We start from the raw sequence: 138901 nt of genomic DNA, 5'->3' as shown, positions 1-138901 counted from the left end.
AGCCCAGCTCTAGGCACGCAAGGCAGGAGCTGGGCTCTAGGCCTGGTTCTGCTCTGCTCGCTGTGTGATCTGAGGTCCCTGCCTCCCCTCTCTGGGCCTCTGTTTCCCCTCAGTAAAGTGACCAGGCTGGACCAGGTGATCTCAGAGTCCTTTTAGTTCTGGTTCTAGAAATCCTATGACTCTCTTTCCCCTGCTGGATTCAACCCCACTTTCGGGGGCTACCTTTGAGCCCCCAGGATTGCCAAAAGTAGAATGTACCCTGGAAACAGCGTGCACTTTGGATCAAGACAGGTGATAACTTAAATCCCTCCTCTGCCCCTTACGAACTGCACAGCTTAGCCCCTCTGGGCTTCAGTTTTCTCATCGGTAAAAGGGGAGGACACACCACCAGCCACATAGGAATGTACATGAAAGGCCCAGGCTGTACAGGGTTCAACAGTAGGCCCTCCCTCCCCCGTGGCCAGCCCTGCCCCTCAGCCTCCCCATCCCTCCTTTCCAGCTGATTGGCCCCTCACTTGCCTCCTCACACCCCCCTCCGCTGCACTCTGTCACCTCCCTTTCATACCCCCACGCAGGCCCTGCTGTCTCCTTTCTGCTCCCACACTCCCCAGTGCTCTCTTCCTCCAGGCCAGCCCACTGCTCTTACCTGCTCACTTGTAAACCAGGGGAGGAGAGGAGGAGTCCTGTCCTGCCACTAGCACAGTGTGTGACCCCTGACCCTGTCATGGGCCTCAGAATTCCCACATGGAAAACAATGCTATCCAGGGATCCCTTCCCCACAATTTTCCCTGTGTGCCCACAGATCCCAGCCAGGGCTTGGCAGCTTCATTCATTCCACCACGGAGCGGGGGAAGAGCACTAAGATGCTCTGGTCACCTGACACCCCCAGGCATTACCAGGAGCGCTGCGAAGTTCTGAGAGGTGGGCATGATTTTGGCCAGGACTGCACAGTGAGGGAGCTGGGACATTCCCGAGCAAGTGGGCTTCCCAAGTCACAAGTCAACAGGGGAGCTGAGATTTGAGCCCCTGACCTTCTGCTCCCCAGCCTGTGACCTTACCACTATCCTACACCCCTCCAAACCCTATTGCCATCTAATTGATTCCTACTCATGGCGACCCCATGCATTACAGAGTAGAACTCCTCCATACGGTCATCTTGACTGTGATCTTTACAGAAGCAGACCGCCAGGCCTTTTTTCCACAGTGCCATTGGATGGGTTCAAACCACAAACCTTTAGGTTAGAAGTCAAGTGCAAACCATTTGTGCCATCCAGTGACCTTGATGTCTCAAATTTGCATTATTTTTTAAACCTTGGGGTAACTCTGTCAAGTGAAGAGGGCAGAGGGAGTATCAGAAGAGGGGATGATTTGCCCAAAGTCACTCAGCTTTAAACTGCAGATCCAGGATTAGAACCTGGCACTCCAGCTCTCTTCATTCTCCCATGATGCCTTGCAGGCAGGAACCAGGTATGTCTGAGTTTCATCTACCTCCCCACGGCACCTGGTGCTGAGCTCAGTGGGCATGACCTTGGCCTGAGGCCTGGCTAAGCACTGAGGGCTGAAGGGAGGTTTAGGGGGCCTAGCCCCAAAGGCAGAGGCCTTCTTGGGTTTCTGTGGGATGACCCATGGTGCTGGGCGCTATCCTTGCCCCTGCTTAGGGCACAGGAGCCGAGAAAGGGCTTACCTCAGCCTGAGCTCGGCTGGGCGATACTGCCTGGAACCTTGAGGCAGAAAACCCCAGCTCAGCACACCCAGGGTTTTGTACTACCACAGCGTATCCTGCCATCACCTGCTTGCAGGCACATGGCCCAGAGGTATGAACAGAGCCCAACGCCCAGAGTGTGCCTTTGGAGCCAGGCCTGGAAGAGAAAATTTGATGCTCCTCTCCCTCTCTCCCAAAGTAAGCAAACGGGACTCTGGAATCTTGGACAAGAACCCCACCATCTCAGGTGTCAGGATAGACCTGGAGTTCAGATCCAACCAGACTCCAGCTTCAGAACTGGAAATGGCCTTCAAGGTCACCAAAGGTCATCAAGCTCCAACCAGAGAGAGTAAGACACCTATCCAAGGTTAAACAGCATGGAAGCGAAAGAGCTGAGACTCAAACAGGCCTAGCTCCCCAAAGAAAATTCACACCCAAGCTCCCAGCGGAATCTCTAGGAACCCCTTCCTTCTCTGCTCCCTCCCACACCTTCTTGCCTCCTTCATCAATTGGATCACCGCCTCCCCCCACCCCAGCCACATTTCTTGAGAAATCAGGGTGGGATCACACACAGGCCCAGGGCTGAAGATCCGGGTATCCTCACGGTCTAAGAAGCTGCCAGGAAGTCACCCACCAACCCATAAACCCTCTCTGTCAACACCATAGATCAAGCCCCACTGCGTGAACAGCACTCAGGAGGAGGGGGCCAAGGGAATCATGACACAGCCCCAGCCCCTGACCTCAGAAGAGCTTGTTGTTTGACCCAGGAGAGAAAACTAAGGCTGGGAAATACAGTTCCACATGGCAGGAAATGAAGGGCTAGGTTGCTGGCACAGGTCAAGCCTGGGGGGCTTGGCCCCCTCTGTCACCCGCCCCCCCTACACACCGCAGACTGCATCCAGGGTAAGGGCCACCCGACTCTGAGCCACAGCAGTGAAGGAGGGTCTGGCCTGCCTAGCCCTGGCCTTCCGAGTAACCAGGGGAGAGGCTTCCTGGCAGAGAAGCGGCTCCAGCCAGGCCTCAAAGGATCCAAATAGGCAGAGAAGGAGCAGGAGGACATTTCTGCCGTGCCAGCAATGTGCACCTGCCCTGAGATTTCCAATAGCCAAAACCACTAAGCCTGATGGGCCCAGAGCACAAACTCCCCCAAGCTTGCTCCCCTCCAGGCAGTGCATTCCCCCACCCCACCACTGGCCTCCTTCCTCCTTCCTTCACCCCACCCCATCTCTCATATGAGGTCATCTCTGCCAAGCTGGCTGGGAAACATTATTGGCAAGTGCCAGGCCTCAACTTGCTGTGAGTCCCCATTCAAGTCCTGGCTCCTGCTCCCACCCATAGCACCGGCATTGCCAAGGACCAGCCTGGCCATGGGGATGTTCTACAGGCTCGCTGAGGGATTCCAAGGACCAGCCAGGCTGGGTGCTGGGGTTGGGGGGAGGGTAGCAGAGAGGGGCAGGAGGCCTGAGGGAGGCTGGGCAGTGAAAGGGATCTCTGCAGGGTCCCCAACCCCTGGTGGGCAGGCCAGGGCCACAGGCATCAGGGCAGGATGAGGAAAGAGAAGAGCCCCGACAGGCCAGGACACAGCAAGCTGCTGTCAGGGCAAGGGCGGGGGCAAGCCTTGGGGCAAATCGTTTAGCCTCTCTGACCCGTAGCCTCCTTCTCTGGGAAATGAGAATAGTGTAATAGCACTAGGTCACAGGCATGTTAGGAAGACTGGAAGTGAAGTAAATAAAGCACCTGGTACAGGCTGGTGGCTATCACTTCACTAATTCAGCAGGCACTATTCTAGACACTCAACAAGACAGAGAAGCCCCAGGCATGCAGTCTGGTGGGGAGAGGTCAATATAATCACAACACTGTATGCTCAGGCTGTGATGGGGTACAGGGGTCTTCAGGGAAACAGAGGGGAGCGGGCTCCCTGGGGATGACAAATGTCCCCAGTCCAGGCTCTAGCCCCCTGACAAGTCCCACATGAAGGTGAGCCTGTGAATTTCAGGTGTGCTTTAGGGGTTCCTCCTCCTTCCGGATTGTCGATGTCTCCCTTCTGAGGGCAGGGGCTGTCCCAGCCCCTCACACTGCTCTGTGCAAACAAGGGCTCCTCAGAAAGATTTTGGGCACGGTCACAGCTGCCGCTCTGTGCCCATTGGCAGAACCTCCATTGGCTCTGGTCCTTCTGTTCCCATCTACCTCCCACAGCCTGAGCCAGCACGGAGCCGCACACTACATAGGGGCAGGGGAGCATCGTCAGCCCCGCCACTGTGCCCTGACCAGCCGCTCCCTTTGGGCAGGTGCATCTCTGGGCCAGGGCCTGCATCTCCTCCTTCCCCTCACTCAGGGCGACCCAGGCACAGAGCAGGATGGGGTTCCCAGCACAGGTGTCATCATCTGCCCTGCTGGAAATGCTGCTGGGTCAGCCCTCCAGGGCGAGGGTGTGGCTAAGGAAGAGTCCCAGGGGGCTGACTACCTGGCATGGGTCTGGGTCTGGCTATGGGGAGAGTGTGTTCAGCATACGAGAGTGGGAGAGGTGTCTCATGGGCAGTTGCAGACCGGCAGCTTCTGCCTTGCTGACAGAGCCGTGAAACGTTCTGGCAGCAGCGGGGCGGAGTGTGCGTGGACCTGTGACTCCCTCCGCAGATCCCCACAGCTCAATCCCTCAATCCAGCCACTACTGCATGTCCCCAGCAGCCTGGGCCTGCATGGGGTATCCTGGATGAAGCCACCAAAATTCCCCACACCACCCCCAAGAGGACCATGGTTTCAGCCCTGGGTCACTCTTCCCCAAAGCCCTGCCTGCCCTGAGCGCTCCTTGAACGTATGAGGCTTTCCTTGGGGGGGGGGGGGATGGGGGAGCTGGGACCATTCCCTGGGAACATGCCTGTGCCCCAGCACACAGCCACCGCCTGTTCCGGCTTAGCTTTCTAGACACACCTCGGTGCTCCCCCAATTGTGGCTTCCTGACCCACCTACCCATTCACTATGGGGAGGGGCTTCTTCCCCAGCAGAGGGGTGCAGGGGGCTGTCTCTGGCCCTGTCCCACACTCTGGCCCCTCCCCACTCAGCTCATCAGTAGGAGTGGATCCTGGGGAGTCTGCTGAGGGGGGACAGCCCCTGCCTAAGTGCCCAGGCAGGCTCTCAGCTCCTTTTCTGGCCCAGGCTAGTGTGGGTTCTGCTCCCCTTCCATACCCACTCTACCCCTGACAAGCCAGGCTCCCGACAACGGCTGAGTCATGCTCCCTTGGAGCCTCAGTGTCCCCCTCCACACAATGGGGCGCCTCATCCCAGACCCTCCCTGCCGTCTGGGACTGTTGTTGGGATAAGTGAGATCACCCTCTGGGATGAGCCATCCAGGCCCAGGGCTGGTTCTTCTGGTTGCAGCTGGAAGTGCAGCGGGGCCTGGTGGGAACAGCACCTCCCTGCCGCCTTCGTCCTTGCCCATATTTGCTGCCTGGGGAGCTGAGAGCCAAGGCCTCTGAGCAGGGCTCTCACTCCTAGCCTGCCCCTGCTCTAAGACCGGGAGCAGCAGCCGCAGACACAGACTCCCCACCTCCCTGGAGATTAGCCTTTGCCCTGTGGTGTCAGAGCCGGGGGGCCGTTAGCTGTGGCTCAACTCACCGCCTTTTATAGTGCAGCGGCTGAGTTCCAGAGCGTGCCTATGGCCTGCTCAAAGCCACCAAGCCCCAGCTTCCCGTTTCCCCGTCCTGTGCTCCTTCCACTGCCCCCACCTGCACACCTCTGGTCTCAGCTAGCCCCAAGCCCCCCACCACGCCAGGCTCAGGAGGCTCTGGCCCATACTGCCCCCTCCCAGCCTCCAGGCATCAGGAAAGAAAGGGTGGATCACCATGGATCACCAGCCTTTAGGAGATACAAACCTCCCCCTCCAGCTCTCCCCAAACCCAAAAACCCACTGTGCTTGTTGCCGGGTGAAAACCCCAGGTTTTGCTCCGCATGACTCGTTACAGCCAATAAACAACAGGCCAAAGTGGAAGATCAGAAAGACGCCTTTATTTCATTGAACAGGGAAAGGAGCAATCGGGGCTGCTGCCTCCAAGACTGCTCGCAGACAGCTTGGAGGGGTGTGGGAGGTGGGCTTTTATAGACAGCAGACAAGGAAAGGTAAATTCATTATGAATATTCAGGATTGACCTTCACGCAGGCGCTCAGAGCTTGGGAATGACTATTTTCTTTAGACAAGGGTTCAATCCCCAGGATGGAGGAAGAGGTTGATTTTCTTTCATTAGGATGTTCAGTCTCTACCCAGAGGCGGGTCGAGGCCGTCTACGGCCCGTTCTGTGTTGTCTTGTCCAGGACAATTTCAGAAGGAAGTGCAGCTTACCCTGCTTGGTGTAGGAGGATAAGCCAGAGCAGGTGTCTCTCAGAAGGGTTGGGCTCTGAAGCTGCCTACCTCATTCTCAGGTGGATTCTGACTCAGTGACACCATAGGACAGAGTAGAACTGCCCCATAGGGTTTCCAAGGCTGTAATCTTTATAGAAGCAGACTGCCACATCTTTCTCCCATGGAGCAGCTGATGGATTCGAACCACCAACCTTCCGGTTAGTAGCCAAGTGCTTAACAAGTGCTTAACAATTTCGCCAACAAGGCTCCTTTCAGCTCTCCCAAGACTTATTCTTTACCCTGGTCTGAGATGACCCCAAAGACTCTACTCTCCATTCTCTCCCAATATGCCCATGACAAAGATGCATTTCACGTCTGAATGGACAAGCTCAGTGTAGCCCTCCCCCCATACTCCTACCTCCCAGCCTCCATGCTCCAGGAGTAAAAGGGTGTGTAGAGGGCCTTGGCCTAGCTTTATAGCAGTAGAGACAATCCCAGGCCTCTCAGTGAGTAGGGTTGGGGGCATCTCTACTCTTGTTAAACTCAGCCCACTCCCTTTCCTTGAAGAAAACCAAGAAAGTAGGCTGGCCCCACCCAGTGGTTTCCGAATTTACTCGAAGGAAGAGTTCCAGGTGTCAGGGCTCCTCCCAGCCTCTTTCACAAGAGCCATTCTCGCACACACACCCCTTGCCTGCCACCAGAATGACAAGGGGCTGGGGCTCAGACAGGACCCCAGCAGTGGCTGGGGCAGGATTGTCCCCACGGACACAATTGTTTCCCACCTTCCCTCACCCTGCCCCCATCCCCAGGCTGCTAGAACCAAGGGGGCCAAACTGAGCCCCCCAGGCCCTCAGGAAGAGTGGGCTTTCCCCTGGCACAACCTCCCCAGCTGTGGGGACTCCCTGCCCCACCCCCATCCTGAGTAGCAGCTGACCATTTGGGGAAAAATCCCTGGGAGAGGCCCCATCCTTCTCCCACACTCGCCCCAGTCCACAGCCTCTGCAAGCATCAGCCTCCTGCTCACATTCCTGGGGTGGGGGCAATCAGTGTATCCCAGGGGTCTAGGGCCCCTTCTGGAAGTTTCCTGACACTCATATGGGAACCTGAGCCCTAACCACCCAGGGCCCAGCCTGCCTTACCACCTATTCCCTACCCTGTTTCTCTCCTAGAAGGACCCTCCTCACCCACCTAGTGGACTGGGAGGAGCATTTGATTTGGATGCTTCATTCTTTGGGACTCAGGCTCCTGAACCTGAGATCATCCTGTCCATTTATGGATGAGAACATGAGGCTCAGCAAGAGAAGGACTGCCTGAGGCCAAGGAGCTAGTTATTGGGCTAGAGGGAGCTGCCTAAGACCGCCCCTGATATCCTGGCTCCCCGCTGGCTCTAGCACTGCTGGGCCCTCTCGTGTGGACCACCAGCCCTTGGGAGATGTAAAGGACCTACCTACCACCCAGCTCTCCCCAGACTTATTCTTCACCCTGGTCTAAGATGACCCTTGACATCCAAGATGATAGTGAGCGTCCAACGACTCCACTCCCCATTCCCTCCCAAGCCACCCATTTCTCACTAGGGCCCAATCAGTGACCATGACAAGGATGCATGTCTGAATTGACAAGCTTTATTTGGGTCAAGCAGGGGAGTGTGGAAAAGGGGCTGGAGCAAGTGAGCTAGAGGCCAGGGGGGCCATAGGCTACAGGGTGGATGGGGTGGCCACCTCCCTGCCACCTAGTGGGCTGGCCGGGGAAGCCAAGTCTTCAGTGGGTGGTCTGGTGGACCTTCTCCTGGGAGGAGATGACCCTGCCATCCTGGAGCTCCTCCACAATGGTGCGCACCTGGCGGGTGGTCACGGCTGTGGGAGAAACAGACACTCAAGGCCAGGACCCTCATTCAGCCTCCAGGCCCCCTGAGCAGAGCCGCCTCTCTCCCCAGACCTCTCCCAGAGGCTTTGTAGGAATGCTTCTGCTGGACCCTCAAGGTTACATCCACACACATGTCCCTCCTGCCCTTTCCAGTATCTCCCTTCCTTCCATCCTCTGCTGGGGTCCCTGTGTAAGTCCTGCCTCCCCAGGGAGTTTATTAGCTTCTGACCCACTGTGTTCTCCCGCAAGACAGGGGACTACTGGAACTGAGATCTATGTCCATTTCTCCGTAGTCTCCAGGGCATGGACTATGCTCCTGTGTCCCACATCAGGCTGGGATCTCCAAGATGAGAACCAGGTCACCCCATTAGACTAGACACCCCAGGGCTAGAATCATATCTCCCCATGAGAATGTGATTTGCAAGACAAGGACCATGCCCCTATCTCCCAACAGACTAGCATCTCCAGGGACAGGATTACTTTTGCACCATCCTTCCAGGTCTCAAGAGCAAAGGTGATGAGACCGTGTCCCTATCACCCATCAGATGACAGTCTCCAGGACTAGGACTATGTCTCCCCCATCAGACTAGGATCTCCAGGGCAAGGACCACTTCTCTGCCCCCTCCCATCAGACCAGTGTCTGCCTTATTTGATCCTTCCCCTGAGCATCAAACCTGAGCCCTAACTGGTTTCTCCCCCCATGATGGTTGGAGTTCCTGGACCACCCCAGGCAAGGTTCCCCCCGCCCAACAATGTGCAGATGGGTTGCCAGTCCTGTGCACCCCCAGCCCTTTGCCCCCATAGTCCTTACGTTCTCTGGGCTTGTACTGAGGGAGGCTGCAAAAAAAAAAGGGGGGGGATTAGATGCGGGTCTGAGACCCCCACACCCAACCCAGGGACCCTCAGCCCTAGCCCGGGCCCCCACTCACTGGGCGTCCTCGCCCTCCAGCAGGCGGCGGTAGGTGGCAATCTCTTGCTCCAGCCGGGTCTTCACGTCCAACAGGATCTTGTATTCCTGGTTCTGTTGCTCCATCTCGCAGCGCAGCTGTGCCAGCTGCTCCTCCACACTGCCAATCAGCCCCTGAATCTGGGACAGCTGCATGCAGTAGCGGTTCTCTGTCTCTGCCAGGCTGCCCTCCAGTGATGCTTTCTGCAGGAAGATAGGAGGACCAGGAGTCAGCAAAGGTGGTCAGGGCCCTCCTCCTGGGCCCAGGCCACTCCCATGCAGAGCAGCACTCCTACCATGCTGAGCTGGGACTGCAGCTCAATCTCTAAGGCCTGCAAGGTGCGCCGGAGCTCAGAGATCTCGCTCTTGCCGCTCTGCACCAGCTCGCTGTTGGTGGCCACCTCGCGGTTCAGCTCCTCTGTCTGCAGACAGGACACAAGCACAGGCAGTGTGAGCTGGGCTTCCTTCCCCAAATCAGAAGACCCCCCCACCCCGGCCTCCATATGCTCAGCTCAGGGCCCCATCTGAGCCCAGACAGGGACTTCAGGTTCTTCCCATGTGATACCCCTGCCATGGCCACCTTCCTGACCGCTAACCATCCCTTGGGCCTCTTTGGCTTCCTCCCAAACCTGGTTATGGAGGGGGTGATGCCTTCTCACCAGCTTCCCACTTCCCAATTCCCTTCAGAATGTTAAGTTTTTATCATTAATCCCTACAAGTGGGAGGAATAGAAATAAGAAACTTGAGAACCAGCCACAACTTGTAACCTGGTTCCTGATTTCTCAAGGGAACGGTTGAAGCTCCAGAGGCCTTTGCTCTCTGCCTTTATTTCAGAGGGTGGCTCCCCGCCTCCTCACTCACCCTCCAGATCTCCAGGCCTGTTGATGGGATGGGAAACCCTGACCCCCAGGGTCCCTGCAGTTCTCTGATGATGGGACACCCCCAATGTGCCAGGCAGTGGGCTTACTGTTGGAGCTCAAGCCCTTGCACCCCTAGCTCCTGAGAGAGGCCCACCTTGGTGAAAAACCAGTCCTCAGCATCTTTGCGGTTCTTTTCTGCCATCTTCTCGTACTGATCACGCATCTCGGACAGGATGCGGCTCAGGTCCACGCCAGGAGCTGCGTCCATCTCCACGTTGATGTCACCGCCCACCTGGCTTCGCAGGGAGTTCATCTCCTGTGGAGGAGGGGGATTATGGGTATAGGCACCTGGGTCTGTCCTCATCCCTTTCTCCCAACCCTTCCCAGCAAGGTTTTTGGAATTTCTGATGGAAACAAGGCAGCGGGGCCAATTCTGACCATCCTTTGCTCTGGATACCCTCTACCCTCTGACCCTCCTGATGATTTTTGTTTGATTGTTCTGTATGGCCCCTGCCTCAACCATCAGACTGGGGGTTTCCTGAGGGCAAGAATTATGTCTGCCCCAGTAGACTGAGGGCTACTAAAAGGTAAAATGTAATTCTTAGACCTGTGCCCCCCGGGATTTACTTTCTAATTTCCAAACTTCTAAGTGGGGCCCAGATTCTAGGGTTTGAACTGGGACAAACAGGACACCTCCTCACTTATCCCCCATCCTCGTTAGGGAGGCCATAATGGGCAGGGGAGGTCTCTGCTGACCCCTAGAAGTTTCTCCAGATGCAGAGAGACAGTGTGGAGGAGGCTGTCCTAAATACTGGCAGTCAGGGCAGCACTGTAAGGTCACCAGCCCTGTGCTCCTCATGACCTCAGCCTTGGCCCGGCCCCAGATCCTTGCTGTCTGTCCTGCAGCCTCTTTGACCTGCTTCCCAGCTCTCACCTCCTCGTGGTTCTTCCTCAGGTAGGCCAGCTCCTCCTTGAGGTTCTCGATCTGCATCTCCAGGTCAGCTCTGGCCAGGGTCAGCTCATCCAGCACCCTGCGCAGGCCATTGATGTCGGCCTCCACACTCAGACGCAGGGCTTGCTCAGTCTCGAACCTGCAACAGAACCAGGGACATCAGTCCAGGCTTCTAGCAGGTCCTGTCTTCTCACCCTGCTTTGCCTCAATAGGGGTCTAAGGACTTATGGGGGACAGTAGCAGGAGGAGTGGAAACAAATTCTAGCCCTGGGTCCTGAGACCATCCCAGGGCAAGGCCCCATACCTACCCACTTCCTTACTCTCTTCTCTGCCTTTCCTCCCCTTCTCATATCATGTGGCTAAGCCCAGAGACCTCAGGGTTTATGAGACCACCTGCTCCTTCCTGGACTAGGGGTAGGCTCTTAGCGGCTCCCAGGACATCCCCACCCCAGCTCCTGTACTTGCCACACACTCCAAAAGAAAAGGCAACAGAGGGGTCCTGGGTGGGGAGGATGCCCCAAGCTCCTCTCCTAGCCTTCCCGGGTTGCCCAAGGCTAGCAACTCACTTGGTACGGAAGTCATCGGCAGCCAAACGGGCGTTGTCGATCTGCAGCAGAATGTTGGCGTTGTCCACGGTGGCCGTGAGGATCTGGGAGATGGGAGAGTAATCAGTTCATGGGGTTGGGAAATTCAGCCAGACCATGGCAGAGGCTGAGGGGGGTGGGGGCTTAGCAGGAGTGTGTGAGCTGATACTTACCTCCCTTCCCCCCCAGGACCTGCCTCCCCAACACAGACCCCCATGCCAAGCTCTGCCTTAAAGGAGAGGAGGATGCCGGCTGGGAGTGCCAGGAAAGCCAGAGGAGAGTTCCAGAATGCCCTTGAGGTAGAAGCTGTTCCAGAATTTCAGATGTGGAAAACCCTCCTCATTTTACAGTCAGGGGAAGTGGAGGGGGCATGGTAACTCTGAGAGGTTCCCCAAAAGGGAGGCAAAGGAGCCCTTACCAAGTAGTATCTCCAAATCAGAAGACATGACCCCAGCTAAGCCCTAGCCCTGGGCTTCAGCTGAGCCCCAATCATAAGGGGACAACAGGAGGGGTGGGGAAGCCTGATAAATCCCCAAATAAGGTCAACAAGCAGCATTTTCCTGTCCTGAGTTCCCGCCCCTCTCCTGCCACCTCCTCCCAGCAGGTGCTGTGAGAAGCTTACCTAGCCCCTCTACCTCCCCAGCATCCCAAGTCCCCCTCCTGCTGACCCCTGCTCCAAAGGAGAGAGGCAGCAGGCATCCAGCCACCCACAGGCCCAGCCCTCCACGTGGGTCCTCTCATGTTATCCTACAACCACATAGGGTGGCAAGAAGCTCTGAGATGAGGAAACTAAGGCGCAAAGGGGCTCCAGAGGCCTGTTTACCCCGACTCAGCCTGCTCCCCCTGAAAGAGCAGGGGTGGGGCCCCAAGGTGGGCTCCCAGAGGCCAAGCTGGAGCCAAGCTGCCCTTGATGCAGGGAGGGCCCTGGGCTGGAGAGGGGGGAAGAGAAGCCATGCCCCCGTGGGTCCCATCCCACCAGCAGGCCCCACCTTGTTCTTCAGGTCCTCAATGGTCTGGTAGTAGTGGTTGTAGTTGGGGGCAGGCCGCGGGGCCTGCCTCTGGTACCAGTCACGGATCTTCACCTCCAGCTCGGTGTTGGCCTCCTCCAGGGCCCGCACCTTGTCCAGGTAGGAGGCCAGGCGGTCATTGAGGTTCTGCATGGTGGCCTTCTCTCCTCCTGCCAGCAGCCCGTCAACGCCCCCAAAGCTGCTGCCATAGCCACTGCTATAGCCGCCGCCAGAGCCGAAGCTATAGCAGCCGGAAAAGCTGCTGCTGCCCCCAAGGGCACTGGCCCCAAGGGTACTGCCCAGACCACTGGCAAACCCTAGTTGGCATGAGCCTCCGCCCAGGCTGCCAGACAGCCGGCAGGAGGTGCGGGAGCCACCCCCCAGGCCAGAGGAGCCCTTGATGGAGCTGGAAGAGGTGAACTGGCGGATGGTGGTGGCCATGGCAGCGAAGGTTGGCAGCAAGCGCTCAGTGTGAGGGCTGTTGGCTCTAGCTGACGAGAGAGGCCCCGAGGTGTGTGCTACTGCCAGGGCTCATCTGCCGCCTTTATAGACGGACAAGTGGGCGTAGCAATTACAACAGGCTCCATCCTTTCTTTCCATTCCCCTCGGGTTTCATCACCACTGGCGGCCTGCCAGCTCCCAGGTGGCTGTGCCCCCCCCATGGGGCTTTGCCTCATTTCTCTGGAACCCCCATGCTGGGCGTCTGCGTGTATCTCTGGTCTCAGGCTGTCACCTGTGATTCAGGCAGGCCCTGGAGCTATGCTTTCCTATGACCTAATACGGAGAAGAGGAAAAGGCAGGACGTCACCGTCACTGGGCCCTCCCAGGCAGTGCCACCCCAGCCTGGCCCACTAGACCCCAGTGTCTGGTGGGGAAACTGGATGGGTAGCCCCCAGCCTGAGGTTGCTGTCCTTCACCACACATGACACCGCATGATCCTGGCCCTGGGCAGGATGCTGGGGAGACAGAGAGGACCTAGACCCCAGCCTGCCCTGGGGAAAGTGGGCCTAACCCCACCAGGCCCACCACACCACACATTAACCCCATCAGGCCTCAGAACACTGCCAGCCCATTTGACAGATAAAGAAACTGAGGCTTTGAGCATGGATGTGGTGTCCTCACTGCCCACCAAGCTCTGAAACTGGCTAGCAGGGCCACAGCCTTCATCCCACCAGGCCACAGCCCCTCCTATGGACCCAGGCCACACTGGCCCTCCCAGTGCGGAACCCTGACACCCAGGAACCCACTCCAGGGGTAAGATTCCCTCTGGTCAGTGTTCTGTCCTGTCCCCATCCCTAGGAACCCTGATGGACCAGCTTCCCCTTTTAGACTCCCCACTTCCTCTTATAGGTAGGGGCTCCTGGGCTGGGTGGGCAAGTGGGAGCTTAGCGGTAGGATTGGGAACTGGGATGGGGGTAGTTGTAGAGGCGGAGAAACTGGAAAAGCCCTGAGAGGCAGTGCCCCTTTCCACCCTCCTTACCCCTTCTATGCCCCAAGAGGCCTCAGGGTGAGGTAGGGGGCATGTGCCAGCTAGAAGTCTAAAGGGCCTTGCCTAAGAAGAGGCTCTGAGCTGAGACCCCAGGTCTCAGCTTCTCTCCCACCCCCAGCCTTCCTCAGAGACCCCACCAGCCCCCAGATGTGGCTCCTCAAGGTAGACCCTGCCCTGTGCCACGCCCCCCCTCCACCCTGCCCATCACCCCAAACCTGGCCCTGGGTCATAGGGTCCCAGCAGGCCTGTGGGCGGAATGTGGTCGTGTTTCAGGCTGTTGATGGCTTCACCTCCCAGACAGGCCCAGACAGCCCCCGCCAGCTGCCGAAAGAGATTCTCCAATAACCCAGCAGCTGCCAAGCCACCAAAGCAAACACGACGCCCCCCACGCTCACACGCACCCCACCCGGGTGGAGCCTGTCTGGTTTCCCTGGAGGCCGCTCTGTGCCACCTCCTCTCACCAATCAACACCGTTGACCACTCCCTCAGAAAGCCCTCAGTCCAGACCCTCTCCCTCCTCTCTCGGACCCAGACCAGCCCAGGGCTGAGGCTGGGAGCACTCTGTACAGCCGATGCAGTCCCCGAAAGCTATGGAGCCTTCCCAGGGACCAGCCTCAGGCAACAAGGAGCCAGAGGCTGACTCTTAAGAAACTTTCGCAGCGGACTGGCTATACCAGAACCCTCTTGCCCTCCCAGGAGCCACAGGGTGGATGGGGTGGGCAGAGCAGCTTGGCAGGGAACAAGGTGATACCCAAATGCTCAGCAAACTCTCCTTCCCCACAACCCCTCTTCCTCAACCCACACCACCCCAAACCAATCACCAGACAACACAAGGCATGGAACATCAGCAAAGCTTTAATAGCAGTCACTGGGCAAGCCCAGGACTCCCTCCAGTGAGGGGCTGCAGAAAGCAGGTACAGAAAAGCAACTGCTCAGGGGCGGGGGCCCAGGCTGGCACTCCGGCGGTAGCATGTGGGGAGCTAGAGGCCAGGGCTGCTCCTGGATCCTAAAGGCTGGGCCATCAGTGGGTGGAGCGGTGCACCTGCTCACAGGAGGAGACCACCTTGCCATCCTGGACCTCCTCCACGATGGTGCGCACCTGGCGACTGGTCAGTGTGGCTGTGGGCAGGCAATCAGGAAGGAGCACAGGAAACATCAGGGCATAGCCCCCACTCCCACCCAGCCGTCCCACCTGCACCTCCCCAGGTCTCCTCTACACTGGGGGCCGCAGCCTCTGTCTGCTCCTTCTGAGTCTGGGCAGGACATGGCAGGCTCTTACCTTCCCGGGTGGACTGCAAGGCCGTGGACGAGGAGTACTGGGCAGCCAGACTCCCGACAGAGGGGACTTGTGAGCCCAAGGATCCCAGCCAGAAGCTCAGCCCCCTGGGAGCCCTCTGGGGACAGGGAGCAGCTGGGAGGCCGGGGTGGGAGGGGAGAGAGGTCCCAGCATACTGGAGAGAAATCATAGCTCGGAGTGCAGGGGAAAGAATGGCAACCCCAGAGGGTTAGAGGGCAGAGAGCAGGAGTGGGGGAGCAGCGACATGTCAAGGGAAGGCCCAGTGGCATTTAATGGCTATTAACCAGAGATTTACAAAAAACTGATCAAGTGGTTTTTCCATAAATATCCCAAAGGCCCCAACAAATAGACTCATTAAAGCAGGAGAGACTGTGGTTAGACTATAGATAGACTTCTCCCTTGCTAGGGAGCAAAAAGCTGGAGTGTGTGATTAAGCATGGAGCCTCCAGAACATTCTCAGCCCTTCCCACCAGGGCCCTGATCAAACTTCCCAGTTCCCAGATGGCCACTCACCCCGCTCCTTATCCTGTGCTTGTTAATGGCATCACCAAACACACAGTTATTTGAACCAGAAACCCGGGTCGTTGTCAGCCTCTCCTCTGTGGGTTCACTCTGCATTTATTGAGTCCTGACTGGTGAAAAAGGGGCCTTGGGAGGTCAGGGAGGCCCCACAGGTGACCAGGCTGTCCCTGGCAGTGGAGTGCACCCCTCCACTGAGGGCCCCTAGATCAGAGGCCTCTCTTCCCTTATGGTCGTCACCATCTTCATCGTTGTCACCGTAGTGAAACCTTGGAGTCTGCGCCAGGCCCCAGCCGGTTCTTTGGATCCACAGATGAGGACGTTTCTGAGGTTGAGAACTTAAACCAGGCCACAGAGCATGTAAGCGACCGGCCAGCAGGAACGCCGACTCTTGGATGCCACTCCACTGCTGGCCTGCCCTCCTTCCTGCCCCACGTCCAGGCATTCGATTCTGCAGTTTCTTCTGGTGCACCACCTACATTTCCAGCCTCCTGACCAGTCTCCCCAAGCCCACCCTGACCCCTCCCATCCATTCCTCCCTCTGCAGCCAGAGTGAGCATTCTAAAATATCCTTATGACCATACCTCTCCACTGCTGAAAATCCCTCCATGGCTCCCTATTGCCCACACGATCTAGCCCAGATGCTTTAATTTGGCATTCCAGGGTCCTCGCATCAAGCCCCAGCCAGTATTCTCAGTTTCACGTCCTGCAAAACCCCTACAGTTGTGCCATGTTTCCAAGCCACCCCCTCTAAGTTCATTCACTGAGCGTTGGTTGGTGCTGTTTTCTTAGCTCAAATGTCCCTCTCTGGATGAAGCCACTGCCCCCAGCCCACCTGAGCAGGGGCCCCCACTCACTGGGAGTCCTCGCCCTCCAGCAGGCGGCGGTAGGTGGCAATCTCCTGCTGCAGCCACGTCTTCACGTCCAGCAGCACCTGGTACTTGTGGTTCTGGCGCTCCATGTCACAGCGCAGCTCACACAGCTTCTGCTCGATGCTACTGATGAGCCCCTGCAGCTGGGCCAGCTGGGCCCCCGTAGCGCGCCTCTGTCTCTGCCAGGCTGCCCTCCAGTGACACTTTCTGTGGGCCAATAGGTGGCTCCATGAGACCCACTGGGGCCCTTCCCCACACTGGGGCACCAGAGGGTGGTAACTGGGGCAGAGAGGGGCCTGTGTCACTGAGTGAAGGAATGGGCTGGGCAGGGAGGTCTCTGGCTCCTGAGTAGGGGTCTACTAGGCTGAGACCACCTGGGGTGCCAGGTAATGGGCAGGGAGGGGGCGGAGGCCCTACCATGCTGAGCTGGGACTGCAGCTCAATCTCCAGGTTCTGCACTGTGCGACGGAGCTCCATGATCTCTCTCCTGCTGCTCTGCAGGGCCTCAGTGTTGGTGGCCACCTCGAGGTTCAGCTCCTCCATCTAGAAGGCAGGGCGGGTCATAGGGGCTTGAGGAGGTTTGTGGAAGGGGTGTGGAGGAGACAGGCTACCCCCAACCCTCCCTAGCCTTTGTGGAGCCCCAAAGACACACATGCAGAGAAACTCTGTGCCCTCACTGGGCTTAGTGGAACCCAGCTTGCTCTGCAGTTACTTGCACCCATTATTCCTACTCAGCTACAAGCACCCTCATTAGAGACTGGCTTTATTTCTTCTTGTGCCTGGGACTGTCCCTGGGACATTACAGATACTTAGTTTGTGATTACTAAGGGGATGAGTTATGTATCCAAACACACAAATCCCTGCTTTGGGAGAAGCCCTAGATGACAGGGGTTAGGAGACTCCCCCACCAGCTCTATTTCCCAGGCCACAGTGAAAGGTTGTTTAGGCTCCAGGCCTCCCCGAGCCTCATATTTTGCATCTAACACATGAGGGCTTGGTCCAACTGGTTTCCACAGGTCCTGCCAGCTGAGACTCGGGTTCCAGCCCGCACCCAGCACACGTCCTCACCTGTGTGCACACCTGCTCGCTCATGGCCACCCACCTTGCTGAAGAACCAGTCCTCGGCATCCTTGCAGTTCTTCTCTGCAATTTTCTCATACTGGTCTCGCATCTCATTCAGGATGCGGCTCAAGTCCACAGTGGGGGCAGCATCCATCTCCACGCTGACGTCCCCACCCAGTTGGCCTCGAAGGGCGGTCATTTCCTGGGCACAGAGGAGAGCAGGAGCTCACCCAGGGCCATCCTGGGGAGAGACCTGGGGCCTGCCTTCTCTACCCCTAGAAGATGGGTGTGATGACAGACAGACAGACTCAAGAGGCCAGCAGCTCCTCACCGTGAAGGTTGAGGTAGATGTTGTTACATCTCAACACGCAGGGCTGTGGGTGTCCACAATCTCCCCAATACACGCTGGTAGGCTGGTAGACTTCACCCACCCCCAACGTTTGCTGAGGTAGACAGAGAGATGACAGCTCTCTATCATGGTGGGTGATACCAAGAACAACCTCCCCTGCCTCCCTGGCCACCCACCTGGTTCCCCACCACCAGCCACTCAGCATGAGCTCAGGAACATTCCCCATGTTGGCATCGGCTGAGCCAGGCCCCGTCAGGAAGGTTAAAGTCCAGCTGGCTGGGGGAAGTTAGAAATCTATATAACCAGCCTCAAAGCCAAGTAGAAGCAATTTCTGGGTGTCCTGCTACTTGGGGTAGGCTCCCCCAGCTCAGACCAGCCAGGCGTCAGCTGAGAAGAAAGCCACCAGGACAGAATACAAAGCCTCACTGGCCCACAGCAGGTACTTGAATCCCCATCCTTTGTTGGGGTCCCTGGGAACCAGAGCTCTCTGAAAAACAGAGTCAGGAGAGGTGGCAGAGGGGTAGGATTGGACCTGGGTGTGGATATAGGTCAGACCTGGGGGAAGGCCCCGTGTGGACTTGAATACATCACATAGTCTCCCCGAGCCTCAGTTTCTTCACTGGTTAAAAGGGGGAAGGAATATCCTCCTCCCAGTGAGCGATGTTGTCGGTATCAGCTAATTGCTGTGAATCATTTGTAAGATGCTGGGCAGATGTTCATTGTTGTTATGACTATCACTAAAATTAATTACAATAATTAGCATTGTGTGTTCTTAGACTGAGTCACCCATTAGATAGTTAACTGCCACGGCACAGTGGGCTGAGCTGGAGGGACAAGGAAAATACCTTAAGGGGAGAGGTCCCTCAGGCCTCACCCAGGGCCCTCTGAGGGTCTTCCAGGATGAGGCCAGGAACCCACCAGAGATGGGAACTGAACCAATAACATGGCCCCGGCCCAGGAAGATTGTGGAACCCCCACCTTGCTCCCAGACAAGTTTCTTATCCTCTTGGGCTGGCCTCACCTCCTCGTCGTTCTTCTTCAGGTAGGCCAGCTCCTCCTTCAGGCCCTCAGTCTGCATCTCCAGGTCGGCCCTGGCCAGGGTCAGCTCATCCAGCACCCTGCGCAGGCCGTTGATGCCGGCTCCCACGCTCATCTGCAGGTTCAGCTCCCCCTCGTACCTGGGAAGGATAGAGGCCTGAGGCACAGACTGCCACCTGGACTCTCCCTCATGCACACACCGCTCTCATCAGTGGGGCAGAGCCCAGGCCCACTACCAGCCTCCTGGGCAGCCCCAGGACCCAGACTCACTTGGTGCAGAAGTCGTCGGCTGCCAGGCGGGCATTGTCAATCTGCAGCACAAAGCTGGCGTTGTCTATGGTAGCTGCCAGGATCTGGGGGAGATGGCGGGCTTTGTGAGCAAACACCCTTGGCAGCCCCAGAGAGCAGCCCTCAACATCCCTCTTGCAGCCCTTTGGGGAGTGGACCAAAGTGAGGTCAGTGGAGGTCATATGGTCTCCTCCTCTGATGGTTGTGGTTCTTAGGTGCCATCGAGTCAATTCCCATGCATAGCAATCCCATGTGACAGAGTAGAACTGCCCCATAGAGTTTCCTAGGCTGTAAAAGGAGCCCTAGTTGCTTGGTGGTTAAAGCGCTCAGCTGCTAACCAAAAGGTTAGTGGTTCGAACACACCAGCCACACTATGGGACAAAGATGTGGCAGTCTGCTTCCGTAAAGATTTACAGCTTTGGAAATCCTATGGGGCAATTTTACTTTGTCCTCTATGGTCACTACAAGTTGAAATCAACTCGACGGCAATGGGTTTGGTTTTCGAAATCTTTACGGGAGCACACTGCCAGGTCTTTCTCCTACGGAGCCGCTGGGTGGGATCGAACCACCCAACCTTTCGGTTAGCAGCCAAGGGCGTAACTATTTTACCACCAGGGCTCCTTCCTCCTCTGATTACCCTGCTGGAGATTTCGGGGCCCAGCCAAGACCCTCAGAGGGCTCATAAGGTGGTGGGGCCATGAGGCCTGCCCACAAGTAACCATGATGCCTGTAGAGAGACCCATATGCCCCTCCCTCCCCCCATGGGCCCACTGCCCAAGCTGCCTGGACCTCACTCCCTCTTCCCATTCACCTCTCCACTCAGTTGCCACCTCCTCCAGGAAACCCTCCTGGATTCCCTTTCTAGGTCCCTCCTCCCTGCCACATCTCCCATATCCCTGCCCATCTCTCTTTCCTGATGCTTCACCCAGGTGTGATTTTACACCTATTTCTCTGGATTTTGTGGTTGTTTCTCCTCCACTGGCCTCTGAGCTCCAGGGGGCAGGAACCACATCTGTCTCACTCTCTTCAGAATCCCCAGCCCTGGGAGTCAGTCCCTGGGAGACATTTGTTTAATTAAGTGGTTAATTAATTAATGAGGTTGTGACTGGCCGAAGCTCAAACCTAAGACAAAGTTTTCTTTTCCCACAGGGTCACCTGGGAAGAACTCAGAAGACACGAGCTCAGAAGACACATCACTCTGTTCTGGTTGTTATTGCTAGTGCGTTCAGGCAATGGCCATGGGAGTGGGGAGGAGAGTGTGGCCCCTCCCTGGTGGGCAGAAGGGAGCAGAAAGGTCACTTGGTGGAGGTGGCAATAAGCTGGGTAGAATCTGGAATTTTTTAAGGCTGAGGGTTGGAGTGTAGGAGGCAAAAAGGGGGCTGCACCAACAGGCACACACAGCCCCACTCGGCCCCTCCTGTACATCTAGGGCCACAGCAGCCCCTCCGAGACCCCGCCTGAGGCCCTAAGGTCTGTGAAGGACGCTGGGTCAGGCCCAGCTCCTTGTTTGCAGACTGAGCCCAAGGGCTAGTTTGTCACCACTCTGGGCCTCAGTGGACCCGTCTATCTTAGGCTGCAGAGACCAGCCCCGTACCGCTCTGCTCACAAGGCTGATTAGGCTCAGTGAGGGCCGGCTGTGAAACCTCAGGAAGCAGGTGAGGGTGACTCAGAGGGGCCCAGGCCTGACACAACAGAGGGTTGGTGGGGAGGTGCTGGCTGACCCTGGAGCTCCAGAGGGCTGACTCACCAGGACTCCCCTAGATTCCCCCGACCACGCTTATCTGATCTGGCACTCCCAGGAGCTCCACTTCCAGGGGAAGTTGTAGGAATCCCCTGTCTGGTGGAGGTCTCGGGCAGGAGCAGGCACAGCCGCCATAGCACAACAGCCAGGACTGGTTCTCCAGCCAGGAAACTGGGCAGACCTAGCCGGTGGAGCTCCTGGAGGTCATGAGTGAGTGAGTGTGCGTTTGTGTGTGTGTTGCCTCCTCCATCAGACTAAGTTAGAGAAGTGCCCTTCCCTGGGAGCTTCCAGCATGAGTGCCGAGACATGACTCCTGCCTTCAGGGACCCTCCGCCCCCAATCTGCAGGAGAGACATGGCCCTGGCCTTCAGGAAGCTCAGAGTGACCGTCATAGAAGGAGTGAAGAGGACGTATGGCAAAGGCAGCCAGGCTAGGTAAACCCTGCACAATGAGCAGGGCTGACCCTCAGAGTGCTGAAGGAACCCCAAGGCCTGGGGATTAGAGGTCAGTGTTATTCATCCAGGAGGACTGCCTGGAGGAGGAGAGGCAGGCAGGAGGGCAGATCCACAGGGGAATGAATGTTCCAGCCTCATCTCCCACCTCCCAAGCTCCTCCCACCTCTGGCCTTTGCCCATGCTACTCTCCACACCTGGGGTGCTTGCCTTAAAGGTGAAGTCCTCCTTGACCACTCCTCCACCTCCCACCTCAAAACATACCCCCCAGTAAGGGAGGGGCCCTCCTCTGTCCTCCTAGAGAACTCCAGACAACCTCTCTGCACAGATGTCATCTAGGCCTGGGACCAGTGACTGGCAAGTGAGTGAATGAATGAATGAATGAGTGATGGAGGTCTAGGATGGGGTGAGATGTTTGCATAGGTACAAAGTTGGGATGGAGTAACTCAGAAGCAGGTACTAAAGGCAGAAGACAGACAGCCAAGGGCAGGGACCTCCCACCTTGCTCCGCAGGTCTTCAGTGGTCTTGAAGTAGTGGCTGTAGTCGAGGGTAGGCCCAGGGCCCTGCTTCTTGTCCCAGTCATGGATCTTCACCTCCAGGTCAGCATTAGCCTCCTCCAGGGCACGCACCTTCTCCAGGTAGGAGGCCAGGCGGTCATTAAGGTTCTGCATGGTCTCTTTCTCACTGCCACCCAACAGGCCACCTACCACACCAAAGCTAGATCTGAAGCCCCCACCGAGGTTGCAGGCATAGCCACCACTGTAGCCACTCCCCAGGCCCACTGAGAAGCGGGAGGAGGTGACCGACATGTTGCCGGGTCCCAACAGGTTGGGGACCCAGCAGGCACCCCAGACACGGACCGAGGACATCCAAGAGAAACCCCCGCTGGGCACACACAGGCCCTTCACGGAGCCTGAGGTGGAAAACTGGCAGATGCTGGTGGTGGTGGCAGCCATGGTGTCCACAGGTCAGATGCCGGATCTGATCAGGACAGAGACCCCGGGCGGCTCTTCACAGCCAGGACTCCGAGGGGCTGGGCCCCTGGCCCTTGAAGTCAGAGCCCAAACCCAAGCCATGTAATTTTGCCTGTATACCATCCGCACAGGGCCTGGGGCTCAGGCTGGACATGCTGAGTGCACCCCCAGATCCCCTCCTATGCCGAACCTGGCCTGGACATGGTGGACACTTAGGGGTGCGTTGTCTGCTCGGAAACAAAGGTGGTATTGGGAGTTGCAGCCCCAGGGTAGGGTGATCCTCCATCCTCAGCCCCAATTAGGCCACTGAGCTCATTCTTGGGGGGAGTCCGGAGAACCCAGCCCGGGGAGCCAGGAAGGGCATGGAACAAGGCTCCACAGGCCTGAAGCCTGGAGGCTTGTCTGGCCCCCACCCAGAATTCCTGGGCCCCAGGTAGAGGGTGGAGAGACTTGGACCCAACACCCTCCCCCAGGTACAGTGTGGTCTTAAGGGAGCCCCCCGTCTGAGGGGGCAGACACAGTCCCTGACCTCGGAGATCCCTAAGTATGAGGTGGGAGAATTAGCCTCCGACCTGAGGGAGCCCTCAGTCTGAGGGGAAGATTTAGCCTCTGACCTGAGGGAGCCCTCAGTCTGAGGAGGGACTTTTAGCATCTGACCTGAAGGAACCCCCATTCTGAGGGGGGATATTTAGCCTCTGACCTAAGGGAACCCCCATTCTGACGGGGGGAGATTGAACTTCTGACCTGAGGGAGTCCCTTCCCTCTAAGGGGTGAGACACAGTTCCTGTTCTGAGGGAACCCCCAATTTGAGGAGGTAGACAGCTCTCTCCTGGGATTATTCCAAGTCTAAGGTGGGGAGATACAACCCCTGGCCTTGGGGTTCCCCCCATCTGAGAGGAATAGTCATGGGCCCTGACCTGAGGGAGCTTTGGACACCAGGCCTTAGGGCAAGTCGGTTCAGTTCCTCCTTTGTAAAATGGAGATAATTCTTGGTCTCCCAAGGTCTAAGAGGGAACCTGGAGAGATAGCAACATCAGTCAAGCTCTGAAAAAATGAGCTCCACTCAGGTATTTCTGTGACCATGGGGTGGGGACAGGTCTGAGATAGAAGAGAGAGAGAATTGGGGTAACTGCCCTGCTTACCCTGCCCCCAACCCCAGTCCTGGAACAAAGCCTCTCCAGAGGGGCTCCCAGAAGAGGTGCAGGGGAAGGCCATGGAGAAGTAGGATTCGTACAGCCAGGAACCCCTCCATCAGGCCACACCCTGAGGATGGGGCTAGTCCCCAGGAGCCAGATGCCACCCCCGGGAGGGAACAGGCCTATCCCACATCCTGGCGGCTGGCACAGCTTGCTGCCCAACAAGGAGATTACCAGCCTAATCTCCATGGCGCTAATGATTTAGACGCTGCCAGGTCCCTAGTGTCTGCACCAGACCTGTCTGAGTGTGGAGCTCCCGGGGCGGCCAGGCCCATGGGACAGGGCAGGAGAGGGCCAGCCCAGCACTGGAGTGGAGGAGGTAGGTGGCCTGGGCTCACGGCCACATACAGGGACAGGGAGGGAGCTGGGTTTTCCCTGTGGCCCAGGGCTCCTATGATAAGGCTAGACTTCCTGCTTGGAAATGGGGTGATCTCACACCACTGGGAGGTGTGCCCCCCTTGGAGAGGGCCAAGAAGGGAACCAACACAAGCTCTCCGGGAGTGAGGGGGAAAGAGACTGAGCCCTGACTTTACCCTGCTCCCTCTACCCCTCCTGTGAAGTCTGCAGAATTCTTGGGGTTGCTCAAAACCAAGGTTGGAGAGCAAGGTCAGACCACCAGGGCTATTTCATCAGGTGGACTTCCTGGCAATCCGTGACTGTCTTGGGAGAAGCAGACAGGGGGAACCAACAGAACTTGGGAATGAATACCTGCGTGGGCCAGGGGCAGGCCCTGCACTAGCTGGTCACTCTCACATGGAAGGACGTGTAGTGAAGACCACTTCCTATCCCACACCTTCCCCCATACAGGATCATGATTGGTCTCCACCTCCCCCCCACCCCCCCACCCCCACCCCCACCCCCACCACAAGGCAGGCCCAGGCTACCCAGCCAGGGCTTGCCCTGCCTTCCAGCACTGGATTTGGAACAGAGCCAGGGGCCTGGGGAGGCACCCAGGCCATGGGGACCCCACGCACCCTTCAGGACCTCTCCTAGAGCCCCCAGCTTTCACCCTGCCTGGGAGCTCCATCTCTAAAGCCCAGAAACTTTGGTCTCAAGGCCCAGTTTGAAAGGGCAAAGTTGTTTACCAACTTCCCTTCCTTCCTCCCTCCAAACTGACCAAGACCTGACTTCCCACCACCACCATTTGGCCCCCACAGCCCCTCAGTTCCTGGCATCAGGCTACATGCTGTAGGCCTTCCTCTCTTGCTCATCATAGGCCAAGGCTAAGAAGGCCTAGACATTCCTTCTCCACAGCTCAGGGACAGCCCTCATCAAGTCCTCACAACAACCCTGTGAGGAAACCGAGGCGCAGAACTAGCTCAAAGCCGGGCCCATAGCCAGGGCCTCCAGCACCTCCCATTCTCCCTGCCAGAGAGAAAGGCCTGGCAGGACCAAGCTGAGGGGCCAAGCAAGGGTCCTCTGGGCCATGACTCCTCCTGCCCAGACCTGCCTGTCCTCCACCCCCGGCAGGAAGAGGCCCCTGGCAGCACTGAGGGGCAGCGCCAGGCCGCCAGGCCCACAGCCCCCGCAGCTGTAAGCAGCTTGGCCCACTTCAAGGAGGAAAAGGAAAATGAGGAAGAGATCCCAATGGCTCAATCAAGCACAGGTGGGAGAGAGGCAGGCAAGAGGGAGAGACCCCAAGGAGTCGGCTGGAGAAGCTCTTAGCATCCCCCTGTGCCCTCCATGCCAACCCCAGGTCTGACTATACCCATAGGCCCTGGGTCTCCTTCCAAAACATCCTCGAGGGTGGGGCATGGATAGGCCCTGCTGTGGATTTGAACAGGGCCAGGGTGTTGGGGGAGAGGGTCCCTCAGACTATACCCACCCCTGCTATGTTGATGGAAGGTCCAAGATTAGAATGAATTAGGGGCCCAGTACACAGCTGATGTTCAAAAGATGCATATTGACGCTGACAGTGAAAGTCATGCCATGTTTGCCCAGCTGCCCTTGCCTCCTGCAGACCCCAAGAATTAATCATCACCCCCTACAACAGGGCCCACCTCAGAGCCCAGGGGAGGGCTTGTACCCAACAGGTGCTCTGTAAGTGCTTTTTGAATCGTTAGGGTCATCGATTTAGATAGAGACAGGGACCTAGGAGGGGATTCCACAGCCACCTGCCCTATCCACCAAGGAGAAGGGTCAGAATCAGGTGAGGTGGAAGTAAGAGGCCCAGGAGACCAGTGGTAGGCTCCCAGCTGGGGACCTTGGTTTGGCTGATGAGAAGACCCCAAATCCTTCAGGGGTCCCAAACACCCTCACTCTACTTCAGGTTTCTGACTCTGGGCACCCTGCCAGATCCTTTTCATTCATCCACACACTGAGGCCCTCTCACCCGCAGGTACCATGCCCAGGATGGGATAGGCAGGGCCAGCGAAGGAGCTCACGAGTCCCCCACCCCTTACCTCACCTCAGTGCACTACCCCACCCCAGGCAATGCACCCCTCTCAGAACTACACCCTCATCCCTCCTTCCCTCACCCAGCCACACCTGCCTCCCCGCCCTCAGGTGGAATCCTCCATGTTCCTCTAGTCTGTTTCCTCGCCTCCATCCTGAGGGCCGGGTAACCACACCCCAGATCCACCCACTAATGGTTTGTGTCTGGCTTCAAAGGGGCCCCACCCTCTGCCTCCCCAAGGCCCTAGAAGATGCAGAAACATTCCTGGGGCTCCAAGCAGCCTCTTCCCAATTAGGGGAGGCAGGGGTAGGAAAATACCCTTGTGCCCCCTGCACACCAGGGGGGTCAGCCAGGTGCTCCCCTCCTCAGAGACAAGCTGACTCAGCTTCTCCCTCTGCCCGACTCAGCCGCCTCCCTCTGACTGGTTTCCAGGAATGGTCATATGGGGTGGACCCAGGACAAAGACACCTGGGGGCACCCTGTCTTTCCAGGCAGAGCCACCTCAGATGCCAAGGGCCCCACCCCAAAAAGGAGCCAGAGGTCTGAGCACCCTAGATGGGTTTCAGAGCAGGAAGACAGGGAGAGGAAGGGAGGGCTGGGAATGGGTGGGGTCCACTGGAGAAAGGGGAGCCCAGGGCTCAGGGAGGCACATGTGGGAAATCTGTGGCTTCCTTCAGGAAGACTCCAGTTTGCCAGGTCCTGCTCCTTCCTTCTGCCCCTTCCCTCCTCTCTCCTTTCCCTCCTCTCTCCCTTCCCTCCTCTGCCCCTCCCCTTCTCTCCCCTTTCCCTCTTCTCCCCCTTCCCTCCTCTGCCCCTCCCCTTCTCTCCCCTTCCGTCCTCTGCCCCTCCCCTTCTCTCCCCCTTCCCTCCTCTGCCCCTTCCCTCCTTTGCCCCTCCCCTCCTGCCTCCCTTCCTTCCTGTCTCCCTTCCCACCTCTGCCCCTACTCCTCTCCCCCTTCCCTCCTCTGCCCCTTCCCTTCTCTCCCCTTTCCCTCTTCTCCCCCTTCCCTCCTCTGCCCCTCCCCTTCTCTCCCCTTTCCCTCTTCACCCCCTTCCCTCCTCTGCCCCTCCCCTTCTCTCCCCTTCCGTCCTCTGCCCCTCCCCTTCTCTCCCCCTTCCCTTCTCTGCCCCTTCCCTCCTTTGCCCCTCCCTCCTCTCCCCCTTCCCTCCTCTCCCCCTTCCCTCCTCTCTTCCTTCCCTCCTCTGCCCCCTCCCTCCTCTGCCTCTTTCCTACCTCTACCCTTTGTAACAGCCAAGTGGACTCCCTTTCAGAAGTGGGACACAACCCTCCCCACTTTGCCCTTCAGACTGACTGAGGGGGCCTGCACTAACCAGTCTCCTTCCTACCTTCCAGATGCAACCCTCCAGGGGCCCTTCAGCCCCACCCAGTGTGCTCCTCTCTACTCTTCTCCCTCCTTCACCTTAGGAGGCAGGCTATGCCCTATTAATTCACACTCATTTGTACCTGCTCTTTAATGCTCCTAAGTGATTTCCTCTGGGCACCTGTGCCTGAAGCTCCCTGAGGGAGAGGCTCTGACTCCCCTTCAGGTTGGACACTTCCTCAGGGCTGGGCATATATCTTTCTACTCAGAACTCAGAGCAGAGGCCTAAGTCTCCCCCTTCAGGCCCTAGACTCTCTCAGCCTGGGAGCTCCCCTGGGGTGGGGGCTGTGTCTCCCTCTGGTGACCTGGCTGCTGTGAGCATGGCTTCCTGTCCTCCACCCTCTCTGATCCACCTGACACAAGCCGGTGGGGTGGGGGGCAGCCTTGGCTCTTTGTTCTGGTGCTGATCACCCAGCCCCCCACACTATGACCCCGTGCTTGGGGGAGACGGGAGGAGGGAGGAGGACCAGGGGAGGGAGGGCTTTAGGAGGGAGGATCAGGGGTGGTAAGACCATGGGAAGGTGGATGGGGGTGACCACCAGGGGAGGGGGAACTACAGGAGGGAGGACCATGTAACACCTTCATGTGCCCTGGGAAGGTGAGAGGAAGCAGAAGACACCTGTACCCTCAGGAGGTGCACACGGGGGGGCCATCTCTCCAAGTGCAAAGCAGGAGGGAGGGCAAGAACATTCCTGTGCAGAGAAGCCTGGGCTCCAGGTGACACTCCACCACCACCACCACCCGCATCCCTGCCCTCCCCAGATTCTCCCCATCAAGTCCTGCCTCCTCCAGAAAGCTGCCCAAACAGCTGGCCAGGAGCAAGCTCCCCTTGGCTGAACTCCTGCGGGCCCCCTCCCCACACACACACATCCTGCCTCTACCTCAGAACCCAGCACCCCCTCCCACGCTTGTAAATTAACATTTCAGGTGTGATTCACATCCCTGCAAAGTTTTATGGTGGAGGAAGCACAGCTCCTAATCTTCAGGGCCCCTGGCCTCAGGCATCGTGTTATCTATGATCACGGCTTTACAAGGCCTGAAAAGAGGTCAGAACTCTGAGTCCAAGAACCTGGGGTCAAATCTAGACTCTGCTGTAGAAACCAGTGTGGTGGTTCTGTTACTGGAGAATGGCGTCGGTTCTTGTCTTCGGTGTAGGAAAGAATTCAAACACTGAGACAAACAGTGCCAAGCAGAGGGTTAGTAGTAAGAGGACACTTGACTAAGAAGTGGCAAGCGGGCTACTCAGGTAGGGAAAGAATCTGAGTGCCCCATAGTCATTTCCTTAGGGTTTTATACCCTTTTTGTCTCTTTATCCATCTCTATTAACATTTAAAAGCCAGAATGAGAGCCCCCTATAAAGGCTATTTCCTTGGCTTAAGGTTTAATTACCAAGTTAGAGATCTTATCAAGTTAAGGGCTTTATCAAATCAAAGACCCCTGTAAAGATCATTTCCCTGGCTTAAAGTTTAACTATGTAAAAAAAAAAAAAAAATGTAGGGACCATCTTATTGAGGAATGTCACCGCCCCGTCTCTTCCTTTGTAGGGATTGTCTTATTGAGGAATGTCACCACCCCCTGCCTGTTCCTCTTCCCAAGTGCAAGCTCTCCCGCTCCCCCTTACAGTTCCTCAAAAAGTTAAACATGACCCAGCAATTCCATTCCTGGGTATGTACCCAAAAGAATTGAAAACAGGGACTCGAACAGATCCTTGTACACCAATGTTCATTGCAGCATTATTCACAAGAGCCAAAAGGTAGAAACAACCCAAGTGTCCACCAACAGATAACTGGATAAACAAAATGTGGTATATCCATACAAAAAAAAAAGACCCCAAACCCGTTGCCGTTGAGTCGATTCTGACCCATAGCAACCCTAGAGGACAGAGTGGAGCTGCCCCACAGGGTTTCCAAGGAGTGGCTGGTGGATTTGAACTGCCGACCTTTTGGTTAGCAGCCTTTTCACTTAACTACTACGCCACCAGGGCTCCAAAAGTCACAGACCCGGCCTGTCCACACCTAGCCCCAGAGGGGCAAGCCTGTACACCCCACAGGAGCCCAGGATATCCATACAATGCAATACTATTCAGCCATAAAGAGAAAAGAAGTTCTCTTTATTATTTATTATCGTGAATATTTGTCACAAAAGGACAAATATTGACGATCCCACTTACATAATACCTGGCATAGGCAATGTATAGAGACCAAAAGTTATTAGTGTTTACCAGGGGTAGAGGAGCCCTGGTGGCTCAGTGGTTAAAGTGCTCAGCTGCTAACCAAAAGATCAGAGGTTCCAACCCACCAGCCGCTCCACAGGAGAAAGATGTGACAGTCTGCTTCCATAAAGGTTTACAGCCTTGGAAACCCTATGAAGCAGTCCTACTCTGTCCTATAGGACCCCGCTATGAGTCAGATTCGACTTGATAGCAGTGGGTTGGGTTTGGTTTGGGTACCAGGGTCGGGGCGGGGAGGGGAAGAAGGAGTCATTGCTTAGGGGGCACTGAGCTTTGTTTAAGGGTGATGGGAAATTTTGGAAATGGACAGTGGTGATGTCACACAACAACGAACATAATTAACGTTACTGAATTGCACGCGTAAAAATGGTTGAAGCGGCACGTGTTTTGTTATACGTATTTCATCACAATATATTTTTTTTTAATCTGAACTCTGCATGGCCTTGGTTAAGTCACTTTCCTTCTCTTCGCCTCAGCTCTCTCATCTACAAAATGAGGATACCAGACTTACCTGGCAAGGTAGTTATGAAGATTAAACAAGATAACATATAAAAGTAGCTGGCACCAAGCCTTGCACATACCAGGGATTCTGTAAGGGCTCAACGACTCCCAAAACAGTGAAATGCCATACCCCACCCCCCATGCTAGGCAGGACAGTGGCCCCTAAAGACATTCTCGTCCAAATCCCTGGTACCTTACATGGCAAAATGTGATTAAGTTAAGGATGTGATTAAAGTTAAGGATCTGAGATGGACAGATTATCTCGGATTACCTGGTTTGGGCCCAATGCAATCACAAGGGTCCTTATAAAACAGAGGCACGAGGGTCAGAGTCAGAGAAGGACATATGACGACGGAAGCAGAGTGATGCAGCCGCAAGCCAAGGAGTGGCTCTAGAAGCTGGAAAAGGCAAGGTATGGATTCTCCCCCAAGAGCCTCCAGAAGGAATGCAGCTCTGCCAACACCTTGATTTTCACCCTGTGAAACCTATTTTAGACTTCTGACCCCTAGAAGAGTAAGATAATAGGTTTGTGTTGCTTTAAGCCACTAAATTTGCGGTAATGCGTTACAGCAGCAAGAGGAAATTAATACACAAGCCTAGCCCATTCTGGCACCAAGTAGCGCTAGCCAGTCTCATTTGTGTTAGAATTATTTGGCAATGGGCTTGCTTCTAGAATTACAATCCTTTACAGCCAGATATGGATGTCTGTTCATCTCTGGACCCATCACAAGGTCTAACTCAGTGCTTTGTACACAGTAAGTGCCCAAATGATGCAGGTGAATGGATACAGAGAGTAAAAGCCCAAAGTTGGGCTTCCTCCAGCACACATTCACTGCTCTCATTATGCGGCAGTCACTGAGCTGGGTGCTGAAAATTCAGAACTGAGTCAGCCGAGCCCTGCCCTTAATGAGTGCAGGTCCGTGGAGGAGAGAGACGCACAAACAGTTCATTACAGCGCAATGTTATTTGTGCAGTGATAAAGGTATGTTTGTACAAGCACCTTGGGAGGACCGAGGAGGGAGCGACTCATTCAGCCAGGTTGCCGAGGACGGTTTCACAGGGAGGGACAGTGAAGCTGGGTTTGGAAGCCTGGGCAGGGCTTTGCCAGGCAGAGAAGATAAGGTGGGGAGCCATCCAGGCAGCAGTGGGAAGGCACCACCCAAGAAGTTTGGGAATACCAGGAGACTGACTGGTAGCTGGATCAGCATTTCCAGGGGTATAGCAATAGAACTGCTACAAAAAATGGATCTTGTAAGGAAATGTATTAGTCAAGCACCAACTATGTGTCAAAAAAAAAACTCTGGGGAATATGGTGAGAAACACAGCAGAAGCACCTTTGCTCTTCTAGAACGATTTAGCGGGAAAGCTGAGCAGTAAACAAACTGGAGAAGGATAAGTTTTCTGGGTAAATGCAAGGGGCATATATGTCCTTCAGGGGCCTAGGGAAGGCCTCTCCTAGGTGACGTGCAAGAGGGAAACTGAATTAAGGAAGGAGCCACCCATGTACAGGGAATAGCATTCCCAGCCAAGGGAGTAGCTAGAGCAAAGACCCTGAGGCTAAACTAAGATATTCCTCTTCAAGGAACAGATAGTGTGGCTGAGGTGGGATGAGCTTGGGAGAGAGTGGGGCTAGATAAGGTCAGAAAGGAGCAGGGTGACCCCTCAGAGCAGTGGTTCTCAGCCCTGAGGCACCGGGGTTGGCCTCTGGTGGTACGAATAAGAGCCAGAACTGAGAAGTGTGATGCAGGCCTTGTAGGCCAGGACCAGGCACATCCTTGTCAGTTCTTTGTTTGCTTGTTTTACTACAGACTTCCCAGAGCCTTTGCCGAGCTAATGTGCGGTGACCCACCAAGAAGGAGATAAGGTGCTTGGCATTTCCCAAAACTATTTGGCCATGGAACCCCTTCCAGGAGGAGCTTGTTGAGCTAAGAACCCATTTTGGGAAACTCTGGGCCAATTCATAGGGTCTGTAGCGGGAGTGATGGCTGGAACGAAGTTTGGAAAGGAAGATCACTGTGAAAGGCATGCTAAGGAGTTTGGATTTTATCCTGCAGCAATAGTATGTCACCCAGGCATTGTTCTGCTCTGTTTTGTCTTGTTTACAGTATGTCTATTTACATAGGTTTTTTTAATTATACAAAAGGGATTGTATTATCCAGCTCTTACCTCAATTTCCCACTTAATAACATCTCTTAAAAAGCTACTTCCTTCTTTTTACTTTATCACAGCTATGAGCTATGATTTATTTACTCCGTCGCTACCAACAACCTCTCTGGTTTCCAGGCTTTTTGCTTCTACAAACAATGTATGTTGTAATAAGCCTCCCATAGCATGGTGAAATTTTGTGAGTATATCCTTAGGGAGGCATTTTTAGGACTGGGATTATTGAGTTAAAGGTTAAGTCCATTTTTTACTTTGTTAGCTATCGCCAAATTTTTCTTCTGGAGTGAAATGAAACAATATCTGGGGTTCACCTTAAAATACACAAATAAATACATAAAATGCACTAACTGCCCCACAATGGATGGTAGGGGAACAGAAGAAACAAGAATGGCAGTGTTGATAATTATTGAAGCTGGGTGACGGGTATATGGGACTTCTTTTACTATTCTCTCTACTTTTGTGCATGTTTGAAATTTTCCACAGTAAAAAAAAATAGTTTTGAAAGTCTTCTTGACAGCCTGAGACTGGAAGAACTAGATGGTGCCCGGCTACCACCAGTGACTGTCCTAACAGGGAACACAACAGAGAATCCCTGATGGAGCAGGAGAACAATGGGATACTGACCTCAAATTCTCATAAAAAGACCAGGCTTAATGGTTTGACTGCGACTGGAGGGACCCCAAAGTTCATGGCCCCTGGACCTTCTGTCAGCCCAAGACTTGAACCATTCCTGAAGCCAACTCTTCAGACAGGGATTGGACTGGACTATAAGACAGAAATGATACTGGTGAGGAGTGAGCTTCTTGGCTCAAGTAGACACATGAGACTATGTGGGCAGCTCCTGTCTGGAGGCGAGATGAGAAGGCAGAAGAGGACAGGAGCTAGCTGAATGGACACGGGGAATACAGGGTGGAGAGGAGGAGTGTGCTGTCTCATTAGGGGGGAGAGCAGCTAGGGTTACATAGCAATGTGTGTATAAGTTTTTATATGAGAGACTGACTTAAATTGTAAACTTTCACTTAAAACACGATACATTAAAAAAGAAAGTCTTCTTGAAAAATTGTTCCAATTTTCACTTCCACCAACCGTAAAGGAGAACAACTATCCCCCACATTTCCACCAGCACTGGGTATCATCAAAGTTTGTTTGCTTGTTTCAGTTTTTGTCCTTCTGATCATCGAGAAAGACCTTTCTGTTGCTTTGGTTTCCATTATTAATTATGAGTGAGGCTGAACATCTATATTTTTGGGCCACTTTTTTCTTCTTCTTGTTTCCTATGAGCCAGCTGTTCCTGTTTGCACTATTTTTTCTACGGTGTCTTTTCCTTACTGGCTTATGTAAGCTTTTCGTGAATGTGGATATGAGGCCATTTCTCATATGTGTCATAAATGTGCTTTCCCAGATGGTCACTGGTCTTCCAACATTGTTTACAGTGTCTTTTTCCATATAGATAGATTTTGTTTAGGTCACATGTGTTAATTATTTCTTTTATGCTCCTGGGTATCACGTGGTCTGAAGAAGGAACTGACAATGTTTTAGAAAGCTAACTTTGGGGGCAACAATCAGGCTGGATGGAGAGAAGGAGCCGGCCCTAGGGCTGAAGTGAAGGCCTGGGAGACAGGTGGTGAGGGTGAAGACGAGACATGGTGGCCAAAAGGGGGACTGACCTGATAGAGGGCAGGGCAACAGTATGACTCTGCATTTTGGGGGTTGAGCAGGTGGGCGGGTGATGATGCCTCTGACTGGGATGGGTAAGCAGGGTTCAGAGGAAGACAACAATACAGCTCTTTCAAAGCACTTATCACCCTGTGCCATTGTTGTAGCCTGTTCTCCTGTCTCCTCCTCTGGACATGGGGTGGGGATCCTACCCTTCCCCTCTCTGTCCCCAGAAAAAGACATAAAAATAGCGCTCAACAACTGAAGAATGAATGAACAAATGAATAACTTGTTTGAGGTGCCTCTGCCCAGGAGGAACTCTCAGGAAATGGAGGGGAGATTAACAACTGGAGAGATTTTTCTCCTTCATAATCATCTCCCCAAGTAGTCAATTGAGTCTGCCACACCTCAACCTGAGTGAGCCAGCCCTGACTGTGTTCACCAGTCAGCCACAGTGGAAACCTGTACCCTTTGTGGCAGAAGACAAAAGGTCTGATCCTGAGAGCTTGTTCTAGAACCCATGGGCAAAGACTAACAAGGCTCCTTGGACATGGCCGGCTGAGGAACACTGCTGGAGACCAGACAAGGAAGTGCTCCACCTAGAGGCGAGGTGAGGAAAGCAGAGCCAGTGAGGTCATGGAGGGAGCGTGCAGATGGAGAACTCTGGGGCTGAACACTGGGGAACTTTCTAGAGGCCATTGGCCCTAACAGCCCCCAATGGCCCAGAGGAAGACCTCCAGGACAGGTTGGGCTGATTCAAGGTCACCAAAGGTAAGATAAGGGAATGGAAACATTGATCAGAGAGTTGCCTGACCCAGGGATATGAGGAAGGAGAGAAATAGGATATTATGGGGCTTCCAATCCACCAGGCGCTCCTTGGAAACCCTGTGGGGCAGTTCTACTCCGTCCTATAGGGTCGATATGAGTCAAAATCGACTCGACGGCAACGGGTTTTTTACTACATAAGTTCATCTCTTCTCACCCTATGCTTGGTGGCTCCCAAGAGGGAAGCCAAAATGCTTCCCTTCAGAACTCCAGGCTCCAGATGCTTTCCAAGAATGAGCCTCTGACAATCTCCAACGGGCCAGCTGAAGCCTCAAATCTGTAACGGGAGCGCCCTCTGCTGGCCTCTCTGGGTAACGCGCCTCTGCTCAGCAGTCCGGGGAGGCGCCTCCTGGGGTTGGGGAGGGAGGCTGGGACGCTGTTTCCCAGCCTCGCCTTCTACCTGCAGTCTTCAAACCGTCCCCTCCTCCTCTCAGGGGCCTCACTGTCCTCAGCAACTCCCCCTGTAGCCCCGTGATTCCGTCACACCAGGAGCCTTGACTGGGCCCAGACCTCACACAGTTCATTGTGTCCATTCCCTTGCCTCCGGGCTAATGGACGTGAAATTCCTTTCTGAAGCTGGCCTGTGCCTTTTGTCATGCCTCGCCTCCTACCCTCCATCTTAAAAAAAAACCCTTCCCTTCTCCAGGCACAATTCCATCCCTCCCCGCCTTAAGTCCGGTTGTATCCTCATCGCTCCGTTGAAATTGCTCACCCTAAAGTCAACCTTCCTAGGTACCCATCCCCCTCACCCCCACCCCCCTCACCCCCCACCCCCTACCTGCAGCCCTCAGTCTGAGTCCCTGAGGCCCGCTCCACTACCTGAGACCACCCTCCTTCCTGCTGCGAGCGGCTGTTGTTTGCGTGTTTACGGTGGAGGCGCCAGCCTGGGGCCCTCCTCGGTAAACAAAACGAATTAACAGCGAAGGGGTTTATATGTGTATCTTTGTATATGAGTGGATTGTGTACACATCTGCCCAAGCGTGTCCTGCACGTGTGCGTGTGTGCACAGTGACTGTACTCACATCTCTCTGGGGTCTCACCATGGGATGCTGAGTGGGGCTCCTCACCCAGGCGCCTCACTCACGCTGAGCCCAAAGAATCTGGCGTCCCGCCCGCAGAGGGCAGCACTGAGCTGCTCTGGCGCCAGCGACTTGATCCAAGAGAAGAGGCCTGGGCCTTAGGCCAGGCCTCATGGGACTTCCCCGCAGCGCGCGGGGTTGGCGGGAACCGCTTCAGATCCGCACCCTATGAGTCCATCTAGATGAAGCCCAAACACATCTACTATACCGTTTAGGGATGTGAAATATTTATGTATGAAAGAAAACAGGGGAATGACAACCCAAAATCCAGGCCAGTGGTAACGCTGGCATGAGGATGGAAGAAGTGGCGTGGGAAGCGGCACGCATCAAAGATGAAGTTTCTAAAATTGGGTGGTGGGCTCACAGATCTTTGTTGTATCTTAATTCTTAAATCCTGCACAAATTTTGTAAATATTATTTTGTATCTATTCAGTACTACGTTTGAGGGTTGTTTTTATTTTTCTAATAAAGAATGGCCTCCAGAGCTCTGTCTCTAGCAGAGGAAAAGACCACCCACTCACTCCTCTGAGTAAACTCTCCTGGGGCAAAGTCAGCCTCGAGCTCCCTGGGCCTCCCCCAGAACTCATGGGGAGAGCCTCTGTGTTTCCCTGCACTTCACCATGGCCTAGGGAAAGGGGAGGGCTGGACTCAAGGGTTTCCTACTGCTTTGGGTCCCAACCAAGCCCCCGTCAGGATAAGTCACGTATTTACATATAGCTCACGTGTTCTTTCACACAGACTCATATACACTCACAGACTTACACATATTCAAACACACTCAGACTCATACACACTCCCACACACACAATCACACACTCACATGCTTACACACACAGTTCATATGCACATTCACACATTCTCATGCTCACACTCACAGACTCACATTCATACTCACAGACTTACACACTCACAATCATTCATAGACTTAGACACTCCTACACGTCCATATACACACTCATAGATTCCCGTATTCACACCCTTACACACAGTTCACGTGCACATTCACACAGACTCACACTCATTCACGCTCACAGAGTTACACGTATTCATTCACACTCGTACACCCATAAACTCATACACGCTCACACTCACTCGTATTAACTCTCACACGTTCATACCCACAGACCTGCAGACTCACTCTAATACCCACTTTCGCAAACTCAAGTGTATTCACATTCGCATCCTCACAGACTCGAGCACGGTCACGTACTTTCACACTCACACAGTCACACAGACTTTTCACGCTCACATTCTCACAGACTCGCACGTAGTCAGACCCTTTTGCACACTAATCACACTTCTTGTCGTTAGGTCCCATCAAGTCGGTTCTGACTTATAAAAAACCAAAACCAAACCCACTGCAGTCCAGTCGATTCCACCGTTCCGACTCACAGCGAGCGACCCTATACACAACAGGACAAGACACGGCCCGGCCCTGTGCCATCCTCACACTCGTTGCTATGCTTGAGCCCATTGCTGCAGCCACCGTGTCGGTCCATCTCATTGAGGGTCTTCCTCTTTTTCGCTGACCCTCTACTTTACCAAGCATGATGCCCTTTTCCTGATCCCTCCTGATAACATGTGCAAAGAAGCCATTCTTGCTTCTGAGGGGCATTCTGGTTGTACTTCTTCCAAGACAGGTTTGTTCATTTTTCTAGCAATCCGTGGTAGAGTCAATATTCTTCACCAACAATCAATTCTTCTTCGATCTTCCTTATTCATTTTCCAGCTTTGGCATGCATGAGGCAATTGAAAATACCGTGGCCTGGGTCAGGCCTTCAAGGTGACATCTTTGCTTTTTAACACTTTAAAGGGTCTTTTGCAGCAGATTTGCCCAATGCAATGCATCTTTTGATTTCTTGACTGCTGCTTCCATGGCTGTTGATGTAGATCGGAGTAGAATGAAATCCTTGCAACTTCAGTCTTCTCTCTATTTATCATGATGTTCATTGATCCAGTTATGAGGATTTTTGTTTTCTTTGTGTTGAGTGTAATCCATAATGAAGCCTATGGTCTTTGGTCTTACACTCATACAGACCCTCAAATACTCATCACACACTCATGAGATTCTCACATGATTCACACCTGTACACACTGGTACATGCTCACACACTCACATAGATTCTCGCATGGTTATATACTTTCTCACACTAATACACAGTCACACACGTTCACACACTCGCATGAAGCAGCTGCTGCAGCTCACACACTGGCCCCTTAATCTTGTGCCCTCACATGGGGGGAGAAGGAGCTCATCCCTTCCCTGATCCCAGGAGAGGTTTCTGGAATCTTCCCAGAAGACCTCAACCCAAGGTAGAGGGATGTTTCTCCTCAGACTAGGGAAGCACGAACAGGGCCAGGATCATCTGACCGCCTTTGCAAGTCCACAGATCTCAGACGAATTCCTCCAACTTTCTGCACCCACTCATGGGTTCCTCCTCTCACCCCCTGGCCGACATGAGGGCCCAGCTAAGGGACATGGCAGGGACAGATGTGTGCCCTGCTCTTGGGGAGTTCTGTCTCCAGGGGAGACACTGGACCTCACAAGCCAACTGACCAGAGCATCGTGGAGGCCTGAGCAGATTGGGCTGTGAGAGCACCTAACAGGGGTCCCTGACGTGGGCAAGGGTCAGGAGAGTGGGGAAGGAGTCTGAGCAGGGGCCTGTACAGATAGGAGTCACAGGCCAACACTAGCCTTCCCAGCAGGGTGACTGGCACACACAAAGGCCAGGGGGCACACGGGGCCAGTGCCTTCAGGGAAGAGTGGGACGGCCTGAATGACAGGAGTAGGTTGGGCAGGCAGAGAGGGGATCTGAGCCTCCAGAGGCTGGCAGGGGCCAGGCTGTGAAAGGCCCTTGTGCCGTGCTAAAGAGTGTGGCCTTTCTCTTGAAGGCCACAGGGTGCCCTGGTCAACTGTGCAGGACAAAAAAAAAAGAAATGCAGAACAGGGGACAAGAAAGCCCTCTGCAGAGGCTGACAGCTTGTGCCCAGAAGCTCCAGTGTTGGCAGGCTGCCCAGGAGCAGAGCTGGCCCAGAAACCGCCCCCCCCCCTTCAGGTGCAGTCCTTTTCTCCCTAACTGCTCAGAACAGGACCCTCTAAGTGACAGAGAGCCTGTCTATGCAAAGGGGCAGAAGCAAACACACAGCACCAAGGACCTCCTGGAAATCTTCAGGAAACATTGCCAGCTTCTCCCAAACAGCCAGCCCCAGACAGGCCCAGTGGGCTCTAGCCCAGTGGGGTTAGGGGCCTGCAGGAAGTAGTAGAGACCTGCAGGGACAAGGAGGGATGGCTGGTAGAGCAGAGCCGGGACAGCTGGAAGAAGGGCCCAGGTCCTGGCTCCCTAGTCAGGGCCCATTCTTGCTGAGAGAGGGTGGGGCGGCTGGAGCCCACACATTCTTCTGCCACACCCTTCCAGCCTGTTCTCACCTGTTCTCACAGTTTCCCAGACTGCCCTGAGCCAGCTCTCAGTGCCAATTCCCAGAATCCTTCAAGCTTCAGAATTCAATTACAAGGACCCCAGCCCAAATTTTCAGAAGCCCACCTCCCCTGGGACAGCTGTCTCCCACCCACCTGTACACACATATACATACACATATGCACACATGTACACACACACACTGAGCCATCCTCATCCCCGACACTAGGCCCCAGAGGAGGGCTTTGGGGGCGGGGGTGGGCTGAGACAGTTCCTTCCACTGCAAACGGTACCACGCCAGGGATAGAGTGCTGCCTTCTCCTCACAAAGCCCCGAACAGGAGAGGAGGGGACAGCCAAAGTCCGTAGAGGGCCCCTGGGTCACCCCAAAAGCCTAGGTTCAGGCAAGGAAGGCGGGGAGGGGGTGCTGCCCCAGGAGAGGGAGGAGCTGAGGGGTCCATGTGAGGTGGTGGTCTGGAGGACCCTATTCTGCTCCCTCTCTCCCCACAGCCTGCCGGGAGCACAATCTGCTGCGTAGGCCTGACTCTCCATTCAGCTCGCCCCTCAGACTCTCCTCCCCACAGCAGCCCTGGTGTCACTTTCTCTGACCTTCAGCGTAGGACAGAATTCCCACGCCCACCTGGGCCCCAGGCCAAGGCCCGCTAGTTCCCACCAAGGCCTGGGAAGTGACTTCAGCTACCCAAGCCACTCTGGCCCTACTCCCACACCACAGGGTTCCCAGGAATAGCCAGACCTGTCTGCTCCAAGGGCATGACAAGAGGGGACCAGCCCAGGTCCCACAGTCTGTGCTCAAAACTGCTGAGGCCTCAGAACTGGGTAACAAGAAGACAAGGGGATGCCCCAAGCCAGTTGCTGGCATAATTGACATGCTGACTCCACTGCAGCCCTCAGAGGTTGAACAGGGGGCATGGTCCCAAAATCCTAGACTTGAGGTTCTCCCCACGCCTCCAACCCAGCCAGGAGCCTGGCCTGACCCACAGAGGATGATGGGGAAGCTGCAGAGCTGGGGTGGGCTGGGGCGGGGTCCCACACAGAGAAAGGCGTAGGATCCCAGCACAACCCACCTTGGGTCCCAAAGCACTTTCTCCATCTCAAGATACCATTCCATCCACCAAGAACCCAGGGACACTGGCAGGGTAGGGGGACTCCTGTCCCCATTTTACAGTACAGGAAACTGAGGTCCAGAGAGAGGAAGTAACTTGTGGGACTGAAAATCATAGGAACTGACCTTGACCAGCCCCAGGTGGATCCCTCCAGCCCCAGTAGCTGCTGAAGCAGGGCCAGGGTGGCAAGAGGTCAGCAGCAGCCTTGGAGCTGGAGCCACCATGGGCACAGGGCCCCCACTAGGAGCCTCTGCCCCAGGGACCCACATGGCACCCAGAGCTCCAAGCTATTTAGGATGAAGGGCTCCCGGAAGATTCAGAGTAACAAACAGTATCTGCCCCCCACGGGGCCCAGCCCAGCCTCCCAGCCCCTCTGCCACTCCTGGGTCTCTGCAGGGCCCTCACCACCCGGATCTCAGAACAGTCCTCACTCTCACACCTGTTTTACAGCACTGAAGACTAAGGCCCCAGACCGTCCGAGCCTCCCCCTATCCCTCATGGGCCTCCAGCTCAACCAACTGCAGAGGCAGAGGGAATGTGAGTAGGGGTGAGAGTGGGTGCCCCATCGCTCTGACCTTCATGGGACCTAAGGGAGCAGGCTGACCCCCAGCCTGCACCCCACCCCATGAGGATGTGCAAGGCAAGCAGATCTCACACCCCATTGCAGGCGGAGGCAGACATTCTTTACAATGCTGGGGATGGGTGCTGAGCTGGCTCAGGTGAGGGTAGAGGCTCTGGGTGGGGCACAGCACACCTGGCTTGGCCAAGCCCAGACGCACCCGCTCCTGTGAGGAATGTGGGCGCCGCCTGGACTGGCCCTGGGAACACCGCCCCCCTGGCTTCTGCCCAGCCTGACTCAGCCTGGGTGGGCCAGGGAACTGCAGCCTCAGCAGGGCCTAGCCTCTCCCACTGCTACCTCCTCACAGGCCCAGCGAAGACTAAAGCCGGGGAAAGGTCCTGAGAGAGGGGCTGAGAGCCTCAGGACTTGGGGGATAGCAGGGACACTGTGAGGCTGGCCCTTCTCCCATACTGCTGGGTGTCTGCCCACAGTAGATTCCCCCCAAATGTCAGGAGGGCTGGGGGCTCTCACAGCGGTCTGCCCCTTAGGACCTGAGCCACCAACATGGAATGTGTCAGTCTCTGAGCCTCAGTTTCCTTTTGTGTAAAAGGGGGTGGTGATTGTTCCTGCCCATAGTACAGGATTGAAGTGGAGAAAGATTCTAGAAAGTTATTGTTTATCCTGGAAGCATTTGACAAGTGGTGCTAAAGTAATTACAGCTTTCACCAGGCCTGGTAACTTGGGGGAGGGTTCACCAACCCTAGGGAAGGACCCTCCACATACCAAGGAGAAGAGGCAGGAAGACCCCCGGGTCCCACCTCTCCCTAAGTCACAGAAGCCTTTGCCAAGCCCCTGAGGCCTAGCTAGCCCCCTACTCCTTCACCCTTGGAGCCCTGTCACTTCATTGGCTGGTTCTGTTTCAGGTGCCCAGTCTGGATATTTGAGATTCCACAGGGCAGAGGCCAGGTCGCCCCCCTCAGACCAGGACTTCTTGGAGGCTGAGGCCATGTCTCTTCCTTCAGAGGAGGCTCCTCAGGGACAGAGACCCTGTCTGCCCTTCTATATCTTCCCACAAGTCTGAGCTCAGGTCCTCAGAAACAAGCCAATGAAAGCCAGAAAAATTGGCCTTCCCTCCCCAGGGCTGGCTCCCACCCCTGATCCTCCCAGGCCACAATGGAGCTGAGAAGGGGTTCAGACATTCCACCTGCTACCCTACACAGCCAGCCCCCAGACATGATACTGGAGCAGCCTCACGGTGCCCAATGCCTGAGAACAGGAAGCAGAGGCTGGGACCGGCCGGATCGCCCCAGCCAGAAAGAAAGAGCCATCTGTCACACCACCCTCTCCTAAATGCTTCTCAAAGCCAGGCTGGCCAGGGGGTCTTTCTCCCTCAAACCCACACTTCTCCCTGTGATTCCAGCACAGTCCCTCACCTCAACCTGTCTCCTCCTCCCAGGCCCTACAAAGTCCTAAGGGGCTAGATTGGGGGCCCCAGAATCAGAGGTTCCTGGAACAACAGCCCTAGCTAGCCCAGAGCTTGCGAAGTTCCTGAGGGGCTCCGAGTAGGAGGGGAAGGGTCTCGAGGCCCATAGGCCCTACCACCCACCCCTCCACCCCACCCCTCACCCTCCCCATCCAGCCAGGCCCTGGCTTCTCCCCTGGCTGGGCTGAGCAGGCCCAGGTCAGGGTGCGGTGCTGGCAGGACAAACAGTCTCCAGTGTTGGGTGTTGTGACTCGGTTACCATGGAGGAAGGGTGAGGACCCTGGCTTCCTGCCATGTTTGGGCCCCAGGCTGAAGGTGTGGGCTAGAAGGAAGGCAGAGGATTTGGGGTGTGGAGCCTCACTTCCCACTCCCGGGCTTGCGGGCAGGGAGGGCCGGCTGGGACTTGCAGCTCCCTGAGCCAATTCAGACTTGCTCCTGCCCTACCTTTCTGCTGGCTCTGGGAAACACAGCCAGGTGGAGCATGCTGGGAGCAGGGCAGGCTGCCCTCTGCTCAGATGAGGGCCTGGGGGACAGGGCCCAACAAGTCAGGCACTGCTACTCCTGACCCTCAGGGCTGGCTCCGCAGGGTCCCAGGACACCAGTCTAGCCCCATGACTTTGGGCAGGTCACTGATGTTACCTGGGCTTCAGCGTCCCATCTATAACATGTCAGGAGCTGGCCTGGTGGTCCCTGAGGGGTCCTCCTTGTTCTATTTTCACATCCTGAGCTGGGCAGGTTTTCCAAGACACTGGGGCTGTGCTGACAGGGGAGGAGGCTGTGCCTCCATGTGGCTGCTGCAGCCAGGATGGGGTGCTGGGAATGGAATGGTGGCCAGTCCTGTCAGCTCTGCGCTAGGGTTTGTCACACTTCTGCAGGCTGACTGCCCCGTGCAGAGCCGGCTGGCCCAGAGCTGGTGCCCAGTGAGTGGATGAGTGTAGAGGCCAGGCTGTGGCTGGCACAGCTTGGCCAACAGTGCATTAGGGGAGGGGGCTCCATCTAGCAGCCTGAGGGGAGGGACTGCCCTGCAATTTCTCTGAGCAATGGCCCAGTAAGGGGCAAAAGAACCCCAGCCTCACCGCTGGTGACTTCTGCTCCCCTAGTCCCTGTCACAGCCTCCCCTGCCTCTCAGACCAAAAGCAAGCCTTTGTTCATGAGAGCATTAATTGAGCACCAACTGTGCGTCTGGCTCTCTGTGCTGGCGGCTGGGGAGGCAGTTCAGAGGCCCCGACCCAGCTGGGAGGGGTCAACAGGCAGGAGGAGCATGCACCCCCATGCTGACATGAGGAGGGTAGGGGATGCTTTCTGGGGGATGTTGGAGCTGAGTAGTGGAGAGGGGGGACTTGGCAGGAGAAGGAAGGGACTTGAAGAATAGCCAGGGGTTGGCACAAAGAACTCAGTGAGTGTGGGCATTCCTGAGCGTGGGGCATGGAAGTGAGGCCAAGAGACAGGCAGGAGCTTGTCCCCAAGGGCAGCGTGGCCAGGCTGAGACCCGTGGAATGGGGGCCATAGTAGAGGGAACCCTGGTGGCGCAGTGGTTAAGTGCTTGACTACTAACTGAAAGGTCTGCAGTTGGAAACCACCAGCGGCTCCCCGGGAGGAAGATGTGGCAGCCTGCTTCCATAAAGATTTACAGCCTTGAAAACCCTACGGGGTCGCTATGAGTAGGAATTAACTCCATGGCAGTGGGTTTGGTTTTTTTGGTAGGGAGAAGGAAGGACCTGGACCCTGAGCAGGGGGACCCATCACCTCACTCACTGTCTCTGGCCCCCTGCCTGAGGCTCCGACACCCCCAGGAAATTCCCAGACTAGTTCTCTGCTTGGTAAATATGTGAGTTAATTCCTACCCAATCCAGACTTGCCCTCCAAAGCCTGAGCTTGGCAAAACCAAAGAGAAAAGAGCTGCCTGTCCAACTGCGCCCAGCGCAGGCCAGGCAAGGAGCAGACATGGGGGCTAGTCCTGGGCTGGCAACTTGGGCAGCCGAGAGAGTGGGTCCTAGGTAGGAGCAGCCCCATGCTGGAGGAAGCTAGGTCAGGGCTGCGGACCATACGGAGGGAAGAGCACCCTAGCCAGGGCAGGTGCCTGAAAACGTGGGAGTCCCAGAGTGGCCAGACCTTCTCATTTTGCACTCAGGACGCTGGAACTCTGGGTCTGTATGGGAAGCCTCTCCATCTTTACATTTAAAGAAACTATTCCAAAATAACACCAAAGAAGGCATGGAATTGAGGGAGCCCAGAGCTGATGGAACCTGAAATGATCTAACCCAATGACCCTGTAAATTTACAAAACAGTAAACTGAGGCCCAGAGAGCAATGGGCCTGCAGCCAATTAGGAGTGAGTCAGACTAAGAACCCAGGCCCCTAACCTCCTATACTCTCCCATCACCCCACCCACCCCCTAGGGGATCCCCCACAACAGCAGCCCTGGAGGCCTTTCGCACCCCCTTGCCTGCCCCCACTGTACAGAACACCCCTTTCACTAACCATCTCCCACCCCCAGGAGGCTTTCTCCACACACTTTCCTGTCCAAAGTTCTCCCACCTCCTCTGTCTTGTCTGACCTCACAGCTGCCCTCTGAGGGGAACAAAAGCAGAATTATGTCCTCATTTTACAGAAAAGGGAAACCAAGGCCAAAGAAGCCAGACCATTGCCCAAAGTCCGTTTATGGCTTACAGTCCCCGTAACCCACGGAGAGGGCGGTGCCTTGCAGAGCAAAGGTGAGTCAGGCACAGGCGGCCAGGTTCAGAGCAGCCTCAGCACAGAGCTGGCTGAGCCCAAGAAGCCACATGCCTCAGCCCCTTTCCTGGGCTCCAAGTGGGGCTTAGCAGGGGCCTAGGCAGCCTAAAGGTCAGGGTCAACACCCAAGGCACAGGTGGTGCTGACCCAGCTAGAGGGAGCACAGGGAAGAGGCCAGGGCTCCAGCAAGGGGGGCTAGGGAAGATGGGGCTCAGACCAGAATGTCTATGGCCCTATCCCCATTCCTTCCCAGGGACCTCAAGTCCCACCTCTCTCTCCTCTGGTACCTTCTGTGGTCCCATCTCTTCGCCCACACTGACCCCATGCTGGCCTTCTAGGTAAGGAGAAACCCACCCCCTGTACGCTGGTTGTTCGGTGCCCAGGGCCTCTTTGGGCTTCCAGAGGCACTGAGAAGCCACCCAGGTATTCCCACACATAGTCCCATGCCAGGAGGGTTCACAGGAATGCACAGGACACAGGCCCTGCCCTCAGGCCGCTCCCAGTCTGCCAGGAGAGGAGGGCAAGTAAAAGATACAAATCTGTGGGAAGCAGCCAGAGCCCCAACACTACAAAGGGGAGAAGGGGGACACAGCCCGGGAGGGCTGCCTACACAGGGACCTTGCAGTGGGTGTGTTCTGAAACCTAAACCAGGCCTCCTTTTAAAAACAAAAATTTTGTCAAGAAAATGCACATATGTGCTGTACAACACCATGAATTTTCAGAGGGAGCCCAACCATGTAACCAGCACCCAGATCAAGAAGCAACATGACCAGATCTCCAAGAGCCCAACAGGGTATCAAGGTATTAAGTCCCCCAAAGTAACCATTATCCTGACTTCCGACAGCACGGATGCATTTGCCTGCTTGTGCTCTTTATATAAGAGGCACATGTAATATGGGTTCTTTTATGTCTTTCTGTTCAATGTCACACTGTGAGAGTCACCCATGCTGTCCAGGTACACTTCAATAGGACACAGGGCCATGGAGGACAGGGCATCCCAGGCAGAGAGGTGGGAAACAGTCTAGCCCCCAGCATCGCTCCTAGCAAGGGTCTGGAGCTGGAGGATCTAAGAGGCCCCTCTCCCCACCCAAAGAGGGTCAGCACTTGAACCCCAGCCCTGCTCCCAGGATGGGCATCGGCGAGGAGCCAGGCCTGGGCTTGTAGCCTAGAAGCTCCCCCAGCACCCCAGGCCCTCTGCCCCGCCCACACTTCTCCCCAAATCCAGCCAACTTCCCCTGGTGTGTGAAAGAGGAGGGAAGGCAGCAGAGAGATATGCTAAGTATACGCAAACAAGATGCAAATGAGCTCAGGCTCTTCCTTGATCAACTTGGGCAGTGGCTGGTTTAGGGTAGAACCAGACCTTCAAATCCAAGTGCACAGACAACCCCCTCCTTGCCCCCCATCTCACTCCTCCTCACTGGCTCCTGGGATACACAGGCCCACACCCCACCCACTGTTTTCATTTATTAATTCAACTTTGATTTGTAGATGGCTGTAGGGTGGAGCCCCTGAAGTGGGCACCGAAGCCTCACCTCTGCTCTCCAGGAACTCCCAGGATAGCAGGGAAGGGGACACCCATGCAGCCAGCTGTCCCCAGTAAGACAGTCCTTACAACAAGCTTCTCAGCCGTGAAATTACCTGGGGGTTCAGGGAGCTGCAGGTACTGCCTCAGCAAGGCTGGTGTGGCCTGGGACTCTGCATTTCTGCCCCGATCCCAGGGGAGGCTGAGGCCAATATGAGCCGGAACAGGTTTTGGAGGGAGGCACCTCTGGGCAGATTCAAACTGCAAACCTTTCCGTTAGCAGCCGCATGCACCACCATCTGCAGCATCCAGGGACACACTTAAACTAGGTACATTCTATTTCATGTAAATAAGACCTCAATAAAGTTGAATTTTTGCAAAGAGACCCAGGAGATGGGGCCTTGAAAGATAGAAAGGGCAGGAGTTTCCCTAAGAGGAGGGAACTCCAAGAACAGAGGGATGGAGGTGTGAAAATGCACCCAGGTGTGGTTGGGGCCATAGGTGGATGGGAGGAGAGATGACACCTGACCTTTATTTCAGGGAGAGCCAGGAGCTGGAAATCGAATTAGGAGAGTGCCCTGCTGCACCCAGGGTTGCTGGAAAAAGGGATTCATGGAGCCCCTGCTGAGGACTCTGGGTGGATAACTCCCAGCCACCATTAACTGAGCACTTACTATGTGCCAGGAGCCCTAGTGGCTCGAAGGGTAAGAGCTCAGCTGCTAACCAAAAGATCAGCAGTACAAATCCACCAGCTGCTCCTTGGAAACCCTAAGGGGCAGTTCTACTTTGCCTTATGGGGTGGCTATGAGTCAGAATCAACTTGTTGGGAAAGGGTTTGGTTTTTGGTACTATGCACCAGGCACCGATTTGGGGTTTTATCTAGATCAGGGGTCAGCAGGCCAGTGGGCAGGCCAAATCAATCTGCCCTTGTGTCCTGCCTGTCTTTGCCTGGCAAGGGACCTAAGTATGGTTTTTCAAGTGAGCTAAGAGTAGTTTCCATATTTTTAAGTAGTTTAAAAAAAATCAAAACAACGGTACTCTGGCCCTTCACAGAAAAAGTTTGCCAACCCAGTCCTAAATCATCTCATTTAAGTTTATAAAGCAGAGGCTCAGTCCTCACTGTACAAATGAAGAACAGGCCGTCCTCCCTTGCTGCAGTCCACTTGGTCGACTTCACACATGCATCTGGCCGAGCAGCAGCGCCCCCTGCCGGCAGTCGGAGGCTCGCTTAAGCGCTCTAAACATTGACTCTTAGCCTCTGCCGCCATCTGGTGGCCATTTCGGGAAAGCGCAGCCAGGAGCCCAGGCCCTGTGGGAGGGAGAGGGCGAGGTTAGTGCAACCAGGTGTAGCAATGGCCTACATCAATGCACAGGAAACAACGCCTCCAAGCTAGTGCCCCTAAAAACGTTTCGCCTCGCTCCTGCTCGTTATTCGATCTGTGAAAAAACCGTATGTGACAGTACTCAGCCAGTACCTGGCATGAGGTAGAAGCTTATTAAATGCTTATTGACTGGTTCTCAATCTGTAATTCCTGGGGAATTGAGCCAAGAACATAGCTGCGAGCAGCGGCCAAAGGATGGTTGGAGAGCACTGGAAGGTTGGTTGACTGAGGCTCCCCCTCTCCGCAAATATTTGACCTTGAGCCCTTCCATAATTCTTCCTTACCTTCAATCATTTCTCATTCTTTCTCTCAAAACTTTTCTTGAGCATCATGCAAGGCTCCAGCTGTTCTGGACGCTGGAGAAATACCTGTGAACAAGACTGGTCCCCGCCAGCATGCGGCTGACAGTGGAGTGGAAGAGACAATACTTTCAGTAAGGTGTTTTTAGGGGTATTTAAGGGAAGCAGAGAAGGTGAGAGGGGCAGCACAATAGGGGACCTGACCTTGCTGGGCATGATGGAGGCCTTCTAGGGGAAGAACGGGTGAAGTTATGCATATGCAGATATGCAAAGACCTGGAGGTGAGGAGTATGCATATTCCAGGGAGCTGCTGGAAGAAGCACTGAGTGGCAGGAACAGAGTGATGGGGAGAGGGCATAAGACAAAGCTGGAGAGAGATGGGGACAGGGGGACAGTCAGGCAGAGCCTCCAACGCTGCCAGGTGAATGAATGCACCAGGTTAAAGTATTCGGCTCCAGCTGAAGGGCAACAGAGCGCAACTGCAAGGTTCTGAGAAGAGACAGCACACGTTCTAGTCCTTCGGCTCACCCATTCCACAACCAGGCAGCTCTGGTTGCTAGAAAGTTCTTTCTCATTCTGGAATTAAATCAGTCCCCTTATCGTCATCTCCACGTGAAGGCCCTGTGGCCCTCGGGATTGCACAGGTGCCCCCAGGACAGCCCCTCATCCTGTAACCACCTAAGTGGCTATTGCTTCAATACAGAGGCAGTCTCACAGAGCAGGGGGAGCGCACTCTGAAACCAGGCTCTGGGTGTGAATCCCTGCTCACCCACCTTATCGCTGTGTGGCCTTAGGCCAGTTACTTAACCTCTCTGAACCTCAAGGTTGAACACGAGAGATATGGTGGCAGGAAGTGCTCAGCACCTAATAGGGGCTCCGTTAGAGACGATGATGATGGTAACAATGACGTGGTTTCTCCTCAGCTGACTCTTTCCAGACAAGCTCCTCTCAGTCAGTGTCCTGCATCTTAAAATGTGCCACCAAGTGAGTAGCGTCTGGGGTCTTAAAAGCTTGTGAGTGGCCATCTAAGATACGCCATTGGTCTCACCCTGTCTGGAACAAGGGAGAATGAAGAAAACCAGAGACACAAGGGAAAGATTAGTCCAAAGGACTAATGGATCACAACTACCACAGCCTCCGCCAGACTGAGTCCCGTGCATTTGGACGGTGCCCAGCTACCACCACCGACTGCTCGGATAGAGATCACAATAAAGGGTCCCAGGCAGAGCTGGAGAAAATTCACACTCAAAAAAAAAAAAAAGACCAGATATACCAGTCTGACAGAGACTGGAGAAACCCCAAGAGTATGACCCCTGGACACTCGCCATACTAAAGTTACTCCAGAGGTTCACTCTTCAGCCAAAGATTAGACAGGCCCACAAAACAAAAAGAGACTAAAGGGGCACACCAGCCCAGGGGCAAGGACAAGAAAGCAGGAGGGGACAGGAAAGCTGGTAATGGGGACCCCAAGGTCAAGGAGGGGAGAGTGTTGATATGTTGTGGGATTGGCAACCAATGTCACAAAACAATATGTATATTAATAGTTTAATGAGAAATGAGTTTGCTCTGTAAACCTTCATCTAAAGTATAATAAATAAATTTTTAAAAAGTGCCACCAAAAGCTGAGCTCAGTCCTGGAGGAGGAGGAGGGCTCCCTTCCCTTCTCTGAGCCTCAGTTTCCCCAGCCATAAGAGGAGAGAATCAGATACGATGGCCTCAAAGGCCCTCTCCAGGTCTGATGTCCTCAAGCTTCTACCCTCTGGCCTGCCTAGGATGCCTGGAATCATTGTCACCTCCCTGATCCGGGCACTATGCTCCTCATAACGGTGCCAAGGCAGTCTTCACTTTCTTCTTCCTTCCCCTTGCCTCTGCCCTCACTTCCCTTTGTGTGGCTGCTGCCAGATCTCCTGGGTTAACGGAGATGTGGTGGCTCCCAGCAGCCTTTGCCACCTCCTTGCCACCACCCTTCCACTGCCCCTCTGCTCCATCCCCATGCCCACTGCTCTCATCTGGACTCTGACAGCCACCCCAACCCCTCTGTCCAGTCTCCACCGACCAGGAGGGTCCACTCTCTACCTCCCAAGCCTGGTCCCTCCTGCCTATAACTCCCTCCTTCACAAGCCTGCACACCTTCACCAGGTGGTGCAAGACGCCCCTGCTGGCCGACACCCTCAAGCGCTACTTACTCCAGGTCCCGTACCTGACTGCCCCCACTACACATGCGCACAAGCGCACACTAACACATGTATGTAAGCTCCTGATGGACAAAAACTGTCTTCCGTTGCTTAGCCCTGGATCCAGAGTGGCTCCGACACAGCAGGCTCTGGGCCAACGTTTGGGGTGAATGGCCATAGTTCGTATCCCTCCTCCCCTTATTCTCCGGCAGAATTAAGTTCCGTCCGACTCGCCAAACGGCCACGCTGTTTCAGGCTTCCCATGATCCCCTGTTCTCTTGGGGACCGTGGCGTCCCCCCCGCCACTGCTCCCCCAATACCCTGGGCTGAACTCTGTCACCCGCGTCCTGGTGTTGATTTTCAGGGCACACACCCGTTTGCCTCTACTCCCAGTACAGGGCTGGCCCTTGGTGGGTCAGTGTTAGTTGAATGAATGAATGATTACTGTGGCGATTACAGGCAAACCCAAAACCAGCCGCAACATTGCAAACAGGTGGCAATACCTACAGCTCCCCAACTTAACACCCAGTAACCTCGATCCCGTTGCTCCCAGGCGAGGTGCATTGGCCCACAGCTCAGGAAGACAATTCCACCCGCGTCACAAGCCGGACTCCTCAGAAGAAAGACCCGGTGATCGGCTCCCGTAAAAATTGCGGCCAAGAAAACCCTTTGGCACAGTTGTACTCTGTCACATGGGGTCACTATGAGTCGAAAATCTGGACAGCACCTAACAACACAACAATAAGCAGGAAGGGAAAACCCCAGACCAGGCCCTGTGTGCTCATGGCGCCCTCTGCTGGGCAGTCTCCTCCTGCCAACACAGGCATTTGTGGACATGCAACTCCTTCCCAGGACCCAAAGACAAGACCCGTCTGGGAGGAAGGCTCAATCTTGGGGCAGTCCTACCCTGTCCCCACCTGCACTCATGCCCAGGGAAGCCCCAGGCCCCTTCCCTGCCCCTTTGAAGGTATTCTTGTCCTTCGTCTCTCCTTCCTCTCCCCTCTCTCCCACTCCCTGGATAAACATATTTTAGGCACCTATTGGAGCCCTGGTGGCAAATGGTTAAGAGCTCTGCTGCTAACCAAAAGATCCGCAGTTCGAATTCACCAGCCGCTTCTTGGAAGCCCAACAGGGTAGTTCTCTGTCCTATAGGGTCGCTGTGACTCAGAATGACTCCATGGCAACGGGTTTGGTTTTGGTTTAGACACCTATATCCCTGCCATCGCTCCCCCACTTTCTGAGTTGGTCTCAAGTTAAACTTAGAATCGTGGAATGTGGGAGCAGGAAGGGAGGGTAATAATAATAGTAATAACGGCAGCTACCACTTACTGGGCACTTGTAACTTGCCAGACCCTATGGCCTTAGTAACCTTCGAGATCATCCAGGAAGTACAGCTCCTTGCAGGGCAGGAGGGCAGTTGCAACCAGAAGGGGTGAAGGAGCTGACTCAGCTACCCAGCAAGGGTTTCTGAGAAACCGGTGTTTATAATCTGTCTGCAAGAGGTTAGTCCTGCCTCAATAAGGGAGTAATGAGAGGGCCTTGAGATGGAAGCTGGGACTTCTGGGGACCCAGGAACCCCACCTTACCCAGTTGCTCGGCCACGTGGAATCCCAGGGAGAAAATAAGACTGGACGTCAGACCATTAGTCCACCATTTTGCCTTGAGAAAAGTGCAGGGTGGGGTGGGGGGACAGGGAGACAAATGCTCAAGGGGCACTTGCCAGGAGCTGGAGTCTATGACACAACCCTCCCTGGGACACAGATGACACTTGCCCAGTGTCACGGTGCAGAACCAGGACCCAAGCCTCCCAAAGGGAGTTGGAATGCAGCGCTCCTTCTACTCACCAGTATTTTCTCTTGTCAAAAGTACTGCACAGCAGATTTGGGGAAGGAGGAGAAGGTAGGAAACACACACACATTAAAACGCACACACTCACTACGGGCTGCCAGCCCAAGTCCAAAAGTTCTGCCCCGGGTGCCCTAGCCTCACCCCTAAAAAGAGGACCCTCCTCCACAACACCCCAAGAGGTCTGGGTTATGTCCTGTTAGGGCTGTCGCCCCAGAGAAGGCGGGAGGAGCACGGAAACCTGTCTGGGCCCTCAAGTCTCCAGCTTGAGCCACGGACCACTCCATACCTGCAGGGTTCCACAGCCGTACCTTTGTCCCCGCAAAGGTGGTCTATGCTGCCATCTTGTGTCCACTTCAGGAAGTGCGCCTATTCTGCCGCTCTGCGAAGGGAGTTAACACTTCCAGCGTCGTGCTCGGGCACCAAGGGATACAGAAAGAAACAAGGCACCGCCCCTGCCCTGAAGGAGCTTACAATCAGCTAAGAAGATAATGGCCAAAATAGAAGGTCATGCAAAAGGTTCCAAAAGATGGAGAGAGCGTGACCTGGAGGGAGGGGTCATCAGGAAGGAATTCAGGAGCAAGGGATGTTGAAGCAGGGCCTTGAAGGGCAGATAATACTAGACTGGGGGCAAGCAAAGATGAAGGAAGGTGCTCCACTCGAGGGACCAGACTGAGCGAAGGCACAGGGGCAGGAAAATATGGGTTCTGAGGAATCCGGCTCGTCTGCAGCCTTAGTCAGAGGTAAAAAGTAGAGGGAAAAATCATTTGGGAGCATAATAGGCAAATCCTTGAGGGACAAGCTACAGAGTCTGTGCTTAATTCCTTAGGCAATGGGAGCCAGCAAAGGTCTTTGAAACTGAAACTGACCCTAATAGGACCTGGCCAAGGACAGAGAGAGGAGGGATGAAGAGAACAAATGAGAGATCTTTCAGGGCAGCCGAGGTGTTGGGGGAAGAGAAATGGAGGAAGCCCGTGCAATGCTCATGGTGGTACTCCTGGCAGGGCAAGCAGAGGCGTCACTAGGGGGGTGGAGGGGGTGCAGACCACACCGGGTGACACTGTCAGCGGGGGTGACAACAAAATGACTCTCTATAAAATGTTTGCAGTTTCAGCAGAAATTTATTATTTTTTATAAAAATATCCCCGTAGTTAGTTATAACAACGAGAACATTTTTTGTAAGCCCAGCTTACATGTATCAATATACCTACAAGGTTAAAACACTGTGCTAATTTCTTTTTGGAAACTTCTAATGCGCTCAGATCAGAGCTGTCGTTATTACCCAATTACAGTGATGCTTCGAATCACATGGTTTTGTTTGCATGCACTACAAGGACTCACTGTTGTTTTCCTTGCTGCTGGTGTTTTTATAGTCTCTGATTTCGTCAAATTCTCTGGTGTTTCAGCTACAATATTGTGGTACTTAGTATTTGTGGACCTGTATCAACTTTCTTGAGAATGAAGTAGTAATTAAATGAAAAGGAGTGATATACAGGAATTACAATTTACGAATAACATTAGTACAAAAAAATTACTAAGGATTCTGTATTGGAGCCATGGCGGTGCAGTGGTTAAGAGCTCAGCTGCTAACCAAAGGTCAGCAGTTCGAATCCACCAACCACTCCTTGGAAACCCTATGGGGCAGTTCTACTCTGTCCTAGGGAGTCTCTATGAGTCGGAATTGACTTGACAGCAATGGGTTTGGGTTTTTTTTTTCAGGATTCTGTATGGTCTGATACGGGAGGAGGTCCGTGGGGGCTGGTGACACCATCAGTAACCACACTGGTCGACACCAACGCTAGTGATGGCACTGACAGCAAGGGAGGTAAGTCAGTGGCCAAGCAAAAATAACTATGTAATTTATAGGAGAGTTAGACATGTAAACACTGATTATTTAAATATCTGTTTGCTTATATTAAAGAATTGTTGTTAGTTATCCCTTTGCCCCATATTGAGGCAGGACTACGCCCATCTGGAGTCCCTGAGTGAAGCAAACAGTTAATCCCTCAGCTACTAACAAGAAGGTTGGCAGTTCAAATCCACCCAGAGGTGCCTCAGAAGAAAGGCCTGGCAATCTTCCAAAAGGTCACAGCTATTGAAAACCCTATGGAACACAGTTTTACTCTGCAACACATGGGCCGCCATGAGTCCAGATCAACTCAACGGCAACTGGTTGGGTTGTTTTGAGGTTAGCCCCAACTAGGCAGATGAAAAATACCTGGTTTCTTGGAAATCCTTGCTGGGTACCTTGAGTAAGCTCCAGGTGAAGATGTCCTTTGGGTAATTAGAAATAATACTAAAAGTGGAAGACCAGCCAGCTGCCCTGGAGTCGATTCCAACTCGTGGCAATTCTATGTGTGTCCGATCACCAGGCCTTTCTTCTGAGTTCTCTGGCAGGCTCAAACCTCCAGCCTTTCGGTTAGAAGCCCATCACATTAACCATCTGCACCATGCAGGGACTCCTACTAAAAGTCGAAGGAATAGTAATCCCTCACATGTGTACAGTACTTCATAGTAAGTAAAGCACTTTAACTCATACACGCATTTGACCACTATTTATTGAGCTCCTACTATGTACCAGGCACTGTGCTAAGTGGTTGGGATGCATCAGTGAACATGGGGCTACACTGCAGTGGGGGAGACAGACATCAAGTTAACAGCCCTAACGGATAAGTAAATTATGAGGTGTACTAGAGGGCGATATGTGCTATGGAAAAAGGGAGTCATGACGCTGGGAAGGGGATATGAGAATTGGGGGAGTGGGCTGCAAATTAAAATGTCAAGGAAAACCTCAGTTGAAGGTGATATTTGAGCAAAACCTTGAGGCTTTGAGAAAAGAAAACCCTGTGAATATCTGGGGGGAAGCTTCCAGACCCCAAGGTGGGATTTCTGGAATGTTCTAGACCCAGCTAGGAGGCTGTGGGCTGAAGTGGGGGTGGAAGGTAGAGTAGTTGAGATGAGCTGAGAGAAGTAACCAGGATTGGTTGGAATGAGGCCTCATAGAACAAGGTGGAGACTTGGGCTTTTACGCTGGAGCAGAGGAGTAGCATGCTCTGATTTACATTTTAATGAGATCACCCAGGCTGCTGAGAAACCAGTTTGCCACCTGAGAAAAGAATGAGAAACCCAAGAAAGCAGGAAGCAGTAGTTTGGGAACCATGTAGGGGTCTGGAGAAAGGGGAGGCATCTAAGAAGGCCAAGTCAGAGCTGCCCATTGGTTATGAGTAGGTACCAGGCCAGACCTTGATGTCAGGCAGCTCTGTGTGCCAGTCACAGCTTACCAGGAGCTGTGTGACTTTAGGTTCATTACCTACCCTTTCTGAGCCTCCGTCTCCCCATCTATAAGATGGAGATGATAAAAGTGCCAGCCTCACTGGGTTGATATGACAACTAAGTGTAATGAACTAAGGCATGTGAAGCCCTTAGTGAGATCTAAGCGAGGCTCATGGAAGCGAGGAACAGAGGAATCTGAGAAATCACTGGGAGAGAGGATAAGGACCTCATGTGTGCTGCTGGAAGGAGTGTGAACCGATAACTCTCTAGAGGGCAGTCTGGCAAACACCTTCAAGATACACTTATCTACTGACCCAGAAAATCTCTTCCAGGAATTTCTCCTAAGAAATGATGAAGGATGTTGTTTAAGTTATTAGTGCTGCTGTAACAGAAATACCACAAGTGGATGGTTTTAAAAACAGAAATTTATTCTCTCACAGTATAAAAAAAATAGCAGGATAAAATTGGAATTCAGGGTGCCAGCTCCAAGGCAAGGCTTTCTCTGTCTGCTCTGCAGGAAGGTCCTTATCATCAATCTTCTCCTTGTCTAGGAGCTTCTCAGCACAGGAGCCTCAGGTCCAAAGAAAATGCTCTGTTCCCAGAGTTGCTTTCTTGGTGGTATGAGGTCCTCTGTCTCTCTGCTTTTTTCTCTCTTTTATATCTCAAAAGAGATTCACTTAAGACACAACCTAGCCTTATAGATTGAGTCCTGCCTCATTAACATAACTGCCACTAATCCCATCTCATTAACATCATAGAGGTGGGATTTACAACACATAGGAAAATCACATCAGATGACAGGATGGTGGACAATCACACAATACTGGGAATCACGGACTAGTCAAGTTAACAGATACTTTTGGGGGGCACAATTCAATCCATAACAGAAACGCACTTGGATTAGCTACAAGGATGGTCATTCTGGTGCTGTTGATGAGAACTGAGGACTGGAAATGATTTAGAAGCCCATCTTACTTATTTAGTACTGCTATAACAGAAATACCACAAGTGAATGGCTTCAACAAACGCAAGTTTAGTCTCTCACAGTTCAGGAGGCTAGAAGTCCAATTTCAGGGCACCAGCTACAACATAAGTTTTTCTCTCTCTGTCAGCTCCGGAGGAAAGTCCTTGTCATCAATCTCCCCCTGGACTAGGAGCTTCTCAGCACAGGAAACTCAGGTCGAAAGGACAAACTCTGCTTCCCGGGCTCTGCTTCTTGGTGGTATGAGATCCCCCACTCTCTGCTTGCTTCCCTCTCCTTTTATCTCTTGTAAGATAAAAGGTGGTGCAGGCCACATACCAGGGAAACTTCTCTTACACTGGATCAGGGGTGCAACCTGAGCAAAGGTGTTACATCTCACCCTAACCCTCCTTAATATAATCTAATCTTGCCTCCTTAACCAGGGCAGAGATTAGGATTTACGACACATAGGAAAATTACATCAATCACAAAATGGAGGACAATCACACAATACTGGGAATCATGGTCTAACCAAACTGACACATATTTTAGGGGGACACAATTCAATCCATGACAAAGCCCAACCAAGGGAACTGGTTACATTATTGATGCCACATCCAGACAAAAGACAATTATGCAGCCATCGAAAGTGTTGTGAAATTATGTCTATCAGTAACGAGAGACCTAAAATACATGTTTGTCACCTTTTTTTTATTATGAACATTTTTAACATACACAAAAGTAGAGAAAATGGTATGAGAAATCCCCCCATGTACCCATCACCCAAAGTCAACCATTAACAACTCATGGACAATCTTGACATATACCCACACTATACTCCCTCCTCCCACATATTATCTTCACACAAATCCCAAGCATCAAATCATTTCATCCATAAATATTTTAGTATGGAGGTGGGTCTCCCCACAGAATCGTCTAGAGCAGCACCATCTAATAGAAACCTAAGGCAGGCTGTGTGTGTGACTTTAAAATTCCTAGTAATACACATTTTAAAATTAATTTCAATAATGTATTTTATTTAACCCAATATATCGGAAATATTATCATTTCAGTAAGTAATCAATATAAAATGGTTAATGAGATATTTTCCAATTTTTTCCAGGCTAAGTCTTCAAAACCTCACGTGGACTTTACACTATAGCATATCTGCCTTCTGGCTAGCCCCATTGCCAGGGCCCGAGAGCCACATGTGGCTCGTAGCTGCTGTGGCCCCTTGCAGATCTTTAAAATCTTCTTTGATTTCCACTTTGGGAGTTGGATTTAATTTGGGAAGATGGGTGGGTGCAAGGGAGAGCAGAACCTGAGCAAACAGGCCCAGGTACGCCCAGGTAACATAGGCTTGGGGCCAAACTTGCACAGTAAGGACAGCTGAGTGCTGGGGGGGGGGGGGGTGGGTCTGGAATGTGGCTGAAAGGGGAGGCAATGTGGGGATCCTTGGCTGCGCCCAGAGCGGCATATACCCTCTCTGCCATTCCCCTTTTGGATCCTCAGTGAAATCTACACGGCTCTGTCACGGCTGGCGAAGAGGGTCTTCATGGCGCATGGGAAGGACCAGGTGAGACTACAGAGTTGATGCTGGGTGAACAGAGGCTGTCCTTGGCAATGGCCCTCATGTGAGGCGCGTTACCTTAGGGAAAAAAAGGCAGTTGGAGGCTCTGTGGTCTCAGTCCAAGGCAGACTCTTCCACCCAAACACACCTGTGGCTTCTTCCAGAAAAGGGGCTGGGTCTAAACTGATTTCCATATCCCTCCATCTGGAATCCCCACCCCCCCCCACCAAGGGAACTCCTACTCCATCCAGGTCAGAGTGCAGGACTCCCAGTACTCCAGGCGAGCTTGTGCATGTGGGCCCAGCGCCTCCTCCACTCTGCCAGGGCCCCTGGCTCTGTGGACGGACATCTGAGCCCCAGCCAGGCCACCCAATCCTTGGAGGAGGTACCAAGGCTGAGCCCTTCCCCAGTGCAGCCTGGCACTGGACCCCCAGGGGAGAAGAACCAGGGTTCTGGCCTTTAACAACCTTCCTAAGTGAGGCCGTCCCCCCCTACCCCATCTAGAGGGGCTCCTGCAGACCCCACAGAGTAGGAAGGAGAAGAGGGGAAGGAGTGAGAAGCGTGGAGAAGGCAGTTCTCTCCTGGCAAAGAGGCAGAGGGACTGAGCGGGAGTGCCCGATTGGATGTGCAGATGTGAGTCCCTGACAAGTGGGGAAAGTGAGAAACAGGAAGTGGGGTGGGGATGGGTGGGGGAGGGAAGCAACATGCATAGGGAACACTCGCTAGCCTTAGGGGTATAGCCCGATGATTTTGTACCTGCCGGATCAAGATCTCCATTATTTCCAGCGCCCCAGTCTATACCCTGGGTGGGTGGGGGGTGAAGGGGTAACATATCAGCAGATCTGCAAGTGTTGCCTACCACACAGGTCTCACAGTAAATCCCCCGCAGTTCTGACTCAGGGAGGCAGCAAGCCCAGGTCTCAGGCCCGTTCCAAGCAGTAAGAATAGCAGCCCTGTTCACGGGTTCTTTCTATGTGCATGTTGGGGGCGGGGGACACTAGTCCAGCCATTTACATACTTGGGTGGGGGGTCCCCAGTAAGCACAAGAAATAGCCATCAATTTGACTTTCGTTAAATCAGATGTCAAGCTGCACCCCACCAGGCTGCCCAGAAATTCAGCCTCGGCTGTGACAGGGGCTCCCACCCCTCCCCCCAGGACTCTCTCTAGGGCATGGGGTCCTCTGTCGCACGGAGCTTCCGGGAGGCCCCCAGGAACAGATTATCGGCTGCCCTGGTTGCCACCGAGATGCCTATTTTCCCTGAGGATGTCGCGATCCCTTCCTAGTGGAAGGCTCTGCTGCTTCCCACCCTGTTAGGGACACTGGGGAATCTTACCAGAGCCGAGGGTCCCCAGGTGCCCCACATAGCCAGGCCCTGCCACCGAGGAGGTCACCAGGGACAGCCACACAGGTCACAAGGCCCACCTGTGTCCTCTCCCCATTCTGAGGAACTTCCTGCTGCCCTCAGAGGCCCTTCTGGCTCCCTTCCCTCTGGGAAATTGGCATTATCTATTTAAGGATTTACTAGCTTTACGTTTTTATCCCTTCACACATATTCTTCTCCTTCAGTCCCCTCAACAAGCTAGGAGGACAGTATTATTGTCCCTGTTTTACAGATGACAAAATGGAGGCTGGGCAAGGTTGAGCCAACCAGGCAGGAGGAGATGGAGGTGGTACTCAGATCCAGGTACTCCGGGGCCTGTTCCTGCCGCACGCAGGCTGCCCCATGCCAGGACCCCAGGTGAGGAAGCCTGCTATTCATAGCAGCCACAGAAGCCATTCTCAGACAAACTCGCCAGGCTCCCTTATTATCCCACAAGCTCCTGGGTACAACCTCCCGGACCTCATGGTGGACCCCTGTAGGTCCTTCTTGGAAATGCTCCCAACAGGGGAGCCAGAGCTTCTGACTTCAGATCCAGGAAGGACCTTAGACATTACCCAGTTCTCCTTTTAAAGGAGATAAAACCTAAGTCCCAAGAGGCAAACCCGGTCACCCAGGAAATCAGTGGTCCCGCGGTAGCCAGGCGTCCCACTTCCGTGGCGCCTGCCTCCAGCCTGCCCTCTGACCTATATGCTGCCCGCTGCTAGCATGCATATTTGTGGCAAGAACTGTTTATGGTGCGCCAGGCACCAGGCACTGGGCACTGGTTTCGCTGGCTAGGTCACTGCAGAAGTGCCTGGGGAATGTGGCTGAGCTGGGCCACCCTCCCTGCCCTGCACCAAGAGCCCGGGTCAAGCAGCTCCCTTTGGAGCCCAGAGCTGAGCCTCTGAAAGTGGCTTTTCTCAACCTTTTGTCCTAGGACTCTTTGAGGGTGGCAGAGGTCACAGTCTGGAGTCAGGATTTGACAACTGCTAGTAATTGAACATTACACACATCTACGAGGCCAGGTACCACGCAAAGAGGAGGCAGGCAAGCATCCTGCTGTTTGCACTTACAGCCTAGCAGGGTAGACAAATAAAGGAACAGGCAGGGCCAGCTTTGTGGGCTTAGAAGTGCCCTGTGCTTGGCTTAATGCTCTGCCGTGGGTGTCTTAAAAATCTTAACAATTTTTTAACAAAGCCTCCCATATACATTTAGTACTGGGCCTAGCAAACTATGTAACCAGTCCAGGGAACAGGTAAGCAAACACAGCATGATAAACACTAAAAACCAAAAAAGGGAAGTATGGACACAGTGCAGGGCCTCCAAACACAGACTTTTTCAGATTAGATAATCCCGACTGAGCCCTGAAGGATAAATAGGTGAAGTCAAATGAAGAAGATGAGGGAAGAAGGTACCAGGCAAAGGGAAGAGTATGACCAGTGCCCTGACATCAGAAAGTCTGGGGAGCTTCAGTGAATGGCTGGGGTGCAGAACTTGGGGAGCAGTGATAATCCATGAGGCCGAAAAGGGAGCTAGGACCAAGAACAGCCAAAATAGTTCTAAAGAACAAAGTGGAAGGACACATCCTAGTAGACATCAAGACTTTTTGTAAAGCTCCTATAATAAGAGTCACCAGCTGTCTGGAGCCCTGGTGGCACAGTGCTTAAGCGTTTGGCTTTTAACCAAAAGGTCAGCAGTTCGAATCCAGCAGCCACTCTTTGGAAACTCTATGGAGCAGTCCTACTCTGTCCTATAGGGTCGCTATGAGTCAGAATTGGCTCTAATGCACTGGGTTTGGTTTTTTAGGTACCTGTCTATCAGTTTGTCTTACTGTGGTGCCTTGTATGTTGCTATGATGCTGGAAGCTATGCCACTGGTATTTCAAATACCAGCAGAGTCAGCCACGGTGGGTAGATTTCATTGGGACTTCAAGACTAAGACAGACTAGGAAGAAAGACCTAATGATCTACTTTTGAAACTCAGCTAATGAAAACCCTGTGGATCACAACAAATATTGTCCAATACAGTCATCAGGAAAAAAACAATCACTAGAGAAGGACATCATGTTTGGTAAAGTGGAGGGCCAGCAAAAACAAGGGAAACTATCAATGAGATAGATTGACACAATGGTGCAACAATGGACTCAAACATACCAACAATCATGAAGACTGTGCAGAACCAGGCAAATGTTTCGTTTTGTTGTACATGAGGTTGCCATGAATCAGAGTCACCTCGATGGCAAATCACAACAAAAACATAATTAAAAGAGTATAGCTCAGAGAGAAATAAGCCAGTGAAACAAAACAGAATCTAGAAACAAACCCACAAGTATATGGAAACATGATTGTGATAGAGAAGGCATAAGAAACCAATGGGAAAGGATGTATTATTCAATAAATGGTGCAGAGACAACTGGTTATATATAGAAAAAAAATTAGACCCCTGCCTCACACCACACATGAAAATAAATTCCAGGTGAATTAAAGGCTTAAACATGAAAAGCAAAGCTTTAAAACTCTCAAAAGAAAATACAGAATATTTTTACAAATGGGACAGAAAAGGGATTTCTTTAATATGACACAGAAAGGATCTTTTCCTAAAACAAAAGATTGACAAATTAGACATCGTTATTTTTTTATTACCATATGACAAGATGGAGCCCTGATGGCACAATGGTTAAGTGTTCAGCTGCTAACCAAAAGGTTGGCAGTTGGAATCCATCAGCCACTTCTTGGAAACCCTATGGGGCAGTTCTGTCCCATAGGGTCACTATGAGATGGAATCCACTGGACAGCAACAGGTTTTTTTTAATATACATTTATATACATAAATACACTGGGAAGAACGGCTCTGACTCATTCACACTCTCTTTCCAAGCCCCTTTCAAGCAGAGCCATACCTGCTTGTGAAGTGTGAGTGTGAAGGTTCCTGGGTAGAGGGCAGACTCATGAGGGCAACTCATGGGCCCAAGTTACAGGGTTGGCTACCTATGGGCCCAAATTACAGGGTTGGGCTCTCAGCTTCTCAGACTGGGATGATTGAGACACTGGGGTGTCCATGACCTCTAGCCATGATTCCCCACTTCCTGATATCAGCAAATCCTAATCAAAAGATGACTTAGTAAATACAGAATCAAAACAAACTACCAAGTACACCTAGCTTATCCTACCTGGGGGCTTCTGTGTCTGGCATGATCTTGTCCAGCCCCACAGCAGACTCCTTCCTACCCTCTAAGTGTCAGCTGGGATGTTACCTCCTCAGAAGCCTTCCCTAACAACCCCATCTGAAGAAGGACCCTGGCCCTGTCACTCTCTCACAGGTCACCCTGTTTACTTCCTTCTCGGCTCCTGTGGCCATCTGTTATTATCTATTTGTTTATGGTCTCTCTTTCCCACTAGACTTCAGTTCCCTGAAGGCACTGACCCTGACTATCAGAGGGCCTGTGGGAGCCAATGTCCTTTTTTTTGTTTGTCTTTCACAGTATTTTTCCAAATATTCAGTTTGTTGGCAATATTTAAAAATCAAGGAATTTTATTTAAACGTCCCAACTTCCAGGTTCTCTAGAAAAAAGATCTGAATCCATGGGCTGGAGCTGAGTAACTGCTGCAAACTCTAGTTCTCTAGCCTTCTCAGCCCCCCCACCCCACCCCATTACATCACACTTGGGTGTCTTCACTCCTTTATCCTACCTGCCTGGCCCCTGGAGACCTTTGAGTCCAAAACCCCCAGTCTCTGTCACCAATTTACCCCTACACCTGAGACAGGCCAAAAAATGGTTAAATAAATCGCAAGAGCAAGAAAAGTTGACTCTTTTACAGCAAATATTTCATTTGAGCCCTGGGAAGGCTCTATCCCGCACAATCTGTGTGACACCAAGGACGCCCTTCGGGTGCCTGAATTCTTCTGGATTCCCAGAACCAGAGTTACCCTCCCTTGAACATTTCATGCTGATAAATTTATCGCATTCTTTCCTTAGACGGGTTAATCTGAATTATAAGATTAAGACTTTGATCATATTATGCTCAACGTGCCGCCCTAAATCTTTCTGCAAAGGAGGGAGTAGGTGAGCGATTGGGTGGGGAGGTGGGTATGCATTGTGGGAATTTGTCGTGTATAAGAATCATCTTCTAAATCCTTCCCCTTAAAGAATGTCAACCTCTTCCATGAAAAACCCCTTATCCAGCCTTTTTTTTTTAGCAGGTAGAGGGGCCTACAGGGTAAACGTGGAACGTGACAAAAGACATAGTGCGCACGCGCACCCGAAACCTCCGCCAGTTTCAGCAGCCCAGATCCCGTCCGCCGCACTGCGCAGGCGCCTAGATGAACCAAGTTTTCCCTCCCCCTTCACCTCTCTGCGAGTCGAGAGGACACCCTGCCGCAGCACACTTTCTGCGCAAGCGCCCTCCGCCCCCGGACCAATGGGAAGCGGCGGCGCTTAGGCGCTGGGAGCACGACACCGTGGGTGGGGCCGGGACGTGAGGGCAGCGCGCTGGCGTCACAGGGCCGCCTATATAAGTGGACACAGGCACCGCCCCTCCGCCCCAGTCACTGAGCCGCCGCCGAGGACTCAGCAGCCTCCCCCTCGAGCCCCCTCGCTTCCCGACGCTCCGTCCCCCCTGCCCGCCTTCTCCCGCCGTCGCCTTCCGCAGGCCGTTTCCACCGAGGAAAAGGAATCGTATCGTATGTCCGCTATCCAGAACCTCCACTCTTTCGGTAAGCCGCAGGCCGGGGTGTAGAGTGGGGCGCTGCGGGCCTGGGGACGGCCTGGAAAGCTGCCAGATCTCCGGGCCTTTATAAGCTTTGACGGAGGGAAGATGGCCGGGTTCGGGGGCCGAGGCCTGGGTCTGGGGGTCGGCCCCCGAGCGAGACCGGAAGGAGCGGGCGGGAGGTCAGTCCTGGGGCGGGCCCGACGTTTCGGGTGGCGCATTTACTAATGGCTCCTGGGCCTCCCGGAGGCACCCCCGCCCCATCCACCCCCCGTGCGTCACGTCCGGCGCGTCACCTGCTGTTGTCACGGAGCTGGGAGGGGAAGGCGGTGCCAGCCCTAAGTGACGAGCGCATACGCCAATGGGGTGGGAAGCTCGGCCCCGCCTCGGGAGCTCGGGTTCCGGCAGATTGCATCAGCCGGGTGGGGCGCTGCTTGCCAGCCCTGGCTTCCCCAACACGTGATCGCCTTCCGAGGGCGGGCCTGGGACTAGAGGCCCAGGGTTTTTGGGAAGCCGGCCGTCCCGGATTGACCTGTTCGGAGAGAGCCGACAAAGGATATCTCTAATCTAATTCAAAACCTGCGATTCAGTGTTAGTTTCTGGTCTCGCAAAAGACCCAGTGGATGGGTGGTACGCAACTGAGCTGCAACAACTCTAAACGAACTTGATCTTTTTTCCCAGACCCCTTTGCTGATGCAAGTAAGGGTGATGACCTGCTTCCTGCTGGGACTGAGGATTATATCCATATAAGAATTCAACAGAGAAACGGCAGGAAGACCCTTACTACTGTCCAAGGGATCGCTGATGATTACGATAAAAAGAAACTAGTGAAAGCCTTTAAGAAGGTAGGTCTTAAATGAGTTTGTAGGAAGGTCCCATTTATTTTACCCACAAGGGGGGTGTTAGCTGGGTTGTATAGTTTCCCGGGGCGCTGTGGGGACCCATTGCCTTCCAGTGGATTTGAACACAGAGCGGTAGAACTGCCCCGTAGGGTCTGCAAGGTTGTAATCTTTATGGAAGCAGACTGTCACGTCTTTTGATTAGCAGCCAGGTGCTTAACCGCTGCATAGCCAGGACTCCTTAGTTTCTCAAAGGGGTCGTTAAATGCATAAATGCTGCTGGGCCTAATTTGTCTTGCTTCGTGTCTGCAGAAATTTGCCTGCAATGGTACTGTAATTGAGCATCCAGAATATGGAGAAGTAATTCAGCTACAGGGTGACCAGCGCAAGAACATATGCCAGTTCCTTGTAGAGGTGAGTTCCATCACTTCTTGGTGCTGTGCCTTCTTTGTGGCACATCTCAGGTCCTGCCTAGTCAGTCTCTCCTGGGAGCAGTAGGTGGGTTTTTGTTACTGTTCTGTCTTTAGTAAGGATAGGCAAAAGAGGTGAACTTAAAAAAATTAATAAAACAGAAGGAACTGTCCTGCCTTTAAGGGGTCTACTTTAAAGATGTAATTTTAAATTTTTTTAATTGTACACCATACCGTACCTTTTGCCAGCGAGTCGATTCTGACTCAGTGACCCTAAAAGGACACTAGAATTGCCCCATAGAGTTTCCAAGGAGCACCTGTGGATTTGAACTGCCAGCCTTTTGGTTAGCAGTCGTAGCACTTAACCACTATGCCACCAGGGTTTCCATAACTGTACACCAACAGATACTAAAAGATGCAGGATTGTTTTTGAATTTCAGTGGCTTTGTTAAGGACGTGAAATAAAAAACTAAATTTCCTGAGTACTAAAATCAGCACTTACCAATAGCTGAGATGATTGCTCATCTTCACAGACCGTAATTCCACATCTGCAAGTGGAACCTGAGCACAGGATGGTCAAAGGGGTGGTTGTTAAAGGAGTCCCTGCAGTTGAGAACCATCGTGTCTGTGATAGTTGAGGTGTACATGTTGCCACCTGGCTGTTGGGTAGCAGGAAGATAGGGTTGTTGGCATCAAAAATAGATTAACTACCTCCTCCTTAAAATTGTCCTTTTCTCATTACAGATTGGACTGGCTAAGGACGACCAGCTGAAGGTTCATGGGTTTTAAGTGCTTGTGGCTCACTGAAGCTTAAGTGAGGATTTCCTTGCAATGAGTAGAAAATTTCCCTTCTGTCCCTTGTCACAAGTTTAAAACCTCACAGCTTGTATTATGTAACCATTTGGGGTCCGCTTTTAACTTGGACTAGTGTAACTCCTTCATGCAATAAACTGAAAAGAGCCATGCTGTCTAGTCTTGAAGTCCCTCATTTAAACAGAGGTCAAGCAGTAGGTGCCTGGCAGTGCCCAGCCTGAAACAAGACAATAACGTGATGTTTCAGCCACACTCAGAACCCCAGGGTCACAGACGGCTATGTCTGGCCAGAAGCTGCCCTGCGCCAAGAGAATGTCACCCACCACCTGAATAGCCCTCAGTGGAGCTGAGAGGAGAGGGTCGGGTAAGGCAGCTGTACCACTAGAGGGAGCCTCTGGTAGCAAAAGAAAGATGCATTAGTGTCTCCAACCTGATAAGGTGGGCAGAGCTTTGGAGAGGGCCTTCCCTCTGGTGAGGTGATAGGACGCCTGGCTTGCCACCAAGGTCTTTGTTGTTTTTGACCAGACATATCCTAGCTGAGGGATGTTGGAGGAACACCAGATTGTGAGACCAGCCTTCCATCAGAGTTAAACTTCTGACAAGGGAACAAATTTCAAACTGATGTATTGGTTATGTAGCCAGCTGCAGAGCTTGCAACTTAACTAGCAACAGCTGCCCCATGCTATGTGAAGTAACAACTGGTTTTTTGGTTGTTTTTTTTTCCCCCCTTCAGTTTTAATGTTATGTAATGTATTTAAACTCTTATTTAAATAAAACTTGTTTTCAGAAACACCTGGTTTGCAGATTCTATTTTATGTAGCCAATTCTAGATATGTGAAGGAACCAGTAAGATAACAGGCTTCATGTTGCTGAGAAAGGTCATAGGAATAAATGGCGCACTGTTCTCTGGGCTCCCAGTTTCAGCCAGCTCCTTGTAGATGAAGGCCAAGCTTTAAATAGGAGCTGGATGGCTGTCTGGAGAACAGGTGAGGGCTTCTGAACAAAGCCTGAGCCAGTGACAACTGCCTTGAAATGGGTGACTAACCCTGGAACCAGGAGTTAGTATGTAAATCCTGCAAAACTGGTGAACACAAAGGAACACCTAACTCCAAACAATGATGTTCAGAACATTTGGGTGATACTCTAAAATTGCAAAAGTAAGATTTGACTGGAAAGTTGGAGAAACTTCTGAAGCAACCCTAGGGGCGAAATCCACAGAGGCTGCAGGTTGATGTGAACCAATGTGTCAGGTCCTGTGTAGGCTCATTGCTGTTTGTTCTGTGCCTTTTCTAATCTAGAATTAATGCTGAGTTAAACTGGCAACATCTGTATCACATCAATTACCTGTGAAGATGTCACTGAGGAGGTTTGTGAATACCCTAATATAATTGCTATGACTTGGGTGTATCTCAGGGTTGAAGTAATTAAAACAATTATTCCCATTTGATAGTTGAGAAAATTCAGAGATACATGAGGAAGGCTAGTAAGTACCAGAGCCTTGTCTAGAACCTAGGGCTCCTTGTTCACTGCTCTTTGTACCATGTGGTCATGCACTGCGTGATTGTGTACATTAACAGCTCAGAGAATTGTTCAGTGCTAGGTATATGCAGTGCACTGTACTGGGAGCCATACTTGGAAAGGTGGATCCCCTATACACCAGGAGCTGACACCCTGATGGAGGGTGTGGCAACACAGCCATGATGCAAGGCAGAAAGGGACCGATGCCGTGAGTGGTTTCGCCTGAGCGCCACAGGATCTCAGGATTGAAAAATATCCTTCCCCACCTCCATCTGAGGCCAAGGAAGTCAGCAATGGCTTCATAAAGAAGGTGTTGTCTCAACAGATGACCCCTGAAGGAGCAGGAGAGCCCTGGGATGTGGACCTCAAATTCTCCTAAAAAGATGAGACTTGACAGTCTGAGACTAGAAGGACCCCAGAGGTCATGGTCCCAAGGCCTTTTGTTAGCCCAAGACAGGAACCATTCCCAAAGCCAACTCTCTAGACAGGGATTGGACTGGACTATAAGATAGGAAATGATACTGGTGAGGAGTGAGCTTCTTGGCTCAAGTAGACAAGTGAGACCATGTGAGCAGCTCCTGTCTGGAGGGGAGATGAGAAGGCAGAGGGGGACAGAAGCTGGCTGAATGGACATGGAAATAGCTGGTGGAGAGAAGGAGTGTGCTGCCTCATTAGGGGGAGAGCAGCTAGGAGTATATACCCAGTGCACCCAATGCCATCGAGTCGATTCCGACTCATAGCGACCCTGTAGGACAGAGTAGAACTGCAGGGTGTATATAAACTGTATAGGAGACTGGATTAGTTAAAGCACAATAAAATTTTTTTTTTAAAAGTGCTTTATGCAGTAGGGCATTCCAAGCAAAGAGAAAAGGAGTCAAGATCCAGAGGTGAAAGGTACCAAAAGTGCTGAGGAACCCAAGTAGGACCATTTGGTTGGAACCAAGGCCCTGTATAGAGCAGAAATGACACAGAACTGTTTTCTTATGCTCGGTACCAGGCCTGTGCTAAGGGCCTAAAATACTACCCTCATCTACACACATGCTAAAACAGACTCAGAGAGCTGACATTACCAGGAAGTAGGTGGAGGCCAGGGAGGGGAGGATAACACAGGGTTGGGAAGTTGGTGTGCGAGGTGGGCGGACTGAGCCACAGGTTAAGTCATTTAGATGTTAATATGCAAAAATACCCAGTGAATGAAGAATTCATTGTTCACGATGTCTCCCAGCTCTTTGTTCCTTATTCACTTATCTGACCCCCAGTTTCTCAGTCTCTCCTCCTCCCTTCTCTCTACCTCCCCCTCTCTGCCCCCATCTCCAGCCTCTCCCCTGGCTCCCCCACCCTACCCCAGGGATCAGCAGCCCTCTTGCCCAACCCCAGTCCCAACCCCACCCTCTGCAGCAGCAGGTAAGACCAGGAACAAAATGAACGTTTCTTAAACTGGTGTTAATGAAGACGAAACTGGCCAGCTAAAATTGTGCAGAATTTACAAGAAGTATTTAAAACCTGTTCAAATTGCTGTAAACTCAATAGACGTAAACATTTGGAGAACAGAACGTGCAACTAAGTAGCTCTAAGATAATTAACCTTCTGTGTACAACAGCCTAGATGGCGCCCTCTTGTGGCAGTAGTATAAAAACACTTGGATTCACTCAGCCCACCACCTTTGAAATTAGAGCTACTTGACGAATTTTTAACTGATCAGGACATACACATTATTTCTAAATTAATGCAGTGTGAGGCTAGTAATTTTTCTCTTCCACTCTCTCGTTGTTAGGTGCTGTCGAGTTGGTTCCGACTCATAGTGACCCCATGTACAACAAAATGAAATATCCCCAGTCCTGTACCATCCTCCCAATCGTGGTTATGCTTGAGCCCATCTTTGCAGCCACTGTGTTACTCCATCTCGTTGAGGGTCTTTACCAAGTATGACGTGCTCCTCCAGGGACTGGTTCCTCCTGAGAACTTGTGCAAAGTATATGAGAAGAATTCCCGCCATCCTTGCTTCTAAGGAGCATTCTGGCTGTACTTCTTCTGAGACAAATTTGTTCATTCTCCTGGCAGTCCCTGGTATATTCAATATTCTTTGCCAACACCATAATTCAAAGGTGTCAATTCTTCAGTCTTCATAGGGTCGCTATGAGTCTGAACTGACTCCACAGGTTTGATTTTTTTGTATTCTTTTAAATCATCCTAATTTATATATTCATGAAATGCACTTTCATAAAATCAGAATGAATTTTTAATGCTATAACATGAAACATTGGCAATAACTGCCATACAACCTTATATAACTACATAAAAGCATAACAAAATTTGAGAGAAAGAAGACTATCATTTTTAACAAAACTTAAAATGTAAAATTTCTTTTAAAATCATTTAAAAAATTACAGAAAAATATGTTTATTTTGCACATGGGTGAATTTTAATTCATTTGACATAAGGTGTGGTAGAGCCTTTGAAGTTAGACTGCCTGGGCTAAAACGCTCCAGGAAATGGTCCTGCCCTGACAGCCAGAGATTCTGATTCAGTAGTTCTGATGTGGGGCCCAGGAATCTGCATTTTTAACCATCATCAGCCAATTCCATCGGGAGGTCACAAACCACACTTAGGGAAACATTGCTTTGGCTAATGGGAAACTATTGAAGAAACTCGAACAAGGAAAGAGGCATCATCAAAGCTAAACTTGAGGAAAAGTAATGTGTTAAGAGCATTGTATTTAAGACGGTTAGAATAGGAGATATCCTAGGGTCAGAACTTGGTTATTCGAGAAATCAACCCCTGAGAATTTTATACAAGATTTTGTCTGTAATGGTACATGTGTGCATTTTCTTGGGAGATTGTCAATAGCTTTTATCAGATTCTTTAAAAAGCCCACCACCTAAAACAGTTAAGAATAACTGGTCCCTGGGAACCATATATCCTATAAGGGTCTGATACCCAAAACACATTTTTAAAGAACTTCTACGACTTAAAAATAAAAAGACAAGCACCCCCAATCAAAAATAGGCAAAGAACTTTAACAGACATTTCACCAAATAGCATACCCAAATGGCCAACAAGCACAAGAAAAGATGCCCAACATCATTAGCCATTGTTGTTTGCCGTGGAGTCCGACTCATGGTTACCTTGTGTGGGCAGAGTAGAGCTGCTCCATAAAGTTTTCAGGGCTGTGACCTTTCATAGCAGGGCCTCTGGGTGGATTTGAACCACCAACCTTTGGCTAGTAGTCACCGAGGGACTCTATTAAAAAAAATATACAAATCAAAACACAATGAGTTATACCACTTCACCCCATTAGAATGGCAATGATCAAAAAACAAAACAAAAGGTGTTGGCGAGGTTGTGGAGCAACTGGAACCCTCATCCATTGCTGGTGGGAATATAAAATGGTACAGTCACTGTGGAAAACAATTTGATGATTCCTTAAAAGTTGAACATAGAACTACCATATGACCCAGCAATGCCAATTCTAAGTATATACACAGAAGTGAAAGCAGGAATACAAACAGAAACCTGTACACCAATGTTCATTGCAGCACTTTTCACGATAGCCAAAAGGTATAAATGACTGAAATGTCCATTGGATAAACAAAATGTATATACATACAATGGACTATTACACAGCCATAAAGAGAAATGAAGCCCTGATACATGCCACAACATGGACGAACCTTGAAAACATCATATTGAACAAAGTAAGTCAGACACAAAAGGACAAATACTATATGATCTCACTTATATGAAATAAGCAAATACATAGGAACCAAAGATTATTAGTGTTACCAGGTATGGGAAGGGCAGGGAAAACAGGGAGTTTTACTGAGGGGGCATGGAGTTTATTTTAGTGGTGCTAGAAAAATTTGGAAAAAGTGAGAATGGTTGCATAACATGAAGAATGTAATTATATCACTGAATTATACGTGATGTAGAAATTGCTGAATTAGTGTATCTCTTGAGTATATGTTCACCACAATAAAAAATAAATAACTGCTCCCTATTTCCTATGCTTTGACTTACATACCCCCAGGGGTTAACAAAGGTCTTTCAGGCACGATGCTTCAAGCAATAATAGTGCCTATCTCAATATATTTTTTTTTAATTAATAAATATTTTTTAATTTCCCTTTTAAAAGGGAGTATGTACGGGGCAGGAGGAACATGACTGGTTGCCCAGGTGCTGACTCACTGGGTCCACAGCCATTATCACCAACCATCACCCAGCCACAGTATCCTGGATCACTGCACAGTTTAAATTGTCTTTAGTCTTAGTCCTTCGTGGTTAATTTGCACTCATTATGGGCCATTGGTTAAAAACAGGAAGCTAGAAAACACAGAGGTTGAACAATAAGTTAATGTGGAGCATAAACATGACAGTCATTCTGTGTGTCAAGTCATTGATTCTCACTCCATTTCTGTGAAATGACAGAAAACAAGCACAAGGAGAAAGTTAGGTGCAGAGAGACTGCGACTTACCTTATCAGTCTTAGAAGAAATACAACCAGAAATGCTTCTTAGAAGCCAAGATGGCGAGACTTTGGCTCACTTACTTTGGACACATCATCAGGAAATATCAATCACTAGAAAAGGACATCATGTGTGGTAGAGGGTCAGCAAAAACAAGGAAAGCCCTCTGTGAGATGGGTTGACACAACAGCCTCAACAATGGACTCAAACATACCAGTGATCATGAAAATGGCACAGGACTGGGCAATGTTTCAGTCTATTTTATATAAGGTCACCATGAGATTGAGCCAACTCAATAGCAGCAAACAACAACCTTGGAGAGTTCTGCGGCTCATATTGTGATGCTTACCCAGTAACATCAGCATCACCTGGAAGCTTGTTGCTAGTTGCCATGAATCAATTCCAAGCCATGTGGACCTCATATGTGTCACAGTAGAACTGTGCTCCATAGGCTTTTCAAGGCTGTGACCTTTTGGAAACAGAAGGCTGGGCCTGTCTTCCAAGGCACCTCTGGGTGAGTTCAAACTGCCAACCTTTTGGCCGGTAGTTGAGAGCTTGACTGTTTGCAACACCCAGGGACTCCTGCAGGCTTGTTAGAAGTACAGAGTTTCAAGCCCTACCTCCAGGCCCACTGCATCAGATTCTGCATTTTAACAACACGCCCAGGCAACCCATATGCACAGTAAAGTTTGAGGCGTATGGTTTAGACCAAAGAATTAGCAGACCTCAGATTGTGATCTAGGAGCTGGTTAAAAAAACAGTACACTACGATGAAGAACGAACAAATCTGTCTTGGAAGAAGTACAGCCAGAGAATCCCTTGGAAGCAAGGATGGGAGACTTCAACTCATATACTTTGTACATATTATCAGCAAGGACCAGTCCCTGGAGAAGGACATCATGTCTGGTAGAGGACCACCAAAAAGAAGAAGATCCTCGACAAGGTGGATTGACACAGCGGCTGCAACAGTGGGTTCAAACATAGCAACGATTGTGAGGGTGGCAAAGGACAGGGCAGTATTTCAGTCTGCTGTACATGGGGTTGCTATGAGTCAGAACCTACTTGATGTCACCTGACAACGGCAACAACACTATGGCATTTAGTTTTTATAAGTGCAGTTTTAGATCTGCACTGAAAAGTTCAAAAAAAGTTTACAGAAAGCAACAGGTATGAACTGAGTAGGGATGGAATGTCACTGCACCAGATGAGAGGTTCAGAAGCCTGGTTGCCAAGCTGAATCAGCTGGGGAGCTCTTTGAAGGTACAAGGTCTGGGCTCAGCCCTCAGGGCTTCAGGCCAGCACGATGGCAGGTAGTCCTGGAGTGATGGTCATCAGCCCATTCACCCCACTGAGTCTCGCCAGACTTGTGGGTGGCATTCGTTCGATTCAGAGGTCTCCAGGATGTCAGAAACAATGTCAATGGAGAGAATACAGTGGTTATATCTTATTTCACTTTCCACTCATTGGGACCAAAGACAGCCCACAACTCCCATGTGTTATTTACAATGTGCTTGCATATTAGTGGGCTGAAACCCCCGGTTATCACCCTTTAGAAAAGGACACAAAAGTAATCAAATTAAAAAATAATATAAGGAGGCCCCAACTGTACTTTAGTTAAAAAAAAAAAATCACATAGTGAAATTTAAATCTGCATCTTAATATATATGTGTTCTCATAACCAAACATGATGCGATATCAGTTTTTAATTTGTCTAAAGTCGTACTTTTTCTTCCAATTAAATGTAAACAAAGTTGTGTCAGTGTTTTGATGGGGAAAATCAAAACTTGTCTTTGACCAGAAGAACTAGAATGTGCCTGGCTACCACCGATGACTGCCCTGATAGGGAACACAATGAGAACCCCTGATGGAACAGGAGAATAGTGGGATGCAGACCTCAAATTCTCATAGAAAGACCAGGCTTAAGGACTGGCTGAGACTGGAGGGACCCTGAAGGTCATGGTCCCCGGACCCTTCACTAGCCCAAGATTGGGACCATTCCTGAAGCCAACTCTCCAGACAGGAATTGGACTGGACTATAAGATAGTCAGTGATACTGATGAGGAGAGAGCTTCTTGGCTTAAGTAGACATATGAGACTATGTGGGCAACTCCTGTCTGGAGGTGAGGTGAGAAGGAAGAGGTGGACAGGAGCTGGATGAATGGACACAGGGAATACAGGGTAGATAGGAGGAACGTGATGTCTTATTAGGAGGAGAGCAGCTAGGAGTACATAGCAAGATGTGTATAACTTTTTGTATGAGAGACTGACTTGATTTGTAAACTTTCACCAAAAGGACAATAAATAAACAAAATAAAGTGCATGGCAAAATACATGCAAATAAAGTCAAAAGACACATAAAAAAACTTGTCTTTGAATGTGATGAACATGGTTACAGATCATATCACTCACTTGTGTAACAACTACGTTTAACTTCTATAAGTACACCCTGAGAAGTGTCCAGGGAAAGGGCATCGGTCATGGCCTTGAATTCTGGGCTCACTCAACGAGAACATGCAGGGATGCTGCAGCCCGTGGCGGATTGATTCATTGCTTCTTCCAGCAATCACCAGCCTCAGTTTCCTTGGCATAACGTGGGGCAATTGTTCCTCCTCCTAGGATTGTAGTGAGGATTAGAAGACATAATTCCAGCAGAGTGCTCAGCATGGGGGCCTGGCCATAGCACTGCTCCCTACATTTTAATTACCATTATCACGGGCAGGTAGTGGTGTAAATGATGTTATAGACACTAGAAGGCTTGCATGCAGGAGAGGGTCAAGGTTCAAGGGGAAGTGGAAGGCTTTCCTACTTACTACTCCATAAACTCTAAGAGAAAAGGAGCAAAGACCCTCTTGATCAACGTTGTGTCCCCAGGGTCAGCACAGCCTGCCACAAAGTGAGCACCTGGAAAATTTTTGTTGAATAAGTGAATGAATGAAAAAGTGAAGGCAGGTGGTCTCTAAGCAGGAAGGAGGGTCTAGGATGAAGGGCCCTGTGGAGGGGCTGGCAACAGAGCTAGAAGGAAGGAGGAAAAGGCAGGTGGTGGACGCAGACAGCTGTGGTCATGACAGGCGAGGGGAGGCTGACGTCAGATGACCTTGGGATGCAAGAGAGATGATTCACAGGGTTGTCAGGCAACAGCCCAGCTGCAGAGTATTAATTTGCAATGGAACCAATGATCACTTTCAGGACCTTTCCTGTAGGTGTTTGCAGGGAGCGGACAGGAGCTGAGGAAGGGGGGTGGTCTCTGCCCCTGCCTGGGAATCAGCCTGGCATGTTCTGGAGCAGGACAGGGACAGCCATGGAGGTACTTCACAGATAACAGAAATGACAAACTTTGGGGCCCAGGTTAGGGAGGAGTGAGACCAGGAAGAGTAGGTGGTCTGGGAGGGCCTGGACAGGTGGAGGGATGGAGGTCACATCCAGGGGTGGATTACCCAGTAAGCAAGGTAAACTTGGGTTTACTTGTTCTTATTCACTAATTTATAGTGAACAACTTCACATGGGTATTTACTAATCTGTAGTAAACTCGTGAAATTGTTCACTACTACAGTTTAGAAAATAAGCACAAGTAAGCCCATGCTTACCTTGCTTACTGGGTAATCCAGCCCTCTCAGGGACTTTAAATTTAAAAAGAGGCTTTGATTCTGTAGGGAGGTGCTGTGGGGTTGGGAGAGAGACAGATGCCAATCATACTTAGAAGCAGAATCTTTGATGTGGAGAAAAAAATGTGAAATGGTTCACTACAGATGGTCTGGTAAGCACTGCGCTTACCTTGCCTATTGGATAATCCACCCCTGGTCACATCAAATGCAGATTCAGCAGGAGCTGGGTTTCTGGAGGGTACACAGGAGGCTGTGGGCCAAGGGGAGGCAGCAGTAATCAGTGTCCAAGAAGATGGCCGTATTCACAGCCCAGCTCCCTCGTCTCCTAACTGCAGATTCTGGGGTCAGCAACTCCACTTCCTCACTTCCTTCACTCCGAAATGCACCTGAATAGACTCCTCTCACATAGTTGCTTTTGGAATTATTTTTTCCCGTTTAAAATTTTAAATTTTAAATAGTTTTAACTTAAAACTATTTTAAATCGCTAAACACAAATGTTTCCAATGTTTTATCATGAAAATGTTCAGTCAGAAAAGTTGAAAGAATTTTCATGGGAACGCTCATAAACCCACCGCCTAGGTTCTATAATTTGCATTTTATTATTCTCTATCTCGTGTCTACCCATCTGCCCATCTCATTTTTTATGCATTTCAGAATAAATTGCAGAGACAGTACACTTTGCTGTAACACTTCATTAACTAGAGTTTGACATTTGTTTATAGTTTTTTGCTTAATACAATTTACATCCAGTGGCATGCACAGATCTTAAGTGTACACGCAGTCAGTTTTGACAAATGTGTAATTCAAACCTTTATCAAGATAAAGGACGTTATTCTCCCCACCTTAACACTTCCCTCCTTCTTTTTCTCTGACAATCCCAGCCCCTACCCTAACAATTTTGAAACAGTTTTCACACATAGCTGCAAGCAAAAGTGCTTGTAAAATTAATTTTCCATAGCTCTTTTAGGCAAATTGGACAGTCTTCATCAATGTAAGTGTGATTTTGGAAAAGGCAGCTATCAGAAGCCAGCATTGTGTCAAGAATACTGATTCCTTGCTTTTTGAAATTTGCAGATAGAGTTCTGGATGTGCTAATAGGCACTCTGAGGGCGCTGACTCAATAGTGAAAAGTGTCACAGTTAAGATACGGAGCAAAACAGCCCCGAGGATGGAGGGTGGAGGTCAGGATGTGACCAGGGCCTGTGGAGAGCAAGGAGAGAGGACAGGAGGAAGGAAGCTGGCGTGAGGTCTGCATGGAGGAGAGAGCACTAACCAGCAGGAGAACGTTCCAGGGGCCACTGCAGGGAAGCGTGGAGAGGAAAATAATCAAGAAAAGAGGGAGAATGTTCTGGAGGTTAGCGGAAAACAGCAGCACAGATGAGGGGAGGTTTTTTCCAGTTACCGCTGAGTCAGCTCTGACTCATGGTGGTCCTCTGTGTGTCAGAGTAGAACTGTGTAGAACTGTGCTCCATAGGGTCTTTTACAATGGCTGATTTTTCAGAGGTGTATTGCCAGGCCTTTATTCTGAGGTACCCCTAGGAGAACTCGAGTGGCCAACCTTTCAGCTACATCAGAGTGTGTTAGCCATTTGTACCACCCAGGACTCTTGAGGCGAGGTAGGGCTGTGGTAATGAAGATACCAATAATGCTAGCTGACTTGACACCATGTGTCAAACATCATGTAAACGCTACAGGCTTCTCATTTCATCCTCATCACCACCCTCTGAGGTAAATACTAGTCTCACCCCCATTTTATAGATAAGTAAACGAGACCCAGAAGTCTAAGTGACTTGCCTGCAGTGGTTACAATAATGGGCACAGCAACAATTGCAAGGATGGTGCAGGACCGGGCAGTATTTCGTTTTGTTGTACATAGGGTCGCTATGAGTCAGAACCAACTTGGCAGCACCTAACAACAACAAACAAGACCCAAAAAGTCTAAGTGACTTGCCTTAGGTCACATACCTAGAAAGTGCCAGAGCTGGGATTAAAGCCCAGGGTTCCAAGCCTCCTGTCCTTTCTCAGACACAAGTGCCTGTCCTGCACACAGGCTCTCACCAAGGCCTGAATCCCAACTTCTGGAATTCTGATCTGACAGGTCTGGGGTGCACCCTGGGCGTGGCGAGCTCCCTGGACGATCCTAATGTGTGAGGCCTGGGTTGAGAACCACTGCTTCAAAGGCACACGTGGGTATCAGCTAAGAAGGTGAGTGGGGGGCCAGGAGGGATAGCCGAGGCTGGAGTAGGGGTACCCTCACTCTCAGGGGCAGCCAGGCCTGTCACTGTGCCCTGACGTGCACTGGGCGGCCTCTCCAGCTCAGCCTGAGAGCAGAGCACAGGCTGTCCTCCCCGTCCTGCCACCTATCTGCTATCAGCCTTGGACAGCAGGTGAGAACCTGCGAACCCACTTCCCTCAGCTCAGCGCTCGTCCCCAGAGGGACCACGGATGCCCCTGTTGACACGAACACCTCCCCAGGCAGGTGTCACTGTTTGTCCCCAGTCCCATCACACCCTCCCAGGCCCTGGTTGCGTAGGGCAGGGTGACTGAGTCACCATCGGTCTCTCCTTTTTCCGAAATCAATAACCAATTAGGAAGTGGAGCTGCCGCCTCTCTGACAGCCCTTGCAGTTCATCCACAGCGACCTGTTTGCCAAAGCCAGGCCCTGGAGCGTAGGAGTGTGATCCCGTGTGTGAAGTTACTGCTAGAGGCCCTCCTGCCCAGACAGCGTTCCCCTCGGCTGGCCACCCTTCCTCATCACCTTCATCTTTGTGTGTGTCTTGCTCCCACCCAGGACCTAAACTCCATGAAAGCAATGAAAGGCAGGCCATATTCCTCTCTTATCCCTGGGGACTCAGCCAGCCCCTGGCTTAGAGCAGGTGCTCAGTAACTGGAATGGCTGTGGAAGAACTGAATGGTCAAAATACCTTAACAAACACTTTCCTTAAAAAAGTCCTCTGCTTTTAAAAGGCCCACCCAGATAACCCACGGTAAGCTCCCTATTTTAAAATTGGCACCTTTAATTCCATCTGGAAGTCCCTTCTACCATCTAACATCACATATTCACGGGTTCCAGGGAATGGGGCACTGGCATTTTTGGAGGGAGGAGAAAAGGCCCAGGCACTCACACAAGGCCAGTTCTTACTCACGGAAGTCTTCGTAAGGCTGTGGCCCCTTGTCTTAGTCGTCTTGGGTTGCCCTAACAAATTACCACAAACTGAGCAGCTTGAAGTACCGAAAACTTATTTTCTCACAGTAGTGCAAGTCAGAAGTCCTGGTACAGCATGGCTCACCTGGGTCCTCTGCTTAGTCTCAGAGGCAAAAATCAAGGTGTCAGCAGAGCTGTGTTCCTTTCTCGAGGCTCTGGGGAAGAACCCATTTCCAGGCTCATCCAAGTTGTTGGCTGAACTCAGTTCCTTAAGGCTGTAGGGCTGCGGTCCCCATTTTTTTGCCGACTGTCACTGGGGATCTCTCTCAGCCTCTAAGGCCACCTGCATTCCTCATCGCGTTGTCTCCGCGTCTCAAACTAGCAGCACAGCATTGAGCTCTCATACTTCAACTTCTTCAGCCACACCTCCTCTGCCTCTAGCCAGAGAAAGTTCTCTGCTTTTAACAGCTCATGTGATTAGATTGGGCCCACCTGGATAACCCAGGCTGCTGTTCTGTTAGTTACCATTGAGTCGATTCCAAGTCATGGCGACCCCATGTGTTACAGGGTAGAACTGTTCCAAAGGATTTTCTTGGCTGTAATCTTAACAGAGGGAGCCCTGGTGGTGCGGTGGCTAAGGATTTGGCTGCCAACCAAAAGTCAGTAGTTTGAACCCACCAGCCACTCCATGGGAGAAAGATGCGGCAGTCTGTTTCTGTAAAAATTTACAGCCCTGGAAACCCTCTGGGGCAGTTCTATTCTGTCCTATAGGATCACTATGAGTCAGAATCGACTCAGGGGTAATGGGTTTGGTTTTTGGTTAATCTTAACAGATGTAGACCACCAGGTCTTTCTTCCATGATAGCAGTCCAGCGCAAACCATTGCACCACCCAGGGATCTTCAATTTTAAAAGTTTGTAACCTTAATTCCATCTGCAAAGTCCCATTTGCTATGTGATGTCACATATTCACAGGTTCCAGGGATTGGGGTGTGGACATCTTTCTTTGCGCACTATTACACTGCCTACCACACCCCTCTGGAGGAGAAAGATCCCAGAGCTGGAGGTCAGAGACCTGAGGTTTAAGCCCTGAGTCTCAATTTCATCATCTGTAGAATGGGGCCATACTAGCACTGCTGTCCTAGGATCATGGGGAAGAACAACTGCATTCACACATGTAAAGGGCTCAGCAGTATTGGGCACACAGTACTGTTACAGTGACAGCGGCAGGGTATGCAGGGAGGGGACAAGACTGGACCCAGGCTCTGGGATCCGGTTTTCAGTTTGTTAGGCCCAGAAACTGGATTTTCTGGTCACTCAGCCAATCAGTGGTGGAGCCCGGATTCAAATCCTGGCCCCTCCACTTCCAAAGCCCCCTGCAGACCTGTGGGTGCTGGCCTCCCCTACCTCCATAGGCTCCATCCTGGGACCTCTTTCATTGGCAACTCAGGGCAGGTGTTCCTCTGAGTCACAGCCTATGGAAGGGAGAACCTCGGATTCACAGAATAATGTTTTTTCAGGAAGTCCCCCCCTTTATGCCTTGTGTGTGTGCACAGCCCTGTGATATAGCAATGAGTGACGACCACTTCACTAAGGCCCACAGGGACTAAGGGAGAGGGAGGGTGCTCAACAAAAAAACTAAACCCAGGGTGCTTTATGTGCATCACCTCCACAAGACCCTCCAAGTTGTTTTCTTCATTTCTTAGAGGAGAGAACAGCTCAGAGAGGAGGAGACGTTTACCCAAGGCGCAACAGCTGGAAAGGATCAGGGCCAGGGAAACCCTTCCCTTGCCCATCAGACAATGTTCACCTGCAAGGGGAACATGATCTACGACCATGAGCTCCTTGGGGCAAGAACTGCCCCTCTCATCTCTGCACAGAACACCTGCCAGTGTCTGCGCAGAACAGGCCTCCACCATTGCCTGCTGAATGGAAGTCCACGCTTCTGCTTGGGGAAATGGCCGTGCCACCCCCCACTCCCCCACCTCCCACCCCACCGCCATGCCACCTCCCACTCTCCTACCTCCCACCCCCACTCCCACGCCACCCGCCTGGGGAAGAGCAGCTCAGGGACTGTAACCCCTCCACTGGCAGACGTGGAGTCTTGCGCCCCAGTACAGCCAGGGCCCTGCTGGAGGTTTGTCATTTCTCATTACCACAGCAACACCAACGTCTTTATTCCCCTAGAGTGTGTGCTGAGCTGCTCCCCACCCCACGCCTGCCCCCAGGCCCCCTCAAAGTCCCTTCCATCTCTGAGATCCGGTGATTCAATTAACTGTCGCCAATGCCTACCCTGTTTTTGTCGTTTTCATTTATTCCATCTGCTGAGTCACGAAGTCCTGCTCTGGATTAGAGTGGTTATTCACCAGAACATTCATTGCTGGTTGCTATGGACACCTCACAGCCTGCTTCCTTTATCACCTGTGAGTGTGGGTACCACTGCCCCTTATCCAGCCTCCAAAGTGCATCCAAACACCCCCAGACAAGGAGAGGCACTAATGATGCATGAACGCGAGCAAAATTTCTAGTATCAACGGTGGAAAAATCAAAAACAGCCAAGAGCTAGCTCTATCCCTCCAAACCAGGCTGCAGCAGCAAGTTATCACACAAATCAACAAGCGTACCATTTTGCTTTCTGAACGTCTTTGGTAAAATCTTTAGTTTGCTAACCATTTTAAGACGCATTTTTGTATTGGAAAGTTGTGAATGCAGATGACTAGCTCCTTTTGAAAGCAAAATGAGGAGACTTGAGATGCAAGACGCCGAAGGAATTGGCTCTGGGGTGGGGGGCTTGCAGGAGGTGGGGGGTAAGGAACAGACCTAGGGAGATGATGGGGGAGCTGCTACCCATCCCACCCCAGCTCAAGGGGCATAAGGAGAAGGCAGACACAGAGGATTTTTCAAAGTAAGAGAAAGGTGAAGGGGGTTAAGAGGCAACCAGGATGTGAGCTGATAGGCCATCAGCCCATGGCCCACTGCTCCTGATAACCACAGCACGTCCTGTTTGCAGAGTGGACATGGGATCAATACATTACCACACATTCACACACTCCCTGCTCTTCAAACATCAATGTTTGGTAAAATCTGCATCTTCGGAATCTAAGGTCACCTGGTCCATCCACCTCACCCCCCCCCGCCCCCATGGGACAGAGGTTGAGGGACAGTATCCAGACCTCTGACCCTGAAGACCTGAAGGGGGCACTGTCCCTGGCCCCAGGGAGCTTGTCTCCTGCCTGCCCTCCACCCCAACTCCTGCCCTTCACCATGAAGGTCAATACCCCTTCCCTTCCTCCACATGCTCCAAGACTGACTGATGGACACTAAATGACAGGGCGGGGCAGGGGTGATGGGTTATACCTATGCCCCAACCCGATTCCTCCCACATGGGGGGAGCCTGGCCTCCTGGGGAGGAGCGCCTCAAGGGCTTTATAAGGCTGGGCTGGGGCACCTAGAGGAACAGATCACTGAGCGCTCCAGGCCCAGCCACTGCACCACCCACCACCCCAGCTCTGCAGGTAAGAAAACCCTGGGAGGGACAAGGTGGGAAGACGGTTGGCAGGACCTCTCTTACCCCATCAAGGTACCAGGCCACTGGCAATAGTCTAGGGCTCATGCCTCTGTGACTCCAAGATGGGGACACTTCCCTTAGCCCTGGGCAAAACTAGGGCCTGCGTCTCAGCCCTAGGACCTCCCAACCTGTGGGAATCAGCCCTCCAACTTGTCCTGCTTTTCCGTCCAGAGCCCTGCCCTGACCCTCTCACTCCACTCACCCTAGCCCTGGGAAGTGAAGAGGATAAGGGCTAGTCTCCCCATCTCTCAGGTGAGGAAACTGACCCCAGAGTCATATAAATTAGGGGCAAAGCTGGGACTAGGCCTCACAGCTCCTGGATCCCAACTCAACTCTTGAAAAGAATTTTCCTTGATGATGGAAATGTTCCATATCTGTGCCATTCAATATGGTAGCCACCAGCCACATGTGTGGAGCCCTGGTGCCGTAGTGGTTAAGAGCTACGGCTGCTAACCAAATGGTCGGCAGTTTGAGTCCAACAGCTGCTCCTTGGAAACCCTATGGGGCAGTTCTACTCTGTCCTAAAGGGTTGCTATGAGCTGGAATCGACTTGACAGAAACTTTTTTTTTTTTTTCCAAGCCACATGTGCACTTGAGATGTGGCTAGTACAACTGAGAAAAGGAATTCTTCATTTTAATTAAAGTTAAAGAGCCACATGTGGCCATTGGCTACCATAGCAGACAGCACAGCTAGATCCTTAATTTGCAAACTTTGCTTCTTTAGCAGAAGAACTCTCTTTCTTCCAAAGGAAATCTAAGAGAGATTTCCTCTGACCGTTATAAAACACAGAAAAAGGCAGTCTTTATTAACGCAAATATATTCTTACAAGGTAAAATTTATATCATTTACTTATAATAAGAATTCCCCATCTACCAGGTATGAGTAGCTCATAAAATAAATACCGTCCATGAATACTATACTCCTCTAAACAATCGTTTAAATGAGACCTAACAGTCAACATTTACCACAGACCGAGGATGAGAAAGTAAGGGGGGACAAAGAAGCTAGATTAATGGAAACAGAACAACCGGAATGGAAATAATGAAAATGCTGACACATTGTGAAAAATGTGACCAATGTCACTGAATAACATGTACGGGCAGTCCCCGAGTTACAAACATCGCTCCGACTTAAATACAATTCATATTTACAAACCAACCCCTGTTGTCATGGATTGAATTGTGTCCCCCAAAAATATGTGTCAACTTTGCTAGGCCATGATTCCCAGTATTGTGTGGTTGTCTTTCATTTTGTGATCTGATGTGATTTTCCTGTGTGTTGTAAGTTCTATCTCTGCCTGTAATTAATGAGGGAAGATTACCCAAAACCCAAACGCATTTCAATTCTGACTCATAATGACCCTATAGTAGAATTGTCCCATGGGGTTTCTAAGGAACGGCGCTGGTGGATTCGAACTACTGACCTTTTGGTTATCAGCTGAGCTCTTAACCACTGCACCACCAGGGCTCTGAGGTAAGATTAGGTTATGTTAAAGTGGATTAGGGTAGGAAGCAACACCCTTATTCAAGTCACAGCTCTGATCTGATGTAAAGGGAGTTTCCCTGCAGTGTGGACTGCATCGCTTGCAAGATAAAAGGTAGGAGCTTACTAAAAGGTCAGCAGCTTGAATCCAACTGGTTAGCAGCTCTTAACCACTGTGCCCAACAGGGCTCCTGCCTTTTATTTTACAAGAGATAAAAGGAGAGTGAGGCAAGCAGAGAGATAGGGACCTCACACCACCAAGAAAGAAGAGCCAGGAGAAGAAAGGACGTATCCTTTGGACCAGGGTCCCTGTGCTGAGAAACTCCTAGACCCAAGGGAAGATTAATGATAAGGACTTTCCTCCAAAGCCGACAGAGAAAGGAAGCCTGCCCCTGGAGCTGGGGCCCTGAATTCAGACTTGTAGTCTCCTAGACTGTGAGAGAATGAATTTCTATTTGTTAAAGCCATCCACTTCTGGTAGCTGTTATAGCTGCGCTAGATAACTAAGACACTCGTAAAGCCGATTACATTAAAAATTTGAGGTACATACAAGGGTTCATAATAACAAACGGACGCTACTTTGAGATGTTTCCTAAGGCTGACATAATAAAATGCCACAAAGTGGGTGGCTTTAAACAATAGAAATTTATTGTCTCACAGTCCCTGAGGCTAGGAGTCCAAATTTAGGGTATTGGCAGGGTCAAGTTCTCTCCAAAGGCCCTAGGGTAGCATCCTTTCTTGTCTCTCTCAGCTTCTAGTAGCCTCAGGCATTCCTTGGCTTTTAGACGCCTCTGCCCTGTCTCCTTGTCTCTGTGTTCCTTCTCCTGTTTTATAAGACACTAGTCAGGTGGCATTAGGACCGCTCTACTCTGATATGACCTCAGGTTAACTGATATGATCTTCAAAGACCCTATTTCGACCTAAGGTCATATTTAAAATTACCAAGAGTTAGGACTTCAACATAAATTTTGGAGGGACACAATTCAATCTATAACAGGAAGTGAGGAAACCCAGGACATCAAGGGTCTCTTCACTCCGTGCTGGTACAGTGGGACATGTTCGGAGGCATTCAGCAGAGGCTAATCTACTGAACTGGTAGACATGTGATTTTTAGTGTTGACTTTTCCCATTATTTTCCCATTGCCTTCCTAACAGCCGTTAAACTTTGAGTTCTCTGTTTCTATTCTATAAAGAAATAATAATTGTGCTGTGGTTGTTTCATGATAACTGAGAGGGGTGCTCGGAGAAAATTAATTGTAAAAAAACTTCCTTTCTGAGCTCATTATAAATAAAAATGCAATACAAATTAAAAAAAAAAGAATTCCTTGGGAGGTGCCTCAGAAGAAAGGCCTAACGGTCTACTTCTGGAAAGATCACTGCCATTGAAAACCCTATGGAGTGCTGTCCTACTCTGAAATACATGGGGTCGCCATAAGTCAGAATCGACTCAACTTGAATTTACGATAAAACCAATCAGAATAACGAAGGTAAAATGCACAGAAATGTTGAATCCAGAGAACAGATGAGTATTTGAATTTTATATTCATTGGAGCAACAGTTTGTTTCTGTATTATGGCTTCCCCGAACTCTATTCATCCTGATAAATAATTGCAAATGGTCACAGTTTTTTTTTTAACTGTTTAATTGCCATCACAGGATATTTCTCTTAAGTAAAAAAAAGTTGCAGGAGGACCTTCACAAAAATTGTGTTGACCCAGCCACACAGTGACTATGCTGTGGTCTCCAAGGTGTTGTTGTTTGGTCCATAAGGCAGTTGAGCGTCTATGTTTCTTTGGTATTACTACTTAAAGGTCTACTTTAAATTACAAGACTCAAACATTTACAGAGCCACAGACACGGCCTCAGATTCTACAGAACTGTTAGGAAACCATTGCTCTAGGTTTTTAATTCCTCCAAGAGACGCAGTCGGTATAATTGGGGAGGCGATGAGGAGAGGTACAAGGCTTGGGCTCTAGGGTGGAGCTGGCAGGAACTGGAGGAAAATGGCCCAGTAGTCCACAACTCCACACAGAAGCAGACCTGTCAACAGGAGGAACCTGGAGTCCATTCAGTCCAGCCCCCTGCCCCTGGGCCTACCTGGGGATAGCCCCACCTTTAAACTCAGCTCTCTCCCCTTTGCAGACAAGATGCAGCGCCTGTGTGTGTACATGCTGATCTTTGCGCTGGCTCTGGCCTCTTTTTCCGAAGCTTATAGGAAGCCCCCATCCCAGATGCGGGATGAATTCGCGGGTCCCATGGCGAGCCAGGGCCTGGAGCCGCACTGGCCAGACCAGCTGGGCCCAGCCTCTCATCACAAAAGGCAGCTGGGGTCCCAGGGCCCCTCACACCTTGTGGCAGGTAGGAGCTGCTGACAGCCATCCCTGTTTACCTGGCCCCCAGAGGCTAGGTGCCCTTCCACCACCCTCACCTCCTCTCCCGCTTACCCCAGGCCCACCTCTGACCCTTCTCCTTGTCCCATTCCTCAGATCTGGCCAAGAAGAAGGGGCCATGGATGGAGGAAGAAGAAGAAGCATATGGATGGATGGACTTTGGCCGCCGCAGTGCCGAGGAAGGGGACGAACATCCCTAGAACCAGTCTCAGATCCCAGCCCCCTACTACCCCAGCCCAGCCATCCCACAGAAAAAAATAAATAAAATCGCTTCCAAAGATCATTGGTCTCAAGTTCAGCGGAGCAGACGAGGGGGACTTGGTAAGGGGGAGGGTTGAGACAGGGAGGAGAGCTGAGCACCCCCTAGGGGAGAAAACCAAAACCAAACCCGTTGCCATGCAGTTGATTCCAACTCATAGTGACCCTAAAGGACAGAGTAGAACTGACTCATAGGGTTTCCAAGGAGCACCTGGTGGATTCGAACTGCCAACCTTTTGGTTAGCAGTCATAGCTCTTAACCACTGCACCACAAGGGAGGGACCATGGCAAATTCCTCTCTGTGTTCCCCAAAACTAACACAGAATAAGAATCTACAGGTGCAGGTGGTGGGATCACAGCCAGAGCAAGCCTTTCGAAGGATAAATCCGTTTAAACCTTCCAGTGTTTTCGATTGCACTTAGGATAAAATACAAACTCCCTGCCAAAGCCATAAAGAGCTAGCTCTGTTGTCCTCTCCGCCCTCGCCCCTACCATCTGTGCCACTCCCCTCTCTCTTTCTCTTCCTGTTTCACACGCGCTCACACACATACCACGTTCTCTCCTGCTCAGAACCTTTGTCCTTGCTGTTGCCTGTACCTGGAATGCTCTTCCCCAGGCACAATACATGGCCAACTCCCTTTTATCCTTGAGGTCTTGGTTTAAATGCCTCCTTCTGAGAGGCCCACCCTTTCTACTCCTTACCCTTCACACACAGACTTCGTTATTCTCTATCACAGCCTAATATTTTCTTTAGAGCACATTTTCTGTAGTTGTGGTTGCCAGCTGATTGCCTCCCGCACTAGATGGGAAGCTCTGAGAGAGTGCGGGCCACATACACCTTCTTCACTGCTGTACCCCCAGTGCCAAGAACAGTGCCTGGCACAGAGGAGGTACCAGTACATATTTGTTAGATAGTCCGGAGAGTGGCTAGAGTAGGCACTTGTCGATGCCCCCATATTGCCTCATTGTTCTTGGGGGTGTTGACCGTAACCTACCACAGACGCATGCTACTATCCACTGGAGGGCTTTCTCTCAGCCCAAGTGCAAGGCAGGTTGGAAATGCTGGGGAATTAATGTTTCCAGAAGCAGTCCTGAGTCAATGACAGGTGAGAGTTGGAGGATTAATACACCAGCTCCCTCACCCCTCAGGAGGGATAACTAACTCTAAGGTGTGTTCTACATCGTCTCTCAGAGTTCCCCATCAGGGTTAAGCTCCAGTTAACTGCAGCAGTAACTTGCTCAATGACGCATCCTTTACTGGCTTCCTTCCCTTCCCTGTGTTACTTCTTCATTCCCCTATTGGTGTTTCTTGGGATCACCACCCAAATAAATTACTTGTACTTCATTCAAATCCTTGTCGCAGAATTAACTTCTAAAGGAACTCATCCTAAGACCTTATGGTACTGTGTCCCTGCTAGCCATAACACATGGGGCCAGGAACCAAGGGGTGGAAGTAGAAATGCCCCCTCTCACAATCATTCCCAGGGGCCCACTTCAGGAATTTGTGCTTCCTGTCCCCACAATTTTAGGCTCTGCTGGACTAAAGGTCCTGGATCTGGAGCGGGGAGTGACAGGAATGTTTCCACCAGGGAATATGTAAAGATTTTCCTAAACCTAAACTTACAGCTGCTGCCTGGTCATTTTGGCTCTTCATGCCAGTAGACCAGCAGGCAAGGAAAGACTGATTACTATCAGAGGTTATTGACCTTGATTAGCATGAGGAGCTAGGATCACAGCCTCCTAATGTGGGCAGGAAGGAGTGCATCTAGAACTTAGGTGATTCACTGGGGTGACTTCAAGGAATCCTTGGTGCTTCCTGGCTGGTGGTAATCATAAATGGGCAATTGCAGCAACCGTGGCCTGACAAGGGCATGGTAACTAAGGGTTCAGCCCTTTCAAGAATAAAAGTCTTGGCTACTTCACCAGCAAAGCAACCTGGACCAGCTGAAGTGCTGGCCAAGGATGAGAGGAACCTAAAACTGATTAAAGGAAGGAGATGATAAGTATCATTTATACTTCAGGGCCAATACCAGCAGTGAGGATCACAGCTTACATCATTCACCCTCCAGTTACAGGTCATTTTTTTTTTTAAGATATTACTACCAGCCTCCACCTTAAAGAAGCAGTGCCAAGCCAGAGTGAACTTTTCATGGAGCTTGAGTGCACCTGAGGAGAGCAAGGGGTGGACTGCAGCAGACACCGTCGGTGCCCTACCCATATCCCCTTGGTACTCACCATGCCATTACGTGTCAACAGAGCCCTGCTACAAGCACCAGTTACTCTCTACCTGAGGGCTTCTTCTCCTCAGTCAATGCATGGGGCAAGCCAGAAGCGCCAATGAGCTAATGACCCCAGGAACAACTTTCAGGAGTTGGAACATAAATGCCAGACTTTCCTCATCCCCTGGGTAGAATAACTGAGATGAGTTCTATACTGGTGCATCTGAAACTTTAACATGTATGTGAATTATCTGGGAACATTGTTAAAATGCAGATTCTGACTCTATAGGTCAGGGTGGGGCCTGAGATTCTTCAGTTCCTGTAAACTCCTCAAGATGTCAATTGACACCGGTCCAGAGACCACACTTTGAGTTGCAAAGGTCTACGCTTTCTCCCAGCATTCCCCAGTAGAATTGAGCCCCCGTTACCTAAAACTCCTTTTCATTAGCTTCCTTCTGCTCTCACTTCCCCACTCCCACTGAGAGTACTTCCTGGGATCACCTTCCATATAAACTACTTATTCTCAAACCCTACTCCAGGTCTGCTCCTGGGGAACCTCAACCTAAGATGGTAGGGAACTCTCACTCCTGCTTTGAGCAGCCAGGTCATTGGCTCAGGCTTCCTGGAGCAGAAAGATTAGAGGAGACCTACCTGAACACCTGGGTTCAAATCCCAGCTCCGTAACCAGCTGTTAGATCTTGGGAGAGTCACTTAAACTGCCTGAGCCTCGTCTGACAAACGTTTATCACATCATCCACCAGCCCACTGTTGTTGTCAGTTGACATTCAGTCAGCTCCAACTCAGGGCGACGTTATGTATAACAGAATGAAACGTTGACTGGTCTTGTCCCAACTTCATGATCGTTGGTCTGTTGGAGCCCATTGTTACAGCTATTGTGTCGATCCATCTCATTAGGGTTTCCCTCATTTTCACTGACCCCCTGCTTTACCAAACATGATGTCCTTTTCTAGCGATTGGTCAGGGTTGTTTTATTCAATTGAATACAAAGCTTTTGGCATGGCATTCAATATCAGAGCCTGTTCTCTCTCCATAACGTTGTCCCACCAAAGCGCACATGAGCACACGCACCACACACACACACACACACACACACACACATGCTCCTTGAGGAGGACGGATGGAGACCGGGCCAGGTAGCAAATAGCTCCTTTATTTCCTGCACCAGCACGTACACGGGCTGACAAGCAACAGGAGACTGAAAAGCACTGTGGCAAGCAGGGCAGGTACTGATGGAGGGTCCTGAGCCCAGACCCCAGCTGTTTACGAGTAAGGGGCAGGAAAGGGGAGAACATCCGGAGTGAGAAACTGAGGCAGGGGAGTGACTAGGCCTCGGGTGGGGAACCCGGACACAGGTCACAGGCAGTGAGGTGGGAGGGGCACACTGCTGGGCAGAGGGACTCCTCACCCACACATAGAGATACTTCTGGTTAAGAGAGTAACTAGGTGCTGAGAAGAAAGGATAGAGAATGGGGAAAGTGAGGTCAGGTCCCTAAAAGTCGACAAGGACTTGCGAGCCACCTTTGATTTGGAAGTAAAGGCATGAAGGGTATGCTATTGGGGCACTCAGAACAACCTCCTACTCTGGGGCCTGAGTCTCCCCACATCTTGGTCACACCCAGCTCAGAGCTGGGTCTGGTAGCTAGTGGGCCTCCCTCTAGGCTTCTTCCGCCCCCTGGGCCACCACGTGATCCAGGCCCAGCAGCCACAGCTTTTGCACGAGCTGCAGAACGAGGGCCGAGGTTCCTTCAGCCTGTCCCAGAAGAGGGTCAAGGCTTGGGCCCTCAAGCTCTGGCCTAGGTTCATCAGGACAGAGGGAGGGCTGGGGACAGATAGGGGGTCCCGTTTAGGAAAATGGGAAGGAGGGTCTGGGGCAGGTGGGGCTTGGCCAGGCAGCGGAAGGAGGGGTCTCATGCTGTCTGTGGGGCCTCTGCAGGCTGCTGGGAAACAGCAAAGCCTGGAAGAGAAGGGGGGTAGCTGTGAACTGGGGGCCTGAGGACCACAGGCCTGGCCTGGGCAGCAGGCAGAGGCTGGGGCCTGGTCAGCTGTATCGGAAGGAGACAGAGAGTTACCACTGATGGTTACGCAGGCTGCCCAATGCCTGGCCATAGAGGTCATCGTTCAGTTTACGACCTGTACAACCTTCCACAGCGGCCCTGTGAGATCATGAGACCAGTGCTATTCTACCTAGTCATCACAGTGTGGGCAGGCCAGAGGTGAAGGCCATGGTGGAGGCTTCCAATAAGCTATGAACTTCAGAGCTGACCCAGCAGGACAGTAGGGCAAACAGGCACTAGAACAGGATCAGAGGGGAGGCCCGGGCCGGGGCAGGCCCTATGGAGAAGCAGCGAAGAGAACAGACTCAGGTCCACTCCTAGCTGGGTGACCTTGAACAAGTGCCTACATCTCTCTGAACCTCAGTTTCCTCACCTAATGAACAGGGATAATAATATCCATCTACTTACAGGGGTGTAGGATTAAAGGAGGTAATTAATGTAAAGGGTGAGATCCTTAGCTCAGAGTCTGACCCATGTAAGAGTCAGTAAGTCCTCAATGAGATCACTGTGAGCTCCTTAAAGGCAGTTCTCACTCAACCCAGCACACAGCCGGCACTCATTAGGTATGGCTCACCAACATTTGGGGTTTTCTAGCTGGCAGAGGTGACCCTGACCCCGCCCCCCACGACCCTGCAGGAGACCCTAGCCCACCTTCAGACTCACCCAGGGGACTGATCCAACTGTGGCCCTTGCTGGCGGAGGCCTTCGTCCCAATGGCCTGGGTGGCCCCAGAAGGCCCCTCTTCCTCCCATGCCCTGGGAGGGTTGTTGGCCCTGTCCTCCTCCAGCCTCCGAAAGTCCTGGGTGGGCACCCCGGGCCGCTGCTCCACGATCCCGCCCCCCATGTTTGTTTTGGCCTGCTGCTGCCACTGCTGCAGGGTTGGGGAGCCTTGGGGATGGGGGAAGCGGGATGGGGGTGGGGGAAAGGGGTGGGCAGAGACAGGAAGCTGAGGCGCAGTGGGGGGCTGCAGTCCCAGCCCTGACCCCCAGCCCAGCCCCCAGGAGAAAAGGGGGTGGAGAGCTGGACTTCTACGCAAATTCCATGTAAATGAGCATTGAGGCCACAGTTTCTGCTGAGGGGGCCCTGAGGGGCCTATACAAATGATGTGCAAAGTCCATGCAAATCAGCATACTGGGTGGGGCCAGGCTGGGGTAAGTGAGCACTTGGGGGGCTCACCTACCCTCACCTTTCATCGGCTTGATGGTCTGCAGCTTGACTGGCTGGCCGGAGGGAGGCCCCCACGGGAGCACTCACCTTTCTGGAGCATCTTCTGCCTCAGCTGCCGCCTGCAATGGGCGTCCTGCCAGCTGGCCAGCTGCTGGAGGACATACTTCATGTCCAGGTGTGAAGGGCCCAAGCCGCTGGCCTCCACGGCCGAGGAGACCACGTTCGACCGCGTTGCCTCATCCAGCTCCGGCTCCACCTCCTCCCAGGCCTCAGCCTCCTCCGCCTCCAGCTCCTCCTCGTCCACCACCCCCTCCTCGGCTGGCACCACCTCCTCCGTGGCCCTCAGCTCCTCCTCAGGCACTGGTTCCTCTCCATGCACAAAATCTTCCGCCGGCACAAAATCCTCTGCAGGCGTCTGGCCCTCCGTAGCCTCGAACCTCTGTTGCTGCTGCTGTCGTTCCTCGCGGTAGCATTGCTCGTATCTGGACAGAGAGACAGGAAAGTCTTTCCATAGCACCACAAGCCAACCCCAGCTGGAGCCCCCAGCCACCCTCTTCCACACCCCTAGGATGTCTCCCACAAAAGGAGCTGAGGAAGGAAGTCCAACCACCAGCCCACCCCTACTCCAGCCCCTCTGTGAGCTCTCCTGTCCCCGCCAGTCTACACACAAACCCTAATGGCTAATCCCCAGTTCTGTCTCAGCCAGGGTAGAGGGGAGCTGGGTACCGGCTTCATGGCTTCAAATACCCAGCACTTGCTCCTGGAGGAGGGAGGAAGATTGGCCCCCAACAGTACATGGGCCCCGCTTTCCCCTAGCACCTCCACCCTGCTGCATGGAAGAGACCAGTAGGGATAATACCTCGTCAGCCTCCCTCCTTCATGATTTAACCTTCACATCCCACCCCACAGCTAGCTGCCATAGGAACAAGTCCCTTTCAATAAGGCTCAGACAGGTCAAGGGACTTGCCCAAGGATACACAGCCAGTAAAGGGACCAAGGTGGGACTCTATCCCAGGTGTTCCCAGCTTCTAGACCAACGCTCATTCGCCTCTCAGCCTCTGGTCAGCTGAAGGGAAGGCTTTGGTCCCCACTCGGAACAGCTTTAAATCAGATGGCCACCTATGGGGCAAGATTTGAGGGAAAAGGGGGCAGCTCCTTCCCAGAACAACTGTCATGCCCTGCAGCCCAAAGAGCAGGGCCTTCTCCACGGGTGTAGGGTCACAGAAACAGCTGCAGGGGGTCGTCTGGCTGCTGGAAATTGAGGGCAGGTGATGGAGGATCTCCTGGTGAGCTTACCCCAGGTTTGAAGTCTTCCTCGCCATTCTTTCATAATTCCTTCAATAGGGAAAAGGGCTTTCACTGTGCAGAGGCAGAGGAAGCTGAAACCGCCAAGTCCCTGGGGCCCAGCCATGCAAAAATCTCAGAGGGAAAGGACCCAGACCATGTGGACAGAGGAAAGGGCGGTGAGTGGAAGAGGCTGGTCAGTGAATGAGTGTAAGGAACCAAGAGGAGTGGTACTATGGGTAAAAGAAGGTTAGAGGGTGAGGGTGAGCCCTGCCATGGGAACAGCAGCTCCTCCTGGGGTGCGGGTGGGGGGTCAGGCAGGGTCTGGGTGTGTCAGCAACTCACCTTTCCATAAAAAACAAGGGGTCCGATACAATCCTCCTTATAGATGTTCTGAGCTCCTCAGCCAGGGCCTCCTGGAATCCAGGGAGTGCGTCCTACAGTGGAGAATGGGGACAATTACCAGAGGACCCTATAGAACCCCACCACTCATCCAGGCACAGAACAGGGCTAAGGGTAGAAACTAGCCAGCAGGGGTGAGACATACAGAGCACCCAGAGGTGAGGATGCCTGATCCCTGAAGGGTGTCTGGGAGAAGATGGGCAGCCAGGGAGGGTCCTCACCAGAGGCATGGTGTACGTGGAGTGGACGACAGAGCCAGTGGACACCTGCGCTTGCTGGCGGAGGGTCTTCACCTCCTCCTGGGCCTCAATCAGCATGCCCCCACACTCCATGTACTTCTCCCGCAGGTCCTGCAGCTGGGACCCGCCCACAGGCTCTGTCGGGACCCAGGTGCACCAGCCCAGCACACCTCTCCCACCCTGTCCCTTCGGGGGAGGGAAGAGGGAAGAAGCCTGGACTCCAGACCAAAAGAGTGACACGCAGGTTGCCCTGCCACCTGCCAGACCCTATGCCAGACACTGAGGGTGTGGAAAAGGACAAGACCCCATCCCTGCCTGCCAGGTGCTGTCCTCTCATGAGAGCCAGGCAGCTGGCCAGGGCCTCGGGTCCCCACTCTGTGCCAGAGCCTCACAACGGCTGGGGCAGATGCCAAGGAGGGCCTCACCTCTTCCTGGAGCTGCATCTGGATTTCCTTCTCTGATGCCAGCTGCTGTTGCAACTCCTCAGTCTCGGCCCCATACTGGAAGGACCCAAGACCAGTAAACCCCCACCCGAGTTTCCCCCATTCCCGTGCACCCTCAGCTTCCAGAAAGTCTTCCCAGTACATTAGGGAGTCTTTGGCAGCCCCTTAATAAGAAGTCATACAGGAGATCAAATAAGGTGGGGGAGTCCTGCAGCCTGGTTCCTGGCAGACCTTGTGACCTTCTCTGGGCCTTGGTCCCCTCCTTGGTGTAATGAGGGGGCAGGATGAGGGGCTCTGCAACTCTAACTCTGACATGGAGAGTGGCATTGGGCTTGAATGAGCTGGGAGTTGAGGGATCCATGAGAAGGGGGCTTGGGTCTCGTGGGGGCAGGACAGGAGGAGGGGAGCCCCCCCACACCTCCACTCACCGACTGGCAGCGCTGCTGCAGCTTCACAACCTGGGCCCGCAGCTGGCTGACCTCCCTCTGCTGCCGGTCATGGTTCTCCATTCTGAGCGCCAGCACCTCCGACAGCTCAGCCATCTGCTGGCTGGCCTCCGCTGAGGAGGAGCAGGGCAGGGAAGGTCAGTCCTCACTCCCCTGGCCTGGTCCTCCCAAACTCCTCTATTCATCCCCACCCTCAGCTCCTGAGGAGTTCCAGAGGGTTCCACAGGGCTTAGCATTCCTCAGTCAGGTCTTCTTTCCATATATGTTTATTGGCTGACACTGGGCTGGGTACTGGGAAGAGCAGTCAGTGAGACCTGGTCCTACCTGCACTGGGCTCAAGTCTAGTGCAGAGACAGCTGGGAAGAAGAAATCACAATAACGCATAGCATGGGCTAAGAAGGCGCAAGTAGGAAAGGTGTATAGGGCATGTAGCTGCGGCACCCAGCCTAGCCTTGTAAGGTCTGGGAAGGCTTTCTAGAGGAAGTGACCACTAAGCTAAGACCTCCACAGGGCAAGTGGGGCTCGGCCAGACAAAGAAGGGAGGATACCAGCCCAGGTGGAGTGTGGAAAGGCCCAGAAGCAATCATCACAAGACATAGCAGGAGTGGCAGGTCCCAGAGCACAAAGGCAATGGTAGAGAGACTGAGATGGACCCTTTGGCCAATGAGAATCTATTTTGAAGAGTTTTAGGCAGAGGAGTGACACGGTCAGATTAGGTTACTCATTCAAGCTGTGTACAGAAGGGCCTGGAAGGGCAGGAGTGCAGGCAGGGGGCCAGTTAAGAGGCTACTGCAGTTGTTGAGGTAGTCTAGGCCAGAGGCAGCGGAAGTGGGGAGGAAGAGACTTGAGCAATTCCTAAGAGGTAGAAGCAGCAGAATGTGAGGGCTGGCTCCTATTCCAGGCCTGAGGGCTAGCGGGGTTATTCAGGGAACTGAGGAACCCAGGGAAGGAAGATCAGGCTGGGGTGAGGGAACAGCATGAGTTTAGCTGCTGCCACCTTGGGTCTGCAGCTCCCAGTTAGACCTGAGCTTCCCAGGGACAAATGTTGCACCTCCCTCACTCTCAGTGGCTAGGACAGAGCCGTGCCCGACCACTGCCTAATGCATGATTCTGAACTGCCCCCTGTCCCACTGCCTCAGGGAGCCAGGTCTCTGGCAGCTCTTGGCTTCATTCTTTCCTCACTTCCAGCCTCCTCCCTCCCCTCACCCCAAATAGCAGTAGGGGCTATCAGAGAACACCAGAGCTTCTGTTTAGCATTTTACAATTTGCACAAAGCAGTTATTCAGCTGTTGCTTTGCTTGATTCTTGTAACCCCTGGAGAGGTCAGCAGAGCCCAGACCCAAGATAATGAGTGCCCATTTTAAAGATGAAGCGAGTGAGGTTCAGAGAGGCCAAGGAAGTTGCCTAAGCTCGCACAGATAGAAAGAGCCAGAGCTAGGACTTGAACTTAGGTCTCCAGATTCCAACTTCTGAGTCCTTCCCTCCACACCTAGGGAACAGTCCCTCCCCCAGGTTATAACATCACGTACAAAACTGCTCCACACATTCCAGAATAAGCATCTGCTCCTCCTCCTCCAGGTTGTCGAGCTGGGTGGCCTGGAGGCAGGGAGAAAGGAAGGGGTATGGGTGTCAACCTTCTCCACCCATGGGGGGCCCCCCTCCCCCATCCTCACCTCCTCTCTCAGCTGATTATTCTCCTCCTCCAACAGCCTCAGCTTCTGCTGCAAGGCTTCCAGCTGTGGGCAGTGGTGCTGCGACTCCTTCAGAGGAATCCTAGGGGAGGGAGTGACGGGAGTCAGCGTGCACGGAGTAGGGGTACCCAGTTCCCAACCCACCGAGGGATTCCCCACCTATGCTAAGTGTGGCAGTCCAATTCATCCCAGCAACACTGCTGGCAGGCACACTGGCTGTATCCCTATTTACAAATGGGAAAATAGGCTCAGAGAAGGTACCATCCAGGTGCAAAGGCAGGACACTCACGGCTTGGGGGTGTCATGGGAATAATCACACTGCTGCTCTTCCTCTCCCTCCTCTTCCTCTTCCTCCTCCTCCTCTTCTTCGTCCTCCTCTTCTTCCTCCTCCTCTTCTTCCTCATCATCAGAGTCTGAGTAGAGCTGAAGGAGGTCATCCCGCAAGCTCACCTGGTGTCTGAGGTGTAAAATCTGGCAGGAGGGGAGAGGAGCCCTGAGTTGGGCAGCAGGCAGGGCAGGAGGCCAGGTCCTGGTATGAGGGGACAATAGGTAGGTCTGAGACTGCATACCCCTCCCTCCTACCCTCCACCCATTACCTCCTTCCTGGCTGAGCCCAGCATGGCTTCCAGCTTGCTGTTCTCCTCCATCAGAGCACTGTTCTGTTTCACCAGGGACTGGCCAATGCGAGCCGCTGTACTCAGGTCCCGCTCTCTCTGCAGAGGGACCATCACCCATGAGGAATACTTTCCTGGTTCCCAGGATCTCCCAGACAGGTGGGAGAAGCTGGGGGGCACAGGGGTCAGAGAGAGGCTAGGCCACAAGCGGAAACCCTCTCCATTCCCTAGTTCTCCAGACACTAATCAGGGTCTGCCATTAACCCACTGTGGAACCTGACTCAGTTTCCCCTTATAGAAAAAGAACAGATCAGACTAGCTTGGCTCTAAGAGCTCTTTCAGCCTGGACCCCTACCCCACAGGACAGAATCAAAATGAGGGCCAGGGGCTAGCCTGGGAAGGGAAGGCAGCACACACCTCCTCCAGCAAAGTTAACATCACTTCGACATCTTCCTGGGTGATCTTCTTAAGTGGTGGGGGTCGGTCAGAACACAGCACTGTAGGAGGAGGCAGGATGGTGAGAAAAGTCTACAAGTGCCCCCCCACCATAATCCATTCCTTCCTGTCCTATCTCTAGTTTTCCCTCAACAAGGCCAGCAGGCTGTTCCCTACCTGCCTCCCAATAACCGCCCCTCACCCCTCAGTACTCAGCACTCCCAGACTGAGCATCATTTTTTCTGGAGAGGCCTGGGTGGGGCAATGGCGTCACTAGGGTTGGGGTTACCCAAAGCAGTAACTCATCCTGTCACCCCCCCATGCTAATTACTACAATATTTTAGCTAAAACACCAGAAAAATTGACAAAAGCAGCAACTATAAAAACATTGGTAGCAACGGAAAACAACAGCACTGAGCGCATGCAGACGAAACCACGTGATTTGAAGCCATCATTGTAATTGGGTAATAATTACAGCTCTAACCAAAGCAGAATTAGAAGTTTCAAAAAGTAAGTTAGCATAGAGTTTTAGTCTTTGTAGGTGTATTGATACACGTAAGCTGGGCTTACGAAAAACATTTATTTTTATTTTTTTACAAAAAATATTTTCATTGCGATAACTAACTACAGCGAATTTGTTTTTTTTCCACAAGTATCATTTTATGTCTTATTTAAAAAAAAAAAAAAGTCTTATAGTCCAGTCTAATCTTTATTGGTTGGTTTCAGGAATAGTTTTAATTCTGGGTTAACAGAGAGTCCAGGGGCCATGTCTTCTGGGGTTCCTCCCGTTTCAGTCAGATCATTAAGTCGGGTCTTTCTACTAGAATTTTGAGTTCTGCACGGCACTTTTCTCCTGCTCAGTCAGGGACTCTGTTGTGTTCCCTGTCAGGGTGGTCATTAGTGGTAGCCAGGCACCATCTAGCTCTCATGGTCTCAGGCTGATGGAGTCTCTGGTTTATGTGGCCCTTTCTGTCTCTTGCACTAATATATTCCTTGTGTCTTTGGTGTTCTTCATTCTTCTTTGCTTCAGGTAGATTGGGACCAATCGACACATCTTAGATGGCCGCTCCCCAGCTTTTAAGACCCCAGACACCACTCACCAAAGTGGAACGCAGAACATTTTCTTAATAAATTTTGTTATGTCAATTAACCTAGATGTCCCCTGGAACCATGGTCCCCAGACCACTGCCCCTTCTACAGTGTTCCTAGAAGTGTTTGGTTGTGTTCAGGAAACTTCTTAGCTTTTGGTTTAGTCCAGTTGTGCTGACTTCACTACAGGGATATTTTTATAAAAAATAATAATTTTTGCTGAAACACTGCACAAAAATTCTGTAGACATTTTGGTGTCACCCCTGCTGACAGTGTCACTTGGTCCACACCCCCCTCCCCGCCGCCCTAGTGACACCACTGGGGTTGGGGAAGGGGATCACAGTCCACCACGCTCAGGTGGAAGTGGGCTCTCAGGACGCCTGGGTCCTGGCACCCAGGAGAACGGAGGCAGCTGGGAAGAGACAGCCGGAAGACTGATTCATCACCCCCGGGCCCCAGGGCAACCTTGGCCAGCCCATTGGAGCCTTGTGGGTCATAAAAACAGTGAGGTTTGCGCAGTCACCCACCCCGCACCTGTTTGTGGGGGGAGGAGAGAAGGAAGGGACTTTTCTATAGCACTGGAGGAGGGGGGACCTGAGCCTAAAGGGCCCCAATTCACAGACATCCCCCTACCCCAGTGGAAGAAGAGAGGAAAGAGGAGACCCTATGCCCCGCCCACCCCCGGGCTGGGGGAAAAGCCCGCCCTTGACCCTGGAAGCCAAGAGGGTGGCAAAACCTCCCCCTCTATCCACCCACCACCCCCTCTCTGGTGAGCGCAGCGGCCAGCGCAGGCTCAGAGCTCGCCGGCAGCGCCTCCGCAGCCCCCCGCCTCTCTCCTGGCACTGCGGTAGACTGGGGAGGGGGCAACAACAGTGCGCAGATGCGCCGCGGCAACAGGCGGGCGGGGGGGGCGGGGCCCTGTACCTCAGCGACACTCCGCCATCAGGGATGCTAGAAGGGGGAGGAGGAGATGGGGAAAGGGCCACCAGACAGGCACCGCAGACAGTGACATCGCAGGAGTGGGTGCAGGGGTGGGACTGAGTGGCAGAGGAGGCGGGGCGCCTGGCCCCGATCCAGACCCCTCCTCCCTGGAGCTGCTCTCGTCCTACCCGCTACAGGGTCCCGGGGACCCCGTTTACCTTCCTCCAGCTCCCGAACGAAGGCGGCGCGCTGGGGGCCGGACACCCCGGGCCGCCGGCCGATATAGGCAGCTGGCGTCTTCCAGATGCCCGCCGCCTTCTCAGTCCCCAGGCCGGCAGACCCGGCACCAAAGGACCCTTGGAATATGAAGCGGGTCCACGGCGCGTCCGAGTGTCCGGGCACGGACTGGACATCCCCCTGGATGGCCGAGAATGAGGACGCGCGCGGGGCTCCCGCCTCGGAGGCCGGGCGAGCACCGGCCGGGGGTCTCGACCTGGGTCGGGACTCGGAGGCTGCTCCGGCTGCGGGTCCAGCCCCGGCTTCCTGCGCCGGAGCGGGGTCGGTCTCGGCCGAGGGCTCTGGATCGGGGCTGGCTTCGGGCTGGGGTGCAGGGGCACCTGCGTCTGGATCCGCGGAACCGGGGCCTTCCCCGGCGCAGGCCTGCTCGGGGTCGTGCGGGCGCATCCTGAGTCCGCAGTCGGCTGCAGCAGCCGGGACTTTATAAACTGTGTCTGGAGCGGCGGCCGCCGGGCCGTACCACACGCTGGGAGGGGACGCCGAAGAGCAACCAGTGGTGCTAGGGACGGGGGTGGAGCAGTGGGGGTGACCGTGCCAGAACGGATGGAAGAAATCAGGAAAAAAGGGCACGAGGAAGAGTCGAGCGAGGGTTTCAGCTGGTTCCACGGGCTTGGGGTCGGAGAAAAGGATTTCTCCCCCCTCTCCACCTTTGGAGAATGGTTCCGCCCAAAGCCCCCCTCTTCCCTGGGACTCGGGTACAGCGACTGGCGCAGGTCGCCAGTAGGGGCTCGAAATCCACTCCCACCAAGGGGGTTTTCAGTTGCCTTCCCTGATGTGTTTCCACCCATCCACCAGCCAACGCAACTCTTTAAATATGGTCTGGGGCGACCTGTGAGAGCAGTGGTTTGTCTTTTCCCGTTGACTGAGAGAGAAATCCAATCTCCAGGCCGGCTTTCAACTCCCTGCCCAGCCTGGCGCGTCATATTCTTTCCTCGTGCTTTGCCTTCTACTTCCCTTTTCCCACCTCTTGTCAACTGGGCAAACACCTGTTCTTCCGAGTGACCCAGCTTTAACGTCCCCTTCTTGTGAAGATTCCCCTGACCCCTGTAGTGATCCGTGTCTGTCTCCAGGACAAGGCCTGCGCCCCCTCAGGGCGGAAACCGTGTCCTAGGTACGCAGCACAGGACCTGAAGCCCAGGCAGGGGCTGAATGAACTGTGGAACCTCAGAGGAGTCCAGTGGCTATGTCTGTGCCTTTGGATGGGAGGAACCTACAGGCCGAAAAGAGAGGGCCGTGGCCCTGATTCTTTTCAAGTCGTGGGGTCATTCTTGGTGCCCTCGTTTCCTTCTCCTCAGCTCCTAATCACTCACCAAGTTCTGCTGAATTTGTTGTTGTTGTTGTTAGGTGCCCTCAATTCAATTCCGACTCATAGTAACACCATGTGACAGAGTAGAACTGACCCACAGGGTTTTCTGGGTTGTAATCTTTATGGAAGCAGATGCCCAGGTTTTTCTTCCACAGAGCTGTTGGGTGGGTTCAAACCGCCAAACTTTCAGTTAGCAGCCGAGAGGTTAACCGGGCTCCTTCTGCTCAGTTTACCTCCTAAATATTTCTCAGATGTGCCCTCTCCTTTTCAGCCCTTCCACTGTTTTCCAAGTTGAGGCCTCAGCCTTTCTTCTGAGATTATTGTGACATGCCCTTCGTGGTTGCCCTGAGGAGAGTAAATCTATCTCTCATACTTCTATCTGAGCTAGGGAATTCCAGGTGCCCCTACACACAGCCCCCACTCCTAGCCTAAACCCAGAACAGGGGTTGTTGCCCATGGCCTGTGCCTGGGACTTCTAGCACTTGACAATGTGCTTTTGGGGCCAGGTGTCCATGACACAGTATGGAACAAGAGACACGACCCAGGAAGGAGGATCCAACTGTCCCCTCTGCCAGTTCCCTAGCTGGTGAAACATAAGAATGTTTTCTTCTAGGTAGTTTCATTCATTCATTTGACAAAAATATGTGTTGAGTGCCTGCTATATATGCCAGGCACTGTGCTAGACTGTTGGGTTAGAGCAGGGAATGAGAGAAACTGACCCCTGTTCTCTTGGAGTTTAGAGTTAAGGGGGCAAAAGTGGAAGCAGGGAGGTCTGTAGGAGACTGTTGCAATGTGCTACAATCATTGATGTGTAAATATAATTTTGTTAGAGTCACTTCAGCACACATCTTTAGCCATTTCATATCACGTTACCTCATCCATCCATGCCCACATTTGTGTATGACCAGGATCTTTGCTATCTCTTAAAATGAGGTAAACTTTACGAGCACTGAAATCCTCAGATGTTAAATGAACTGTTCAGTCAGTTTCAACAAATGCATATCAAGACGGAATGTTTCCATCAACCGGAATGTTTCTTTTTGCCCCCTTCCAGTCAGTTTCTCACACCCAGAAGCAGGGCTTAGAACCAGTTCTGCCTGGTTTAGTCATGGACAACAAAGTGAAACCTGAAGGGACTCAAATTTTTTAAAATGTGGGTAAAGTGGAATGGGAAAAATTATGGGTTGAAATCTTGCTGCTAGAAACTTAATCTCCATCTTAGAAAACAAAGGCAGCGTGCACACTGCATAGCAGCCAAATCTCTTGGCTGGCAGAGTTGGAAACAGCACTGCCCTGATCAAAGACGGTGGCCAGCCTAGCTGTTTTGAGTATGTGTCTCTCTCCACAGTCCTGGCAATAATCCAGTCTCCAACTTCAGGCTCCAGAAAGGGCTCACTTTATTTCTTCTGAGTCTCCCATTCCAGGCCTTTGACCCATAATTTTTCCCGTTCTGCTATCGTTCTACTTCACCCAATTTTTTTTTATTGTACTTTTGATGAAGGTTTACAGAGCAAACTAGCTTCTCATTAAACAATATATATATATATTGTTTTATGACATTGGTTGCCAACCCTACAACATGTCAACACTCTCCCCTTCTTGATCTTAGGTTCCCCGTTACCAGTTTTCCTGTCCCCTCCAGCCTTCTCATCTTTGCCTTTGGGCTGGTGTGCCCATTCAGTCTCATTTTGTTTTATGAGCCTGTCTAATCTTTGGCTGAAGGGTGAACCTCAAGAGTGACTTTAGTACTGAGTTAAAAGTGTTTCCAGGGGCCATACTCTTGGGGTTTCTCCAGTCTCTGTCAGACCAGTAAGTTTGGTTTTTTGTTTTTTGTTTTTTTTTGAGTTAGAATTTTGTTCTACATTTGTCTCCAGTTCTGTCTGGGACCCTCTACTGTGATCCCTGTCAGAGCAGTCAGTGGTAATAGCAAGGCACCATCTAGTTGTACTGGACTCAGTCTGGTGGAGGCTGTAGTAGTTGTGGTCCATTAGTCCTTTGTGTCTTTGGTTCTCTTCATTCTCCCCTGCTCCCAATGGAGTGAGACCAACAGAGTATCTTAGATGGCTGCTCACAGGCTTTTCAGACCCCAGACACTACTTACCAGAGTAGAAGTTAGAACATTTTCTTTATAAGCTATGTTATGCCAACTGAGCTAGCTGTTCCCTGAGACCATGGACCCCACAGCCCTCAGCCCAGTAATTCCATCCTTCAAGGAGTTTGGATGTGTCTGTGGAGCTTCCATGACCTTGCCTTGGACAAGCTGTGCTGGCTTCCCCAGCATTTCATTTAAATGCAATCACATAGCATATACTTCTTTTTTGTATGTGGCTTCTTCTACTTAGTATAGTATTTTTGAGATTTATGCATGTTTTACATGATTCAGTAATTTTATTCCTTTGTGTTGCTGAGTACTAGCCCTTTGTCTGGAGAAAGATATGGCAGTCCGCTTCCCTAAAGGTTTACAGCCTTGGAAACCTTATGGGGCAGTTCTACCCAGTCCTAGAGGGGCACTAAGAGTCAGAAACGACTCAGTGGCAATGAGTTTGGTTTTTTTAGTTTGGATCCCATTATATGGGTATACCACAATTTACTTATCTGTTCTCCCCTTGATGGATATCTGGATTGTTTCCAGTTTGGGGCTACTGTATATATAAATCTAGGCTGCAGCTCCAGGACTCTTCTGAGTGGCTCCGCTCCAGCCTCCAGCGCAGCCTCGTGGATCATCTCACTGTGACTTGTACATCTCTGCAGCCCCAGCATCAAGCACAGACCTGGGCATACAGTAGGAGCCTATTAAATTCCTGCTGAATATATGTTTGCTGAATTGAATTGTCACTGTCCTATGAGAAAGCAGCCCTAAGGCCCTCTGAGAAGTTTGGGGTGAAGAAGGACGTAGGGTGGAGAAGAGGTGGATAAATTTGGAGGAGCTGGTGGGCCTCCAGTTCACCTCCGGGTCATGGCATTGGCACCAGGCAACTCTGGCTGACACCACCAGAGGGCAGTGCCAACCCACATCCCCATCCCACACAACTCCCTCAACCCACAAGAGGCTAAGTAGGGAAGAAGGGCCTGGCCATCTACTTCTGAAAATCAGCCAATGAAAACCCTATGTGGATCACAAGAGCCCAATCTGCAACCCATCACTGGGATGGCACTGGACCGGTCAGTGCTTCATACCGTTAATGACAGCTAACAACAACAACAACATAATGGAAAGACCAAGAACGGACTGGGTTCAAATCCCAACCTGCCACTTGTCATTTACTAGCTTGACTCCAGCATGCAGCCCTGCCTTGCTGAGCTTAGTTTCTCTGTGTGTGAAATGGGCATAAAAGCACCTACCTCACAGGGTTGGTTTGAGGACAAATGAGGTCACCGTGCAGTTCCATTTTAAGTGCTCCATCAACAGCAGTAACTGTTATTAGTGCAGAAGACAGACACAAACAGCCCTCCCAGCAAGGGCCCTGCTAGCACAGGGTCTACATAGTGCTGTGTGCATGCACGGAGAGGGAAGGGTTAAATCCACTGGGGGGTGGGGAGGAGAGACGGCTGTGAGCTGGACCTTGAGGCCTGTTAGCTCCTTAACCACTCCTGGAGGAACAGGTGTGATTCCAGGCACTCCCGGCCATTCCAGGCATAGGAACATTACCGCAGGTGTCCCAATGCCACCCCTGCTCCCAAGGGCCCACTGGGAGGCCTTGGGTGACTTCATCAGCCCTACCATGGAGCCCTTTTTCCCAATAAGTGGAGGAATCTCTCCCCTAGCCTTCCCACCAGCTGGCCCTCGAGTCCTTGCTTAAATACTTTTAGTAGCCTTCATTCTAGAAAAGTCTTCTTTCAGACTGCTGCTTTGAGCAAAAATCTTCCTCTTTGTAATACTCACCCCTATGCCCAATCCCACTTCCTAGTTTCCAGTTCTCCCCTCTGGGGACCCCCAGAATAAGGCTGTACTCTTGTGCTCTGAGGACATCTAACAGGTCTTCTGCTCATTTGCTCTTTTCCAGACCACCCATCCTCACTGATTTTATCTGGGACACTCCAGGCCAGCCCAGGGTTACCAGTGGGGCCATGACCTCAGGCAGGCTCAACTCAGGATCCCAACCTTGGGGCTGGGAAGTAAAGTGTTTTGGGATTTAGAGTCAGGCATTCTGGGTTCAAACCCAAGCTCTGACACTCACCTGAGTCTCCAGGACTTGTCCTGTATAATTTACCTTCATTTTACACACCTGACAGGGCTGTGGGGCTGAGATTGTGCTGAAAAACAGCACATAATGAGGGCTCAACAAATGGAAACTGCTGTTAATATAATTGTGAAAAACAGCAGACTTAGTAGGCACTGCCCACTGCCTGTTGCCGTCACGTCAGTTCTGACTCATAGCGTTGATAGGCCATCACTTGAATTTCCTCTACCACAAAAGTAAAACGTAAAGTAAAATATCTCCAACTACAAGGCTGTAATGAGGAAATCACTTAGCGCAGAGCCGGACACAAAGAAAGCTCACTCAGTGATGGGTATGATCAGTGTCAGTAGTCACTGCCTCTCCAAGAGTGACCCCAGGTCAGAGCCTAACCCTCCAGGTAGGATTGCTGCTGCCTCTCAGTTAAGCCCTTCCAGAAGCCCCTGTTAGTAGCTGTTGAGTTGGCTCCAACTCATGGTGGTCCCATGTACAGCAGAACAAAATGTTGCTCCGTCCTGCACCATCTTCATGATCGTTGGTATGCTCAAGTCTATTGCTGTGGCTACTGTGTATTTTGAATGTCTCCCAGCCTACGGGGAGCATCTTCCAGCACTATATTGAACAATATTCTGTTATGGTTCATAGGCTTTTCACTGGCTAATTTTCAGAAATAAATCACCAGGCTTTTCCTCCTAGTCTGTCTCAGTTGAGAAGCTCTGCTAAAACCTGTCTACCATGGGTGACCCTGTTAGTAGTTGAAATACCAGTATCGTGACAACACTCAAGCCACCACAGTATGGATTGGTGGTCCCAGTACAGATGGGTGGTGATCACAGGCCTCTACTCCCGTCTTATCTAGGATCAAGTTTAAACACTTTGGTCAGACCACAAGACCGTTCCCTCCCCATCTGACTTTTGCCTCATTCTTCAGCCTTGTTTCTTAATTCATCACCCCCTCCCACTCACAGACCGGTCATACCAACGCATTGTGATTTCCTGAACTTTCCACCAAGGCTCACATCTTCCTGTCTTTGCTGTTTCCACTGCCAGGAATGCCAGTGCCCTTCCTGGTACCCAGTAAACACCTTCTTTTCTTCATATCTGAGATGCAGGTCAAATGGTACCCACTCCTTTGCTGCGCTGAAATGACCCTGTCTCCTCTGGCTCCCCTGAGCCTGGCCTAAAAAAAAAACCTATTGCCATTGAGTTGATTCTGACTCATAGTGACCCTAGAGGACAGGGTAGAACTGGCCCATAGAGTTTCCAAGGAGCGCCTGGCGGATTCAAACTGCTGACCTCTTGGTTAGCAGCTGTAGCACTTAACCACCGCGCCACCTGGGTTTCCCCTGAGCCTAGCACAGATTCCTAAATACAATGCTTGCTCCTATACTTTACTGCTTGTGTTGGTTCATTGTGTGTTTTCCCTGTAAAGGGCAAGAATGTCGACTATCTGAAGGATGCCTGGCAAAGAGCAGGCCCTTGGGAAACATTTGATGAGTGAATGAATGCCCAATGAATCTAACCAATACAGAGTGGCTATCGCTTTCCTCGTGGGCGATATTATACTTCTATCAATACAGACTACGGACTGCACATTGATTTGTTTTCCACAGCTTCATAGTGAACTTGGAGTCAATAGAATCTCTAAAATCTCTCCGCTTTGTGCTCAGTTTAGCCAAATCTCCCCATATTTTGTAAATGGACTTAGCCCAAACCAAAACCAAGCCCATTGCTATCGAGTCAATTCCAGCTCACAGTGACCCTAGAGGACAGAGTGGAACTGCCCCATGAGCTTTACAAGGAGCAGCTGGTGGATTCAAACTGCCGACCTTTTGTTTAGCGGCCAAGCTCACCAGATGGGCACAAGTCAAAGCATAAATAATGCTTTTTGCTAAAAAAAAAAAAAAAAAAAACTAAAAACTACTAGACTACATTTTTTAAATAAAAGCATAAATAATTAGATGGAACCCTAATTATTTCCTACCTAATCATTTTTTCTTATTGATTGTATCTTTTAAGCCAATTTATATTCTTTCTGGGACAAGGTTGTATAGACATGTTTTAACATTTTTTAGTGTAATATTTACTTAAATGATTTTTTTTAGAGCAGTTTTAGGTTTACAGATGGTAACTTGTTTTTAAGACTTATTTTAATAACTTGGAAACCCTGGTGGTATAGTGGTTAAGTGCTACAGCTGCTAACCAAAAAGTCAGCAGTTCGAATCCGCCAGGCGCTCCTTGGAAGCTCTATGGGGCAGTTATACTCTGTCCTACAAGGTTGTTATGAGTCGGAATCTACTCGATGGCAATGGGTGGGTTATTTTAATAACTTGTTATGAAATCTCCTGTTAGAGTCTACCTCTTGTTCTGGCTTGGTGCCAGCTCTTGGGGCAGGGGCCTTGGTGCTGCCATTTAACGCACTACCCTCCCCTGCCGCCAGCCCGGCGCCTGTCACTCTGGTAGCTCTGTTTCTGTTGGTATTGTTGATAGCAATGTAGAAATGTTGACCACGGCAGGCAGCATGCAGAGCGCTTCCTCCAAACGGACGGAGCCAGGCCTCCTATTCATCTGTGTGTGTGTGTGTTAGCATGGTGACCCCATGCACAATGGGACATTGCCAGGCATTTCTTCCTAGTCTTAGTCTGGAAGTTTCGCTGAAACCTGTTCAGCATCACAGCAAACCTCAAACCTCCACTGACAGATGGGTGGTGGCTATGCTTGAAGTGCATTGGCTGGGAGTTGAACTCAAGTCTCCTGCATGGAAGCTGAGAATTCTACCACCACTGCCCTCATTTCTCAGGTACTGCTGCTCAGTCAAGTCAGCCCATCACCCAAGCCCGTGTTTCCCCTCTGCTCTGCTGACTCCGTCTGCTCCTTTTCTGAAACCCAGACACTTAGAGCTCTTCTGCCTCTCCAACCAACCCTGCCGAAAATGAAAAACGAGGTTAGCCTGGGGAGACTCTTCCTAGTTGTGGCAGACATGATTGGTGAGCTACTCAATATCATCTATTTCCCCTTTCTTCCTTACTAGTAGAACCCTGATTTTTATCAAGGGGGAATGTGTGCAGAGAGAATATACACCTTCTCCTCACTTATTATCTCTTTATCTGACATTTTGCACTTACGACAGTAGTAAAAAAAAAAAAAAGCCTACTATCTGACTATTTTGCTCATTAATGACGTACTTCCGGCGGTAATTTAATGCCAAGGTGCAAGGCAATAGTAACACTGGCTTTGATGCTTAAGACTATGTGTCATTTTGGCTGGGCCATGATTCTTGGTGGTTTGGCAGTTATGTAATGATGTAGTTTGGCAGTTATGTAATGACGTAGTCATCCTGCATTTTTGCATAATGTAAATTTTGCATAATGACCTGGTCTTTGGAACCTAACCATGTCAATAAGTGAGGAGAGGGCCTATTCAATTTCCCAGCTTCCCTTGCAGCAAGGGATGGTTATGTGACATAGTTCTAGCCAATGTCCAGATATGTCCCTGGAGTGGACAACCCTTCTGGGAAACAAAAAGATAAAAGCCTCTCTGGGAAAAAGCCCTTTGCGCTTGTCCTGCCTGTAATCACTGTCTTTCCTCATTTCATCCTCAAGTTCAATAGGCGGAGCAGGCATTCTTCCCATTTTACAGATGAGGAAATTGAGGTTGAGAAGTGAATTGACTTTCTCAAAGTTACACGGCTCAGAAAACTACATGAAAATGGGGGTAGTCAACTCTTATCCGTTGAGATTAATTTGCTTCAAGTTTCCCTTTTCGGCCAGGCTGCCAGGAAGCTGAGCCTAATGTGAAGCTCAATCTCAGCCAGAATTAACCCTTAACTTTGGTCTTTTGCTTTCTCTTCCTTTCCCTAGTCCCCATTGCCTGTTATGAGACTTAAGAGAGCTACCTTTTCTTGTAAACTGCCTCAAGTTCTTTTTTGGAAAGATGTGAAGGAGGGGTGTGCCGGGTATCTTTTGTTGGTCTCTTCAGATCTTCTCTCCAATCTACGCTGGGCAGCGGGAGACACATGCCTGGAGCACATCCATGGACTCCTTGACCCTCTGGTTTCTGCTTGGGTTTGGCCAATGAGAAACACCAGTAGGAGGGAAGTGAGGTCCCTGTGGGTAGCCACAGGCTGGCTGGACCTCTTGCCTGTCAGGAAGCCTTGTCCACCCAATCCTGCCCCAGGCAATCACTCCCTCCCTTCCTACTCCAGGCTAGAGGTGCTGAGGCCACTATAAATACCTGGGACACTGCCCTCTCTCCTTCTACATCCATCCACACCTTTGTAAATTATCCCTTTACTAAATTCTCTTTAAATTACCCAATTTGAGTGTCTCTTGCTGGAGGCCTGACTGCTATGTAGAGTAGATAGTGCGTTGTGAAAACACCTTCTGGGATCTCTGAAAGCTCCATCACCTCTTCCCCCTCCCCTCCCACAACTCTTATCATGGGGGCTCGCATGTCCTGGCCAATACAACCACCTCCTAATGGGGCTGTCTGCCACAACTGTTATGGATTAAATTGTGTCACCCAAAATATGTGTTGGAATCCTAATCCCTATACCTGTGGATATAATCTAATGTAATATAATTATCTCCCATAATTCAATCTGACATAATCAGTCACTTCAGGTCACAGCATTGTAGGGTGGGTCCTAAACCTAATGACTTCTGAGTTATATATAAAAAGTAGCATAGACACAGAGACAAGCACACACAAACAGGAGGACAGACGCCATCTAAGGATTGTCTACAAACGGAGAAGCCAAGGACTACCTACATGGAAGGAATCAAATGGCTGGGAGCCTGATTTGGACTTTTAACCTCTGGAACTGAGAGAAAATAAGTTTCTGTTCTTTAAAACCCCCCAACTTGTGGTATTTGTGTTACAGCAGCACTAGGAAACGAGGACAATGTCCAAGTGCTCCTCCATGAATGACCCCCAGGCAGGCGAGACCCACAAATACTCAGGTTTGCCAGATGGAGTGTACCCAGCCTGCCCCAGGAGGGAAAAGTCGGGGACGTGGGTGGGGAACAGTCACCTGTACAAGTTCTATCAATGTGATGGCTGCTGTGCACAGGGCATTATGGAGCGTAGAAGAAGGGGCCCAGCTCAGCTTGGCTGGGCTGGTGATGGAAGTAACCCTGGAAGTGTCCCCAGAGTGATGCCAGGGCTGGATCCAAATGAATAAGCAGGTGAAGGCATTCCAAGCAGAGGGAAGGCCTTGAAGAAAGAACAAGGCAAGAACCAGTGGGGAGGATGCTGGCTGTCAATTTAGTGTTGCTTGAGAGCAGGGTGGGAGGTAGGTGGCCAGGGTGGGTCTGGTCTCCAAGTCTCAGGCCATGGGGGGTGTGACTCCCAAGAGAGAGACGTCAAATGTGTATTCCGATTGCCTTGTGTGGTGGGGTGGGGATGGAGGGTGAGAGGCCAGCAAGGAGGTAGCCTGTTAGAAGAATAAGGCCTGGGGTCCCTGAAGAGGGGACTCAGTCGTCTCTTCATGCCTCCTAAGGTTTTAAGCCAGGAGCCCTACGAATGTGCATTCAATTAAATTGACTCCTGTTCCTCAAACACCTGTTTCTGCCCAACTCCCCCACTCTCCTTGCCTCTCTCTCTCTCTCTCTCTCTCTCACACACACACACACACACACACACACACACACACACACGGCAACCATGAGGACACACAGAACCCAGCCATGGGGAGCTACGGGGACCTCCTTGTCTCACCTCACTCCCTTAAAGAGTCTCCACTGGATCTGTGTGTTATTTTTATTTTCTTTGCTTTGGTCTATACAAAACACCAATAACCAAAAACATAAAGCCATAATAATAAAACTCTTCGGTGGGACCTCTCCCAGCTCCCCCCTCCATGTGCAAGAGGTGGTGGGGGAGTTTGAAACAGAAAGGGGAAGAAAAAGCCCCTCACCGCATCGCACACCAGAGGGGTCAGCCAAGAGCACTTCTGGGGTTAGCTAGGGCAGTCATGTGGGTGGGGCGGCCATGAGGGAGCTGTCCCCAGAGCTCCCCAGGAGGGGCCAAAGCCAATTTAGAGTCCTAGAGAGAGAAGCAGGGAGTCTCTGGGAGTGGGGGACTCACTCTCCCGTCTCCACCCCATCTCCCCTGGATGATCCCTGAACTTTTCAAGAGAATCTTTGGATTTCAGGGGTTTGGGCCTTGAACCCAGGGCTTGGAGATCTAGGGGGCTCAGGGCAGCTGGTCAAGTGGAGTTTGGTGAAAAGATCAGACTAGAAAAGGAACCCAAAACCTTGGGATCCAGGTGCTGAGCCAGGCAGGCCCAGGGTTTGCTGGGCGGGAAATAGTGGGAGACTTGACTTAAAGCTTCAGTGGCCAGGGCCACGGGGTAGGGGAGGGCTGCTGGGCCCTGGGTCCACAGCCCAGGACAGAAAAGCAGGAGCAGAGCACCATCCCAAGAAAGACCCTGCAGAGGAGAACCTCTGTAGGCGTGGGGTCAGCAAGAAGTCACCGTGGCTCCCTCCCTGCTCAGGCAGTGTCCTGTCTGGCCCCATCACCTGCACCTGAGGCTCTCAGATGAGGAACCGCACCTGGGGGTGGAGCAGACACAGAGGGTCAGGGGCTCAGCAGGCCAGAGTCCCCCAGAGGCTCCTGCCACTCCACATCACCCACCCACCACCCATAGGAGGGGCTGGGTCGCTTTCCTTAGAGAGAAGGGGCTGGAAGGAGCAGGACTCCTCCCACCAAGGAAAGATACTAGAGCAAGGGAGGGTGGGGCATGCCTTCCATGAAGAAGCTCAGCAGCCACACTCATTTCCCTTGAAAAGGAGCCAGAATTTCAGCAGAGAAATGGGAGGGACTCCATGAGAAGGGCCTCAGGAAGTCTGAAAGGAAAGGAAACCAAGGAGGGAGGGATGTGCCGTACTGGGGGTCGAGGAAGCTAGGCCAGCATGTGGTCCGCAGTGGGGTAGGTGGGCCTGAGGCCATCACTGTAGGTGTCAATGGCGTAGTCCCCGTCCATGTCCAGGGGGTCCAGGGGCACATCACTGGAGTACATGGGACGGTAGGTGGCATCCATGTCTGGGGAGAAGAAGGGAGCTCCATTCAGGGATCTGCAGGCCACCCTCTGGGAGGGGGTCTGGAGAGCCCTCTGCTGCCTCCTCGACCTCTGCCCATGCTCTGTGGCCCCGACCCCCTCCCCCAGCTCCCATATCCCAGACTGGAGTACCCATGGATACTACACAGTGGCTGCCACTGGCCCTTTGGCTGTAGGGACACAGCATCTCTCCTTCCCTTATACCCACACAGCCCTGCTGGGTTCTCCAGAGCTGCAAGGAGTCTGCACACACTTACCGTCTGCATAGGGTTCATTGATGGGGATCATGCTTTGGGCCTAAGGACAGAGAACAACATTGTGAGGGTGAGGGAGTGTAACACACAGCTCTGGGCCGGATATGAGTTGGGGGCAGAAAGAGATGCTTCTTAAAAGGGGGCCAGGGGAAAAGCAAAGATCCCTTGGGGAGTGACAAAGTGGGGTCACCCAGTGCCCGGATGAACTTGGATGGAGGGTCCCACCATTCATGCTTGGGGATCCCCACAGAACTGGAGCAGTCCTGGGGAGAATGGTAGAGGTGAGAGGTCTCAAGAATGGGTGCAAGGATCTGCCCCACCCAGGATCAGGGCTGCTGCTTGCCTATACAGACACACCTCGTTTTATTGTGCTTTGCAGATATTGCGGTTTTTAAAATTGAAGGTTGGTGGCAACCCTGTGTGGAGCAAGTCTATCGGTGCCATTTTTCCAATAGCACATGCTCACCTCATGTCTCTGTGTCACATTTTGGTAATTTTTGCAATATTTCAAACTTTTTCATTATTATTATATCTCTTACGGTGATCTGTCATCCGTGCTCTTTGATGTTACTATTGTAATTATTTGGGGGCGCCACAAACAGCGCCCATATGCCAACAAGCTTAATTGGTAAATGTTGTGTGTATTCTGACAGCTCCACTGACCAGCCATTCCCCCACCTCTCTCCCTCTCCTCAGGCTTCCCTATTCCGAGACACAACAATATTGAAATTAAGCCAGTTAATAACCCTACGATGGCCTCTAAGTGTTCAAGTGAAAGGAAGAGTCGCATGTCTCTCACTTTAAATCAAAAGCTGGAAATGATTAAGCTTAGTGAGCAAGGCATATCGAAAGCCCAGACAGGCCAAAAGCTAGGCGTCTTGTGCCAAACAGCTAAGTTGTGAATGCAAAGGAAAAATTCTTGAAGGAAATTAAAAATGCTACTCCAGTGAACACATGAATGATAAGAAAGTGAAAACAGCCTTATTGCTGATATAGAGAAAGTTTCAGTGGTCTGGACAGAAGATCAAAACCGTCACAACATTCCCTTAAGCCAAAGCCTAATCCACAGCAAAGCCCTAAATCCCTTCAGTTCTATGAAGGCTGGGAGAGGTAAGCAAGCTGCAGAAGGCTGCTTCATGAAGTTTAAGGAAAACTGTCTTCATAACACAATAGTGCAAGGTGAGCAAAGCGAGTGCTGATGTAGAAGCTGCAGCAAGTTATGCAGAAGATCTAGGTAAAATAATTCCTGAAGGTGGCTACACCAAACAACAGATTTTCAATGCAGACGAAACAGCCTTACATTGGAACAGTATGCCGTGTAGGACTTTCATAGCTAGTCAGGAGAAGTCAATGCCTGGCTTCAAAGCTTCAAAGGACAGGCTGATTCTCTTGTTAGGGGTTACTGCAGCTGGTTGACTTAAAATTGAAGCCAGTGCTCATTTACATTCTGGAAACCCTAGAGCCCTTAAGAATTATGCTAAAGCTACTCTTCCTGTGCTCTATAAATGGAACAACAAAGCCTGGATAATAGCACATCTGTTTACAACATGGTTTACTGAATATTCTTAAGCCCACTGTTGAGACCTACTGCTCAGAAAAAAAGATTCCTTTCAAAATATGACTGCTCATTGACAACGCACCTGGTCACCCAAGAGCTCTGAGGGAGATGTACAAGGAGATTCATATTGTTTTCATGCCTGCTAACACAACATCTGTTCTGCAGCTCATGGATCAAGGAATAATTTAAACTTTCAAGCCCTATTATTTAAGAAATACATTTTGTAAGGCTATAGCTGTCATAGATAGCGATTCCTCTGATGGACCTGGGCAAAGTAAATTGAAAATCTTCTGGAAAGGATCCACCGTTCTAGGTGCCATTATGAACACTCATGATTTATGGGAGCAGGTCAAATATCTACATTAACAGGAGTTTGGAAGAAGTTGATTCCAACCCTCATGGGTGACTTTAAGGGGTTCAAGGCTTCAGTGGAGGAAGTAACTGCAGATGTGGTGCAAACAGCAAGAGAATTCGAAGTGGAGCCTGAAGATGTGACTGACTTGTTGCACTCTCATGATAAAACTTCAACAAATGAAAAGTTGCTTCTTATGGATAAGCAAAGAAAGTGGTTTCTTGAGATGGAATCTACTCCCAGTGAAGATGCCGTGAACATTGTTGAAATGACAACAAAGAATTTAGAATATTACATAAAAGTAGTTGATATAGTAGCGGCAAGATTTGAGAGGAGCGACTCCAATTTTGAAAGAAGTTCTACCGCGGGTAAAATGCTGTCGAACAGCATCTCAGAGAAATCTTTCATGAGACGAAGAGTCACTCGATGTGGTAAACTTCATTATTGTCTTGTTTTAAGATATTGCCACAGCCACCCCAGCCTTCAGCAAGCACCACCCTGACTAGTCAGCAGCCGTCAACATCCAGGCAAGACCGTCCACCAGCAAAGAGATTATAAATTGCTGAAGGCTCAGATGATACCTAGCATTTTTTAGCAATGAAATATTTTTTAATTAAGGTATGTACATGGCTTTTTTAGACAGAATGCTATTGCACACTTAGACTACAGTACAGTGTAAACATAACTTTTATATGCACTGGGAAGCCAGAAAATTTGTGTGACTCACTTTATTGCAGTAGTCTGGAACCAAACCCACAATATCTCTGAGGTATGTCTATGTAGACCTTTGTACAGATTGGAAAAAAGCACCCCTTCCTCAAACCCTTCATTACCAGTTTGCATGAAATAAAATTACCATTTTCAGAGGTCAAAAACAGATATATGGTTCAACTTAGTACTTCCATCTGCTGGGCATTTGTCATAAAACCATCCAATTACAAAACAAAAATCTATGAGTTGACGGTATGGTGGGAGCCCCCCTAACCGTGCTCTTCTTGTGCAGTATACCACCTGCGCAACCATCCACTGCAGTCAGCCCCGGATACTCACAGCCTCCCAGGCAGCTGGGTCATGCTTGAAGAGGGAGTTGGTGAGCTCCACTGACACACGCTTGCGGTAATCTGGGTTCTTGTCCTCGGAGATGCGGAACAGGACAGCAGCAGCATAGGTAGCTGAGCAGAGAGGCAAGGAAAGACCGATTCAGGCACCTGCCTCTACCTCAGACCGCGGAACAAGGCCTTCCCCCCTCCACGTCACCCGCTGCACAGGCCCTCACCGGTGCCCTCGTTTCGGGAGTGCAGCAGCTCCATGAGTGGGGCCGAGGCCCCCTCAGCATCAATGGCATCGGCCGCCTCCTTGTCCTGGGCCAGCTCGCACAGTACCCCTGCAGCCACACGCTGGATGTTCTCCACCGACGAGTACAGGAGCTGGGGGGAGAGGCACAGCGTGGGGAGGGGTAAGGCGGGTGAGGGGTGGGGTAAGGCGGGTAAGGGGTGAGGCAGGCCTGGCAGCACAGCCCTCAGTCCTTCTCATCTTTCCCCCTCTTTTCTGGATTTAACACAAGCTCATACTGGAAAATGTGGAAGGCCCAGGAAAAGCATAAAGAAACTGAAAAAAAAAAAAAATCGCAAGCAAAACAAAAAAAAAAGTTAGACACAGCCTGTTAACACATTGGCATATTTCAATTGCATTTTTATCAATAGTCCACTTGTTGCATATAAAATTTTGATTCCTGCCTTTTTCATCTGACATTGTAGCATAAAGCATTTTCCTATATTATTAAAAACTTTTTTAAGAATCTATGAGCGCATATTGATACTCAAGAGAGAGGAGAAAAAAAAAAACCGTTGCCGTTGAGTTGATTCCAACTCATAGCGACCCTGTAAGACAGAGTAGAACTGCCCTCACAGGGTTTTCCAAGGAGCACCTGGTGGATTCGAACTGCCAACCTTTTAGTTAGCAGCCGTAGCTCTGAACCACTGCGCCACCAGGGTTTCCCAAGAGAGAAAAAACACGCTAAAAAAACAATGACAACTGAGACTAATAAAAGACTCATCGGTCACCACTGGAGGGAGCTATGGTGCCAATCACTGAAAATTAAGAACAGGAAAAGCTTTCAAAAACAAAAAACTCTTCTTAAACAGCATTGTATATGGCCATGTGATATGATTTTAACCATTCCCTATCATTGGGTATTTGGTTTGTTTTCAATTATTATAAGTAACATTGCAATTGTTAGCTTGGTGCATAAATCTTTGCCCACATTTTAAACTATTCATAAGGAAAGAGTCCTAGACTTGAGTTACTTTCTTGGTCAAAGAATATGAACATTTCAAGGCTCTTTATACATGTTTGGAAACCCTGGTGGAGTAGTGGTTAAAAGCTATGGCTGCTAACCAAAAGGTCAGCAGTTCAAATCCACCTGGCGATCCTTGAAAACTCTATGGGACAGTTCTACTCTGTCCTATACGGTCACTCTGAGTCGGAATCGACTCAACAGGCAACTGGCTTGGTTAGTTTTTTTGGTTATACATGTTGCAAAATTGCCTTCCAACTTATCCTCCCACCAGTGATGTGTGAGACCACCTATTTCATCATCTTTACCCACACGGGGCACTTCCATTCTTTTTTCCATTGCCAACTGGACAGTGGAAAAATGGGCTCTCACTGGGGGGTAAGCTTCATTTCTGTAAACCCTGGGGCTGAACACTGCTTCCTTTTGAGCCACCTGGGAATGATTTGTTGCTTTTGTCCATTTAACTACTGGGATCTTGTATAACCACGTTCTTTTATGTAGAAGGATATTAAACCCTTGTGTGTCGTGATACTTGCAAATATTTCCCCAGTTTGCTGTTTACATTTTAATGTTGTCTAGGTTGTTTCTGTGATACATAGACGATTTTAATGTTTATCTGGTTGAATCTCAGTTTTTTTTTTTTTTTTGTCCTTGTAATCTCTTCTCTTGCTTTTAAGCTTGCAAAGCCATTCCCATCCAAGGGTTTGCGTAGTGGTCTCTCCTGGTGTGACCTCTTGATGCCCGGCCCAGCCCTCCAGCCCCTTAGAGATCATGGTTCCCAACCTTCTCCCCTCAGCTGGCAGTGGGGAGAAGTAGGGGCTGGCGGGACCTCTCCTGCCCACCTGTCCCAGACTCACCTGCACAAACAGAGGGATGGTATTGAGCCGGAAGATCTCCATGCGGTTCATGGGATCACGAGCAAGGATATGCAGTGCTCCAGTGCAGCCCTCCACAATCTCCTCCATCCTCACGCCATCCTGAAGCCAGAGGAAGCATCAGGGCATGGGACAGGTGGCCTGTGGACACGGCCATAACCTCCCCATGACACCCTGACGAACCTCACTGCTCTTTGGAGTTGGTATCAATCACAACTCCCCTCCCCACCTCACATGCATACATGTGCACACACACATATGTGCACACATGCAATGCGCGAACACACATAATACATGTAAATACATATGCATGTGTGCACACTCATACACATTTGCACAGAGGACGCCCTGATTCCCAAGGGAGGGCTATTATAGGCACCACCCCGCTCACTTACCGTGTAGGGCTGCTGTGTGCCCGCAGCCACATGGCGCTGGGCATCCTGGTGGGCCTTGACCAGCAGCTGGACGAGGCGGGGAATGACCGCTGCCTCTTGCAGTGGGGCATGGTTAGCAGGGCACAGGGCCAGATTCCTGACCAGGCCGATGGTTGCCTGGCAAGAAAGGGTATTGGTCAGGGGCATTTCTTGGACATTTGGAAGATCCCAGTTCCCCAGCATCAGACATCTCCTACCTCCCCTGCCTCTTCTGTCCACCAGGCCTGACACAGACATGCTGGGAGATCTCACGAATGAGACCACCAGTCCAAGTCCCTTATTCTACAGGATCTGTGGGTCCTCATGTCTAACTCTAATAAACAAACAAAAAAAAAACCAAAGCCATTGCCATCAAGTCGATTCCGACTCATGGCAACACAATGTGTTGCAGAGCAGAACTGCTCCATAGAGTTTACTTGGCCATGATCTTAGTAGCAGATCACCCCAGGCCTTTCTTCCACAGTACCTCTGGGTGGGTTTGAACCACCAGTCTTTAGGTTAGTAGTCAAGCAGAAACCACTTGTACTACCTAGGGACCTTCTAATTCTAGTAAAAAACCCAAACCCATTGTCATTGAGTTGATTCTGACTCATAGTGACCCTATAGGACAGAACTGCTCTGTGGGGTTTCCAAGGAGCAGCTGGTGGATTTGAACTGCCGACCTTTTGGTTAGCAGCTGTAGCTCTTAATCACTGTACCACCAGGGCTCCTCTAACTCTAATAAAAAAAAATAGCCCCTGCTAAAGTGATACCCCATTCCAGAACATTCCACCAGCTCGCATGCCCTGACCCTCACTTCTGTCCCCTCTCCCTTAACCCATCTACAGACATGGTCTTACTTGCTTTTCTGATAGTTCCCAAACCCTGATTACCAGGAAGTCTTTGCTGTGGTTGACCCCAAAGCCTCCTGCTTTGGTGATGATCAATGGTAATCAACCCCCAGCAGGGCAGTTCTGGGAAAATTTCTCCTCTCCGGGGCCCCCAGGAGCCTCTCTGGCTTCCCATAATCCCTTAGGGTCTCGCAAAGGGATTTGTCCTCTCATTTGACCCTCCAAACAAGAAGCCAGGAGGGCAAGGACAAAAAGTCTCCAGATGAGAGATGATGACACAAGCATAGGGGTAGAAGGCTTGCCAAGGCTACTTAGTCACTTAGCTGCAGGGTTGGGAGGCAAACCCAGCTTTCCTGTCTTGTAGTCAGTGGCCGGTCTCCTCACTCCACTCTCTCCTCTACCTCAGGCTGCCAGCTGGGACCAAACGCCAAGGGACGAGCCACACGCCGCCATTTTGTTTTCTTCACTATGGATTATTTGTCAATGTATACAATCACTAGAGTTATTCTTACCTATACTGTTCAAATTGTGTCACACTTGGCTGGTGAACCCTGCCATCTGGCTTCTGTGCTCTTTCAACAAGAGCCTTTGTCTATGGTAGTTTCCTCACACTCTGGCACCAGGCATTACTCTAGATTTTGGCTCTTTTATTTGTTTCTACACATAGGCGCACACACACACACACTGTCTCTCTCTCTCTCCCTGTCCCTTATAACCCTGTCCCTTGGGCCTTTGTACCACCGGGCTCACCCTTACCCCCTTCCCCATGAGAGAAAGGGGGTACACGTCTCTCCTCTACCCAGGCAGCCTTCTGAGAAGGGTTCACCCCTTCACATCCAGAGACTAAATGTCTCCCAGAATCTGCTCTTCTCTTTGTCCTTTGAGTACCCGCCCCCTGAGTTTTAGCAGGACACATGGCGGCCCAGCTGGTGATCACATTTCCTGGCCTCCTTGCATCTAGATGTGGCTAAATCATCAAGTTCTGGGGTGAGAGCCAAGGCAACATGTCCCATTTTCTGGCCACTGCTGGCCCTTCCTCTCTTTGCCCACTTCTGCGAGACTAGACACATCTGAGGGGATAGTGAGACAATTCGACCATTCCTGTGAGGACAGCCCCCTCATCCGGACCCTCTGGCACAAGAAATGTACTCCATGGACCAAGAGCATCACCTGGGAGCTGGTGAACCAGAACCTGCAGTTTAATGAGAGCCCCAGGGGACTTAGGTGCACATTAAACTTTGAGAAACACTAGTCTAGGGATGGTGGAGCTACAAGATAGAGAGACTCTGGATCTCTGGAGCGGAACCATCAAGGTCCAAACTGTTACTAAATGAAATAAACTCCTATCGCATTTGAGCCACTATATTTTAGGGGCTATTTATTATAGCAAGGAGCCCTGGTGGTACAGTGATTAAGCATGCGGCTGCTAACCAAAAGGTCAGCAGTTCAAAACCACCAGCCTCTCCATGGGAAAAAGACATGGCAGTCTCTTTGTGTAAAGATTACAGCCTTGGAAACCCTGTGCGGCAGTTCTAGTCTGTCCTATAGGGTCACTACGAGTCAGAATCAACTTGATGCCAACTGGCTTGGCTTGGTTTTGGTTTGTTATAGCAGAGTCCCTGGGTGGTGCAAATTGTTACCGCACTCAGCTGGTAACCAAAAGGTTGGTGGTTCAAGTCCACACAGAGGTGTCTGGGAAGAAAGGCCTGGCACTCTACTGCCAAAAAATCAGCCACTGAAAACCCATGAAGCTGGTTTAGCTAAACTAGCAAAAAAAGTCTGCCTTTAGCATTATGCTCTTTTAAGAACTATCTATATATGACCAAAGTAATAAGAGCAACTCAAAACATTAGATAGGAACCTTAGCAGGGAGCGAGTTTACATTAATGCGGAAGGAACAACTCAGAAAAAGAGGGTAAGAATAGTTGTATAACTCAAAGAATGTAATCAACATCACTGAATTGTACATGTAGATACGGCTGAATTGGTGTTATATTTTGCTGTGTGTATCCCCAGCAACAACAACAACAAAACCCTGTGGAACACAGTTGTATTCGGACGCACATGGCATCGCCATGGGTTGGAAGCAACTTGGTGGAAGCTAGCTTGGCTTGGCTTTGTTACAGCAGCTTTGCCTGTACCTATACAGTACCTAACCCTGGCCACAGGAGGCCCTTGCCTTGCCCAATGCCCACCCCCACTGGCAGTCAGTACCTTGACCAGTGGCCATTGGTTGGGCTGGTTGAGCAGCTTGACGATGGCTGGGATGCCATAGTTGAGGCGCACAGAATTCTGGGCCATCTCAGCCTCAGGGTGGCGGCTGGTGAGGTGGCGCAGGGCGCAGACGGCCGGCTCTGTGATGTCATCCTTGTCACCGGCACGCAGGATGGCATGGATAAGAGCCTCCACACCACTGTTCTGCGTCACCAGTGTCTTGTTCTTGCTGTTGTTGCATGTCAGGTTGGAGAGCGTGCCCGTGGCACAGGTGAGGACGTTGACATCATCCACACTCAGCTGGTTCACCAGAATCTTCAGCACATTCTCCAGGCCCTCCTGAGGGTCGGGGAGGCAGCGGAGAATGAGGGAGACTCTTGACTCCAGGAAGCCTTCCCAGTATTTTCCAGGGAGAGAGATGGCCGAAAGGGGTTCAAGCCTAGACTCAGCTGATGCATGGTCAGCCCTGTTCCCCTCCATGTCAGGAGCTGAGCCAGGAGTTTTCATCCCCATAATCCTGCCAACATCTGTGAAGGAGTATTACTAGCCTTCAGAGGCTCAGAGAGGTTGAGGGACTTGCCTGCGGACCCCTAACTAGTGGGCTGTATTTGAACCCAGGCCTGGTTCCAAGTGCCAAGCTCTTTCTTCTGCCCTGCCCTGCCTCTTCTCTGGATCTTCAGCTCCAGGCCAGGCCCAACTCAGACCGAGAGAGGCCTCTAGGCTGAAGAAACTGTAGAGGAGGCCACATGCTTCAATGGCCCGGCTGACCCATTTTCACACAGTCTCACCCTTCTGGGCCTTCACCACTACCCTCCAGTGGTCCTCAAGCCAAATTCCACTTTCAGGAAAGATCTCCATCCCAGAAGCCTCACTTCTCCCAAGGAGAGCCATGTGGGCTTGCAGTGGAAGAGAAAGATCTCAGACTTTGGGGACAGACAGTACTGGGTTCAGATCCCAGCTTTGCCATTTACTAGCTGTGACCCTAGGCCAGCTACTTAACTCTCTGAGCCTCAGTTACTGCATCTAAACAATGGGGTCCCACCTGCTACCTCCATGTTGTGGAAAGAATTAAATGAGCTAAGCCCACAGGTGCCTAGCAGAGTGCCAGCACACAACAGGTGCTCAAAGAGCAGCTAACCAATTGACGGGGGAGGGGTTCTTAGGAACAGTAATCTGGCCGGAAGGAGGGCCCAGGAGATTTGTCCTGAAGCTGCATTTTCCTTAATTTGTGTTTTTGGCCACCAGCACCCCACTCCAAAGCTGTCCCTTGGCACACTACTGCTCCCTGTCCCAGTCTCCAGGTCAAAACCACTCCTCTGGCACCCTCTGAACTCCAGTTTAAAAACAACCCCTTTTCTCTTCCCTTCCCTATCCCTAAAGGGAATTCAGTCCTTAAACTAAAGGGATGAGGGTCTTCAGGGTATTTCTGATCTTAGCCACCAAGGGGGAAGACTGAGAGGCCCCAGACTCCCATGGACTCTAAGGTCAGACTCCCAGACAGGCTGGAGGAAGGACGTGGTAAGAGGGGAAGATGAGGCAGCCACAGAGGCCGGCCCCAGGCCCAAATGCCTCTCTCACCTGCTTGGTGGCCACGTCCGAGAGGTTGCGCAGGGTCCAGAGGCAGTTCTGCACAAGGCGGGGGCTATTGCTCGTCAGGTGCTTGCCCAGAGCCTGCATCCCACCTGGGTAGGGGTGGTCACGTCAGCCACAGTGGAGCACAGCTGACTGAGCCTGGCTGCTGGGCAGGCCCCCATTCCAGCCCTCCTAGCCACATGGGTCACTCTCACAGGCCATAATACTTACCAGCCTCCACAATGGCGGGCTTATTGCTGGGACACACAGACAGCACCTTGAGCACACGGCTGGTGGTCCAGAGCAGCTTCTCGTAACTATAGTTGCGCATAATCTGTACAAGGGCCTGGGGTCCTCCATTGGCCAGGATGATCAGCTGTTGGGGGGACGGGTGAGAAGGGGGTGTGAGACAGACAGGGAATAAGGAAGGGAGAAAATAGGCCAACGGAACTGTCATTACTAAGTTTCAGCTAAAGCCTGAATAGCTTTTGTGCCCATTAAATTAGACAAAATTTTGAAAAAAGGATAATACCCAATGCTGGCAAGGATTTGGTAAAACCATATTAATATACATTGCTGCTGGTAGCATTGTAAATGAGTACAATCCTTTTGGAAAACCATCTGGGTAAAAGCCTAGAAATGTTTAAAAAAAAAAAAAAAATCTTAGCCACATGATGAAAATATAGCCTATGATAAAATCTACTCTGGGAAGAGCTAGCTGCATGCCCAAAGATGTTCATTACAGCATTGTTTATAAAGGTGGGAAATTAAGAGCAATCTAATGCCCTGCTTCGGAATAAAGTTTGGGGCCTTCACTTAATGAAATGTTATCTGGCCATTATAGTGGGTGGTTTTGAGGACAATACAGCAAAAACAGGAAAAAAAAAAAATATATATATATATATATAGCTCATGTAGAAAACAGATCAAAAGTTGCATATTTGCTTAGACTACAATTATGCAAAACTAGCCCCAGAGAACAATACTAGAGGAAGTACACTGAAATGACAACAGTAGTTGTGTGAGGATGATGAGTGATTTTTTTGTTCCCTTATCCCTGAAACATTCAATGATTTGATGAAGCATATACATCTGCATTACATAAATATTTAACCTAACAGGAGTAGCGGGGCAGCAGCCGGAAGCTGCAGCAGAATGGAAGGTGAAGCAATGGCAGGCCTCGGGCCTCGGGCAGGGCAGGGCAGGGCAGGGCAGGGCCCACCTTGCTCTCCTGGTTGCCATAGGCCAGCAGCTGCAGGCAGTCGGTGGTTATGGCCAGGAACTTGGGGTTGTTCTTGTTGAGCAGGGGTACCATCTTCTGCAGCCCATCCGCCAGGCGCACCGCCATCTTGGCGCCCTCCTGGTAGAGCAGCAGATTGTGCAGGGTGGTGATGGCGTAGAATAGGACCGATTCCACGGGGGAGCTGGGATGGCAGGCAGGGGGTTAGCTTAAGTTGGTGCAGGGGTCTGGGATAAATGTGGGGTTCCTACTGCCCCCAGGAAGCCTTCCCAATATCAACACCCCCATGGAAATATCCCTTTGCTAAACTCTCACTGTCCCTACTGAGCAACTACCACGTGGAAGGCTACATGCTAGAAAGGCCCTGCAAGGAGTTTGGGGGGAATACTATTAAAATCTCCACCCTCCAGAACCCCCAGCTAGGTACAGAGATGGAGGAAATAGGCCAGTCTACACATTATAAGGTCGGGAAAGAAAAAAGTCACAGGGGGCTTTCCACCTGCTGTTGCCTCTGCCTGGAATACTCTTCCCTTCACCTACAACAGACAAACTCCATTCATCCTCTAACCCCCTGCTGTCAGAGTGAACAGTTCCTACCTCTGAGCAATCCTGGATGTCCCTCTGCCCTAGCCTATATCATATGGTGACAATTAACCTGCTGTTTAAACACCTATCTCCCTGGTGGACCAATGGTTAGGCACTTGGCTGCTAACCAGAAGGTTGTTGGTTCAAACCTACCCAGTGGCTCTATGGAAAGGAAGCGATGGTGATCTGCTCTCATAAAGATTACAGCCTAGAAAACCCTGTATGGGGCAGTTCTACTCTGTCACATGGGGTGGCTACGAGTTGAAAATCTACTCAGCAGCACCTAACAACTCCCCAGCTACGCTAGAAGTGCCTGGGCAGCATGGTGTGGCCTGGCACCCAGCACATAGTAGGTGCTCAGTACATGTTCTATGGGAGCCCAGGGAGGCGGGGGGAGTGAGTTAGGGGCTGGCACCTGAGCATGCGGACCAGGGCAGGGATGCCGCCCGATTTGAAGATGGCAAGCAGCCCCTCACGGTGGTGGGAGAGGTTGTGCAGGATGCTGGTGGTGCAGCGGGCCGTGTCCAGGTCGCTGGTGTTCTGCATGGTGCGCACCACAGCCGCCACCAGCTGGGGCGAGCCCATCAGAGCCCGCCGCGATGCCTCCTTCTTAGACAGCTGGTTCACAATCATGGCAGCCTTGGTCACCACCACCTGCAGGGGAGGGGGAGAGCCAGGGGGATATGATGAATGGGTGGGCCAGGCCAGGCTGCCACTGTGGGGAGGAGGGGCTGGGAAACCCATTGACAAGGTTCAGCAGGACCCAAGTCAGACGCTCCTCTCTGTGGGGACTCTGGGCCGATGACCTCCCCCAACTCCAAGAGGACCCCTCCCCTGAGGACACCTGACCTCACCCTCCCTGCCCTGGCACCACCCCAACCAGGCCGCTCACGGACCGGGTCCTCATCGTTGAGCAGTTTGGTGAGCTCGGGCAGGGCGCGGGTGGCCAGCTCAGCATCATCCTGGTAGTTGATGAGATGTACAATGGCTGACTTGAGCATCTGGGACGGCTCCGCCAGCCGCTGCAGGTTGGTGGCCTGCCCTTCCACCTGGGTGGCCAGCAATAGCGAGCTGTCCTCCCCTGTCACGCCAGGACACATGGCCTCCCGCACCCTCTTGGCTCTGGCCGTCGTGGATATCTGGTACTCCAGGTCACCTAGGGACCAACAGGGCAGGGACTGAGCTGCAGGAGATGGGCAGGGACAGTGGCAGCAGGGCAGACTGCACAGACAGCCCAACCCAGGTTCTCTGGGCTGCCTCCCACACAACCAAAGCTCCAGAGTACCACTCCCGAGTCTGCCTCTAACCAGTGACCTTGGGGAGGTCACCACTGCCTCAGTTATTTAATCTGTAAAATGGGGGCTCCACCTGTCCTGTCCACCGCATGGAATTCTTATGAGAATTAAATGAGATAATAGTTGTGAACCACTCTGAAAAGAAAGGATTCATGTGCCTGGCACGTATCACTACAAAAATGTCACGATAATTACCATTAATAGGAATAGCTAATATTGTTGAGCATTGATGATGTGCCCGGCAATGAATTAAGTGCTTTTCTTATCTTTTCTCATTTAATCCTTATAACAATCCTACAAGGTAAGTACTATTATCTCCATTTTACAGATGGGAAAACTGAGGCACAGAGATTTTTTTTTTTTTTTTGGAAGCCCCAACCCAGGATCTGAACCCAGCAGCCTGACTCCAAAGTCCAAACTCATACTTTTAACCATCAGGTAGACAACCTAGGTCTCTTTTCAAACCTGAAATTTTGTGATTCTAAATATACCCTCATCAGCAACTCTCCCATTATACAGGCAAGTAAACAGAGGCTCAGAGAGCCACTCAGTGTCATATAGCAGATCAGCAGGAAGTCAGAACAGAAAGCAGGGACTGTTTCTCAGCTCAGACTTCAGATTCCTTCTGCAGATCCCATTCCCTGGGCACCTGGGATTCCCACAAATAGGGTGCCCAGGCAGCCCTGTTCTGGCAACGGTCCCAACAGCCCCCAAGTGGAGGAGGGCAGAGGCTCTACCCTCTAATTAGGCAGGAAGGAGGACAGGTCTACTTGGCTTTCCCACCTGTGCTTTTGGCTGCCAACACCACACCTGGCCCTGCCAAGCCAAGCCGCTTCTGTCCTCTGCCAGGAAAGAGACCCCCTCAGACCAGGAACCCCTAAAGTTAGCCTCCTCTTCCCCTGCCCTCTCTCTCCAGGTTTTCTGCCCACAGAAGAGCCCCCGGGGGTCCTGACCTTGGTTCTGGGGCACACCCTGGGTGTAGGCGGTAGTCTTCTTGAGCGTATACTGACGTGCGCAGGAATCGTCCTCCTCCATGATGCCCTTGCTGCTGACAGAGGGCACACAGGTGTTGGCACCTGAGTGGATGCCTGAGTCGTAGGTGTATGTCTGCTGCCACTCAGTCACCTTGATGGGCTGTTCAATCAGGTTGATCACCTCCATCGTGGCTGCTGGGGGCACAAGGAAAGTCAGCTGATCCCAAGCCTGGCCTCCCAACACCTGGCCCAGCCCCCAGCTCCATCCTCCCAGTCCCCAGCTCCTCCAGCCCATCCCCACCCCAGCCCACCCTCCTCCATCCCCACGCCCTGCCCAGCTACCCCTTCCCTCACCCCATCGGGGAGAAAATCAAAGCTCCAAGGGCCTGGTGGGCTTTTGGGGGTGGGGGGAGAGAAAGAAGGGCACCAGGCCCAGGAGGCGCTGCCCACGATGGGACACCCTAGGCGTGGAGGAGCCCCAGGGGTGAGTGAGCCCTGGGCTTGCATCACTGAATCCAGCTCAGGGTGGAGTGAACCCCATGGGGGTGGGGCTCTAAAGAACAAAATGCCCCTACACAGCCTGAGCTCACTCACCTCCGTGCCCCACCCAATATTCCCAGAGGCAGGAGGAGTCGCTCAGGACTTCCTGCAGCTTCTGGGGTTGCATGAGCCCACCCCCACCAACTGGGGCTCCTGGGAAAGGCTGTGGAGGAGGCAAGGCAAGGCAGCCATTGGACAGGAAACTGGGTGGGGTAGGGAAGCAGTCAGACAGGTTTCTCCAGGGAGCCCAGTAGGCTGCTGGGAGCAGCCAGTGGTGCCTCAGAGACTTGAGGTTCTCACTTTCCCCAGGTGGGGCAGGATCACAAGTGGCCCCAGAGGACAAGGCCCAAAGGCCCCCATCTCTCCCAGCACCCCAGCTCCTAGAAGCCTTTCCCAGGTTTTTGAGCCCCACAGACAAGTTCAAATCTCAGCTACTTCACCTCGCTACTCTGAGCCTCAGTGTTCTCATCTGTAAAACGGGCTAACACCACTTCCCTTGCAGGATATTGTATTTGCAAAGAATGCAGCATAGTGGCTGGCTCATAGTAGGTATGCAATGTTGGTGTACTTCCCATTGGGTCTGTGCTTGGCTCTACTGTCTTAGGAGCTGACCTCCAGAAGTGGGCAGCCTGGGAGGGGAAACCAGGGAAGGTGAGACCCAGTGAGGACCTGTTCTGTCAGCATCGCAAGTGGTGTTCAGGGTACATGCTCTGTTCCCCAGTTTACAGATGCAGAACCTGAGCCTCCACCAAGTGAGGCGGGACAGCAGAGATATGTCAGGGATAGGACCAGGTACCAGGCATGAGTGACACTGAAGTCCATGGCCTTTGCACATCCCAGCATGGCCCCAGAGAGCAAGGTCCCCACTCAGACCCCAGGCTACCCCCCGAGGCTGGGCAGTACCCATCACCTCAAACCAGTTTTCCTGCTGTGAAAAGTGACCAGGTGAGGATGAGGGTGGGGTGGCTGGTACTACCTGGCCCCACCTCAAGAACAAAGAGCATGAAGGATAAAATGGCCCAGAGCCACCTGCCAGGAGAATGACGAATAATACTTCAGGTATCCCGCCTTTTACAGTGATTCCTGGCCCCTTCCCTGCCCATGAGCACACCTGCAACAGGCAGAGGCAGAGCCACCCTGGCTCCCAGCTGCCTCCTTCTCTCCTCCCATCACCCCGAGTGAGTGACTCAGAGTTTCAGGCTGATAAACAGAAGCAGGCCCAGAATTGCAGACAGAGCCTCTGTGCCGCCAGATGTGCCCAGCTGATTCCCTGGCATTCGCCAATGGTGGCTATTTCAGGAGGAGCCCCCTGCCACCACCCCCCATACATACTCCTTCACCAGCTACAAGGAGGTGGAATGACCAAGGGCAGGAAACCAGAGGCTCAAAGAAGTTAGTCTCTGGAAAACACTGCCTGGCGCCCCTCCTCCTTCCCTGGACCTTTCGCCTGCCCCAAGGATGGGACCCAAGAGAACACAGGAGACCGAGAGGGGTAAGCCTGTCAGCAGGAGCTGCCCCAGGGAAACTCAGACAGGAAAACTTGACATCCAAACATTTGAAAAGGAAGGTGAAACTCTATGGGTAAATACGGTAAGTAGCATTTACCCTCTGTCCCAGCTTGAACTGTGTCCCCCAAAGGCATGTTCAAGTCCTAATCTCCAGTACCTGCAAATGAGACCTTATTTGGAAATAGGGTCTTTGCAGATGTCATCAAACTAAGATGAGGTCATACCGGCAGAGGGTGGGCCCTAAATCCAATGACTGATGTCTTTATCTGAGAAAAGAGAGGAGGATTTAGACACGGAGACACGGAGGAGGCACGCAGGGGAGAAGGCCCTGAGAAGATGGAGGCAGAGGTGAGTGATGCTGCCACAAGCCAAGGAACAGAAGCTGGAAGAGGCAAGGACGATTCTTCCCTAGAGCCTTCAGAAGGAGGGTGGCCGTGCCGGCACAACACCCTGATTTCTGACTTCTGGCTTCCAGAGCTGAGATAATAAATTTCTGTTGTTTTAAGGCACCCAGTTTGAGGTACTTTGTTACAGCAGCCCTGGGAAATTTTTAAAAAACCAGTTGCCATCGAGTTGACTGACTCACGGTGACCCCATACGTGTGAAACTGGGCTCCAAGGGCTTTTCAGTGGCTGATTTTTCTAAAGCGGATCAATCTTTCTTTCGAGGCACCTATGGGCGGACTCAAACCACCAACCTTTTGGTTAACAGCATGTTAACCATCTGCACTACCCAGAGCCCCTAGGACACTAAAATACCCTCTAAATGCCACTCTGCTGGGCGGAGGGCTAGACCAACACCTGACGCTCAGCCTCAGTCATCTTTGGTCAGATGAAGTGGACATCTCCAGCCCTGATCAGTAAAAATGTCCCATCCTACGCAGAAAATGCCCCTCCCAATAGTCAGCTGCCCAACCCTGGGGCTTCTCAGCTGAGGAGAGGGGATCAGAACCACAGGGACCATTGGCTCATGAGCCCCATGTTAAAGGGATCACCAAGGCCAAGGCTGGCTACCGAGAGGAGTTTCCTCAGCAGTTCCCTCACCGCAGCGGCCAGCCCAAACCTGGAGTGAAAAGGAGCCGAGGGCTGAACAGCCCAGGGTGAAACAGAACCCACACGGAGGTCAAAGGAGACCATGGGGAGGGAGCCAAGTTGCCTTTATTACCAAATGAATCTCATTCTCCTTCAAAGAAACCCTGGCAGGCATTCTATTATTTCCATTTTCTAGGTGAGGAAACTGAGGCTTCCCATGGTAGAAACTGTAAATTTCCACTCAAGTCCCCCCAAGTCTGCCTCACTGTGGGACCAGCGTGTAGTCTACTAGAGAGGCTGCTCCCAAGGACAGAGGGACACCTTGGTGTTGAAGGGACAGGCCCAGACATCCTGCTGCAGAGAGTGAGGGACAAGAGGGGGTTAGATGCATGGTAAAAAAAAAAAAAAAGAAAAGGGGCTGGGTTGAGCTGAGCCCCCTTCACCAAAAGAAGGAGAGGGCGATGGGCCAACAGTGGTCAGAGCTGGAGGGAGAGCACCGGCCTGTGAATCAGGAGTCCCAGGTACTAATTAGTCCCTGCTCTGCCACAAACATGCTGGGTGTCCTGGGGTGATTACTCCCCCTCTCTGGGCCTCATCTACAGAAAGGGTAGTAGCCAGGTGATCTTGGGTATCTAAGGAACATTGATGTCTAAGATTCCCAGCACAGACAAAAGTAGGCTGAGGGTGGGCAGGGCCAGGGGCAGAAAGCAGTTCAAAGAGGACACCACCATACTCTTCTTGAGGAAAGGCTAATGGAAGAGTTGTTGCTACAACAGGAAGGCTAGCAGTCAGACCTCAGGTAGGACTGGCAACTAGCCCTACCTTCTCCCCAGGAGAACCAAGAAAACTCTCCCACAAGAAACAGAAGTGCTGGTTTTACATTTTCCAGGGTGAAGAGGCCCCACCCTGTTTGGTTTAGTCCACCTCCACCCTGGACCTGGAGTCAGACCTTCTGCAAGGCCCCTGGACAGAGCCAGAGTGGAAGCAAGTGAGACAGACGAAGCCCTGCCCATGCACCCTGGCCAGAGGTGAGCAGAGACAGAGACAGGGCGGCTTTCTGAGTTGAATGGGGGGCCTTTGTTTAGCAGCACACTCTACTGTTGGCACGATGGGAGGAAGACGCCAGCTCAAAGATCACAGGGTGGGGTCGGGGACAGGGACAGGAAGAGAAAAGGGACAGGAAGAGAGGAGATGGGCCCTAGAGAGGGTGGGCAAAGGATCCCTCACGCTACCCCATCCACACTGGTAAGAGTCTTTGAGAAAGTAGTGAGACTGCCCTTCATTCCTGCTTCCTCCTCTGCACAGCCAACCCAGTAGGCTGGCACTGGGCACCCTAAATCCAAGACTGTCCCAGCAGAGTGTGACCCAGCACTGACATTAAAAATAACCTCCGCCAGAGCTACACCAGGCTCCTGTCTCAAGCAGCACCCACTGGGGACAGCCAGTATCAGACATAGCTGGGCTGGGCTGCAGAGTGCCAAGTGTCAGTAAGACACCTGGAAACTGGGACGGTTCCGGCTGCCCAAGAGGCTGCACTAGAGCCAGGCTCAGAAATGTTGCATCTGGGTATGAGAAGAGCAGCGGCAGGGGCCAGTATCCCCAAAGGGCTACTAGGGCCAGAGGCCAGCAACCCATGCAGACTTGGATCATGGGCTGAGACAATGACAGAGGAAGGGGGCTGTGTGCAGGAGTGGAAAAAGAGCACGATATTCCCACGGTGGTGGCTCTAGCCCAGCCCAATCCCTCACTGGCTGTGTACCTTGGTGAAGTCCCTCCATTTCCTGAAGCTTCATTGTCCTCATCTGTAAAATGGATTACTCCTTTCTCCAGACCCTTAGGTGTATCCAACACAATCATGACTATGGAAGCCCTTTGCCAACAACAGAGCCCCAGGCAAGCACTGTTCTTATATTCAACAAGCAAAGGGATGGCAGAGGAGGTGGCCAGCCCAGAGACAGGCCCAGCATGCTGGCTGGCTACCAGTCTACTTTTTGGGGTCCAGGAGCCAGGGCAAGACCAGGCTTCCTTTCTCTGACCCTCAGACCAGGGCTAGGAGAGGAGCTGCCTCCCAGTCCAGGGCCAGAGCCAGGCTACAAGTTGTGTCCAGGCCCTGGGAGGGGAGAAGAGCTTGGCCCAGGCCAGGTGGAAACACTGCAGCTGCCCTCTCCCCAGTCACGTGAGCACCTCCTGCAGCCAGGCTGTCTGGCCAGCCAGGCATGGACATTCCCCACATAGCAGCCCCCGGGGGAGGCTGGGCCCTGCGAGGTCACCAGTCCCTGCCCTCCCCCACTGTCTGAGATTGGCCAGCAGTCCCTCCCAAGCACAGACAGAAAACCAGGGAGGTAGACAGGACTGCTTCCTTTGAGAACCTTGCTTCCTTGCTCAGGCTGCAACTTCCCAAGGAGGCCTCTCCAGGAGGGAACCTCCTGCAGAGCCTGGGTCTACCCCATCAGACTGGTCAGGTCATTCCAACAGGGCAGAGATGGAAACAGGAGCTGCACAGGACCCAGGCCCTGCGGTCAGGGTGCCCACGCTTAGGAAGAGAGAAGACAGAGAAGCTAATGGTGAGCTTCCGCAGGAAACCCTCACTTGCAGGCTGAAGGACAGACCAAGCTGCCGCCTGAGGACAAGCTTGCGGAGGGCGGGGGGGGGGGGGCCTCAGGCTCAGGCTGACCCAGCTGCTGTTTGTTTTCCTCCTTCTGGGCTCCTTCCCAAAGCAAACAAACCAGGGCGGGAAAATGAAGGGGATTTGTGGGAGAGGGAAGTGCCCCGGCCAAGGGGCTTGACTTAGGAAGCTCTGGGCTCCCCTGGTGAGGGCTCCAGCTGGAGCTCCATTCCCTGCCGGTGACCCTGTGAGGGCAAAATCCCAAACCAGCAGATGACCCCAAGCCGGGAGTCCTGGAAGTGGAAAAACACTTTAGCCAGGATCTGGGTGCAGCAGCGCCCGTGACATAACTGAATACACAAGTACCCTGTGCCTGCTGCTCTGGACCACCCCCTGGGGGGCTTGGGCAGCCCCCACCCTGTGGGCAGCCCACTTCTTAATGAGAGCAGCACTGACGCAGCTGGTGTCCAGGATTCTCCAGGGGTCCTTTCCTGGCCTCTCCTGGAAGAGCAGGGAAGACCGACTATTCATTTTTACTAGTCCCCTGTCCAATAGTCTCTGGAGAAAACCAGGACTCGGGTAAAGCTTTGGTAAACATTTGTTATTGTATACCGAGTGTGAGCTCATGGAGGCTAAAAAACAAGAGGATGCTAAGAAAGGAGACAGGAAAGAATTGTTAGTGACGGTTGCCTCTGCGGAATGGGATTATGGGCAATTTCTTTTTCCTTCTCAAACTTTTCTAAACTTTCAAAATTTTTTTTTTTTAACAGTGATCAGATATTATTTTTTCAGTCAGTGGGGAGGGGGTTGTAGCCCAACCTCCTCCTCGTCCCCAAATAAGCAGCTTGTTGATGGCCTAGTCCCCCCTCCCAGCTCCCACCCCCGCTCTGGGAAACCAGAGACTCAAGAATCCGCTGTCTTCACAGTGAGGAAAGAAATGGGGACAGAGAGACATAGGATGTGTTAACCCGCACACAGGTGACAGAAAGCTGAGCTTCCTGCCCAAGGGCCCCCAAAGGCTCAGATGCCAGAAGGCTGAGCAAAGGGAAATGGTCAGAGAGCTTTCTTTTCAGGCCTGGCCAAGGAAGTTGCTGGAAAATGAGGCAGTCCACGTCCATCCACAGACCTCCACTAGAGTCAGCCAAGTCCCGGGAGAGAAGCCTCACGGTGTCACTTGTAGGGACACAAATTCTAGTGACCTGGCCAGCCACACCACTCTTTTCTCTTTACAGGGGTCACTGGCCCAGCCTGGCCATGGACACCTGCCCCTCTCCCTGCCATGCCCCTCTTCTCCAAAAAGACATAACACTAAGAGTTTCCCCAGGGACCCCAGCAGACCTCAGACTCAGCCACAGGTGCGATTCCTGCCAGCCCTCCCCCAGCTCACACAGAGGGGGCCCTGCTTCATCCCCTTCAGAGAAGAGTCAACCCCAAGCCTCCATCTCTCCCTCTCACTCTTCTTCAACTCGAGATCTTGTCTCTAACAGACAGGAAGTCCTTCTTCCTGTCTAGCCTTCATTCCTTCTAGAAAAGCATCTATCCCAGTGGCTCTTGTGTCCTCAGTGGTGATAAGCTTATCACCCTTTTAACAGCAATCAGCCAGGACGGAGTTCATTCTTTCCCTCTCTGTCATGACATACCCCTCAACCTTCTCTTGTCTGATATCAGTTACCCCCATGCCTGGAGTCCCTTCCTGACCTCAAGGGATCTGAAAGCCCAATGGTGATAGGCGCAGCACCCAGGCTGCCACACGGCATATAGGATTTCCCCCACCCCGTTTCCCAGGCCCGTTCCGGTACCCAGTTGGCAGAGGTGCCAGGACCAGGCAGGTCTAAGAACAGTCTGACACCAGCTACTTCCTGAAGAACCAAAGCTCTGGCTGACAGACAGCACCCATGACCCCCCACTCCCATCATCAGAAAGGCCCGTACCCCCCAGCCCTCAGGTCTCCCAGGCTCCAAAGCAGAGGACAGCCAGCTTCCCCTGAAGAGCAGCCTGGCAGCCCCCTGTGGCACAGTCCAGCAGGACATTAGCCCAGGCCTAAATCTGCTCTCACTTCTTTCCACACCACAGGGAGTAGGCACTCCCACTTTACTTTGGCTCAGCCCCAGCCACCAGCAAAGCAGGCAACTCCCACTTCCTACACACAGTTAAGCCTAAAACAGCCCAGGGTTCTGCCCAATTGGAAAGCAGGAGGCGGCAGCAGCTTTGACCCCTGCTCCCTGCCAAGCCCTACACCTCCACCACAATCCCTGGTCCTGGAATATAGCCCCTCTCCACCAGGAACTAGAAACCAAGGCACAGGGGCAGTTTCAGAAGGCTGGAGGCTGGGACATGAGTCACCCCCACCTGATAAATCTGCTTCCACCTTCACCACCCCCACACACCTTTCTGGGCGTTTCTGAATTCTCCAATCTCCCAAGTAGAGGCTCTGAAAAACGAGCAACAGGAAAATTCTCCCTGGAGCTCCACTGGGGTGATATGGTAGGATCAACTCTGGGCTTGGAGCCAGAGGACCCCAATACCAGTCCCAGCCCTGCTTGGGTCTTCTGTGCAACCTTGGGCCAGTTCCTTAACTTCCCTGAGTTTCAGTTTCCTCATCTGTAGAATGGGGATAACGATACCTGCCTCTAAGGATCATGGGAAGTATTCAGTGAGAAAGGTTCATGAGAGCATTTTGTATCTAGTATCTGCATAGTCTTCCCTTGTTCTTAAAGCTACCATTTATCAAGCACGTACTGGGTGGTGCTGTTGTTAGCTGCCATCTAGTCGGCCCCTGACTCATGGCAACCCCGGGGATTGGACCACTACGACCCATGGAGTTTTCATTGGCTGATTTTTGGAAATAAATCACCAGGCCTTTCCTCCTAGTCTGTCTTAGTCTGGAAGTGCTGCTGAAACCTGTTCAACATCATAGCAACGCACAAGCCTCCACTGACAGATGGGGAGTGGCTGTGCATGAGAAGCACTGGCCAGGACTAGAACCCTGGTTTCCCACATGAAAGGCAAGAATCCTACCACTCATCCACCACTGCCCTCACTTACTGGGTCCGTAGTTATTATTGTCCCATTTTACCCAGGAGGTCACTGAGGCTCAGAGAGATGAAGTGATTGACCAAAGCCACATAGGTACTGAGTGACAAAGGTGGCATTCAAATCCAGCTCAGTCCAACCCAAATCCCTGTGCCCAGAGTTGCCCCGCTATAATGCCACTCCAAAAAACAGCCCTTCTGTACACTAGTCAGTTGTCCCAGCTCATTCCAAGTGGGATCCTCTCCCTAGTCCCTCCCAGGCCCTGTAGAGGCATCCCCTCTCCCCACACCTGTACTCCCCTCCAGGGGTCTCCAGGAAGAAAAACAGGCTCCAGGGCCCAGCCTGACCTTCATTCCTACATGCTGCTTTCTCAAAGCTTCAGTCCTGGCAGCCCTACCAGAGGTTCCAGGGGGGATGGGGTGGGGCTGGGGTGCGGGGTGGAGGTGGGGCTGGAGAGGGCTCAGGTCACCCAAGCTGGGGCTTGATCTAGCAAGAAATGACTAATCTGATCCTACCTTATTTATTCCTCTTCCCTCCTCTATTATCCCCCTCCCCTCCAGTAAGCAGCCGGTTTTCATGAGGCGCCTCTCAGCGATGCTTCCTCAGTATTAACTTTTTATCACAGCCACAAACCAGATTAGCTAAACTAATTATTTAGCCTCGGTAGTTACAACACCTTCCCCTTCTCCACCTTGGCACTGAGAGGAGGGTAAACAACTTATTTGGGCCGAAACTCCATGCCCCTGTGGCTCCCCAGAGGTGCAGACCCCACTAACAGAGAAGTCCTGGGGTTACCTCTCCAGCCTCCTGCTCAGCCCAGGGCACCCTACCTACCAGGGCATCCCATGGTGGGGGCAGCTGGGTTCCCAGGTCTGACTCCCCTCCTTCCCTAACTCTCCCATCCACAGCCATGAAAGAAGGGGTCCCCAGTGAGTCAGGGCAAGCCAAGTGATGTTCCCGCCACCCACCCCTGCTCCCCAGGACTGAGGGACAGCCTGGCTCTTCTGTTCCCTCTGTGTCCCCCAAGGAAGCTGGGCTCCAAATTCCTCCAAAAAAGACCACACCTTAGATTTTTGAAAAGATATTGTTGAAAGCCTGGTAGAGATCTTTAACTTGGGCCAGAGGAGAGGGGCTCTCAGGAAATGAGGGGGGCAGGGAGGGCCTAATGAAGCTCTGCAGCTCTACCTAAGCGAAGCCTTCCTCGTAGCCCACTTTACCCATCAAAATCTCTCAGGAAAGGGAGGTGGTGGGGAAAGGACTGCACAAGCTTCCACAAACAGTGCACCTTCATAATTCAGAAGTCAAATGGAAAGCAAGCCTCCCAGCTCCAAGGTCTTCGGCCTCAATTACCAGCCAGCTAAACAGCGTGGGCGTTGGGGTATAGAAAGAAAATGAGAACAGTCACTCCCCCCACCCCGTCAGTTTGGCCCAGCCCCACCGCACCCCCATTCCTAAGTGGTGGTGGGGGAAGCAGAGCTTGGGAGGGAGGGCTACTAGCCCAGGCCTCCTCATCGGAGGGGGTGTGGTGGTCCCCCAGGAGGCAGGAAAAGAAGGAAGAAGCTGCTTCCCCTCTGGCCCACACCCCCCATCGGCCCCCACCTCAGGCCCCAGGGGCCCAGCAAACAGGATGGGGGGCTGGGCAGGGAGGACAGGCTGGGCCAGCCTGGGGCCAGCTGGGGAAAGGGGCTTTCTGCCCCACAAGAAGGTCCCTCTAAGTCTGGGGGACACTCTGGTCAAGGAGGCAGGAAAGCCCCCAGAGAAATCTTCCTTCTGGAATACTTCCTCCTGGAAAGTTTGCTTTGGGTGATTTTTCCAAAAATAAGAGGTTAGAGAGGAAGAGTAGCCCTGTTCCCATATGAACACTCTGGGAGCCACAGCTATTGGAAACTGGGCCAGGTGACCCCTCCGCCCTGAAACCTCTACCCACGCAGAGACCCGCTCCGCCAAGATCCTGATCGAGCAACGGGGGGCAGAAACCAGCTGGGCACTGAGCCGGGCCCTGCATCAGCCTCATTGTCGCCCCATCCCACCTCCGCTGGGGGATCCACAGCCCGGCACCCACCCGAGCGAAGGGAGGCGCCCCAGGTACACTGCCGACCAGGCTCGCAGAGAGGGAGGGTAGGGCCTCTGGCCTCGGTGCGCTCACCTGCTCGGCAGGTGGGGGCCGCGTCTCTGTGAAACTGTGCGCTCGGCCCCCACAGTTGGGCAAGCCGGTCGCAGACAATAGGGCCCCACCCAGGCCTGGGGGAGTAGGGAGGGAGGGAAAGCGAGGATGACGCGTGGGGTGGGGTAGGGGTGGCCCCAAAGAGTCCAGCGGCAGCAAGTTTCCCAAACCGTAAATTCCTGACAGCTGAGTGCGCCCTGGGACGCAGGCGGAACAGGTCAAAGTCTTCCCCAAAAGCTCAGGGCGAGAGTCAGGGGCCGGGCGTCGGGCGGGCTTCTCCGACCCGAGGAAGACACGACTCTGGAAGCACCTGCCCTGATCCCTCCCGGACCTTCTTTGATCTCCAGATCCCGAAACCCCCAACAGCGCCGGGCCGGAATCTCGCGCTCCGTTAGTCTCCACGCCCAGGACCCCAGCGCGCCCCCTGCCGCCGGTGCAGGGTGGCGCCCCCTACGCCCGCCCTCACCTGCCCCGAGACTGCTGGGACCTTCTGGCCCCTCGCCGCCCCTTCCCTCGCCCCAGCGATCCCTGCCCCTGATCGTCCGCACCTGCGTGTGAGCCTAGCCGGGCCGGGTCTGGGTCGGGCCGGGGTCGGGGCCGGCGCGGGCAGCGAACTGAGGTCGGCGCGCTCGGGCGGCGGCTGCACCGGACTCTGGCCAAGGCAGCAACTCAGTAACCGAACAAAAGGCGAAGGGACCTGACACCCAAGCCACGCCTCTCGCCCCCTCGAAGCTCCGCCCCCTCGAGAGACTCCCACCAGCTGAAGCGAGCTCACTGGTTAATTCGCATGACTGTCCCATCAATGGGCGGAGCCTCGCTCTCAGGCCCCCACCACGGCCGCCTCTGTTTATCGACTTGCCATTGGCCCCAGGGACTGCCAGTCGCCTCTGGGGACGGACTCCAACCTGAGATGCCATCCTAGCTCTGTACCTATTGGCTGAAAGGGGCTTACTTCTTCTTGTTTGGGCAAGGGACTGTCAGTAAGAATAAGGAAAGAACCAATGGGAGGGATGGGGTGTGTCT

The 138901-nt window shown here is 52.0% G+C and overlaps 6 protein-coding genes across 9 annotated transcripts; 2 read left to right on the top strand and 4 right to left on the bottom strand.

Moving 5' to 3' along the window:
* Positions 1-7621: 7621 nt before the first annotated feature.
* LOC100668465 (keratin, type I cytoskeletal 17) lies at positions 7622-12688 on the bottom strand. Of its 2 annotated transcripts, XM_023553419.2 has the most exons (10): positions 12230-12688; positions 11223-11305; positions 10639-10795; positions 9859-10020; positions 9141-9266; positions 8828-9048; positions 8351-8353; positions 8132-8164; positions 8028-8038; positions 7622-7888 (listed from the first exon to the last, which is right to left on the bottom strand). In XM_023553419.2, the coding sequence occupies exons 1-10, from the start codon at positions 12686-12688 to the stop codon at positions 7794-7796; spliced, it is 1350 nt and encodes a 449-aa protein (XP_023409187.1). In that variant the 3' UTR covers positions 7622-7793. The 2 variants fall into 2 exon arrangements, with proteins under 2 accessions (XP_023409187.1, XP_003414513.1); XM_003414465.3 differs by lacking the exons at positions 8028-8038; positions 8132-8164; positions 8351-8353 and adding an exon at positions 8710-8735 and having other exon boundaries at positions 7623-7888.
* A 1352-nt stretch (positions 12689-14040) lies between these two features.
* On the bottom strand, positions 14041-22396 carry LOC100668742 (keratin, type I cytoskeletal 42-like). Its single transcript, XM_010594621.3, is given in 9 exon segments — positions 14041-14855; positions 15016-15065; positions 16410-16585; positions 16587-16631; positions 16842-16967; positions 17527-17688; positions 18857-19013; positions 19144-19226; positions 21856-22396. Coding segments are annotated over 9 exon segments (1353 nt in total). The 5' UTR covers positions 22312-22396; the 3' UTR covers positions 14041-14757.
* A 41594-nt stretch (positions 22397-63990) lies between these two features.
* On the top strand, positions 63991-66376 carry EIF1 (eukaryotic translation initiation factor 1). The gene is made up of 4 exons (XM_064271089.1): positions 63991-64171; positions 64846-65009; positions 65316-65417; positions 66158-66376. Exons 1-4 carry the CDS (start codon positions 64141-64143, stop codon positions 66200-66202), a joined length of 342 nt encoding a protein of 113 aa, XP_064127159.1. The 5' UTR covers positions 63991-64140; the 3' UTR covers positions 66203-66376.
* Positions 66377-67141: 765 nt separating this feature from the next.
* On the top strand, positions 67142-87381 carry GAST (gastrin). Its single transcript, XM_003414468.3, has 2 exons — positions 67142-86362; positions 86491-87381. The coding sequence occupies exons 1-2, from the start codon at positions 86152-86154 to the stop codon at positions 86592-86594; spliced, it is 315 nt and encodes a 104-aa protein (XP_003414516.1). The 5' UTR covers positions 67142-86151; the 3' UTR covers positions 86595-87381.
* A 4512-nt stretch (positions 87382-91893) lies between these two features.
* On the bottom strand, positions 91894-100361 carry HAP1 (huntingtin associated protein 1). 2 transcript variants are annotated; one of them, XM_023553687.2, is made up of 12 exons: positions 99896-100361; positions 97650-97729; positions 97215-97331; positions 96908-97089; positions 96601-96700; positions 96457-96523; positions 94910-95040; positions 94464-94538; positions 94021-94155; positions 93743-93834; positions 93410-93448; positions 91894-92595 (listed from the first exon to the last, which is right to left on the bottom strand). In XM_023553687.2, the coding sequence occupies exons 1-12, from the start codon at positions 100359-100361 to the stop codon at positions 92136-92138; spliced, it is 1944 nt and encodes a 647-aa protein (XP_023409455.2). In that variant the 3' UTR covers positions 91894-92135. The 2 variants fall into 2 exon arrangements, with proteins under 2 accessions (XP_023409455.2, XP_023409456.2); XM_023553688.2 differs by lacking the exon at positions 93410-93448.
* A 10371-nt stretch (positions 100362-110732) lies between these two features.
* Positions 110733-138511, bottom strand: JUP (junction plakoglobin). Of its 2 annotated transcripts, none has more exons than XM_010594450.3 (15): positions 138427-138511; positions 126977-127192; positions 125625-125884; positions 125144-125382; positions 124126-124327; positions 123135-123279; positions 122910-123013; positions 121332-121670; positions 118249-118404; positions 117836-117955; positions 115959-116109; positions 115733-115854; positions 112776-112815; positions 112348-112502; positions 110733-112012 (listed from the first exon to the last, which is right to left on the bottom strand). In XM_010594450.3, exons 2-14 carry the CDS (start codon positions 127182-127184, stop codon positions 112363-112365), a joined length of 2226 nt encoding a protein of 741 aa, XP_010592752.2. In that variant the 5' UTR covers positions 127185-127192; positions 138427-138511; the 3' UTR covers positions 110733-112012; positions 112348-112362. The 2 variants fall into 2 exon arrangements, with proteins under 2 accessions (XP_010592752.2, XP_003414274.2); XM_003414226.4 differs by having other exon boundaries at positions 126977-127189; positions 138427-138510.
* Between the last annotated feature and the right edge of the window lie 390 nt (positions 138512-138901).

The sequence above is a fragment of the Loxodonta africana genome, chromosome 18, assembly GCF_030014295.1.
Source record: "Loxodonta africana isolate mLoxAfr1 chromosome 18, mLoxAfr1.hap2, whole genome shotgun sequence".
Classification (NCBI taxonomy): Eukaryota; Metazoa; Chordata; class Mammalia; order Proboscidea; family Elephantidae; genus Loxodonta; species Loxodonta africana.
This window is presented reverse-complemented; position numbering and strand designations above follow the sequence as displayed.

What these genes read in the sequence shown, in the direction of transcription:
- LOC100668465 (XM_023553419.2), bottom strand. Translation starts at nt 12,688, where the DNA reads ATGGCCACCACCATCCGCCAGTTCACCTCTTCCAGCTCCATCAAGGGC. An exon ending in TTGAGGACCTGAAGAACAAG is followed by an intron (nt 11,306 to 12,229) that starts GTGGGGCCTGCT and finishes CCCATCTCCCAG; the next exon opens with ATCCTCACGGCCACCGTGGA. An exon ending in TGCAGTCCCAGCTCAGCATG is followed by an intron (nt 9,049 to 9,140) that starts GTAGGAGTGCTG and finishes ATCTTCCTGCAG; the next exon opens with AAAGCATCACTGGAGGGCAG.
- EIF1 (XM_064271089.1), top strand. Translation starts at nt 64,141, where the DNA reads ATGTCCGCTATCCAGAACCTCCACTCTTTCG. An exon ending in TAGTGAAAGCCTTTAAGAAG is followed by an intron (nt 65,010 to 65,315) that starts GTAGGTCTTAAA and finishes TCGTGTCTGCAG; the next exon opens with AAATTTGCCTGCAATGGTAC. An exon ending in TATGCCAGTTCCTTGTAGAG is followed by an intron (nt 65,418 to 66,157) that starts GTGAGTTCCATC and finishes TTCTCATTACAG; the next exon opens with ATTGGACTGGCTAAGGACGA.
- GAST (XM_003414468.3), top strand. Translation starts at nt 86,152, where the DNA reads ATGCAGCGCCTGTGTGTGTACATGCTGATCTTTGCGCTGGCTCTGGCC. An exon ending in CCCCTCACACCTTGTGGCAG is followed by an intron (nt 86,363 to 86,490) that starts GTAGGAGCTGCT and finishes CCCATTCCTCAG; the next exon opens with ATCTGGCCAAGAAGAAGGGG.
- HAP1 (XM_023553687.2), bottom strand. Translation starts at nt 100,361, where the DNA reads ATGCGCCCGCACGACCCCGAGCAGGCCTGCGCCGGGGAAGGCCCCGGT. An exon ending in GGAATGTGTGGAGCAGTTTT is followed by an intron (nt 95,041 to 96,456) that starts GTACGTGATGTT and finishes GCTCCTCCTCAG; the next exon opens with CGGAGGCCAGCCAGCAGATG. An exon ending in CCCTTGTTTTTTATGGAAAG is followed by an intron (nt 93,449 to 93,742) that starts GTGAGTTGCTGA and finishes TCCCTATTGAAG; the next exon opens with GAATTATGAAAGAATGGCGA.
- JUP (XM_010594450.3), bottom strand. Translation starts at nt 127,184, where the DNA reads ATGGAGGTGATCAACCTGATTGAACAGCCCATCAAGGTGACTGAGTGG. An exon ending in GCCCTGGTCCGCATGCTCAG is followed by an intron (nt 124,328 to 125,143) that starts GTGCCAGCCCCT and finishes CTGCCATCCCAG; the next exon opens with CTCCCCCGTGGAATCGGTCC. An exon ending in CAATGAACCCTATGCAGACG is followed by an intron (nt 112,503 to 112,775) that starts GTAAGTGTGTGC and finishes TCTTCTCCCCAG; the next exon opens with ACATGGATGCCACCTACCGT.